This window comes from Podarcis pityusensis (genome assembly GCF_964106645.2).
Source record: "Podarcis pityusensis genome assembly, chromosome: 8".
Lineage (NCBI taxonomy): Eukaryota > Metazoa > Chordata > Lepidosauria > Squamata > Lacertidae > Podarcis > Podarcis pityusensis.
The window spans coordinates 86,142,691-86,260,315 of NC_138033.1; the positions used below are offsets into that span (position 1 = coordinate 86,142,691).

Sequence of the window (117,625 nt, forward strand, 5' to 3'; positions counted from 1 at the left end):
AGTATCTTGGCAGAAGTTTTGGGAAGGTGGCTTGTTGCAGAGGAACAATATTTCTGTCTTTTAAAGTTTTTGAGCCTTGGAAAATGTGAGGCCCTCCATACATGCCTATGGTCTGTTGACTGGCAAATTCAGCTCTGTTTAGATTTAATCACTCATAGAATCATAGAATCCTAGAGTTGGAATAGACCACAAGGGCCATCAAGTCCAACCCCCTGCCAAGCAGGAAACACCATCAGAGCACTCCTGACATATGGTTGTCAAGCCTCTGCTTAAAGACCTCCAAAGAAGGAGACTCCACCACACTCCTTGGCAGCAAATTCCACTGTCGAACAGCTCTTACTGTCAGGAAGTTCTTCCTAATGTTTAGGTGGAATCTTCTTTCTTGTAGTTTGGATCCATTGCTCCGTGTCCGCTTCTCTGGAGCAGCAGAAAACAACCAAACATAGTCTAGAACAGACTCCAAGTATTTGGGGAGGGGGTTGTTTGTGTTTTGCCATTGTATTTTTTCTCTCCCAGAGATCTATTTCCTCTTCTAGATTAATGGCTCACAGATTTGGTAACCTGCCTGCCTTGAGGAACACAGCAGGAAACCTACCTCCGATCACAAAGCGCAGCTTCCAGTAATTTTCTTAGAAAATATCATGCCACACCATAGAGGAGGGAACATGTGTGCACACAGATTGTTGAAAACATACTGTATTCAGTCTGGAAAACTTGATGTTTGTCCTCGGCTTTGTTTTTGATGTGTTGTCCTTGAAAATGCTATCTATTGGAATGTTGGGTGACGCCTTACTCCATATGTAAGAACAAAGAAAGAGAGATTAGCATCACTGCTGGGCATCCCAGAGGACGACAGAGAGGGAGTGCCAGCCGGGTGTGTGGGCTTAGGGACGTCATTCAAGGCCTCACAAACAGAAGTGCTTGGGGGGGGGGGGGAGGCAAATTGAAAAAAAGAGCAAGCATCAATGGCTTTGTGATGGGCTTCTGGTTGAGTTCAAGACATGAAGGGTATGGGATCAGGTTCTCCAGTTGCTTTCATTCTTATCTTAAAAGCAGTTATGGAAAGGCCTGAATTGTACCCACCCTGAACACACTCAACCCTAGGGGCTCCCAAACCATCGTTCCCACATTATGGTTGATGAGATTCCTTTAGGTGGTCCACAGTGTGCCTGCATTAAATAGTCATATTTATTTTTAGTAGTACTTTATTGCTTATTTTATTGCATTTATATTATATTTATATTGCTTTTATTGCTTATTTTATTGCATTTATATTATATATATTATTTTAAATTGTTTATTTTATCATATTTATATTGTATTGTATTACAACTAGAATTCCATAGAAGAGAAGGAGGGTTGAGCTCCATTTGAGCTGCCAGCCTCCTCCCTTGGACAGCTCGTAGCAGCTGCTGGAGAGTGGGCAAGGAGGAAGAGAAGCTGCTGCTCTGAGGGGCAGGCAAGAGGGCTGGGCCACCCTGGGCAGAAAGAAAGGGGGAGTGAAGCAGAGTCCAAGCATCTGGATTTTAAAAAAATGCTTTGTGCCTCCGTGTCTAATCTTGCCCCTTTCTAAAATCTATTTATTGGTGTGTCTTATTCTTTTTGTAAATCTACCAAAGAATAACATAAAATAAAACTGGGATTAACGGGTTTTCTCAGGATGGTGGAGGCAGTGTATGCTGTGTCCCATTGGTGTACTGGTGATGGTACTTGCCCTTGCTCTGGTAGGAAATGCTGTGCATGGGAGCTGGGGGGGACCAAAAAAGTGGGGGCTAATGAGGATCAGTTGGGGGGGTGAGAACTCAGCAGGGCAGAAACACAGATGCCAAAGGACCAGCATACCCTCCAACATTCCTCAAATGAAAATGTTCCTATTTTCATATGAGGAATGTTGGAGGGTATGCTATTGATGGTTACGAGCCAGGATGGTTCTGCTCTGCCTCCACAGTTGGAGGCAGCAATGTTTCTGAAGACCAGTTGCTTGAAACCATGGGAGGGAAGAGCGTCCTTGGGTCCTGCATGCGGACTTCCCATTAGGGCATCTGGTTAGCCACTGTGGGAAAAGGATGCTGGACTAGATGGGCTACTGGCATGAACCAACAGGCTCTCCTTATGAAGCTACTCCAAAGTGACGAAGCTTCTGGAACTGGACTTTTCGTGGGACTTTGGGCCAGGGCCACTTGCAGTAGGAATGCCCCACCCCACCCAGTTTTTGCTTCTAGCTCTAAATGAGATAAAGCCTTCCAAGGAAGAGGGTCTGCTTTCTACTGAGCATGTGTTTTCCTTTGATCAGCTTAACTCCTCCGCCTTCCTTTCTCTGCCATGCTGCTGCCTGCTGGCAGAAATGTGGTCAGATCCTGAGACAGCAAGAAGCTTGTCTGACATGCGTAGGGTAGGAATGCCAGCCTGGAATACTCCAAGCCACCTTCGTTTTCATGCATCCAAGGCAAGCACTTTCGAACAAAGTCCATCACTTCCATTGACTTGACCACTCCTATTGCTTGAGCATTAAACACAAAAATGGATTTCAGTGGAACTTACTTCCAGAGAAGCAGGCACATGTGTTTTATACTAACATACCTTCATCAGAAGACATATTCCTTTCAGCCACCGTTGCACAAGCTCTTTGGGTTCTCCTCTCCATTTGATGCAGCACCACTGAGCCTAAGGAGCACCCAGATGGCATGTTCACAACCAGAGACAATAACAAGGGGAAGGGCTGGAGCTTAGTGCAGAAGGTCCCAGGTTTAATCCCTGGGCTCTCTAGATAGAGCTGGGGGAAAGCCCTGGTCTGAATTGCTGGAGAGCTGCTGGTGTGTTGACAATTCTAAGCTTCCTAACAAGTCCTAAATATCAGTAAGGTCTGATGCCTAGCTCCTGCACTGCTCTGGTTCGTCAGAAGTGGCTTAGTCATGCTGGCCACATGACCCAGAAAAACTGTCTGCAGACAAACACTGGCTCCCTTGGTCAGTAAAGTGAATTAAAGTGAATTTAGGGTTGCCATATTCGCAAAAAAAGTGATTTTTCTATTGACTTGCCTAAGATCCAGGACAAAGCGCCACACTTCAGAAATTCCTCCCAGACATCAATTCCGCCTTTGATATCCTGGTAATGTCCAGGAAAATCCGTATATATGGCAGCCCTAAGTGAATTGCTTCCTCTGCTTAACAACATGCAAAATTTGCACACACATTTCCCCATACAAACAATGCATTCTAAATTTTATTACACATTGTTCTTAGTTCATTATATTCTAGGCTCCTGAAGATTATGCCATAATAAACATGTTGTCTTTATGGTGCCAAAAGTCTCCTTATTGCCTTTGCTGCACAGACCAACACAATTCTCTCTCTGGAAATTCTGGGAATTTCCAGACAAAAACAAAAGTGAACAGGATCATTATTTATTGCATTTACAAACCACCTATTAACTCAGTGCTTGGCTTATTTAAAATACAGTAATGACAAAAACTAAACCCTCCTTATTACCGTAGGTGAAAAGCTAAGCTGTGTACTCACAATTAATCTGTGTTAGTTTTCTCATTGCAATACTGGGAAATATTGTTCTCTGACTATTTGTTGCCACATGTGTTTTGTTTACAGCAGAAGATCAAAATGGAACAAGCAGAGCTGGTGAGAGGCAGGTACAGATGTTCTGGTCCCCAGAGACAACCATTCTGTTCAGATACTCATGCTTGGGTACATTCAAGATTTGAATAGTTTACAAGCAGGCACTGTATTCTTTTGTTGTAGTTAATTATTAATACTTTACAATAATCACAGCAATTTCCTCCATTTTTTAAAAAACAGTATTTTTATTGAATTTTATCCCTGTAACTCAAATAACAAAACTGAACTTCTTGAGACAAACACATAAAAAATAAACTGAACTGAACCAAGTTCAGCTGGCATGGGATGTTACATTCGCATGAAGAAATGATAAAGCTGGTTATCCAGATATCTGTGATAAGTCAGGCAGGAAGATGGAGAGTACCATCATAAGAAATGAAAGAACAGGAGGAGAGGAGCACATGACTTGCAAGATATACAGAAACACAAACCTGTCACTGAAACCATCAGATGCACAAGATCCAAAAACAAAGGGCTCTATATTACATCAAGAGAAAAGTCAACCAATTATATGTTGCTTATCCTAAATTTATTGAGAGACTTGTGCAAGAGACAAATGTAACTTTTCTTTTTATATGTGTTCAGTAAAATCCTGCGCAGCTTATCTGGCTCAGAAGCTAACTCTCCCTTCAACAGCCCAGAGGAGCTTGCACTCCAATGCAATGCCTTATACATACATTAATAGATGCTGGGCCATCATCCAAAGAGAGTTCTTCTGACTGTATCAAAATTTTGAAGCAATTGCTCTCCATTGATTGAGAGGCTCAGATAATGTTTGGAACTGGGAGGGGGTAAGAATAATTTCAGAGACGCAGGTGGCGCTGTGGGTTAAACACTGTGCCGCATGGGCTTGCCGATCGAAAGGTTGGCGGTTCGAATCCCCGCGACGGGGTGAGCTCCCGTTGCTCGGTCCCTGCTCTTGCCAACCTAGCAGTTCAAAAGCACATCAAAGTGCAAGTAGATAAATAGGTACCGCTCCAGCGGGAAGGTAAATGGCGTTTCCGTGCACTGCTCTGGTTCGTCAGAAGTGGCTTAGTCATGCTGGCCACATGACCCAGAAAAACTGTCTGCGGACAAACACTGGCTCCCTTGGTCAGTAAAGCGAGATGAGTGCCGCAACCCCGGCGTCATTCGCGACTGGACTTAATTGTCAGGGGTCCCTTAAGAGTAATTTCAAGACAGCCAAGATTGCAGCTATTTGCGAATCATACCATAGGATTATAGAACTGTAAAGTTGGAAGGGACCTTGGGGGTCACTTAGTCCAACCCCCTGCAAAGCAGGAATCACAGCAAAAGAATCCCAGACAGATTGCCATTCAACCTGTTTTAAAACCCACCAATAAAGGAGAGTCAACCACCTTCTGAAGGGGTCCATTTAGTCAGAATCTCATTTGAATACATTGGTTTGGGTCCTACACCCTGGAGTTGCAGAAAACAAGCTTCCTCCATCTTCCGTGTGACAGAAGATGGGTATCATACCCTCATGTCAGATCACACTTTTCTTGTGTTCAATTCAATTTGTTTATAAAATAAATCAAATTTATTTATAAAATTAATTTATAAAATAAAATTAATTTATAAAGTTATTATAGATATGGAGATTTTAGCCCAGTTCCTAGCCCACTTAATATCTCTACATTTTATTCCACATTCTAGGGAAGAAAGATGCAGAAATGAATATGCTGGGGGGGCAGGAAATAACATTTTCCCATAGGTCTGCAAATTTATGGAGTCCTTTGTTTAAGGTATGGTACCTTCAAGTCTAACCAATTATGGCTGTAATCCTGTTCATGCATATTAGGGAGCCATTTCCATGGATTCAGTGGGACTTGCCTCGGAGTAATGTGGCACACTAGTAATTGTGGCATCGGAGACCCTGAACCAAAATACACCCTGAGGTGCAAAGTATCAATAAACTTTATTATGAATCAGCAGCTTTTTGCTGGCTGAAAGAGTGGCTACTTCTTGAAAACACAGACATTTTGGATTTAGAAGGTTTTAATAATGTATTTGGATGGCATGCATATTTGTGGTATGACAAGGTCAAAGCACATAAAGCATTTAAAAATCATATTGTCAGGAAAGCATTGTTTAATGTCTGGATAAGATACAAGGACCTACTTGAAAATAAAACCCCAAGGTGGTTGTCACCGATGGAAGCGAAAGCTTTGAAAAAGCTCAATATGGAGGCCAAATGGCCGAAATATTGGGAAATTTTGGAACAAGAGGGAGACAGATTGAAATTGCAGAGTTTTGAAAAACTAAAAAATAAAGTGCGAGATTGGCTTCATTATTATCAGATAATGGAGGCATATAATTTGGACAAGAAAATTGGCTTCCAGGTGGAAAAATCAAAATTGGAAACAGAACTGTTAGAACCCAAAACCAAGATTTTGTCAAAGATGTATAACTTGCTGTTGAAATGGAATACTCAGGATGAAACGGTGAAATCTGCTATGATTAAATGGGCACAAGATGTTGGACATAACATAATGATGGCTGACTGGGAACAGTTATGGACCACAGGTATGAAGTTTACGGCATGTAATGCCTTAAGAGAGAATATTATGAAAATGATATACAGGTGGCACATGACACCAGTCAAGCTTGCAAAAATCTATCATTTGCCCGATAATAAATGTTGGAAATGTAAAGAAACTGAAGGCACATTCTTTCACCTTTGGTGGACGTGCCCAAGGATTAAGGCTTTCTGGGAGATGATCTATAATGAAATGAAAAAGGTATTTAAATATACCTTTCTGAAGAAACCAGAGGCCTTTCTCCTGGGCATGGTTGGCCAATTGGTGCCAAAGAAGGATAGAACTTTCTTTATGTATGCTACAACAGCACCAAGAATACTTATTGCAAAGTATTGGAAGACACAAGATCTACCCACTCTGGAAGAATGGCAGATGAAGGTGATGGACTATATGGAACTGGCGGAAATGACTGGCAGAATCCAAGACCAGGGAGAAGAGTTGGTGGAAGAAGATTGGAAGAAATTTAAAGACTATTTACAGAAATACTGTAAAATTAATGAATGTTAGAATGATGTCAGAATGAAGTTACGTGGTTTTAGCAGCAATATTACTAAGGAGTATGTAAAAATGGATTGTTAACAGGTGAGAATCTAAAGTTATAATATATTAAGTTAAAGGATTAGGATAAAAACAAAGAGGGAAAGGATTTGCTGAATTAGCTAACTGAACTGGAATACAAAAAAGGGAGGTGTGAGGAGGTCAGGGAAACAAGTAAATGAAAGACAAGACATAGAAAGATTGATTTGTTTTTAAGTGCTTTTACTTTTCTGTATTTTGTATTTTTTCTTTTTTTTTCTTTTCTTTTTCCTATTTTTGTAACCTTTTTTGAAACTTCAATAAATATCATTTAAAAAAAAAAAAAGTATCAATAAACTGCAATGTTTAACTATCCACTGTTTCTTTGCAAAGGAGGAGGACGCAGAGAGGACCAGAACAGGTGGGAAAGGATACAACTTTTCTGCCAACAGAGAAGAAAATTGTGAAAGTAGAGATTCCTTCAGATTCAAAGCAAGACATTTTTCAGTTCAACTATTTGGAAAATGGCAGTGCTTAAGCGTCCACAGTTGCCAACAAAGGTCCGTATAGTAAAAGCTATGGTTTTCCCAGTAGTGATGTATGGAAGCGAGAGCTGGACCATAAAGAAGGCTGATCGCCGAAGAATTGATGCTTTTGAATTATGGTGCTGGAGGAGACTCTTGAGAGTCCCATGGACTGCAAGAAGATCAAACCTATCCATTCTGAAGGAAATCAGCCCTGAGTGCTCACTGGAAGGACAGATCCTGAAGCTGAGGCTCCAAGACTGTGGCCACCTCATGAGAAGAGAAGACTCCCTGGAAAAGACCCTGATGTTGGGAAAGATGGAGGGCACAAGGAGAAGGGGACGACAGAGGACGAGATGGTTGGACAGTGTTCTCGAAGCTACAAACATGAGTCTGACCAAACTGCGGGAGGCAGTGGAAGATAGGAGTGCCTGGCGTGCTCTGGTCCATGGGGTCACGAAGAGTTGGACACGACTAAACAACTAAACAACAAGCGTCCACAGTATCTTTGGAAAGAAAGAAGACAAAGAGAAAACCCAAATCAGTCTATGCCCCTGCCCTCGTGACCTCCATGGACCATGCCCAGCCTAGTGGGTACCAGCTGCCTCTACTCTAGTCTAAGTGGTTTTATAGGGGTCACCCTCTTTGGATGGTAGTGTGATTGTGGGAAGATTCAGAACAGAGGCAAGGAAGGTCTTCTTCATAAAGCACACAGTTAAACTATGGAACTTGCTCCATCACTGGAGGCAGTGATGGCCACCAACTTAGAAGGCTTTGAAAGAGGATTAAAGAAGGATTCCAATTCTGGTCTTCATTGTGGTGATTGATGCCTCTCCCATTTGCAGGAGAGACTCAAATGGAGGGGGGGTTACCTGAGCCTATAACACCCACGAAAACTCCCAAAGGTATTCAGGAGACCAGGGTACCCACATACGTCTTTGTGCCTGCTCCTGCCACTGAGGAAACAGACAGGGTGTGTGTGAAGATGCTGGATCTTGAGCCCTCCACTGCTGAGGCAGTCTCCGTATCTGCCAAGGCAAGAGACAGAGCTCCTTCACAATTCAGAATATTGATTCCAAATTAAAGGCGCCTCCGGAGGAGGTGTGGACAGTGAGCTGCAATCTGAATCAGACTATCAAAACTGAGGTAGGAGATTTGGGTGTCCTGCCATAATTAAATATGGAGAGAAGAGAGGAGTAGATCTTCCTTTTTATTATTACTGTTATTGTTATTATTTAAAGCCTGTGAGAGTTTAATACCTACTCCCTCTGTGAGACCTGGAAGCTGGACTTGATGGGCCATTGGCCTGATCCTGCAGGGTCTTCATACGTTCCAATTTTTGCAGACATACAGTCTACAGAAGGTGACCAGAATTCTGTTTTGAATATGTTTTAAAGGGAATGTGTGTATGTAGCCTTAATCTGTCATGATAAGCCAGCAGTTGTGCTAGCTGGGCCTGATGGGAATTACAGTCTGTAACATCTGGAGGGTACAAGATTGGGGAGGCTCCATTATGCTGCACAAGCCAAACTTTACAGCTCCATCTGCATGCTATAATGATAAGTCTCAAACTTGGAACAGGTGACTTTCCTGTATGCCTGCAAATACATCTCTCCTGTAACAGGGTCATGTGTAATTGCAGGTTGGAAAATCAGGTGTTAACTTGACTTTCTGGTACAAACTGTTTCCCAAAGATCTAGCACCCTCATGTATTATCTCAGCTTGAGTCTGTTTGCACAGAGCACAATAAGTATATACATGAAATTAACTGGCAGGCTTGCTGACCTCAGCACTCTTTGCATCTGAAAAACTGAGCGATCAAAAGCAAAAGCTGTTCAACTTTGGGAGGCCATATCCAGGCTCTAGTGACGTGTCAGGATTTAGCTCTGCACCAGCAAGCTTGTTTGCTGTGATTATGCTCACCACATGGAGAGAATGTGTATGGAAATGGGATCATAGAGATGGGCTGCAGCTTAATGGGCTAGAACATTATTTTATTTATTGCATCTATATCGCACATTTTTTCCAAAGAGCTCAAGGTGGCACACATGGTTCTCTCCCCTCCCCATTTAATTCCCACAACAACCCTGTGAGGTAGGTTAGGCTGAGAGGCACTGGCTGCTTCAAGGTCACAGTCAGTGAGTTTCTTCATGGCTGAGTGGGGATTTGAATCCCAGTCTCACCCTGGTCCTAGCACTCTAACCACTACACTATACCACCTTCCTTTGCCTTTGCTGCATTTCACCATTACCATGACCATCATTTACCTGTATCCTGCTTCTCCATGGAAAACCAAGCTCAAAATGGCCCATTGTCCTGTCTAGCCCTGACCTGAAGCCAGACATGGAGTCCTCAGACAAAGCAGTCACCCCAGAGGTTGAGGGCCTTGAGGAGCAGGCAGGCCCCCTCAATCTAATGCTGAGGATCCTGGTTGAATCCTGATGGAGAACCCCAGGCACTGTCAGAGGACCTGGACCTGTTTCTCCCCCTCCCCCCATCCTCAGGTCCAGGCTGAAGAGCACAGCTTTAACAGAGGGACTCACAATTGCAAAACATATTCCCTCTCCCGCCCCCTTTTCCTGCCATTCTTTTAATCCTATTCTTTTTCTCTGTCTTTTAACACTTTTTAAAATGCCACCAACTTTGGCAGCTCAGCAGTAGCAGTTTTTCCTGCCCAGAGTGCTTCTGGGGGGGAATATTCTCCAATGTTTGCAGAATGGGGGTGGGCAGACATCTGGATAGCACAGCAACAGGCAGCAAGAGGCCAGTTGTGGCAGTGCAGAGAGAGAGAGGCAGACCAGATTTCATTCACACACACACATATATGTGAGAAACTTTTCAGCATACGATACAATAAAAACCAAACTAATCTAAATAAAAATAAAGAAGACAAGAAGGAACAAAGAAAAGAGAAAAGAAAAGAAAAGAAAAGAAAAGAAAAGAAAAGAAAAGAAAAGAAAAGAAAAGAAAAGAAAAGAAAAACAGCCCTCTACCAGAGGTATATCTTAACCCTTGTCCAACACAAAAAGGGGGTGGACCCTCCCAGCTCTGTGTGGAGATCGTCTTCATTTCATCATCTCCTGCCTCCTACTTTACCATTCCACTCTCATATTCAGGCAAATCTTGATCAATATCCCCTGCCCCCAAGGTCTTGTGTATTTTTTACTCTGATCTTTCTCTGATTCCTTTTCATTCAATTGCTCATCCAATAATTGCTGCATGATACCAACAATCAGTGGGGTATTCGACAATACCTTTGCCATATTGGGTTCTGTTTGTCTCCCCCATAACAGTCTCAGGCAGGCCAGATTTCATTGTGGAGACGCATTATTTTTGCTGCTATCTGGATTATGTTTTTGAATCTGTTTTTTCACTGTTAAACCTTATTATGAATCATCAGTGGATTCCATTGCATCTGAAGCTGTTGTTTACAATTTTAAATTCTATTGTGCCTCTCTTATGTAAACTTACGTTGCAAGTGTTGTGCTCCAGGTGATGGCCTTGGGGGGCTGAGGTCCAAGTTCCAGAGGATATCAACCTTGGCTAAAGATCTCACCCATGAGGGCAGGCTTGCAGTTGCAGCAGAGTCCAAACAAACCAAAATCAAGGGTGGAGAATCAATCTAAGTACTAACACGACCCAGAGGCAAAGTCAGGCAGCAGATGAATGTCAATATCACAGAGAGATAGGGCAAAGTACAACACAGCAAGGTAGGGCAACCAGGATGAGCAACAAGAATGAAGATTACTGTTCAATAAGAGCTTCTGTCCTTGTGTTTTGGAATGGGAGCATGACATTCTGTCCACCTCGGATGCCATCATTTTACAAGTGCCTCTTACCCTTAGCGGAGTAAGGGGAGGAGTTGGGAGTGGTGTCAATTTCAGCCTCTGGGCTTCATGCCCTTGACTAGTTGTTGTGTTGCAAGTCAGGGCAAATTACTATATTTAGAACTTACATATACTGTAGTTCTGCTTGGTGCCTTAACCACCATGATTCATAATAACACTGAATACCTGTGTTGTTTTCAACAGCTGGAGGGCTCAAGAGGAAGGCCTTAGATGCTCTGGCCTCCTAAACCACATCCTTACCATAGCTGCTGGCAGTGAAATACTATCCAGAGTTGCTTGCTCACTAGTTGAGCAAAGCAACCATTCATTGTAAGAACAACTAAAAACTGATGCCCAAATTTGAATTCCCTCTCTCTTAGCTCCCTGTCTCTTTTTCCTTGCATTTCCCAAACTGGAACTAAAGTGGCCAGTCCCAATTTGCCACCCATAAATTGGGCTCCTCCCTCACATTTGCTTTTTCATCCAGAGCTCTCCTCGAAAAGCCCCCCTCTCCCATTTTGGCAAACCTTCAGACAAAAGGCCAGTCCTCACTGGAGACTCTCTCTCAACTTTCTCTCAAGTCCTCTGCTGTCCATCTGCTATGTTTCCAGACAGCAGGTTCTTAGAATCATAGAAGTATAGAGTTGGAAAGGACCCAAAGGATCATCTAGTCCAATCCCCTGCAATGCAAGAATCACAGCCCATCTTGGCCCTTAAATCCCAGGTCTTTTGAGCATGGCAAGCCTCTGTCCCTTTCCTTAGTGGGAGGCTATTTTTAAAACATTTATTTGTTTCTGATGTTTCCCCCTTTGCTTTTAGCTAAAAGACTTCAGAGGCAGCTTACAAAACCCAGTAGCAGGAGTCCCTGCCCTCAAAGTGGACAATCTAAAAGATATGATGCATATGGTGACAGGACCTGGAGGCAGGAGTTCAAGGTCCCACTCAAGAGAATGAGTAGAGGCCCCAAAACATGCCGTCACTCCTAAGAGCATAAGAAGAGCAGGATTCTGGAAGCTGGATATGAACACAAGAGCCCTCTCCCCTCCTGTAAATTCCAGCGACTGGTATTCAGAAGTACTGCTGCCTCCAACTGTGGAAGCAAAGCAGAGAACGCCAGGGCAGGGAGACCTCTTTTGTGACTTCTGGGTCTAGCTACCTATTAGAGGGAATTATTATACAGAGGCTTTCCAATCACAGTGCTTTGGGAAAGTAATACATCACCTTGTTCTCCTCTGTTCTGTGCTCCTGGCTACTTCTGCTGGCGATGCTTGCTTGAGAAAAGAACTCTGGAGTCCTTCTGCCTTTGTACCTCATGCCTACACCCCCACACATCAATTTGGCTTTGCACTTTGGGTGCCAGCTGAGCAGAACAGAAGCCTGAAGCTGTCTTTCCTAGATTTATCCTCTAACTCCCCAGGCCCCTGCCTCAATGCTTCTGAAATTTCACAGCTTACTTTCCTCATGGCACCTCTACATTTTCATAATAAAGTAATTGCCCACAAATCCAGAAGGAGGGAAGCAACCCCCTTTTAGATTCCAGCAGCTGAGCTGTCAAAGTCCCTAACAGAAGAACTTCTGCATCAATGGTCTGTAATTTGGCAGATTTCTTACCTAAGGGCGCGTCTCTTATGTCTGCTGTTTTCATACAAATTGCACATAAAAAGCAATAGGGCAGAGTCAGTGGTTTCCTTTTGAGCCACACCAAAATGGTAAAGGCTGTCCTTGCAGGGAAACCACTGCAGCTGTTTTTGGAATTAGGCAAGATTTATCCCCTCAGAATATTTATCCCCTTAGTTGAAAAAAAATCTACTTCTGCCATTTTTAAAAAAAATAATTATACACATCTTCTTTTGAATGGAGGACCCCTTTAGAAGTGCCTACCACAAAATGCAAAGGACTTATTCATGGGTGTAGCCGGGATTTTTGTTAGGGGGAGCAGAAGCTCAGATATGTATTGATTTTTATTGATTTGGGGGGCAGCTGCCCCTGAGGCGTTCCCAAAGTAAAGGATCCCCTAAAACTTTTTTTAAAGCACGACAAACCAAAATCCATTTTTTAAAAAACGGGGTGTTGAGAGTGCCTTTGGGCATGCCTGGAGTGCAGCTGTGCTAGTGTGGGCTTGCTTCATGCCCTCCTTGGCTGCCATCTTGCCTTTCCCTCCCGTCACCTTCTCTCCCCCCTGCCCCCCGCCTGTCACCCCCGAGTGTGAGTTCTGATCTGGGGAAAGTGAAGCTCCTGGCACTCTGCACATGCTTGCTCCAACCTTTGCAGCAAAGGTGAGGGACCTTTTTAGAGCTCAAACGCATTTCTGAGCTTAAACAAAAAGTTTAAAAGTGGTGGACTCTTCTTCCTTGAAGGTTTTTAAGCAGAGGTTGAATACCCATCTGGCATGGATGTTTGAGCTGAGATTCCTGCCTTGCAGGACGTTGGACTAGATGACCCGTGGGACTCCTTTCAACTCTACAACTCTAGGAGTCTGTGATTTCTGGACTGGCTTCACAAATGCGTCATTCCTGAGGAGAAACACTTGTTACCTAAAATGTTTCTGCTTGTGCACAATGCTCCTAGGCACCCTGAGGAACTCTGCTTTGCACATGGCAAGGCTGAGGTTGCATCTCTCACCACCAGCCTCTGGATCAAGGTTTGATTCACTGCTTTCAGCTGCTTACACAAAACTCACTTCCTTCTGGATGATGGATGTGGAGCCAGATCTTGATCTCACAGCATTCTGGGAGTCCTTCAATATTGCTCACTGTATCACTTACATTAAACAGGCAGTGGATCGTAGAATTGTATGCAACCAAGCCTGAAACGGTGGGTGCCTGTTTGGTGGAACCTTTGGAAGGAAAGTGTGCACAATTTCAAGGGATTTCTAAACACTGACACTGAGGTGGAGTACCTAGTGCATATTGCCAGGCATGTGGGCAGGGATGGCTTTGCTGGCCTCATCCAGGAAGAAGTGAAAGAGCTAATTGTGGCCACGCTGGGGAAACTGGTCAGATTGAGTTCAGAATGTGAGGATGAGGGTGGTGAGCAGGAGCCAGAGAACTGGCAACTGCAGAATTTCCCCCAACTCTTCCAAGTCATAAAGCACAGAAATGATCTGATTGCAGAGTTTGAACCCCTCATGGAATACAGCTTGAAGATAATCTGTAGTATTACAGACACCAGAAGACCCTACAAGAAAATGTTTGATGAGCTGGAGGTGTAAATGACTATCAGACTTTGCAAAACTGATCTCACTGGAACAAGTCTGAATTAATTAAACCAAATAGTCTTAATTGGATTTTGAATAAATCTGCCATTGATTATTACTGTTTTGAATTTTAGTGTTATTATCTTCCTTAGGAGGTCAGGCAAACCACGGTTCTGAATAATGCTTTTTATAGGGTAGGAACTCTTTCTGCCCCACACCCCTTCCCAGCCAGACCCACTCTCCCCAGGTGACCCCACTGGCCTGCTGTATTTGACAGGTTTTTGCCTGGCTAGAATGAATTCTTGAACTCTGGTTATGCCGCTGGCTAGCCTGCATGGAGGAAAGATGAGGCCGTGGCGAGCGTGTGTCGGGGTTTTTTAAAAGCAGGTTTTCAAACTAAACTACACAAATTCCCCACCAGACCCCCCCCCCCCACAGCAGGGAAACAAACAAGAACCTCAAAGGCACACAAAGCCCGCTCTGCTCCATTGGCTTCCAGCCTCTGTCCGTGGTAGTTCTGCTCCACCATGCAGTGAGTATTCATTAATGGACCCAGCTTAGTTCAGGAACCAGAACCAGAAGGACTTTAAGGGTTTTTAGGAGGCTGCGATGCAACCTGCCCTGCCCAAAGTGCCAACCCCAGAGAAGAAAGTTTGGGCAGTTTGTCTGAAGCATTCTTAATACTGATATAATTTATGCAATCCTTGATTTAATTCTACCCTTATTTCGCTTTTGTGGATGCTGACACGTCTGCCTGCCACTGAACCACTTAATAAACACACAAGCCTAATCTGTCCAATGTTACCGGTATTTAACTGTGATTCCTACATTGCGGAGGCCTTTGCGGGGGCCCTTTGGGTTCCCTCCAGTTTCCGATTTTTCATACTGCACGTTATCGGCTTTTCAGCTGCACCCGCCCCACAACTCCACATTTTGCGCGCTAAAAGCAGCGTGGGTCTGGGTCTGGGTGTGTGTCAAACCAGCCAAGTCTAGGAAGGGCAAATGGCTCTGCCTGCCTCTTCCCCCTCTGGCCCCCGGCCCCGCTCACCCTCGGCCCCCGGCAGGTTACCTAGAAAACATGTGGCTCTCCGTTGGCAAAAGATTCCCCATCGCGGGGCTGGACGGAGAGGCACTGCGGGGCGCCGAGAGTTAAGGCAGGACGGTCCTGGTTCCGGGGCCCCCGGGGGCCCTCGCCGAGCAGACGCCTCCACTTCTGCCGCAGCTGCACCCCCCGCGCGGGAGCGCGCCCGGCCGCCTGCGCGCCGCCTCCGCTGCCCACCTTCCCTGACGCGCCGCCGCCGCCGCTGCTGCCGGGCTATAAAAAGCCGCTTCGCCGCCGCCACGCAGCCGGGCGCTCCACTCGGGCGGCGCGAGAGCCGAAGCCAGCCTCGACGGGGCGGCTCCCCGCAGGAGAGCTCCGCGCTGCCGGGCGCCGCGGAGAGCGAGGCGAGTGACCGGTTGCGGAGAACACCTGGGCCCCCTCCCGCTGCCCGACGGGCGCGGCAGCCTCTACGCAAACCCCGCGCAAGTTTCCGCGCGAGGGCCCCAGCCGCCACCCCCCGCCCCGTCTGCTGCTGAGGCGGCCCCCATGCTGCTCCCGCTGGCGCTCCCCGAGTTACCCTGAGGGCGATGGAGGGGACCCCCTCGAATGGCTCCAACGCCTCGACGAACGCCTCCCTCGACGAAAACCAGTTCGTGCAGCCGGGCTGGCAGGTCGCGCTCTGGGCGGTGGCGTACGCGCTGATCGTGCTGGTCTCGGTGGTGGGCAACCTGGTGGTGATGTGGATCATCCTGGCGCACAAGCGGATGCGCACCGTCACCAACTATTTCCTGGTCAACCTGGCCTTCGCCGAAGCCTCCATGGCTGCCTTCAACACCTTGGTCAATTTCACCTACGCCGTCCACAGCGTCTGGTACTACGGCCTCTTCTACTGCCGTTTCCAGAACTTCTTCCCCCTCGCCGCCGTCTTCTCCAGCATCTACTCCATGACGGCCATCGCCGTGGACAGGTGAGGAAGGTACACCGGCGCGCGGGGGCTGGACGCCGGAACCTGGGTTCTGGGCTTCGGGATGCGATGGGAAGACGCACGTCGAAGCGGGAAGAGAGCCCGAAGAAACGTGCTAGGGGAAAACAGGGGAGGTGGCTGAAGAGCCTGGAGTGAAAAGTGAGAGGTTGGCCAGCTTGGGATCAAGTCCTGACAAAAGTTGGGGAGCTGGTTTGTTTGTTGCGTGCAGGGCACAGCCGTAGTGGAGAGTGTCCCTGAGCAAGTGCAGAGTGTATTTTCCCAGGTTGACTGACTGCCTCTCCCCCTGTTCCTTCCATGTTTAAAAAGGTCACCTGTCAGGACTTGGGAGAGGCCCTTCTGGATCAGAGGGTGCTTTTGGACTAGGGATAAAAAAACCTGAGGGTCAGATGTGGCCCTCCATGTCTCTCTGTTGTCCCAGGCGGCCTTTACCAGCCCCACTTTTTAGCTGCCTGGAAAGTGTTCTTGAACTCTGGTTGTGTTTCTTGCATGGCAAGATGGAAGATGGAGAGGCATATGCATGTGTGTGATATAAGGAGAAAGCAGCTGATCACTCTTAGAAACAGTGTTGGACTAGAATGGAGCTCTGGGCTGACCCAGCAAAGCAGTTCTTGCTGCTGCTGCTGCTGCTGCTGCTTTTTAGGTATTAGAATTTATTGGATTTCTTATGCGCCTTCTACAGTCTCAGCCTGACTTACAAATGGTGCAAAAACACAGAAGGTAAATAAAAACATCATGCTAAACAGCTTGCCTCAGGATGGAATGGATATAGATTGGATATGAATATGGTGTTTTCAAATCAACACTGACAAAGATTCAAAAGCCTTACATGCAGCAGAAAGGTAATGTTGGAAGCGCACATAAGACCACCAGAAGAGCCCCACCAGATCAGGCAAAAGCAAACCCATTTTTAGTCTAGCATCCTCTTCTTACAGTGGACAACCAGATGTCCAGATGTGAAGCCTGCAAGCAGGACATGAGCACATGCTGCCCACTTGCGATTCCCAGCTGCTGTTATTCAGAGGCATATTAATCTCTGAGAGTGAAGGTGGAACCTAGTTATCATGGCTAGTTGCTGTTGAGAGCCTTGCCCTCCATGTATTTGTCTAAAGTCCACTCTTTTGGGTTACATTCCTTTTATAATAATAATAATTTTATTATTTATACCCACCCATCTGGCTGGGTTTCCCCAGCCACTTTTGGGTCCTGCTGTACCATGGAGATATGGCTTCAAATCCCTCCCTGGTCTCACACATGCCTGGGGCAAACTAGCACCTCCCACATTCAGTTCCACACCTGTGAAATGGCAGGCTTTGCATCATTGCCCTAAAATGAAGAAAACAAAGACTGATCACAGCTTGTTGTACTCTTATGAGACTCAACTGAGTCGTTAAGAGCGACCAGAACATCTCTGGTTGGAATTTCACCTCAACCAAGAACACACTTGGTGACTCTTTCAACCTCATCCCCCTGCGGGGATGATTTATACTATAGGATTGAAATAGTACAAGGAAAGTACGTCAAACACTAAAAAAAGCATTGCAAAAATGCGAGGTGTCTTTTAACCTTTCATCCAAGGAGCTCCAAGAGCCACATATATTATGATTCCATTTTATCCTTGCAAAAACCTTACAAAGTAGACAATGCAAGCAAGGTGTCTATCCTGTGGCCCTCCATAAGTTATTGGACGCCAGCTCCCACCAGCCCTAGCCAGCATGGCCAATGGGCATGGCTGATGTGAGCTGGAGTCCAACAACATCTGGACCAGTCACCACCTGGACCACTCTGGCTACGTCCAAGAATATCACTGTGTTCAGTATACCCCACTGATTCTTGAAAATAACTCATCTTTTTGTTGTGGTGGTATTACTGTTTTAGTTTATGACTGTCCTTCACTCTACAGACCCGGAGTGGGTTGCAATGATTTAAAACATGGTGTTAAAAACAGGTTTTTAAAAAGGCACACCACACATTCCTATGCCAGTTTACTCAGAAGGAAGTCCCACTAGGCTCAATGGTTCTTTAGCTGTGGTTCTTGCACTGCAGAGTGCTGGATTAGATGCATGGGCATAGCCAAGGGGGGTGAGCAATCAAAATCAATGCAAATCAATACAAATATGAGGTCCTGGCTAGGCCCAAGATTAGATGACCCTTTGGACCATCCTCACCTTCCATCTGTTTCAGAAGAGCCTGAGAGAAAGAATCATAGAACTGTAGAGTTGGAGTGGTGGTGGCAGAATAGTACCTGCTGCCTTAATGAAAAGAATCCTCTTTAATAGTTCCCATGGGAAGAGAGTTGTTAGCCACCCATACATTGTAAACATCTCTCTGTAACCTGGTGGAATTCAAAGCTTTCTGTTTATCAGTGGTGAAGCTCTTCTTGGCTTTAGCATTCTTCTTCTTTTTAATTTAAAAAAGGTCTCCACTTTCCAATATTCCTCACGTTAGAGGTTCTTGTGTGCATGCATATGTGCATTTTGAAGCACAATATCATTTTGTGAAATGAAAACCATTTGTTCTTGCAGAGCAGTAGCAGAATAGAATACACACTGCCCTTCACAATTGGAGCTAAATTGGAAAACAGTGTGGTTTCCCCGTTGACGACTATAAAACATTCCCAAGGTATAAAGTAAGGAATTCTCGTTATCTCTGGAAAAGATTCGTTTCTAGAGTGTTGCTCATTCCATTCTCCAAGTTAACTAGTTTTCACTTGGAGAGTTAATTGAAAAGGAGGCATGTTGTGTTGGAAAAGGCTCATCTGCAGTGTCATCTGAACGAGACAACAGAATTAGTCCTGATATACGGATCCTATGTGGGATGTGTAAGAGAGTGGGTTGCCTTTGTGACACCAAATAGAAGCATTTAGATGGTTTCTGTATATGCCATAATTCTATGAAGATTCAGCAAATATGCAAAATATGGCCATTTTGGCTCCAGAAACTTGTATCCATGAACACGAGTCATATTCCTCCATGGATTGTGACTAATGTTAAACCTGCCCAGTTACAGATAAAGTTCCCAATGAGATCTTTCCTTGGGCTGGTTTACTCATCCATATGCATATCTTGCTGTTCTGACACTTGCATCTGAAATACACATGAACATGTGAAAAGTTTTGTTTTGTTTTAAGTCACTTTGGAGGGTATGAAAGTTCCTATTTGTGAGAACAGATCTGCAACATTTGCATGTGCCAAGTCACCCCTTGATGGTAAAAGGGAAAAAGTCCAGTCGTGAATGACTCTGGGGTTGCGGCGCTCATCTCGCTTTACAGACCGAGGGAGCCAGTGTTTGTTCACAGACAGTTTTTCTGGGTCATGTGGCCAGCATGACTAAGCTGCTTCTGGTGCAACGGAACACCAAAACCAGAGCAGTGCACAGAAATGCCGTTTACCTTCTCACTGGAGCGGTACCTATTAATCTACTTGCACTTTTTGGCGTGCTTTCGAACTGCTAGGTGGGCAGGAGCTGGGACCGAGCAATGGGAGCTCACCCCATTGTGGGGATTCGAACTGCTGACGTTTTGATCGGCAAGCCCAAGGCTCAGGGGTTTAGACCACAGTGCCACCCGCGTCCCTCCACTTGATGGTAATAGGCATCAAATAATGATTATGCAGATGCAAGGCAGGTTTTTGTCACACACCGAGGTCTCATACTCGGGCATAAGGTGGCAACTGATAGCAAGGCGTCTGTTGCAGATCTTGGTGTGCTGGCTGAGATAGAGGAGAAGAGTGGGGTGTGGAGGAGCAGAATGCAGAATAAGGGATAAAACAAGGGGGGAAGGAGGTGAAGGGCTATCTCCCTTCTCATACCCTTCTGATGAGATTTCATAGAAGTGTCAACTGATGGAATGCTGCATCCATGTCTAATTCTTTCTCCTCAAAGACTCCTTGCATTTCCCCTCCCCTCCCTTTCATAGTCCTTCAGCTTCCTAATTTAGCCAATAGAGAGTCCCAAATTATATTGTGTGGCTTGGAATAATTGTCTGAACGTTGTAATGATGGGCTGTGCTGGACTCAGCCTGATCTTTGTGTGTGTTGTGGAAACAAAGAACTTGCCAGGACGAGAAAGAAGAAGCCGACAGTGTGGTGCAGGGGAGATTTGGGCAATGACAGCACATCACACGGCCTTCCCCAGCCTGGTGCCCTCCAGATGTTTGGGAGTACAGCTCTCACCAGTCCCAGCCAGCACAACTGTGCAAAATGCACATTAGAGCAGAATTTACTGTTGGAGTAGCAGATGTACTTGTCAGCAGCAGTCAGCAAAGGCTTTGCTCCCAGATTTGGAAGGAAGACATGGAACAGGCCTGGCATTAGCTGAGGAATAAAACAAGCAAGATATGGGAGGTTCCTGATAGGAACTTCTGATCTCTCTCCCTCTCCCTCTCCTTTTCTTTCTGTGTCTTTCTTTAGAGCAGCCATGGGGGATTCTGATCAAAGCAGCAGTGCTGGGAGGGAGACTTTTAACCCATTCCCTCCTGCACCATTTCCCCAATCTAAATCATTTCCCCACCTCCCAAGCTGCTATCAGTCCTGCAACAGAAGAAAAAAAAATGCAGGCATAGTTACACCCCTGTGTAAATAACAAGGAATGGCAGAGGGGAGCAGGATTAAACATCCCCTTTATAAGAGCCCAAGAACATCAGAAGAATTCTGCTGGGTCAGGCCAAAAGTAATAATAATAATTTATTATTTATACCCTGCCCATCTGGCTGGGTTTCCCCAGCCACTCTGGGCAGCTTCCAACAAAACATTAAAAATACAATAAAACATCAGACATTAAAAACTTCCCTAAACAGGGATGTCTTCAGTTCATATAGGTTGGCATTCTGTTCTTACACTGGCCAACCAGAGGCATAGGAAAAGCCCCAGAGCAGGAGCTGAGCGCAGTTGCCTTCTGCCTTTGCCCTGGGAGGTGGGACAGGAAGATGCTCTGATGAAAACCGGAGCCTCTCCCCAGCTTTGCTTCTGTATTAAAATAAAAGGGGAGGAAAGTGGGGCAATCTGCTCTGCCATGCTTGCTTTGGTCTTCTTGAGGACACAACTTTTTATTGACAAACTGCAAGAGAGAAGATCAGATGGGCTTAATGTGAAATCCCCCTTGGCCCTGAACTGTCCGTCTGCATCTCACCCACAAGCCCTGATGTCGTAATGCTTAAAGCCTAGATCCAAAGAACGGCAAAAAGGGGGACGTGGGCTGATGGGGGTCTCCTGTTTCTCAGCCAACCATCCCTCATGGCAAACTTTTATTGAAACCAAGGGGAGTTTCTACACTGACTTTAGAAGGGGAGGGGGAGGCTGCTGTTTGTGGAAAGGAAACAAATATGTGACAAAAATCCATTCATAATGCCCAGGCCCTCAAAATGTGCCAAAAATAGTTTTTTGGATGCCAGCCACAGCATTTGCATGGGGCTTGAGAGTGTTGGAATTGTTTCACGTTCTCTTCATGATCTTTTTGAAAGGCCAGTGGGTTAGCTCAGTATTATTCTCCCCACATTGCAGAGGGAAGAGGAAAAAGCCGCGAGGAGAGTGACTTGCTTATTTGAGTTTGCAGCACAGGTGAGATTGGAAAGGAAGACTTAGCAGAGCATTCCTTCCGCTGCTCTTTCTCCACTGCCTGTCAAATCATATGCAACTTCTTATTTTGATCAGCTTTAAGCAGATAATATCTCTGAGCAGCCTTCACCAACTGAGACTCTCCAGAGGCTTTAGAGTAGACTATACTCCCTTTGGAGCTGTGTTACTCGCACAAAGCAGCAACGCATGTGCAAAGGGGCTGTGTGTTTAGCCCTGTCTGTGAGGTTGTGAAGGGATAAACTCTGCCTCCACAGTCAGAGGTGTGGGAAGAAAAACATATGAATCTCTGTGATCCACGTGTGCTGGGTAAATAACAAAAGAATTGGCAGGGTCAGTCTAGATGTAAAACATGCGGCTAAACTTCTGGGGACTAGTGAAGGAGAAAGAGGCCCCCTTCTAATGAAGGAGAAAGAGGCCCCCTTCTAATGAAGGAGAAAGAGGCCCCCTTCTAATGAAGGAGAAAGAGGCCCTGTTCTTATCTTACCACAACAGCCCTGATGAGACAGGCCCAAGTAAGCCTAGGCGGTGATCACGCTCCTCACATGCACAGTACTAACCACAGTCACGAGCTTCCTTGCTGATAAGCACACCCTGAGCATGCGGTGTACATGACTTGGGCATGAGCACAGTCAGTACGTGGGGGGCTGGACACATGAATGGGATAGGCTCAGGGGGCTGAACAGGGCGGGGAAACCAATGTATAAAAGGCTTTGCATGACCTGTATGTGTGTGCCAGACTTTGGAAGCAATTCTGCTGGTACCTGCTGCGCAGTAACCGAATAAACTTTTTCTCTGTGGAATCACACCCTGGCGTTGCTTAACTCCTTCATGCTCCTGGCGAGGGTACGAGGTGACTGGACCCAGACCCATAGGTAAAGAAGGCTACACTAGTAGTAGAGTTTAATTTCAAAGTCAAGCTGCAGTATACCATGGGAATTTAGGCTGTTAAACCTTTTGCATTTCCTGTCTCGTCGACTAGCAAAGTGCTTCTCCCTTTTTACTCCTCCTGCAATGAACAGACCACACACTCTTAAGCCAAAGGTCAGAGTCATGCATTTATCCAAGCAGCAGCAAGGAGAACACAGGCAGAATACCCTTGGGTAGAAAATACAGAAAGATAGCTTCCAACAGGTGTTCTAAGCTTGGAGTTTAGCTTGGACACACCTTCCTCGGTCAGTTACATGGTGCAGAGAGAAACAGAGCAGAACCTCCAAGTGTCCCTATTTTCCAGGGACATCGCTGATTTAGAGAAGCCATCTCGGTTTCTGATTTGATCCTGGAATGTCCCGCTTTTCCTTAGGACGTCCCTATTTTCACTGGAGGGTATGGAGTTATCTGACCCCCCGAGCTGTACAGGGAAGTTTTAAAAAATGTTTAATGTTTTATTATGTTTTATATATGTTAGAAGCTACCCAGAATGCTGGGGCGACCCAGTAAGATGTGTGGGGTATAAATAGTAAAATTATCATTAAGGAATGAGATGTCCCTATTTTCATTGGAGAAATGTTGGAGGATATATGAGACAGGGAACAGGAAGTGAAGGCTTGACTTCCTCCCTCATCGGAAAAAGAGGGGGTGTGACATAGCCAACTCTAGGAATCTAACTCTGTGGTCTTAACCCTTTCGTGCACTAACTAACACTCATGCATAGCTATGTTTGAATGCAATTTCAAACAAGAGGCAGGAATGCTTCTGAACACCAGTTTCAGGGAACCACAAGTTGGGAAAGAGCTGTTGTATTCAGGTCCTGCTTGCAGGTTTCCCACAGGTTGGCAATGGTGAGAACAGGATGCTGGACTAGATGGGCCATTGGCCTGATCCATTAGGCTCTACTTATGTTCTTAAACTGGGAGACTCTTCTATCTCTTTAGGTTCCTTCATATGCTTTAAAACCATAGAAGAATAGAGCTCTAAATTGCACAGGGGGTGTATCCTGAGATTTGTTTTTATGTATCTCTTTAAAAGATTTTTAGCCCACCTTCCTGGGCATGCTGCCCTCAAGATGAGTCTTGCAAGTCTCAAAATGCATGGAAAGACAATTAGAAAATAAGACATGCACACTCACTCACTCACACACACGCACACGTATGCTAACAGCACAATTCAGCCAAAGATTCCCCACTTCAGAAGGGGGACTTGCACTGCCCGAGGGCAGGGCTAAATGTGCAGCCACTGTGTGTCTTCCCCCGACTGAGAGCTCTTCTGATGTTTGAACTACATCAGTTCCCATGTCATGTAGACATGCTGGCTGGAGCTGATGGGGATTGTAGTCCAAAACTTCTAGAGGTCACTGGGTTGCAGAAAGCTCCTCTAAGGTCATGCTTAGAGGTTCTGTCATTGGTCGTGGGAAACATTTGCTGTTCCAGTTAGTAACTTAATTTTCTGGACAAACGCACCATGCACATAAATATGCTCAGCGTACAAGACAACAAGCTCAAAGCTCACAACACTGACACATCCCAGCAAATGCAAGGATCAGAGATTGCAAACTGCAAATCTGAAATTAGCGCTTGCATCAAAGGGAGAAGAGTGTTTCCAATTTTGATGTGCCCTAGAAGATTAACACCTCTCCCAATGACTCAGATGGGCAGGCACACAACAGCTGTGTAAAAGCTGCTATGAAAATACCAAACCAGTATCAAAGACAACTGCATTTGCTACTCATCCACAGCAGGAAAAATGGCAAAGAAACACAGAATATCACATCACCGATGCTCTCCTAGTGCAAGTGATTAATCTCTGTCAATAGCAGCCGTGTTTGTATTCTGAAAGCTTCTTGAAGTTTGAGCCAGGCAGTTGTTCTCTGGAATAATATTCCATCGCAGGGGGCTGGGTGATTTTAAGCTTTCAAAATGTACTCTTTCAAAATGGTTTCCTATAATTCATATCCCAAATAATGATGACAATGAGGTGAACAAATCCCCTGATGAGGACCAAAATTTTTCATTGAATTACTCCAACTTTTGAGAAGCATTTTCAAAGTAATTCTCTAAACAATGCTCTCTGATGCTCTACAAAAAGGGCAATAGCATTGTTTTAAAAAATATCTTGATTTGCTTTAGGGATTATTGTGGTGCTGAGAGAGTAGCAGCTGCAAATAGTGACGGCCTCTGGTGCTTCCAAATTTTCTTTTAAGCATACAAGCAGAGCTAGAAATTTATTAATGTTTCTTGGAACAAAAGTTCCTTGGCCAACCTTTCACAGGAACAAAATCAGGATCCGTCTGAGGAGAGACTCACCATCGGATGTTGTTTTTTAGGGGTGGGGAGGAATATGTGTTTATTTAGAAGATCAGGCAAAGCTGATCTTTAAAGCAACATTGGATCCCTCCCAAGCAAACATCAGCTCCTCTGTGCTCTTTTGTCTCCTTTAAAATTCCCAAACTGTTTCTGCCATCCCCTGAGGAAGCAGGGTTTGTTCCCAGGTTAGCAGCTACCAGCCATCAAAGCCACCAAGCAGATGGACCTGTGATCATCTTATGAGGCCCTTCTTTGTGTGCTTCCTCCACAAGAGGTCCAAAGGGTGGCAGCACAAGAACTGGCCTCTTATGTGGTGAGCCCCATGGAGATTTGCACATTTCTCTATCCGTGGGGGTAAAGGTGGGGTTCCCCAGACTGGCAGAGCAAAAAGCCCCTGTGATTCCCCTTCAGCTCCTCGTAAGCATCCCTTGTGCTACAACCCCGTCCTTCATCCCAGAAATGCAGGAGGTGTGCACCTTAGGAACTCGTACTGTGTGTGTGTGTGTCGTGATAAATAGGTGGAAATACAGTATGCTGTTCATGTGCTTGAACTGATATGTTCTAATGAGTGTCTGAATCACTTCTCAACAAGATGTTTGGTCTGCCGTGAACATCTGTAAGGTCTCAGCTGGCTGCGCACAAGAGCTCCTCTGAATATCAAGTAAAGAATGAAGGTTTTCCATACCCAAATGGCAAACGTTTTGCAAAACAAGGCAGTACAATACAGGCTAACACCGCAGTTTAACTCTGGCGATTTCATAGGTCCGTTTCCTTTTGGCTGTGCTTTTTGGGATTAGCTGCGTGTCCTTCTGGGTTTCATGGTGCTCTGGAACCCGGTGGTATCCCAACCTAATGCCCTCCAGTGCTTTGTGGACTGCAACTCCCATCAGCCCCCAGCCAGCACAACCATATGATCTTGGTGCTGATGGGAGCATGGTCATGCTGGGGGGAGATGCCAGGTTCAGCCCCAGCATTTCCAGGTAGGGCTGGAAGAGACACTCACCTGAAGTGCTGGAGAACAGCTGCGAGCCATTGTGCACAAGGGTGGTGGATTGTGCTGGATTAGTGGGCTGATGGTATAAGGCAGCTTAATTCTACTAAGCAACTGTCCACAGTGCAAAGAAGTTGTTCCTTTTGTCTGACCAGAATCATGAAAATCAGTTTCATCTGATGACCTGCGCTGCAGGGGGTTGGATGTCTTGTAATTTTTTAAATAGACCTCTATCATGCTCCTCCAATTGTCTTTTTGACCCCCTCCCCGACCAAAAAGTTGCAAACGCTTTATCTTTTCCTTATACAGAAGGTTTACCAACCCCTATCTTGTTTTGGTGGCCCATTTCTGAACACCCCAAAGCTCTAGGACATCATTTTGGAGATAGATGGAGCACTGTGTAGGGAAAACTGGGCTTCCGAAGGGTATGTACTAAGGACCAAGGAAAGCAAAATGATGAGCTTTGGTGCCATTTCCAAGGTCTCATGCCTTAGAAGGGCAACTAAGGATGACAGCTCCCAAGTTGTCTCACAACATATAAAAAAGATAAAACAGATTCATTACAGAACTGCAAACCGTAAAACCACAATCAACAAAATGCTAAAACATCTAAAAACATTATAATGGCAGCAATAAAGCAGTATAAGCAGAAAGCCCATATAAATATAAATGCTACCAATAAATCCAACAAGTTTACAAACTGCAGCAGGAAAATGCAAACTAACTAAAATATCAAGTTGAAGGCACTTTGTTTTCTTGTTGCAAAGTCTCTGGATTCCATTTAAAAAACCATCAGTGTAGGGTCCACACATACCTGCCATGGGAAGGGGCTCCATAAAGATGCGGACATGACTGAAAATGAGCCAGTCTTTATGCCTACCAATGCAATACTTCTGATAGAATCACAGAATTGTAGAGTTGAAAGGGCTACCAAGGGCCATCTAGTCCAGCCCCCTGCAATGCAGGAATCACAGCTAAATCATCCCTATCTGACCTCCCTGGTTGTGGGCTCTTGAGGAGTCACAGGGGGCAATCCTAAGGAGCAGGCAGGTTTGTTCAGGTACAGGCAGACCTTTCAAATAATTTGTTTTGAGCTTAAAATTTTAAAAGCTTTTAAATTGGGCCCAGAAACAAACTGGCAACTAGTTCAACTCATGCCCAATAAATGTTATATACTCCAATTGCCTTCAAATGAACAGCTTCAGGTAGGCAGCCCCACATAGAGACATAACACCAGTCTAATCTGGACATAATCAAGATTGTGGCAAGCTCTGCTTTTTCTCGATAAGGTTGCAACTGGCAAATCAGCCTAAGCAGATAAAAGGTCCTCCCAGCCCCAGCCCCCCCTGCGCTTCTACTGACAGTGCCAAGCCTAGGACTTGCTTGTCATATTGATGTTGCTGAGATTTTTAGCCCTCTGCTCAGCTAAAAAAGGCTCACAGTGAAGATTTAGACCCTTCAGAAGCCTTTGTTTGAACTCGCCTCCTTAGGAATCTTGACTTTGCAGCAATTTCCAGCACAACAGCATCTTTGACATCATGGGCTCAATTTCAGCTGATGCAGCCTGAGGATGTGGACAAGGCGCCTCCCCCAAACTTAGCCCCTCTTGGTTTATTAAGGCATGTCTTCGGGGGGGGGGGTGGCTGTCTGGGTCCAGGATCAACACATTCTTTTTTAAAAGTATCTTTATATTGCTTTTTCACATGTAATAAACAACAACAATAGCAAGTAAGTAGTCTTACTTCTTAGGAAACAAGCGTAACAGCAACTTAAAGGTGGGACTAAGTTTATGATAAATATTAAAGTTTCTAATGCAATAAGTGTCTCTCTAGGGTGGTGATTGATTGTTGTGTCTCGTATGGGAGATAAATGGATGCCAAGTGTTGCAAAAGAATAAAGTCAGGGCAGCCCTGTGGGATTCTTCTGCCTGAAGTGTGCTGCTTCACCCGGTCTTATGGGTGGGCTGGCCCTGGATCTTGCCTCTGACTGCCTTGACTGGACAGGTCAATTTCTCAACCAGAGCAGCAGGCTACACCTGAGCAGAACATGAGTCTGTCGACAGGCCTATTATAGAAAGCCAACATTTAATGAGCAGCGACCAGCAAAAATGTCAGTATATCCTGATGAGTTACATGTTGACATCTTAAAAGATGTGTTGATTCAACCACCTTGAATCAACATCCAGCCACCTTGGACTTACTGGTTTGTGACAACTAATGCCCAGTCACAGGCTCCCCCTTTTTGGAGAAGGTGACTGAGAGGGTTGTGCCAGCACAGTTGCAAGCATTCTTGGCTGAAATTGATTACCTCAGGGTTCAGAGCAGATTATATTCAGAGCAGAAATAGTGACCACTCTGCAGAGCTGTTGTGAGATACCATCTGTGAATCTCACACTAAACACACTAAAGCATAATATCATTGCCACCTGATTATTACTGCATTTTTACACAAAAAAGGGGAGGTGACTATTTTCCTCAGACAAATGCAGAAGCAGAAGCCTTCCCCCAGCTTTTGTTGAAGGAAACCAAGCGCACTGTGTATGCCACCCTGCTTGGTTCTCTTTGGCCTTGAAGGGCCAGTGACAGATTGGTTTATTGCTCCCACTGGATTAGGGATCAGGGTATTTTGGGATCTTTCCTCTGTAGTGCTGCTTGGAAATGAGGAAGGACAAGGAAACATGCTAGTTGTGAGAAACAGTTTCCCCTCTTCATCTCTGGGGGTTCCAAGTGTCTCCAGAGCACTGGCTTGTCTCTTCTATGCCAGGGACAACTAGTGACCCTCTCACTCTGATGAGATCAAGGCTCTTCTCATCACCGGGCACCAGAGACATGCTCTTACATGCCACCCCAATCTCTGAGTGGTGAGAGAATCCAGCTACTTACCCAGTTCTGGTTTCCTTGGAATGAGGAGACTGTGGTTGTTTTTAGGATATATGGTTTTATTTACACACATATAAGGTGGAGGGACTCACAGCATTAACACCCCAACAGATCTTGCCTCTCCATTGGTCACAACTTTGGATCCAGCACACAGCAAGCAGGTCTCTGTGTCTCCAGCTCCCAGCCTTCTTCCAGCTCATCCCCTTATATACACACACACCTCAGCTATTTTTCTCCTAGGTAGCAGCTGGAGGAGGAGGGTGGAGGAAAGGCCCACCCCTTAGCCTTGAGGGCACCATCACTGACTCCTTTTGGAAGTGAAGCATTGTCCAGACCCATTAAATATTACTGAAATCTCCAAAACGAAACAGAAACATCAAATGATACATCCAACATATCCATACAATGTATTGTGCTGTCCAGCACAGACCCAGAATCTAAGAAATAAAATACAACTCCAATAATTAAAAGGTCTCTCTCTCTCTCTCTCTCTCTCTCTCTCTCTCTCTCCCCCCCCCCCCCTATTCCAGCCTGCCTTACCCTGCTTAAGGCTTTGCAGATCTTGGGGAGTCATTGACATGCTTTTGTTCTGTGTGGCATTCAGAGAAAGACTAAAGCCACCACCCTTTCAAGATGGCGAATTTGCTAGTCAACAGCTTCATCACATGATCAAAAGTTGCATTCAGTTTAGAGCTAGAAAACAACCAACACATAATCATTAACCCTTTAAGGAGCTTAGCAACCACTTAGAAAGCTACTGTGGAAAGACCCAAATGGTAACAATATACATTTAGTTATTCTTCATGTTAAACCTTCATTAATACACATAAGCATTTTCCCATTTCTGTGTGAATTAAACTGTGTGAGATCAATACAGGATCTCAAAGCAGCTGTCTTATTACAAAAGAATTTCAGAAACAGACTTGAAAGGGAAGTTGCTGAATTACAATTTATCACTAAACTGAAAACTATGGAGAGACCTGGTCTTAACAGAGATATCGCATTCCTGTCTCATTACATATGCTAATCATCTGCATACTATCCCTTGTTTTTTCCTGTAGGACTAATTGCAATCGTTAACAGTCATCAACAGGTTTACCATACCCATTGAATCAATCACCCATCTCCTACTACCCTCCTGAGGAAAAACCCCACCCCACCCTCCCACCTATATATAAGGGTCTGGTGACTTCTGTTTCAGTGTATATGAAGAAGTGTACATGCACACGAAAGCTTATACCAAGAACAAACTTAGTTGGTCTCTAAGGTGCTACTGGACATTTACACACACACACACACACACACACACACCACACACACACATATATAGACTGCGTCAGACCAACACAGCTACCTACCTGAATTAAACCAATTATACTTAACTGACCCTGTAGAAATGGCCCTCAGACCCGTCAATGTTCCCTTAGGACTCCTAGTCAGAGCTTGCCAAATGACTCCTCTGACAGCTCCTCCATCAGTCACAGTTCTTTCACTGCCACCACCTGAATTCCATTCTTTTCACTCAAGTGTTAATAGCACCTCAACACTTTTTTACTCACCTCCATGATATTTCCATCACCCCCTTTCTTTCCCACATATTCACCCTCCTCCACCTTCTCCCAGTAAAAGAAAGCACTTCTTCATGCTGCACAGACTATGGAACTCCCTCCCACAGGAGGCGGTGATGGCCACCAACTTGGATGGCTTTAGAAGAGGATGAGACAAATTCTTGGAGGAGAGGGCCATCGATGGCTCCTAGCCAGGATGGCTCTGCTCTGCCTCCACAGCTGCAGTTCCCCCTGCAGGAGGCAAGAGTACTTGCATGCTCAGCTTCTCTTCTGGTTGGCCCCTGTGAGAACAAGATACTGGGCTAGATGGCCCATTGGCCTGATCCAGCAGGCTCTTTTTATGTTCTGAACCATTTCTTCATAGCACACACTCTTCCCTTTCTCCTCTCTATCACTCTTAATGCCCTTGTGTTTAGCCCCCCTCCCAGTCTTCTAGATGTTGTCCTAGCCACTCTGTGACCTTTTGTCCATCTCTCCTCCCCACTAGCTTGCTCACTGCACTCTTGCTTGATTTCTGACTCCTGACTTTCCAAGTGTTTCTGCTATGTTGTTTTAGATTGTAAGCTCCTCAGGCCTCTTGGCTCTCCTTTGGTTCCCTGCTTGGGGACACCCCCACACCCCACACCTCTGTGGCTTTTTCTCCCTGCCAATTGGGCATGGATCCTTTGTCGCCATTGAGTCCTCCCCCACATTTCTGGGATGTGCAGTGCTCCACTTGGAGATGCTCTGCCCGCCCACTGGAACTCTGAGGAGGCAGCAGCAGAAGAGAAGGATGTGAGTCATCATGGACCTTTTGGATGGAAAAAAAGGGAGCCGAGGAAAGAAAGGATGCCCTTTTATTTCTCAAGCACCTATCATGAAAACATCTTGGGGGGGGGTTTAAAATAAGCCCCATACCCAATACAATAACAACAATACAATAATTCCAGCTGCATTAACTGTCAGTACAAAAAGTAGCCTAAACGGTCAAAACAAATGGCTCACATCTGAAGCCTTGGATGGCTTTAAAAGAGGATTGGACAGACTCATGGAGGAGAAGGCTATCAGTGTCTTCTAGCCATGAGGCCCATGTTCTGCCTCCATGGCCAGAGACAGTGAGGCTTCTGAATGCCAGTGGCAGGAAGCTGCAGGAGGAGACAGTGGCTCTTGTGCTTGTGGCTTCCCATTGGGGCCTCTGGGTGGCCACTGAGAGAACAGGGTGCTGGGTGAGGTGGGCCATTGGCCTGATCCAGCAGGTGCTCTTCTTATTTTATTAAAGGCCTCGGTAAACAAAAAAAATATGCAAATGAAAGATATGAAGGAGGAAAAACCAGAGGGGAAAAGTTAAGTCTTGAAGAACATTTCAAAAGGTGCAAGAGGAAACATGAGGTTGAGAATCCCAGCGGGAGAGGCGGAAGAGGGAAGGGTTGAAACTCGGAGTACATGTGAAAAGGGTCTTGGTGGACCACAAGCTTAACATGAGTCAACAGGGTGATGCAGTAGCAAAAAAAGCTAATGTGATTTTAGGCTGCATCAACAGAAGTCTGCTGTCCAGATCCAGGGAAGTAATAGTACCACTCTATTCTGCCTTAGTCAGACCACACCTGGAATACTGTGTCCAGTTCTGGGCACCACAATTTAAGAAGGATGTTGACAAGCTGGAACGTGTGCAGAGGAGGGCAACCAAGATGATCAAAGGTCTGGAAACTAAGCTTTTTGAGGAGCGCTTGAAGGAGGTGGGTATGTTTAGCCTGGAAAAGAGGAGACTGAGAGGAGATATGATGGCCATCTTCAGATATCTTAAGGGCTGTCACATGGAGGAGGGAGCATGCTTGATTTCTCCTGCTATGGAGGGTAGGACTCGAACCGATGGCTTCAAGTTACAAGAAAAGTGATTCCGACTAAAAATTCAGAAAAACTTTCTGACAGTAAGAGCTGTTCAGCAGTGGAACCAACTCCCACGAGAGGTGCTGGACTCTCCTTCCTTGGAGGTTTTCAAACAGAGGTTGGATGACCATCTGTCATGGATGCTTTAGCTGAGATGCCAGCATTGCAGGGGGTTGGACTAGATGACCCTAGGGGTCCCTTCCAACTACAGTATATGATTCTATGAAAGCAGCATTCAGGACCTGGGTACGTCTGGATTGTGAGGTCTCTTGGCCTAATGGAGTCTGAGCTTGTTGTGAGAGGTTTTTTCTTCTTTTGCAAGGCCCTGGCAAGGGAGTGAAAAATGCTTCAGGGTTCAGCTGTGTGCTGTGACTTCTCTCCCCAAATATTCAGAGAACATTTCAAGCGGCAGACATACCGGTAATTAAATGATGCACAGCTGGTGTGGAATATGCCTCAGGAGTGTTTGACTGCGATTCCCAGTGCACTTCCTCTTGAGTCAACACCATGGAAATCAAGGGGACTTACGACTAAGTCCATTTAGGGCTGGGCTTTCATAATTTAATTGGATCGCTGCTGTGCGAGGCTGTTCCCCAGTTTGATAGCCTATAAATCTGACATGGGAGTCAGGCTGTAAAAATTCTCCCAGTGGCTTAAAAAGGCTGTTTATCACAGCTGACTTTCAATTGTTTCCTTTTCTGTAGTTTGCACACAAGCGATGGCCCATTCCACAACTCGTAACTTTCATGAGAAAGTGATTGCATGACAAGGGAAAAGGGACTTGCTCCATTTGTGCTCTCCCTCTCCTGACATTTCAGCAATAACCTCTAATGAAGCATCACACAGTTTCCTCGTGAAGATTTTATTCTCCTAATGTTTTATATTTGCAAGACTCCTCTGGGTGTGTGCATCCAGCACCACAGGCATGGAAAACCATAGGTCAGCCTTTGGCAACCTGGTGCCCTCCAGATGTTTTTGGACATCAACTCCCATCAGCCCCAGCCAGCACAACCATAAGGCAGAAGGGCCAATGGGAGCACAGCCATGCTGCCTGGGGCTGATGGGAATTGGAAGCAGAAACACCTGGAGGGCACCAGGTTGGGGAAGGCTGCTGCAAATACTTGCTAAATTTCTCACACAATCTCGGGCCTCTCCTTTTGCAGCTGGAGGCAGAAATGCTTCTGAATACCAGCCGCCAGAAACCACAGGAGGGGATGGGGCTCTTGTGAATCCTCCTTAGGTTTCCCATAGACATCTGGCTGGCCACTGTGAGAACAGGATGCTGGTCTAGATGGGTCGTTGGCCTGATCCAGCTCTTATGATGGGTGTGGTGGAGTTTAGTCTGCTCATTCCTGATCACCCTTGTGGACAAATAGCCTTTACATGTGGCCTTTTGTCTGTGAACATTTCAGGACCCTTTGGCATCTCATAAAAATGTCAGATGTGCTTATTGCGCCCCTCTCCTTGCCTCCATTGAGGCTGGAATGAGGCCCCTTCTTTTAGCTCTACAGTCACCCTTCGGAAAACAACAAACAACTCAGTTCCTTCCAAGTGTTTTCCTCTTGTGCTAAGGACCATCCGGGTGCCATGTTGAACTTGAGAAATGCTTTGTTGTCATGGAAATATCTGAAAAGCCACAGTGTAATAGTAAAATAAGAAAAAGTGGAAATATATGGAGTGTTAAGTTTTCTTGCTTGGCAGTGGGCCCATTCTCTTTCAGTGCTGCTGATAAATACAGCTCTATTCACTCATAGCTCAAGATCTGGAGTCCTCTGGAAGGTGGGGCTCTGCCTGTTCCCATCACTGAGCAGGTTCAGGTCACTGCTGAGGTGGGCGGACTGGGAACGGTCACCACAACTGTGTGTTCCAAACCATCACCCAACATGAGCCTGACACCTAAGCTCCCACCATCTATTAAGGTCCAATGGAAGATTCTTGCTCAGAGTTACTTTGTTTAGATCAGGGGTCAGCAAATCTTTTCAGCAGGGGGCCGGTCCACTGTCCCTCAGACCTTGTGGGGGGCCGAACTATATATTTTTTGGCAGCGGGGAATGAACAAATTCCTATGCCCCGCAAATAATCCAGAGATGCATTTTAAACAAAAGGACACATTCTACTCATGTACTAACACACTGATTCCCAGACCATCTGCGGGCCGGATTTAGAAGGCAATTGGGCCAGATCCGGCCCCCGGGCCTTAGTTTGCCTACACATGGTTTTCTAAAGTGGGTTTGCAAACCTGTGATTGTGTTTAGAATGTGATAACTGTTTTTAGAATGCTTTTTAAAAAAAAGTTTTATTGTGGATGTGTTTGCCACCCTGGGCAGATTGCAGAGGAACAGCTGGGTATGCTGGAAGACTGAGGACAAATAACAAAAAAGTACTTCTTCACACAACACATGGGACTCACTCTCACAGGAGACAGTGATGATGACCAAATAGAGGGCTGGACAAATTTATGGAGGAGGATACAGCAAAGAGTGGCTGCTAGCCATGGTGGCTCTGCTCTGTCTCCATGGTCAGATGTAGGAATGCTTCTGAATACCAGTTGCTGGAAGCCAGAGGAAGGGAGAAGGCTGCTCTTGTGCTCAGGTCTTGCTTTCCAGTTTCCAAAAAGGCATCTGGTTGGGCACTATGAGGGTAGGATGCTGGACTAGATGGGCTGTTGGCTTGATCCAGCCAGCTCCTCTGATATTCTTGGTGCTGACCTTTAAAGCCCTAAATGGCCTCAGCTTTGTATACCTGGTCTCCACCTCCATCGTTCAGCCCGGAGACCGAGGTCCGGCTCTGAAGGTCTTCACCCATTGCGAGATGTGAAATTACAGGGAACCAGGCAGAGGGCCTTCTTAGCAGTGGCTCCCGCCTTTCTTTGACATCTCACTCATGTGACTTTTTGGCCTTTGCTTGGGTATCACACGAGCTGCCAAGGCAAGGAAAGCAACAACTGGCTAAGCTGACACATTGCCAAGGAGGATTCAGAAGGTTATACCACTGCAAAGCACGTCAGCTCAGAAAAGCTTTATTTCCTATAATGCAGTCAGCAACACAGTGCCCACGAATCCTCATGCTCTTCCATTGGTTGGGGTGAGTCAGTTGGCTCAGGTGGTATCTGCTGGGGGTCGGCTGCCCCCTGCTTGCTCCTCCTGAGCTCCCCTCAGCCACCCCCCTCTGTTGGAAGGGAGACCTGGGATTGCTGCATGGACTGTGCTGACCACCCTGAACTCACCTGCTGCCTCAGGTGAGGTAGCGGATGCTGCTTGTTCAACAGTGTTGAAGTTAGAATCAGCTGCCGGTCTGCTTGACTCCTCTGCATGGAGCAGAGAGAGGTGCCTTGGGCTGGCCCTGCTGAGCTGTGGCTCACCTGTTCTTTTTATGTGGGGATCCAGAGGCACCTGGCTCACTCCTCTCAAAAAGACTAGACTTCAGCTTGATACAAATTAAGTACTGTAGAGGGTTTTGGTTTTTTCTTTTGGGGGGTATGAAAGCTGCTGCTGCTCCTTCTAAAGAGACCTTTGGGCAGACACAGATGATGCACAACCAGTCATTTTTGTCTCTTTACTCCTGCTCCTTACTTCCTTTCATCTAGCCTGATGAAGAGTTCTAGGGAACTGAAAAGCTTGCACATTCTAGGACATTTTGGTTGTTCTTGGAAAGGTATTGGCTTAATAAAGATTTTGGAACATTTTAAAAACGGGTAACTTTTCCAATCTGACAGCATAGGTGGAATTGGTGAGCTAACTTTCTGCTGCCTCTATCAGGATCAGGAAACACTGATATTTAGTAAATAAGCATCATGGGTGCCAACACAGAAAAGATCCTACTCCATGTTCCCTTGGATCTCCCCTCAGGAAATAGAGGGTGACTGAGGAAGGCTGCATCATAACAACGCTATGAGCCTGCAGGATCAGGCCAATGGCCCATCTAGTCCAGCATCCTGCTCTCACAGGGGCCAACCAGGAGCTCCAGTGGGAAACCTGCTATCAGGACCTGAGTCCTCTCCCCTCCTGTGGTTTCCAGCAACTGATATTCAGAAGCATTGCTGCCTCCTGCTGTGGAGGCAGAGCAGAGCCACTTGCTAGTAGCCATGGAAAGCCTTCTCCTCCCTGAATTTGTTCAATCCTCCTTTGAAGCCATCCGGGTTGGCAGCCATCACTGCCTCCTATGGGAACAAGTGCCATAGTTTAACTATGTGCTGTGTGAAGAAGGACTTTCTTCTATCTGTTGTAAATCTTCCAACATCACCATTCCTTAGGTCAGCCTTCCACAACCTGGTGCCCTCCAGGTGCTTTAGACTACAGTTCCCATCAATCCTAACTTCATATGGCCACGCTGTCCTGGAGTGGAGAGCAGTTGTAGTGCGACACATCTGGGGGGCACCTGGGTGGCAAAGTTGGCCTTAAAGAATTGGGGGAAACATACGGGGGGTGAGGAGCCCCTTCTCCTTTTTTACTTTCTGCTCCTACATTTTAATTTCTCCCTCTTCCAGGTATATGGCCATTATCCGCCCGCTGCAACCAAGGCTATCGGCCTCAGCCACCAAGGTCGTCATCTGTGTCATCTGGTTACTGGCTTTATTGCTGTCATTCCCACAAGGCTACTACGCAACAACAGCCGAGCTCCCTGGCCGAGTGGTGTGTCTGGTGGACTGGCCAGAAAATACAACTCATACCTATCAAATAACGTGAGTTCTTATGTTTCCTTTGCAATAGAATCATCCTTGGGTTGTGAAGAGAACTCATGGCATTGTCCCAATCCAGCAGTGTCCTGATTATCCTAGAAGATGCAAAGAACATGACATAAGAGCATGAGAAGACTTTGCTGGATCAGACCAATGGCCCATCTGGTGCAGCATCCTGTACTCACAGTGGCCAAAGGGAAACCAGCAAGCAGGATCCGGGTACAAGAGCACACTCCCCTCTTGTGGTTTCCAGCAGCTGGTATTCAGGAGCATTACGGCCTCCGACCAAGAAGGCAGAGCAGAGCCATCTTGACTTATAGCCATTGATAGCCCTCTCCTCCTCCATGAATTTGTCTCATCCTCTTTTAAAGCCATCCAAGTTGGGGGCCATCACTGCTTCCTGTAGGAGGGAGTTCCATAGTTTAACTATGTGCTGCATGAAGAAGTCCTAGCATGGAATCATGCTCAGGTTCCCAATGTCAACTGGAGGAAGGCTCCAATCCATATAATTCTATAGTCACTTTACCTTTTGAGGGGGTGGGGGAGCCCTCAGCACCTCCTCCTGCACTTCCTGGCCTGAGGATGTGATTCTCCAACCACCTCCAAAGTCTGAAGATGCTACCCCAGAAGCTGCATTTGTTCTACAGGCATTCAGAACCATGTGGCTGCAGAATTGACCACAGGCCCTTTAAAGATGGCACACAGTTTTTCTCAGGGGTGGGGAGCCCTCAGATGAGTCTGAGAAAGCAGCATCTTCCAAACCACAGCCAAGAGGGCCTGGCAGAATTGTGGTCCCTTCTCCTGTGCCCATCAGAGCAGCATAGCCATAGAATCACAGAATTGCAGAGCTGGAAAGGATCCCAAGGATCATTTAGTCCAGTGCTGGCCAAACCTGGCCCTCCAGCTGTTTCGGGACTACAATTCCCATCATCCCTGATCACTGGTCCTGTTAGCTAGGGATGATGGGAGTTGTAGACCAAAACAGTTGGAGGGCCAAGTTTGGCCAAAACTGATTTAGTCCAACCCCCTGCAATGTTGGATCACAGCTAAAGAATCCCTGACAGATGGCCATCAAAACTCTGTTTAAAAACCTCCAATGAAAAAGGGTCCACCACCATCTGAGATGGTCAGAAAGTTCTTAATTTTTAGTGAGACTCTCCTTTCTTGTCATTTGATTCCATTGGTTCAGGCCCTGCCCTCTGGAGCAGCAGAAAACGAGCTTGCTCCACCTTCCATGAGACAGCCCTTCAGATATTTGGCTCTCATATTTCCTCTCAGTCTTTTCTTCTCCTGTCTAAACATGCTCAGTTCCCTCAACTGTTTCTCATAAGGCTTGGTTTTCAGACCCTTTATCATCTTGGTCGCCCTCCAGTCATGTTGCAGTGCCTCAGTTTCCCCTGAGTAATGAATATTGCTACATCTAGTTCAGCACTTTGTTTCCTGCAGTTACTCTGGTGATATACAGCAGCTTCTCTGAAATCCCAAATCTCCTCTGAAATCCATTGGGTTCAAACAGTACTGTCACTCTCCACAAAGAGGTATGTTCCCATTTGGATCCAAAGTCCGTTTAGCAATGTTGCATATTCCCTGTGATTGCTTTACCTGACCTGATTGGGAATCTGTGGGAGCATCACTTTGTCTGACATGCAGCTCCATGTAAATATGATGCCATCTCAGACACTGAGGTCATCCTTGCAACAATAACACTTGCTGGGGGTTTGGCTGTCCTGCTAAAATGGCAGATATCAGGATTTGTAGCTCATTGTCCCGTTATGTAGCTTTATAAATCTTGTCCTGACTTTGGGGTGTTTTGATTAATGCCTTCTTCTGGAACTTCCTTTGCTTCATGTAAGTTGAATATTTCACAGTCTCGTTTGTCTGTCTATATTTCCTGCAGCCAGTGTGACTTGTACAGCAAATTCTCTATAAACATCTGATCTCTTTTCTTTTTTTAAGATGGTGCTTCTAAGCCTAAGGGATAGTGTTGCATGTGCTGGGAGCATTTTGGACTGGACAATAACAGCTTCTTTAAAATGGCTCTCAGTGGTTTATGAGCATTGTGTCAACTGAGATAGAAATTTGGCCTCTTTTATGCTGGTTGATTCCAAGGAAAATACGATTGCTAGACATTCTTTTCCCCATTTGGACACACTGCTGCTAATTCAGTGATAAATTTCTTGACACAAACATGGCAAGCTGAGCATTTTGCAAAAGGAGGTTCACCAGGGCCACTTTCACTGGCAGTGGATATGTCATAATATTTTGAAGCAGAGTGATGGATAAGTAAAGCACATGGTTGCAGAGAGCTGGTGAAAGGATTTTATTTATTTATTTATTTATTTATTTGAGATATTTTCTTGGTTTACAAAAGTAGATGCCTTCTCTCTTTTTATAGGTTGTGCAGTCTTTCTTACACATCCGTTACGTTTGTTGTGAGACATTAGTGCTGAGTACCGTATAAGGTTGGGGAAGAAGAGGGGAGAGAGGAGAGGTGGGGTGGTGAGGCTTTGTGTAGTGTATGTGTGGGGTTTTGTCAACTGGGTAGCTTCTCTTTCTATTTGCTTATTACATTTCCCTGGTAGTGAGAGGGATTGGGGGAGTCCAGGGTCTGTAGTTGGCTGCATTTGTGAGTGGGGGGAGGGCTTGTTGGGTCAGGGAAGCCAGACTGATTCATATGCTGTCGGTGGATTCTTGTTGTTGTCTTGTTGGGCTGTGTATGTGATATAGGGGAGCCATACTGGGGTGAAGGCGTCCTCTTCTATTTGTCCCAGTGTCAGTTTCAGGTTATTGGTTAGCTTTTCTAGTAAGGCCATTTCCCATACAATTTGAGACCATTGGGCCATGTTTACTCCTGACAGGTCTCTCCAGCATCTGGCTACGAGTCTTCTGGCTGCTGAAAGTAGATAGGTTATAAGCTCTGTATAATGTGAGTGGTCACTGTGATATTGGAAGATGTTCAGTAGGGCCAGTTCTGGGGTGAGTTCTAATACCTGTTTAGTTATTTTGCATATCTCTTGTATGACTGCTCTCCAGAAGGGTTGGATTTTAGGGCATTCCCACCATTGCATGTTTTATCCTTGCTCCCAAACTGCAGGTTTATTTGACTGTCTGTATACCAACTTTTCAAAGTCTGCTAGTCATTTGTACGTCCAGCACCTTCCTGCTGCCTCCTTGCCTCTTAACCCTCCCTAGGTGAATTCCACTGTTCCCCAGGGGGCAGCACTGTCCACCTAGGGGACCAGTGGGTTTAGAGTGTTGGACTATGACCTGGAAGACCAGGGTTCAAATTCAGCCATGAAGCTTGCTGGGTGACCTTGAGGCTGTCACTGTCTGTTGGGTATCTGAGGATAAAATAAATAAAAAAATTATGATTATTAGTTTGATGTTTTATTATGTTAAGAGTGGCTGGGGAAACCCAGCCAGATGGGCAGGTTGTTGTTTGTTTGTTTGTTTGTTTGTTTGTTATTAAACAGGAAAAGAGAGAGCCATTTATACGATCTTGAGCTTCTCAGTGGTAAGATGCAATGGAATGAATGTATGTATGAATAAATGAATACTATTAAAAATAAATTTAGATGCCCCATTAAATCAACATAAGATCATGCTTGGGATCAATGGCTACTTCTCAGAGGACCTGCCCCACCATCCATAACTTGTGGCGCACTGGTTTGGATGCCAAAACAACTCTGCTTTTGCCTTGGAGACAAGTGCCCCCTGACACCCGCCCCCAGAAATGGAGATATTACCAGTTTTCATTACCAGAAGGTCATTTGCTTTGACATCATATTTTCATTCAGCTCAGAGAAATTGGCTCGTTTCCTCGGCAGCCAATTTATTACCGTCATGATCCATCTTTCTGTGCTTAGCAAACATTGTTCCCATAACCAATCTGATTATATGCCTTAGTTGAAGCATTTTAGTGAGTCCGCAGCTTGCATTTTAGATGTTGGTTTTTATAACTGGATTTCAGATGTCACTGTGGATATTGCAATGCTTTCCAGCATTCTATTTCCTGCCTCTCTGATTTGCTGTAGTGAAATATGAGGCACATAAATCAACTGGTTGGTGGGGACAGGGAATGTCGGGAGATGGTTGTTAAATGTGAAGCCTGCTGCTCTCATTCAGGGGCCCCTTCTCTGTTGTCTTCACGGAGCCCCTCTCCCCCATTTACAAGAGCTTCCCATGCATTATAATGGAGAGAACTGCTTGGGATGTACAAGCTGCTGCGTCCCAATACTGAAGGCTAGTTTAACAGCTGATCTATGTGTGCTCCCGGAAGCATGCAGAGGTCTGGAATGAAGCCATGTACTCTTCTTTTGCAGGCTGAGCTTTATAATGTGATCTTTATTAGGGGTAGGTGAAACCTGTCTCATTATTCCCAGGAGTAGCTCCATCTTGCCAACTATGGGCACTGCATGTTCAGGACACACAGCCACAGAAGTAGTTATGTGCCTTATGTTAAGTGAATCCAGGTAAGTTTGCATGGGGGTCAGACGAGATGACCCTTTGGTTCCCTTCCAACTCCACAATTCTACGTTTCTAACCTGTAAGGCACCACAATGGTAGCATTGGAAGCAATAATCATACTTCTTCTTCTTCTTCTTCTGATTCACTGTGAGGAAAGACAACCTAATGTGTTCCCTGGAAATTGTTCCTTGGGTCAAGTGTTCATATAATGAGTTGATTATTTCCATTGATTCCTATGGGAAATTTTCCAATACATTTCCGACCACGAAATTTTGACTCCCAAAAGCAAAACAAACAAACAAACAAACAAACAAACAGGAAAACCCAGAAAAATCCTCTCTGATTTGTCCAAAGACTCACCTTCCCTCCCTCCTTTCCTCAGCTAACCAGGAAATGGTCTCTGCATTTCTGAATTTACGGTGCATTTAACAAGGTTTGGGTACTAATTTCTTGTGTTCAGATTAAGTGAATTTTCACATAGCAAATGTTCGTAAAGCAGGACTTGAGTGAGGTAGTTGTTTTTTCTTAGATTTATACCCTGCACGTTCCCCCAAAGGAGTCCTCCTTTGCCAGCTTCCTGGTTAGACTGCTGCAATGTGTTAGACACTAGGCTGCCTTTGGAGACAGTTTGGCAACTGCAGATTATTCCCAGTGCAGCACCCAGGCCACTAACTGGGACTCAGCATTTTGGTCCAATACTTATGTGACTTTCACTCAGGGCTCAGGGTCCATTTCCAGGTCCAGCTCAAGGTGAGGATGGGGGAGAAAGTAGTTCAGTTTGCACACCTTCTGAACCGCTATGCAGACTGAAACAGAGCTATCCTGTGAAATTTGTACTTCTTAAATTTTTATGACGTAGTTATCCAACCAGAAATGCATCTTTAAAAACGTATATTGGGGGAAAGTTCATATATTAGTGTAAATAACATACAGAGATATAATAAATTTGAAGAAATGGCTTATAAAACTGTTTAGAGGGGAAGATGCACACAAAAATGAGTATATTAAGAGAAATATATTCTTGCTACAGTACTGCTGTTGGGAGTAACTGTTAGGGATCTAGGCAGAAAAGTGTGAGTCATGTACTCAGGTTCCCATTGTGAGTTTTGGAGACTGGCTGTTCTGTGCAAAGCACTCCTCTGTTGTACAACATATCCTTTCCTCAGGTTCCCTCCTCTGAGCTCTAACTGTGCAGGACACAAAGCCAAAGAGATAGAGCCCCGGCATCTGAAACTGTGTACAAACCATACCTTTAAAGCACATTCAGAACACATCCTTTCCCTCAAAGAATCCTACGAATTGTAAGTTGTTAAGGGTGCTGAGGGTCATTAGAAAAACCACCACCCTTTTCCCCTCACACAGCTATAATTCCCAGAGTGGTTTAATAATATGTTTTCCCATGGAACTCTGGGAATTGTAGCTCAGTACAACTCCCAGGATTCTTTGGGTGAATCCATGGCTGTTAAAGTGGTATGAGAGCACTTCCAATGTAGGAGGCAAATGCTGGATGGTTGCTGGTCCAGAGATAAGTCAACTCACTGAACTCACTGTTCAGTCCCAAAACAGCATCGTTTCAGCAGGGGCCGTTCCAGGCCAGGGGCTGGAGGCAGGGGATAGTGCCAAAGAGACAAGATCAAGTTCCAAAGAAAGAGCACTCAGGCTCTCAGGGTCTGGGGCACATGCATTGCAGGCGGTTGGACTAGATGGCCCTTGGGACCCATTCGAGCTGTACAGTTGTATCACTTACATAGTGAGAGCCGGGAACAAGGTCAAGATGTGAGGCAGCAGGAGTGTGTCCGTTATCAACTAAATATATGGCACGTAGGAGAAACAGCTATAACCCAGGAAGGCACCTCTTGCAAGTCAGCTCTTCAGGAGACGTTTGTTGCCCTGCTATGCAGGCTCCCAGATCTCAGCAGAAATCACATTTGTGTTAACCATCAGCTCTGATTGTAGCAAGTGTCTACACTTATTTATTTCATTTATACCCCACCATCTTTCTCCTAAGGAGCTCAAAGTGGCACACAGGGTTCTCGCCTTCCTTATTCAATCCCCAGAACATCCCTGTAAGGTAGGTTAGACTAAGAGGCAGTGATTTGCCTAAGGTCACCCACCCAGGGAACTTCATGGCCAAGTGGGGATTCGAACCCTGATCTCTCCCAGGTCCTAATCTATCTGCTACACCACGCTGGCTCTCATAAACAGCACAGCAGCAGTAGAGGTCTGGGAGCCCAGGAGCAGAGCTGAGCTCAAAGTATGAGGTGGGTCCCAATTCAAGGCAACAGTCAGGGAAAGGAGGCAGGTGTAGACAGGGTCCATGCATTGGCAATTGTGGGAATGTTCAGGGATGCAGGAGAGGATATATTGTTTGATTATAGCCTTTCCAACTTGTGTTAACACGTTCACAATTTAGCAGAGTAACATTCCCCCTTTTTTAAACTCACATCGGATGCGTTTGCTCAGGCTCGCTAAAGCCTCTATAATAACTGTTCTGGTATTTTCCCCTTATTCCCTCATAAAAGATAAGACACGGCACAGTCTTCTATAAAAGTATAAAAAGAGTTTACTCACTCACATTCTGTTCACAATCAGATCCCAGAAGGCAGACTTAGTTTCCAGGTGTATGTTACTTTTCTAAGCTATCTCATAAGGAGACAGTCCCTTTGTCCTCTCTTGGCTGGAGAGCATCTTTGGCTAAGCAGATGTTGCTTCTTTGATGAAAGTAGTCACAGAGAGAGAGATGGCTGTCTTGGCCTGTGCTTTTGTCGTTACCTGCACAGGTGAGGCCACACCCACCTCTAGTCACATGCAGAGGAAGTCTGTCCCAGCCCAGAAGGAAACAGGAAGTTTACCTGCTGGCTGGACAAACATTCCTCCCCATGTGTAAACATGTTCACTCTAGGAATGTTGTACTTGACTGCTCTTGTGTTTCACATCCCACAGCAATATGTTGTTTAGCTTGAAGGGCAGGTTCTGAGGCCCTGGATTTCTAGAGCCAGGTTCCTGGAGACTGGCCCTTGGGGTCAGCTGATTGAATGCTGAGGCTGACAGATATGGCAGGACCCAGACCAGGCATCCTCTTGGGATTGTAGGTGAACAGAGCAGTGGGGTTGCAGGAGGCAAGGTGTGGGAGTCTGTCTGCTGGAAATCCTGGTTTGAGAGACACCCTCTCCCTTCCACAATTCGACTGCAGAGAGAGAGAGAGAGAGATGCCGTCACAACAAACAGGTTCCATTCAGGCAAGAAGTATGCATTGAGATAGAGCTTGGCACTCATTTCATAGAAACATGATCAAGAACTTCTAGGATTTTGATTGCGGGATCATTTCAGGCAAAGGCGGCTCTGAAAGGAAGGCTGGTTTTAAAAAGAAGAAAAATCTACATCTCATTTGAATCACATTTGGTTTTTTAAAAAAATCTCTGCTTGTTTAGCATGGCAGCCAAGAAGAATAGAAATAGGAAGGTACCTTGAAGTACCTGAAGACAGGTGTTCAGGGCTATTCAAGCTCATTTCATGATGAGCTTGAATCATGACATGGGTATGAAACACTTCTTCACAGATGAGATTCAGCCCATGCTACAAGCTGTATGTCTGAACCTACAGTGGTGCCCCGCAAGACGAATGCCTCGCAAGACGGAAAACCCCCTAGACGAAAGGTTTTTCCGTTTTGGAGGTGCTTCGCAAAACGAATTTCCTATGTGCTTGCTTCGCAAGACGAAAATGTCTTGCGAGTTCCTGCGGGGGTTTTTCCCTCCCCCCCCCTTTTTCCCAAGCCGCTAAACCGCTTATCAGCTGATCGGCTAAGCCGCTTAACAGCTGATCGCTAAACCACTTATCAGCTGATCGCTAAGCCGCTTATCAGCTGATCGTTAAGCCGCTTAACAGCTGATCGCTAAGCCGCTTATCAGCTGATCCGCTAAGCCCGCTAAGCCGCTAATACTGTAGCGCTAATCCGCTAAACCGCTAATGGGCTTGCTTCGCAAGACGAAAAAACCCGCAAGACGAAGAGACTCGCGGAACGGATTCTTTTCGTCTTGCGAGGCACCACTGTACATGTGTGTCTTGGAACTCAAAGACTAGATGACCCTACAATTCTATGCTTCTGTCTGTACTTCTACACACACTTCTGAGAGGTTGGGATCTTTTTGCTGGAGTTAGAGTGTGTGTCTGTTATGAATACGTGTTTGCCCTTAACCTTATGCCCCAAGAAGTTCATGCACAAGAGGAAAGGAGAGAGGTTGGTTTATTACATGAAATGAAAGTGACAGAGTATGTGGATGCTGCTTTTGTTTGAGAGATGATAATAAAAATTTGCTGATAACACAAGATTAGTATGCTGATCTTTGCATTAAGTGTTAAGAAGTCAGAATATTTACCTATCCCTTCCAGAACACATTTATGATCAAGACTTGTACCAGAGCTAAAATAGTTTAACAACTGGGGGGATATTATATATCATGCCAACTTTGCTGATATGATGATGTGCAGAAATAAGCCCCATGGAGGTCTAGACTGGCACACCATTGCATCCATTCCTCCTGTGCTCTCTATAAAATATTATTTGCACAAACACAAATAAATATGAAATTTGGTGTAACTTTTGGAAGTGACATAGGATCAAAAAACTCTTGGCTTCACAGTTTCCTGTCATGTCATCATAACTCCTGTACAGTGGTACCTCGGGTTAAAAACTTAATTCGTTCCAGAGGTCTGTTCTTAACCTGAAACTGTTCTTAACCTGAGGTACCACTTTAGCTAATGGGGCCTCCCGCTGCTGCCGCACAATTTCTGTTCTCATCCTGAAGAAAAGTTCTTAACCTGAGGTACTATTTCTGGGTTAGCGGAGTCTGTAACCAGAAGCGTCTGTAACCAGAAGTGTCAGTAACCTGAGGTACCACTGTACAAGAAAACCTTCTATTGAAGTGAATTGGCACAGTTATTTACTCAACTCAAAGGGGATTTTGTCTCAACATGCATAGATCTAGTACGTTCCTCATGCCACATACATCACTCACTTCAGGAAATTCTCTCATCGCTTGCTGATTCTGAGTTGGATGTGTGACCAGACTGCAGTTAAAGTCCTGTATCTGAAAGCAATGTCAAATGATTTGAAATTTCCATCTGTGGTCCTTGATTTTAGATGCAGGTAACCAGGAAGGCCAGTGCAGTGTAGGAGCCCTTCAGACAGACACAGATGAGGACATTCTGGGGTTGAAATTCATGACATTCCCCCAGCTGTGACTTGCACATACTCATTACTTTCTCAGTTTGATCGGAGGACATGATGAAGAACATCTCTGCCATGTGGAGGAGGCTGAAGTCATTGCAGTGTCCTTTCATTACATATTTATGAATGCAAAGCATAATCTGTTCGTTGATGTGATGATGAAGGCCTCCAGCTTGATAACAGGCATTAGATTCGCACTCTGCCTCCAAGCAGAGACTGAGGCTAATAACTTGCTGAAATCTAAAAAAAACCCATTGGTTTAATTAAGGTATCACATTCTCTCACGCAGAAAGCAGAAAGCTGGCTGCACTGGATGCCATGTCAATAAGGTGATCAATGAAAGCATAAAACTTGTTGATTTAGAGCACAGCAACCTGTCCCTGGAAATTGATATGCTTCTTTTTGGCAATCTCCATTCTCCCCCAAGGGAGTGTATTAGAATCAGGAGCGGAGGTGGAATCTAGTACAAAAAATGAATTATGTAGGTTAGAATTTGAGTAAAGTTTTTTTTTTTTAATCCTCCTTGACTTCAGTAGCTTTTTACTGTTGCTTAGATGAGAGTCCAGGTCTTGCTTTACTGAGACTCCAAGTAGCATTCTTCACTCCTCTGTGTCCTCCTTTATTTTTGCCTGTGCTGATAATTGATACTGTGCTAGGGAAGCCTCTGACATGGACTGGCTGAGCTGGTATGACAGTCTGGAGTGCTTGTTCCCAGGGAACAAAGCTGTCAGAATGCTTGTAGTCAGATTTGTGTGAGGGAAGGGAAAGTTGTCTGACTGGCTAAGAGCCAAACTTTACATGGGTCCTTGAGAAAGAAAGGTTTGCAACATGCCAAGGACAGGTAAGATGTCTTGGGTAGTAGGGTCCCAGAGTCAAGGTGGCTGAAAGAATTTCAGATACAGATTGGAGGGGGGAGGGGGGCAGGCTGCAGAAATTATACATTACTCCAAGAACTAACAGCTCTAAGTTACACAATATAAGGTAGCATTCATATTTACTCTGTAGCATCTTCCATGGTCATATTTTAGCTTTTAGCTGCTGGTTCTCTCTGGATACATCTACATTATGGAATCGTAGAGTTGGAAGGGACCCAAAAGGGTCTTTTATTCCCTGCAATGCATTCTGAATAGCAAACCCTTCCCTTTAATCCAATGTTTCTCAAACTTGGGTAGCCAGCTGTTGTTGGACTTCAACTCCCATCATCCCTGACCACTGGTCCTGCTAACTAGGGATGATGGGAGTTGTAGTCCAACAACAGCTGGAGACCCAAGTTTGAGAAATTGCTTTAATCGCTCACTCTGCTAGAAATCTTGGGAATTTATTTATTCATTTATTTGAATATAATTATTTATATATATTTATAATACAGCAAAATATCATAACAGATGCCAAATAAAATAAAAGAAGGAGATATCTAGAACTAAACACATTGGAACAAATTTCCGTACCAAAATACTGTTGTGCTCACTCTTGCTGAACAATTTGCCATATTTAATGGGAGAGGAGAGACCACTTTTGATAGTGCCAGTGGAGGTCAGGGGTGTGTGTCCAGGGCTTTTTTCCAGTCTGAACTTGCTGGAGCTCAGTTCTGGCACTCTCAGGTGGGCACCATTGCCACTATAAGAGAACAAGGGTGAGTTCTGGCACCTCTTTTTGTTGAGAAATAGCACTGGGTATGTCATCCATTGAAACTGTCTGGGAGTGGATTCAGGACAGAGAAAAGGGAATACTTTTCCACATCATGCATATTGACACAAGCTGGTAAAAACACAACAGCGGCTGGGGTGCCAGACCTCCAGATCTGACCTGAAGTCTCCAGGTTTGCCTGGCTCCCTCCATGTAGTAGGTGGAAAGCTTGAATCTTCAGGTGGGCAAGAGTGCCTTTAATTATTATTATTTCTTAAATACATGAATAAGTCTCACTTTGCATGCAGCTTGCAAGCTTCAGCTCAGCAGGGCAGTGGCATGCAGTCAGTGGTCTAGGAAGAATAGGTTAGTCCCCTAAATGTTCCCCTGGCATCTTCTTCCCAAAGCCTGGGAAGCTTCTGCCTGGCTTAGGTGGGGAGGCACAATGCTCACACATGCGATGTTAGGACGTCGCAAGGTCACGTGTGTCATGTCACACTCACCCAATTCCCCTTGCAAGCTGGCACCTCTGGCCCTAACTCTTCCCCTATGAAAAAAATCACTGCACACCAGTGCAACATTGGCTGACTGCAAGTTATAGCATAGGTTTTCTGGGGCAGGGATCTGCCCTCCTCTGCTCCCGCCTCTCCTCTCCCAGCTAATATTTGCCTCCATGGCAGGAGGGAGCACAGAGGAAGAAAAAGAACTAGGCTGAGCTCAAGAGAAGGAGGAGAGGGTTAGGTCTATAGCAGAGGTGTCCAAACTTTTTTCAAAGAGGACCAGATTTGATGAAGTGAACATGTGTGATGGCCAACCAAAGTTGTTGACCTTTTTATAGGATTGAAGTTGTGCAGCTTTTAAAAAAATGGTACACCAGGAAATAAACTGCCACAGGGGCCGGATTAAATTGACTGGCGGGCCGGATTAGGCCCCCAGGCTGGACTTTGGACATGCCTGGTCTATAGGAAGATAAATGGGAACTGAAATGCTTGTGGATTTAGAGAAAGAAAGAAGGAAGGAAAGAAGGAAAGAAAGAAAGAAAGAAAGAAAGAAAGAAAGAAAGAAAGATTCAGAAATGTGGGGAACTGAGCTTATGATTTGAAAAAATGTGGAACTGGGAGAAACCAGTACAGACAGATTGGCCCATTTGTACCTTGAAGACCAGCTGACCAGGAGGAGGAAATCCGATCAGTTCAGTGACTGCCCTGGCATTTGGAGGCAGCATGTAAGGTAGGCAGAATACAGACCTTCTTGGCTTCCACCTGGAATGCGAGAGTTGCCCCCTTAACCACAGCTGGAAAGGCCTTGCAAGCAGAAGTTCCCAGGTTCTATCCCCACCATCTCCAAGAGAAACGGCCTGAAATCCTGGTGAGCTGCTGCACGTTTGGGTAGACAGTGCTGAGCCCGATGTGCCAGTGGTCTGACTCTGTATAAGGCAGCTTCCTGGGTTCCACAGCTGAGTTACTGTGGCTGCTAAAGTTTCGTCTCAGTGCAGATCCTTGCCAGCCGGAGCAGGTCATGGTCTCTGTGAAACCCATCAGGATCTCTCCTGCCTGCCTTCCTTCCAGGCTCTGAGGACAAAGCAAACCTCCAAGCCTGGAGGCCTTTTCTTTGTATTTAAACCTTTCCATGCCATCTGTGAGAACCTGTATGGTGTAGTTCCTGTGCTTTCCAGGACTGGGAAATCTGCTTTGTGGACATTAAAATGAGAACTGTCATGCTTAATTAGTGCGATTCATTTTCAATCAACAAAACAGGTATCTGCAATTAATGGTAGCAGATTTTATTTTATTGTCTACCATTACTTATAAAAACTGCAGATGGCAAGAAGCTGTCTCTCTCCCCCTCTGAAGAAAAACAAGTATTTTCTTTTGTTAGATTTGTCGTCATCTTAGCAGAGGGCAAGCTTTGCTCTCATCTTCCAAGGTGACAGCAAATCTAGAAAAACAATTTTTCTTCCCTTCAGACTATTTTACACATATGCAAATTCAATAATTCATACAATCAAGAGACCACTATTTCTTTAATAGGATGACAGCCATAATTTTTAAAATGTTCTGAGTAAAGCAGGGTTTATTCATGCAGTCATTTTTAATGGAACAAGGTGTTATATTTCCAATAAAATAGAACAAGTTACACAAAGCGCCGTGTTCGCACATCATAGTGTGGGGCATGAGCAAATTGTGCCTGCTTCACTGTGGGCATCCAGTGATGCACAGGGTAGGAGTATGAACGCTGCATTCAGAAGCCAGCTGATTCAGAGTGGTGGATCTGCAGCCTTGGAGGAGCCCATGCCTTGTCCATCCACTTAGTCTACCTTATATTTTGGAAAGTTGTTCATCTGTTCGCTTTGCATTTGGACACCTCTTGAGATATTGTTCCATGCCACCCCACTCTCCAAGCAGAGACAGAATCCAGCTGTTTCAGGCACTTACGTATTTTTTGCTTTATAAGACTCACTTTTTCCCTCCTAAAAAGTAAGGGGAAATGTGTGTGCATCTTATGGCGCGAATGCAGGATGTGCAGCTATCCCAGAAGCCAGAACAGCAAGAGGGATCACTGCTTTCGCTGCACAGCGATCCCTCTTGCTGTTCTGGCTTCTGGGATTCAGAATATTTTTTTTCTTGTTTTCCTCCTCCAAAAACTAGGTGCGTCTTATGGTCTGGTGCGTCTTATAGAGCGAAAAATACGGTACTCAAGTTCAGTTTCCTTGGACTGAAGGTCAGCGGAGACTGCGGTGTCTTTAGGATGTATGATTTCATTTACAAATATCTACAACCTGAGCATCAGGTGGAGGGACTCACAGCATTAACACCCCCAAAAGATGTTGCTTCTCCATTAGTTGCAGCTTTGGATCCAGCACAGAGCAAGCAGGTATCTGTTTCTCCATCCTCCAGCCTGCTTACAGCTTGGCCCCCACATGCTATACATGCCATTGTTCTCCTAGTTAGCAGCTAGGTGGTGCAGGATGGAGGAAAGGCCCACCCATTAGCCTGGAGGGCCCCATCACTTAGTTGTAGCTCTTGCAACTGAGCTCCTTCTTTTGGGTGCTGATGAGGGCATATAAGTAGCCAGATAAGGTAATTGTCTTACTAGAAAACTTATCTGACTAGCTCAGCAACCGCCTCTGTTAGATTCTAACCCTCCCTGGGTGAAGGACCCCAAGAATTGGAAGGATTGGGCATCATCCAGACCCCACAAACCCACATCATTGTAAGTAACTTTTGCATGATGGTTCCTGAGAACAAGGAGCTGGTTTTATGCCTGTGTTTGGATATAATTGGATCCCATTTTGAATTGCGATGATGGACTAAACGTTTCAAAATGGCACTGATTTGTTTTGTTTGTATCTTAGAATTACTGAGCAATGTTGGGTATGAGGCTGCGGCTATTTGTAAATAAAGGAACTATTACTCCCCTCCAAAGAAATATTTCTAATAAATATTGCAAAAATGCCATGAGGATAACTCACAGCAGCAAAAGAACAAATGTCTTCCCTTCCCCCCATCCCTTCTAACCAGTGCTGCTTTCATGACCTCCTTCCAAAGTCCCCTCCAACTCCCAGCCCTGTCATTCAGCATCATATCCGCTAAGGACGATTCTGGGGGCATGGAGTCTGAAGCCTCTGGCTTTTTCAACGAGGATGAGTTTTGCATCCAGCCTGTTGGTTCCATTGTGATAGCCAGACACTTCTGTGTCTTAACTTTAGCCTCTAAAAGAATATACGTCAACCCACCAAACAACCCAGAGGGGAGGGGGGTGTCATGACAGCACAATCATGTAACAATGCAGATAGAAAAGCTCTCATTATCGTATGCATTCATTTATTCTTTTTTATTATTTTCATCCTGCTTTTCTACAAATGCTTGCAAAACAGCATAGCAATATATTAAAAGAAGCAGGAAAGAAAACCCACTGAAAAAATACCAGTTGTCAAGCGAAGCAGTGCTAAAATAGCACAAAAGCAATAAAAATTGAAACCTAGTTGCAAGTCGGGTGGTGAGTGTCACTGGCTATGTAGTCGAAACAGAGCAACCAAGAAATAAGATGGTGGTATTGGCATGGTCAGAGCAGGTGCAGATTTTGGTAATATGATGTCCTGAGCCAGGACAACTTTTGGCACTCCTCCTAAATATTTCTTATTTTCTATCTATCTATCTATCTATCTATCTATCTATCTATCTATCTATCTATTTATTTATGCACCCTTGGCTTGGCACCCTCTGCAGGGAAACTGTCCACATTCTCCTAAATCCAGCGCTGGCGAGAGGAACCCTGAAGTTTGCAAAAGTACAAATAAACACCTACAAAGAGTGTGTATTGGGGAGGGAGGGACACAGCCCGACGAAGGTAAAGCATGTTCAGCAGCTGATATGGAAAACCCATGGTGCTGGTGGAATAGATAACCTGGAGGAGGGCATGGCTGGCTGGCATTCCACTAGAAGATGGGGATATACAGAAACTTTTTGTTCCAAGGTTGCATTAGGATACATTATGCATCTTTTATGAAAATGCAATATAGTACACATGCAATCAATTTCCCTTCTCAAAAACTGGACAACTTTAAAAGAAGATAGGACAGATTCATAGAAGATAAGTGTGATGGGTTTTCTTCAATTAACCACACCATTTGTGATGTTCCAGTCAGCTTTATATTGTCAAAGCAGCAGTCGCTGGGGAACCACCCAAAGTAGAGTCCCCAGGCCTATAAATCCCACAGGCTTACATACCACCCAACATTTCTCTGATGAAAACAGGGACTTCCTATTCTACATCATGAAGCTTCTCGCGTGTTTGATCTCACCACATATAAGACATCATATATACATCTGTTGCCTTGAGCCAATTAGAACCTCTGTTCATCTTCCTTGCCCTGTCACCAGCTTCTTCCCTCTCTCCATCTCAGAAGATGTTGCTGCTGCCGACTCTCTCCCTGCTTCCACTGGTCCTGCAATTCATGTGCCCTGTGCACAGGTCCAGTCCTTAAGATGAACAGCTTTTTGGGCACAGGGGACCTTCGACTCACCACCACCACTGTGGTTAGTTTTGCTGTGTTGCCAAGTCTATGTTTTATGCAGGATTGCAAACCCTGGCATGTGTAGCCAGTCCTACAGCTCCTAGGCTTTCCTAGCAATCTCCATTAAAAGAGCCAACCACCCACTCATTTTGCCCTTGTACTGCATACAGAATGTGGGTTTCTGGACACCATACTCCTGTTGATGCAGTCTAGAATTGCATTAGTGTTTTTTTGCTGCTGCATCACACTGTTGACTCATGTTAGGCTTGTGGTCTACTAAGACCCCTAGATCCTTTTCACAATGTACTGCTGGCAAGACTGGTGTCCCCCATCCTATATTTGTGCATCTCATTCTTCCTGCCTAACCTTACATTTGTCCCTACGGAAATTCATTTTGTTAGCTTATGTCCAGTTCTCCAATCTGTTACGGTCATCTTGAATCCTGATTCTATTTACTGAGCTATCAGCTACCCCTCCAGTTTGGTGTCACCTGCAAATTTGATAAACATCAAGTACCAACTGAACTTCAGCCAACTGTCTTGAGCCAAAGGATTAGGGTGAATGTTTTGGTTGAAGTAGGTACTGGGTGACCTAGATGGCCTCTGCAGTAAATTATGTCTAATCACTGTCCTCCTGTGAGATCTAAAATGCTGACATAGAGAAGATTGTGAAAATTTTCAAGCACAAAGACTTTAGATTAGAGCAGCATCTGTGAACTGTGTTCACCAGTCTTCCTAGTTATTATGGCCTTTGACTTCGTGATGTTTCTCCATCGCCTTGACATTTGATGAGCGATGTCTCACCAAGTAAACAAGCAAAACAAAACAGGCCACTGCCTGTATATCTAAAAGGTCAGGGCATTTGATAAAGGTGTCTGTTGAGCAGGTCTGTGGGTGGAAATGTCTCGGACAACCTCTCTTTCCCCTCCCCTAGTAGAAGAGAGGCAGAGTTGCATCCTTTTTCTCTTCAAAGGGCGTTCTCTTTAAAGCTCTTTTCCAACACATGCAGTGAAACGCCTGTGGATGTCACTACAAATTAGCTCCATTTTGCCATCCCCTGATGATCTTGGTTATTTAGTGCCACTGCCTTTTAACATTTATCCCCCCGTTTTTCAAACTGAAGTCTAATCTGTCGCAATTTTATTAGCTGATCAAATGGTTTCAGCCTGGGAAGAGAGAGCTTCCACCGTTTGCAGCTTGCTGCAATTAAACTGTCCTCCTCCCTTTTCATTTGCAAAATGAAAAAGAACACATCTAGACTAATCTGTAGCGTGCTATTTTGTGATTGCCAAACAACTTGATTAAGTTATGCTGTGGTATTTTCCTCTCACTCTGCAGCTTTGCAGGCTTAATAGATAGCCTAAAATAATAATAAAGCATGACACAGTATCACCTTTCACCTTTGGTAGACTGAGTTACTAGGGTATAATTCAGTGGATTTTTGTTTGTGACAATTCCTAATTTAGAACCATTTCAGGGCGGAGAACCTGGTTTATTACCAGGGCTACTCATGGGGTTTTGTATGAAAGTGCAATCAGTTTTTGTGAGGTGACTGGTTGATTGCATGGCGGCTTTTTAAGTTTTCTGTGAAGGTGAAAAGACACCCATGGCAAGCTTATTCATCACACCAGTACTTTGGCCTTGGGGATTCCTGTTTTCTAGGAAGAGCTATCTTGCATTTCTGACACTTAGGGATCATCTACACTACCATTTGTCCTGCGATTTCCAGGCATGGATTCAGGAAGTTTTTCTTTTATCCTGCCACTTTCCCTGGGAAAACAATCATCAACCACATTTTCTGCAGATTGATGTTTGTTCCGAATCAGCTATAAAGAGCTGATTTTCCCAGGGAAAGTGGCAGGACAAAAGAAAAACCTGCCTAGAAATCTCAGAGCAATAGCAGAATAAAGGGAAGTGGGGATCAGTGGTGTAGTGTGGGCACGGCCATGGAGGCAGTTGCCCTGGACACAAAGTTCTTAGGGATGCAAAATTTCAAAAGAAAAGAAAGTAGTAATAACCAATAAAAAATAGTGTGCTTTCTCCTTCACACAGAAAATCTCCCGAAGTTCATGCGGGCAAACTGAGGAGCAGATGTTGGCGATGCCCAGTTGCTAGGGAACCCTCCACTTTAGAAAGATACCCGCTGCTGACCAACCCTCTGTCCTGCTCTCCGCCATGCTCAACGCTCACGTGGCAACGCAACTGCCACTTGGGGAGGTTGCCAAGCTATTGCCCCTTCTTCCTAGCCTATCAGCAGATGGGGCCAAGAAGCTCCACCCCACACCGCTCCCCCCTTGCCAGCTGGTGCTGCTGGTGGTGCCAGAGGCAACATGGAATAAGACGACAAGTGGGTTATCAGCCGCAGACCAATCAGAAGAGAGAGGTGGGGTAAGGGAGCAGTGCCAAGGAGAATGAGAGTCGTCGTCGTCCTGTTCTCTCCCGCCCCCCCAAGTATCTCTGTAAAGGGAAACTGATCCTGGCTCTAAAGAGGAAGCTGCTGGCCCCTAACATGGGTTAGGGGTGCAATACTTGCCTTGCCCTGGATGCTTACAACCCACACTACGCCACTGGTGTGAATGAGCCCTTATACTCAATAAATCTTTGTTCCTATAACTTTTCAGAATGGTTTCTTGTGGTGTTCCAGTGTGATGTAGTGGTTAGAATGTTGGACTAAGACCTGGGATACCAGGATTCAAATCCCCGCCATGAAGCTCGCTGGGTCACCTTGGGCCAATCACTTCTTCTCAGCCTAATGTACCTGGATAGGAGAAGGTGGGGAAACTGTGTACACCACCTTGAGCTGCTTAACGAAAAAGGTGGGATATAAATGCAATGAATGGATGAATGTTGCTGTAAATTAAATATTCTGCAGATTGCGGGGGGAGCGAAAGAAAAGATTTGGATAATATATTTACAAAATGACTTGCTAACTGGGCATATATTTCTATTTTGGTGACAACTTGCCATCAGAGTGTCAGCAGCTTCCTTCCTGCATGTGTTTGAATGGCTTTTAGCACCAACCATTCAAAGATAGACTGTCAGCCAAGATGCATAGCAGCAGCAGCAGCAGCAGCAGCTGTGAGAAGGTGGTCATGGCTCATGTAACTCAGTACTTCTCTTGACCCAGGAGAGCTCCAAGGAAGACTTGGCTTCTCTTCTGCAGAAAGGTGGTTAATTGGAAGTCAGCTGCCGAGAAGGAAAGCAGCAGGCGGGGGATTCCTAATAGCATCAACTCTACTCCTATGCCTATATAAATGTTTCTGTCAGGCACATATGGAAGCTCTCTAAGTGCATTAGGTTCTTAATCACAATGAAAAGCATGATCCAGACCAGGGTGAGAGGAAATGGATCCAGCCAGCAGGCCAGAGCCAGACCTTCTCCACCCTTCCGCTCTTGCTCAGTTCCTCTGCTTGCACCAGTGGTCACAGTGAAGCTTTCAAAGGCCTAGCACTTTGCAGTGACACTGCTCAGCTGCTGGCTCATTTTCCTTTCATCTGTGGATGGGAGCAAAGTGTTCTTTCCCCCTTTCTTCTTCAGCAAGCCATTTGCAAATGACTCACAATCAGTGATGGTTGACCTGCATATGGGTCCACTCATCTGGGCTGTTCCAAAGGTTTCAGCTCTCAGGAACTCTTGACACGGATGCTGGTGGCTGCCAGAATCTCAGTTGCTTCCAAATGGAAAACCTTACAGAATTTGCAACTTTTGCTTTGGTATATAAATATGTGGAGCTTAGCAATAACTGCAAGAAATGACTCATATATTATGTGTTGCCAAAGGCTTGGGAGACCCTGAAAAATTGTATGTTGTTTGGTGGGATTTTATATACAGCAAATACCAACACACAGGACTTCCTTTCCACAATACGATGTCAAATTTGGCTTTCCTAATGGTTTTAAGTACTTTACCAACCTTATATTAAGTCTCTTCCAGATATACTGTGCTGCTTTTGTTTTTTTTTTTTTTTTTAAAGCAATTTATTAAGTTTTACAATAAAAATAAACATAATAAACAATGTAACATTGATCTTAACATATTTTCACATTTTCTTTAGACTTCCTCACATCTCCCGCTCCCATTTTCATCATTATAACGTTTTGTCAGCAATTTATCATCTTATTTAAAATTCTTATATCCCTTATATTTCATAATCTTATAATTCTCAAAAGGAGCTAAATTTCACAATCTTACTTATTTTCTTAAAAACTTCTAAATTTAGTGGTGCTCAGTTATTTTGATCTAGCATCTTATTTAGCATTCACTCAAATTACAATGCTTTTGTAAATAATTCTTAAATTTCTTCCAGTCCTCCTCAATCCTCTCTTCTCCCAGGTCATGAATTCTGCCGGTCATTTCAGCCAGTTCCATATAGTCTATCAGTTGCATCTGCCATTCTTCCAGTGTGGGTAGATCTTGAGTTTTCCAGTGTTTTGCGAGAAGTATCCTTGCTGCTGTTGTTGCATACATAAAAAATGTCTGGTCCTTCTTTGCCACCCCTTGGCCGACAATACCCAAAAGGAAAGCCTCTGGTTTCTTAGTGAAGGTATATTTAAATACCTTTTTCAATTCATTATAAATCATTTCCCAGAACGCCTTCACTTTAGGGCAAGTCCACCAGAGGTGGAAGAACGTTCCCTCACACTCTTTGCATTTCCAACACTTATTATCAGACAGGTGGTAAATTTTGGCAAGTTTGACTGGGGTCATATACCATCTATAAATCATTTTCATTACATTTTCTTTCAGAGCGTTACATGCAGTAAATTTCAATCCATTGCTCCACAACCTCTCCCAGTCCTCAAACATGATATTATGCCCAATGTCCTGTGCCCACCTTATCATAGCCGATTTAACCGTTTCATCTTGTGTATTCCATTTCAACAGCAAGTTATACATCCTTGAAAGTACCTTAATCTTTGGTTCTAACAATTCTGTTTCTAATTTCGATTTCTCCACCTGGAACCCTAATTTTTTATCATTTTTAAAAACTTCTTTAATCTGAGCGTAATGTAACCAATCTCACACTTTGTCTTTCATTTTCTCCAAACTCTGCAATTTCCAATTGTCTCCATCCTTTTCTAGTATTTCCCAATATTTTGGCCATTTAGCCTCCATATTGGGTCTTTTTCGGGCCTTGGCTTCCAAAGGTGAAAGCCACCTTGGTGTTTTATTTTCCAGCAAGTCTTTATATTTTGTCCAGACATTAAACAATGATTTTCTGACAATATGGTTCTTAAAGGCCTTATTTGCTTTAACCTTGTCATACCATAAATATGCATGCCATCCAAAAGCATTGTTGAACCCTTCCAAATCTAGCACATCAGTGTCCTCAAGAAGTAGCCAGTCTTTTAGCCAGCAGAACGCTGCGGCTTCATAATACAACTTTAAGTCTGGCAGGGCAAAGCCCCCTCTTTGTTTTGCATCAGTTAATATCTTAAACTTAATTCTGGGCTTTTTGCCCTGCCAGACAAACTTAGAAATGTCTCTCTGCCACTTCTGAAAGCACCCCGTTTTGTCCAAGACCTGAAGTGTTTGAAATAAAAACAACATCCTTGGCAATACATTCATCTTGATAGCAGCAATTCGGCCTAACAAAGAAAGTTTCAGTTTTGACCAACTATCTAAGTCTCTCTTAATTTCTGTCCAGCATTTTTCATAATTGTCCTTAAATAGACTTAGATTTTTTGCTGTTATGTTTACCCCTAGGTATTTTACTTTTTTAACCACATTAAGTTCCGTCTCATTCTGAAACCGTTCTGACTCTGTATCAGTCAAATTTTTCCCCAAAACCTTAGTTTTCTGTTTATTTAGTTTAAATCCAGCCACCCGACCAAAGTCATTAATCAGTTGTAATACTCTTTTCGTACTGGGCTCTGGCTTCTGCAAGGTCAAAACCAGGTCATCTGCAAAAGCTTTTAATTTATATTGTTTCTGACCGACCTGAATTCCTTCCACCAACCGATCCTCTCTAATCATGTTCAATAGCACTTCCAGAACCGAAATAAATAACAAAGGGGAAATAGGGCAACCTTGTCGTGTCCCTTTTTCAATTTTAAACTCTTCTGTAACCACATTATTAACTATCAGTTTAGCTTTCTGTTCTGAGTATATCGCCCCGATCCCATTCTCAAAACCCCGTCCCACTCCCATCTCTTTTAAATTTCCCATCATAAATTTCCAGGAGATATTGTCAAAGGCCTTCTCCGCATCTATAAAAATTAAAACTGCTTTTGTATTTATGTCTGTTTGCAAAAGTTCCAAAATGTCAATAATGTTCCTTGTATTAGCAAACAGATGTCTTCCTGGGAGAAAGCCGGCCTGGTCCTTATGAATTACTTCATTTAAAACTTTTTTAAATCTATTTGCCAAAATGTCTGCAAATATTTTGTAATCCACATTTAAAAGAGAGATGGGACGGTAGTTCTTAAGTTGTGTCTTTTCAGCTTCCGACTTTGGTATTAATGTGATAAACGCTTCCTTCCACGACTCCGGTGCCCTCCTCCCCTCCATAATTTCATTGCTGACCTCCATCAAAGGTTGTATCAAATAGTCTTTTAATGTCTTATAATACTTGGAGGTCAGCCCATCTGGTCCTGGAGATTTGCCAAGTTGCATGTTCTGGATGGCTTGTTCGATCTCCTGTCGTGTTATTTTAGAATTCAGGATTGTCCTATTTTCTTGTGACAATTTAGATAGTCCGTTTTTTACCAAAAATTGTTTAATCTCAGCATCATCTTGCGGCCCTTGGGTGTATAATTTTTTGAAATATCTCTGGAAACACTTTCTGATGTCCACTGGATTCTGAATGTTTTTTCCATCAACCTCTAAGTTTGTAACAGTATTTAATCTTTGTCTTCTCTTCAGCTGCCAAGCTAGCAGTTTTCCAGTACTTCTATTATTTTTATTGTATTGACTTGTTTTATTTGCTTCAATAAAATCTTTTTATAAGTATATGATAGGGCATAAATTGAACATGAAAGTAAGCTAGCACTTTGCCCCTGCTTGCTCTCTTTCCAATCCCAGGAGTGGAGAGAGAAGCAAACAGGACAAGCTCATGGGCACTTTCTTTTTTGCTCCTTATTTTGCATGTCTGAAGGCTGAATCTGGGCGCTGAAAATCCCATTCTGCGGCTGCGCACTGTGGAGACGTAGCTCAGATTCATTCCTGGCAGAGTCTGACATTTGATGAGTCCAAGCAATTGTCAGCTGCTGCACAGCTCAGTCCGCTCCCAACCGCATGGCTCCAGGGAGTTCCTAAGTTCAGAATAACATCCGCTGAGCGTGACTTCAGGTTGGCCCCAAAATAACTTTTGGCACACTCCAGTCCCACAGGGAGCTATTGTCTGAGCTCTGAGTGAGTTTATTTATTCTTAACTTGATGCTAGTCAGTCTCACATTACTGCATTTGCCGTACTCAAGGAGCTGCGGGTCCCAGGTAAAACGTGTTGCTGTATATTGTTCATGAATTCCCCATCGCCAGATGAATCAGTTCAAGCCAAATTGATGCGGCGCGTACTCTGGTTGTTTGGAGAGATAACTTTTAGAATTGAATTAGGCATATATTTTTCAGTTAGAAAACATGAGAGCATTCTATTTAGGGGTGTGATCAGTTCTTGCAAAAGTTATATGGCTGACATGCTAAGCAGCTACCCATTTTACAGATGGCAACAGAGATTGAGTCAGGACTATGTGTTGCATTTCCACCAGCTCTGACTCAACGGCACCAGTGAGGCTAGGGAGCTGTTTAGTCCAGCAACAGATAAAGGAGCAAATAAGAAAAATCCTGCAGATGGATGAGGCCAATGGCCCATCATGTCCAGCATCCTGTTCTCACAGCGGCCAGCCAGGTGCCTATGGGAAGCCCACAAGAAGGACCTGCGTGCAAGAGTATTCTCCTTCTCTTGTGGCTGAATCGGCAGGGGAGCTGCTGCCCAGCTAAGGAAATGATGAAAAGAACAAGGTGATGGGCAGGAAGAGGTGTTGCAGCAGCAGCCTGGCAGCAACTGAGCAATTTCAGAGTACTGAACCACCCTGAGATCTTCTGATGAAGGGTAGTATATAAATCATCATCATCACCACCACCACCACCACGGCCTCCTTGTAGCTTCTGCCTCTCATTGCTTCTTTTTTCAGCATGGTCAATGAATTGTATCTTCCTGTTCCAGCCTAACAAGTTGGAGGAAGTGACTTGTCAGTTTCCACAGTTGTAAAACAACCCCCCCCCCAATGGCTGGGATTTGCAGAAGATGCTGATCAGCAGAAGTGCCTTATTTTCCTATCTCAGCCCTAAGAACGGGAGATAAGATCTCCCTGCCTGCTTTTGAGCAATCCTTTCTGAACAGCAGCCAGAGGGATTTTTTTCTTTAGATCTTGGTGCTAAGCACCACAGCTGTGAGGCCGGAGATAAAGGTGGTCTGCTGTGTATGTGTCAGGCAGAGAGCGTTGTGTGACTGCTCGTAGTGTGTGTGTGTGTGTGTGTGTGTGTGTGTGTGTGTGTGGTGAATGTGCATAAGTGGTACACATGTGGCTGGTCTGTAGGTGTAGGGAGGGGCTCAGAGGGATGCTGACCATCAGTGTGACCCTTCAGCTGACAAAGTTTGCCCACCCCTGCCATACATCTCTCTCTCACAAACACAAAGCATAAACACTTAAAACAGCTGTGCTGAGGGATCACGTGTCCTGTCCTGTGGACCTTGGTGGGCTGGGCTAAGGCAAAATCTCTTCTGGTTTAACTTTATACGCGTCTTAGGATTGGCTTTCATTGCTCAATGACAAGGGAATCATGTTCTGCACATGCTCAGAAGTACTCTTTTAAGAATTAATTCACATCCCCCCTCATCTGAATCCTGGCACTGGAAACAGGATCTGAGCTTGAGCCCTGATGTGCCTTAATTATTGGAGCTTCTCTTGTTCTAATGGTATGTAACAGTGCCTTTGATCTATGCGCTGGTCAGGTGCTGGTTTTGACCTTTAAAGCCCTTCATGGCTGTCAGGGAACTGCCGTTAGTGCCGGAAGGAGAGAGCAAAAGCCAGAGGGATTCCAGAGAGCGTCCAGGGATCGGGAGAAGCAGCCCATCTTCTGGGGAAGAGAATCAGCGTAGCATCAGTGGAGAAGGGGGCAGATGGGAGAAGCGGCAAGGCGGTCCCATGACTCCTTGCCTGGGACCAGCGGGGAGAGTAGGGGTCCTCCGTTGCCCACGCCCTCCTTGCGCAGAAGGCTTTCGCGCAGAGAGGGTAGGCGGAGACTAGGCGTCAAAGAGCTTCTTTTCTGGAAGAAGTTTAAGAAACGCCCACTGACGGATTCTGCCAGCGACTGAGTCAGCCACGGGTGAGTGGCGTCCGGACAGATACGGTTTACTTAGGCAGCCAGGCCAGGTGTTCGCACCCAGCCAGGGAGATAGTTGCCTGCTTATGCACGAGCAACCCCTTAGAAACCTTTACAATGACCTAGGACCCTCGTACCTACGGGACCGCCTCTCCTGGTATGCCCCACGGAGGACCTTAAGGTCTGTATATAGCAACACCCTAGAGGTCCCAAGCCCTAAGGAAGTCAGATTAGCCTCCACCAGAGCCAGGGCTTTTTCATTTTCTTTCTTATTTTTGACATTTCATTATATTTAGTTTATTTGTCAAAAGAATTACAGTGCTTTAAATAGGAAGATTGTTCCAAAAATGTTTAACTTTATAATGCCCTGAATTAAAGTACATCTTGGTGAATCTTAGGTTAAAAAAGGTGAATCTCTTAAAATACACAACAAGCCATGTGCACTTCAAAAATATTCTAATGTTTCAAGCAAACAAGACTTAACAGAACGTATGGCTTTGCAGTAACATCAATTTGTCAACTAAATTGTAGCAATAAATACTTAAAATCTCTACCCACAGACTTACATTTTGATCTAGTTTAAACAGTACAGAAAACAAATAATTGAAAATCTGCTGTAAAATGTTGAACACTCAAAAATCTTTTGAAATCTTTTTTCAGAATCTAAAACCAAAACATTTAAAGGGCATTGCAGATGAACAATTCTTCGCCAAACTGAAAGAAACATGGACTTCATATATATTTAGTGTGGTAGGGGTTGGCGGCGGCGGGGGGGGGGGGAATTATCAGGGATGGGGGGGAAGGAAGGAAAGGACATAACCGGAGTGGAAGGAGGAGGGGAGGGATTCGATCTTTATGTTATCTTGTTTTTGTGTGTGTGCTGGCGGCTTCTTGGGCTTATCTTCTTTTGGTAGAAATCTTCTCTTGGGTCTTGACAATTTCCACGGAGGGGGAGGGATCTTCTTTTTGAGTTGGTGGGGGAGCTGGAGAGTCTTTCTTGGGCTCTTTTCCATCTGGTTTCATTTTCCGCTGTTCCATCAGCGCCCTTTCCCAAAGCAAGTCTTCCTTCCTTCCTTCCTTCCACCTCTAAGACTTCCGCCAAAGTCACAATTGGTGGGAATCTGAATTTTCTTTCTCTTCTCCAGTGGTGGAGGACTGGCAGGTTTGGGAGGGGGATTTGGTCTCCCAACGGCTTTTTCCAATTCTGCCTCGCTTGCGAGACTCTTCCCCACTACATAGATGTGCAGCAAGTGGGGGAATCTGGCCGGGGACAGCTGGCGTTTGACTTGCTCCATATTTTTCTTTTTCATCTCTTTAGAATCTCTCCTGGGCCACTTCTTCAGGTGCTGAGGAGAGTGGGCTCAAGAGGGCTCCCTCTGCTGATCTAAACAGAAAAAACTGCCTCTTTTGATGTCATCTGATGTCATCGCATTCCACAGCTGCCCAGTGTTCCTTCTGTTCTAGATGCGGTCATAGCTGTCAACCTCACCCCGATATGGCTTCCCTTTATCAAATACACAGCCCAACAAGACAAAGACAAGAATCCACCAACAGCATATGCTTTTTCAACACTGGCTCTGCCTCATGAGACCAGGGCCCTGTGGAATCTGATTTCTAAGACAGGGATGTTCTGCCTGGCCTTTGGCTTGGAGTCAATTTGATTCCCTCCCCTTTTTCTTACCTTTCTCCTCCTGTGATGAGGCTGCATTTTAATGTTTTAATAATTTTAATCTTGTTTTTTAAGTTGTATTTCAATCAACTTGTTTTTATTATTGGTTGTTAGCCGCCCTGAGCCTGGTCTTGGCTGGGGAGGGCGGGGTATAAATAAAAAATTATTATTATAATTTATTATTATGAGTCCCACTTTTGGTTCAAGGACAATATTTCCTTTAGCCGCTGTTTAAAAGTGAATTATTGATGGTTTTAGGAACTGGTTTTCCTTGGAGAGATCATTTGTCCAGAAAGAGTCCATGGATATGTGGACTAGGCCGCAAAGCGGGGGCATAGGTCAGCAGCAGGACCCCTACCCTGAATCCCCCTGTGGCTGCTGCCGTCTCCAGCTGAAAGGATTATAACTGGAACACAGAGAGCTGGAAGGGTAATTGACAGCGCTGGCCTTGATAGGCCTGTGTGACCAAGTGCAAATCTGCTTCATTTGTTATCATAAATCAGTATCGCAGCAATATGACGCCAGGGTTTTTGGAAGACCTCAGCATAACAAACAACATTCATGTAAAGGGAAACCAGCATTATCAGGGAGAAAGAGCTGTTAAGAAAACATGCCAGAAACCAAGCATTAGGACTGATTACAGTTTGGGGATTTATATTTGTGAATGAATTTGTAGTGAGCAAGAGATTGTAGGTGAGCATGTGGTGTTTGGTTCCGGAGGCATTTCCTAAGAACAAGCTGGATTACAGCAGAGCGCTTTGCAAAGTAGGTTTTGCAAGCTAATTCAAAGATGACCTTCAAACTCCTTCAAAGCTCTTCTTGGGAGACTTCAGGGAGACTCTTTGCACATCAGGGTACAGTTTGTTTAAACCTGAGCTGCTCAGTAGCTCCAGTCTAAACTTTTGTCAGCAGAGACTTGCTAGGCTTTAGTAGTGTCTTTGTCAAGAAGCTAATGAGGGGGTTGAGGGTCAAAAACACCCCATGCTTTAAGCCTGAAGATGACCTGAGAACTTGCAAACATTAAAATGACAATGGTCCTTTTACTTGGTTACTTATACTGGTGGGGGACTAGCATGTGTCCCACTTTAAAGAAGACAGTCCTCTGTTTGAATGACTGCTCAACCCAAGTTTGGTTTAAAGTTGAGAGCCCTGAGAAGGGAGAGCTGGAGGGGAAGGCTTGGGATAGGGCCACAGCTGAGTGTGAGAGCATCAGGCTTGCATGCAGAAGGTCCTGGGTTCAATGGGATTCCAGGTAGGGCTAGGGGACAGGGCCAGCCCACCCGTGAGGCAGACTGAGGCAGCAGAATCCAATGGGCATGCCTCCCTGCGTCTCTCGTGCAACCCAGAAGCTGCACTTGTGCAACCCCCGTAAGCAAGGCTTTGGCAGGGGTGGCATGTGCAGCAGGCATGCAGGGCAACACCTTCTCATTTCATCTCCTGCTAGGGAATGTTCCTGCCTGGAACGCTACTGCCAGACAGTGTGGGCAATACCAAGCTACTTGGGCCAATGGTCTGACTTGGTATAAAGCAGGTTCCTATGATCCCATCCACAGCCAGCATCTGGAGGGCAGACTGAGCAGACCCTTGCTCACATGATTCCCCACAATGGTGAGGTGTGTTTTTATTTAAATTATAGCAATTTGTTTCTAAATGTGCACCTACACATAAAAAATAGCAAACGCAAATCGGTATCCTCTTCTGTCCTCTTATTTGGTACTGCATTTCCCCCCTTCCCCTTTTTTTGAGGGGGGGGTAGCATGATGCATTAAGTGGCCACCCTATGAGGAATGGAACAACAACAACAATTTTATTATTTGTACCCTGTCCATCTGACTGGGTTGCTCCAGCCACTCTTAGTAGCTTCCAGCATATACAGAAACATAATAAAACATCAAACATTAAAAACTTCTCTGTACAGGGCTGCCTTCAGATGTCTTCTAAAGCTTGTATAGTTACTTATCTCCTTGACATCTGGTGGGAGGGTGTTCCACAGGGTGGGTGCCACTACTGAGAAGGCCTTCTGCCTGGCTCCCTGTAACCTCACTTTTCGCAGTGAGGGAACCACCAGAAGGTCCTCAGAGCTGGATAGAATCAAAGAATCATAGAATCATAGAATCATAGAATCATAGAATCATAGAATCATGGAATCATAGAATCATAGAGTTGGAAGAGACCACAAGGGCCATCGAGTCCAACCCCCTGCCAAGCAGGAAACACCATCAGAGCACTCCTGACATATGGTTGTCAAGCCTCTGCTTAAAGACCTCCAAAGAAGGAGACTCCACCACACTCCTTGGCAGCAAATTCCACTGTCGAACAGCTCTCACTGTCAGGAAGTTCTTCCTAATGTTTAGGTGGAATCTTCTTTCTTGTAGTTTGGATCCATTGCTCCGTGTCTGCTTCTCTGGAGCAGCAGAAAACAACCTTTCTCCCTCCTCTATGTGGCATCCTTTTATATATTTGAACATGGCTATCATATCACCCCTTAACCTCCTCTTCTCCAGGCTAAACATGTCCAGCTCCCTTAGCCGTTCCTCATAAGGCATCGTTTCCAGGCCTTTGACCATTTTGGTTGCCCTCCTCTGGACCCGTTCCAGTTTGTCAGTGTCCTTCTTGAACTGTGGTGCCCAGAACTGGACACAGTACTCCAGGTGAGGTCTGACCAGAGCAGAATACAGTGGCATTATTACTTCCCTTGATCTAGATGCTATACTCCTATTGATGAGGCCCAGAATTCCATTGGCTTTTTTAACTGCCGCGTCACACTGTTGGCTCATGTCAAGTTTGTGGTCAACCAAGACTCCTAGATCCTTTTCACATGTACTGCTCTCAAGCCAGGTGTCACCCATCTCAGTGTCTGGGTAGAATGACAGGGGTGGAGACACTCCTTCAAGTGGAAGTGACTTGCAAACCTTTCTCCAGGTTCCTAGGTGTGTTGCCAAAAACTGTATGATGGTTGCTCTTGCTTTGCAGAAGGTGGGCTAAGCCTGGGGTAGACCCATCCTAAAGCAGGCCCATGCAGTCCTCTATGAAAGCACTGTAGCTGATCCACAGGCTTTTGGGCTTAGGAGAAGGTAGCCCCAGGACACCCAGGCCCTCAAACAGCCACTTGTAGTATGATTCTTAAAGCTCTTCAACTCATTCCAGGTACCACTTTTGTGTGACGGTGCTAAGCTACGTCCTGCCACTCCTAGTAATAGGCTATGCCTATACCATGGTCGGTATTACACTGTGGGCCAGTGAGATCCCAGGGGACACTTCGGACCGCTACCAGGAGCAGGTGTCTGCCAAGCGCAAGGTAAGAATCAAAACAGAGTTTGAACAGAGCGGGAAGAAAAAGTCCACGCTAACTCAGATGAACCAATCCCATTCTAGGTTAGATCCCTAAATGGTGCCAAGATAAGTGGATGGTGGAGACCATGTGGTGCAGTTGTAAAGTCTCACAGGAGGGCCTCACAGACCTGGGTTTAAATCCCCTCTCAGCTGTGAAACTCTGAGTGATCTTGGGTTCGTCAATGACTCTTAGCCAAAAGGTTGCTTCACTGACACAGATCTCAAGAAGTGGTCTAATGCTTTTCTCCACTGCCTGGTTGTTGGCATCCATCTGTCTCGAGAGACAATGGAGTGTGCCTCCAGCCTCGCTGGTGTAGTCCAATGGAAAGCAGAGCAAGACATTTGGCACCAGCTTGGCTGCAGGAGATATGGGAAGGAGGCATACAAGGCGCCATCAAACTGTCTTAGGGACCCCACTCTGGATTCATGCATTATTTACTCCTTAGCCTTTTCTTCTCCTGAAGATATTTTGCAAGGCGCCAGATCTCATTTGCCACAAGGGTCATTTCAGTTCAGAGGTTCCAGAATGATGCCAGGCACATCTTCCGTTTGCTCTGGGCACTTCTAAACATGAGGAAGGGAGAGCCTAGGATTTGCAAGCAGTTGTGGGCCACACCTTTTAGCAAGGAAGATGGTCACTCTGTGGCCAAGGGCATGCCACTCCCCTGGAGACAGAGAACAGGGGCTGGCTGGCAAATCCTCTGAAGAGGTTATAACAGGAAGAGAATGGGCAAAGCTAGTCGGGAAACCAGTGCTTGGAGGTGTTGATATTTCCAATGGAGTGGGAACAGGGAGATCCCAGAAAGGAGCACGGGTGGCCAGAATTATCCACAGTGCTTCTTGAAAAAATGCCAATCTAAGAAAAGGGCATGAGAAACTCAATAGGAAATGGAGTTGGTTGGGTTAGCGTTGACCAGACCTTAAAGTCAGATCAATGTGGGCAACATTCATTCATCACAGGACACATGCTGACACAGAAAGATCACATTGTTTGTGGGTCACCTCTAAAAGAGCAAATAGCCCCAGGACAATTACACAAGCTTCTGTCTCTTCCCGCTGAGATTTCCCTGTGGTGCTTACCCAAAGCCCCTGCTAGCTGGTATGAATGGACCGGTCACGTCTTCGTTTTGACTGCCTCTAAATGCTAGTTGATGCTGTGGCTATAAGAGGCTGTCCTTCTCTGACAGGTTGTCAAGATGATGATCATTGTGGTGTGCACCTTTGCCATCTGCTGGCTGCCTTTCCACATCTACTTCCTCCTCCAGCATTTCAAGGCAGAATGGTACCAGCAAAAGTACATCCAGCAGGTCTACTTAGCTATCTTGTGGCTGGCCATGAGCTCCACCATGTACAACCCTATTATTTACTGCTGCCTCAATGACAGGTAAGATCCATGTCCCTGTGATGTATTGTGACAGGTTCAGCTAATGCTGAGGTTTGAGTTGCAAAAGCAGATTTGTACATATCAAAACATCATCACCCCTTTTGGAGATTGGCTTTTTGGTGTGAGTGGTGCAGAATATTGTTCATTTCTCTCTAAATAACTGTCCAGGGACCAAGAGTATGCATTCCAGAAGTTCATAATATTATATACTGTAATAAAACCTCAAAATGATTTGCAAAAAGAATGAAAAAATAAAATTATTAGTGAAAACAACTAAAACATTTTAAGCAATTAAAATCAATAAGCTAAAAACAAGATTAAACCACATGTCAACATTCTACATGTCAGGTTTGTCCAAACAAAAATGTTCTTAGCACGTGCCCAAAAGATACAACAAAGATGCCTGTCTGGTGTCAATAGGCAAGGAGTTCCAAAGTGTAAGTGCTGCCACACTAAAAGTTCTGTTTCTTACAAATGCAGAACTTTCTTTCTTTCCTTCCTTCCTTCCCAGCCAGGATAAATTATATCAAATAGCAGAAATGACAGAATCACTCATGAAAGTTAAGATCAATTTTGCATTTGGCCCTCTGGGGAGCTTGTGTGAACTTGTATGTTTAATTCCAGATTCATGTACTTAGGGTCACTGTTTCTACAATGTGAATGGACACATTTCTATTATTTGTATATTATTGTTTATCAGTTATGAGTATTTTATATTCTCTTAATTTTTATTTCATCTTTTTCTCTTTCCCCTTTCTTGTCAAATTCTTCAATAAATATTTGATATTTTAAAGAAAAAAGATATTATGCAAATTTTCTTAATTTATGCAGCTTTTACAGGGAACTCAGCTTCTTTTCTTTTTTTCTTTGGTACAGTTTCAGTGCAAAGGTTATAAAGAAGTTTAAATGTTTCAGTGCAAAGGTTATAAAGAAGAAGCAAACGGGTGTACAAAATGGATCTGGTGTGCCTGTACCATATATAAAATCCTGGCCAGGACCCATGTCTTAAATGCCACAGGTTGGGTTCTAGCACAGCTGACCCCATTTGCAGGGGGTTGGACTAGATGGCCCTTTGAGTCGCTTCCAACTCTGCAATTCTGTGATTCTACTATTTGTCTTCCCAGGTTCCGGATAGGCTTCAAGCATGCCTTCCGGTGGTGCCCTTTCATCAGAGCCAGCAAATACGAAGGGCTGGAGATGAAGTCAGCCAGGTACCTCCAGACACAGAGCAGCATGTACAGGGTCAGCCGGATGGAAACGACGGTCTCCTCCATTGCTGGCAACCCAGAGGAGGAGCTTGATGCCAGCAGCAAAACCAAGCGCCTCTCTGTGGATCTGACCTCCAACGGCTCCTCCCGTAGTGACTCCAAAACCGTGTCGGAGAGTTTGAGTTACTATTCCAACACGCTTCCTCCCTAAGCAACCTGACCCTCCCTGCAACGCATCTCCATCAAATGTGTGGCTCAGTTTCCAATCTCCCTAATGAAGGAGCTGTTCCTCATTTGTAACAAGACACCTCTTTCCTCTCTGACTTTGTCCCTGAATGGAGTTTTCCTTCTTTGTGTAGCCTCTGCTGTGATGCCCTGTTGGATGTTCAGACGATCTATATATCAGAATGGATTCTCATTTTGGGGCCCACATTGTGATAGGTTCATTAGCCAATTCTCAGGCTGTGCTGGCTAACAGCCAAGCACCTTCCGCTTGACTTTGTTTTTCCATCTCCAAATCTCACCTTCTCTTCCCACAACATGCTCAGGTCTTCTTGGTGTCTCTCCCTTCCAGCTTCCATACATAGAACCATAAGATCATGGAACTGTGGAGTTGGAAGGGAGACCACATGTTGCTGCTATTGCGAAAGGAGTGGAGGGGACTGAAAAGCTCCTTGAAGGAAAAAGGAGGAGCGAAAATGTCATGTTTGTAGTATGTGTACCATTTTGGAAAAGTTGAATTTCAAAAAAACAAGTTTTAAGAATGTAAGAGTCCTGCTGGATCAGGTGAAAGTGGTCAGGGGGGTTGAGTGACTCCCCTATGAGAAAAAAGTTGCAGTGTTTGGACTTTTTAGTTTAGAGAAAAGTTAAGCAGCAATATGATGGAAGTTCCTAAAGTTATGTCTGGCATGGAGGAAGTGGATAGAGAAAAGTTTGTCTGCCTCTCTCACAACACTAGAGCTCATGAAGTGCTCCTCCCATGAAGATGGACGTTGAAAGATTCAAGACAGACAGAAGAAAGGGCTTATTCACACAGTGCAAAGCTAACCTATGGAACTCCCTCCCACAGGAACTTGGGGAAACTGCAGAAGGCGAGAGGGCTCTTATGCTCAAATCCTGCTTGCAAGTTTCCCACAGGAATCTGGTTGACCACTGTGAGAACAGGATGCTGGATGAGATGGGCTATTGGCCTGATCCAGCAGGCTCTTGTTGTGTTCTCATGAAAGGCCTGTCTGGTCCAGCTTCCTGCTCTGGCTGTGGCCAAGCAGACCCCTAAGGGAAGACCACAAGCCTGACGTGAGGGGAGCAGCATTGCCCCCACTTTGTTTGAGAGTTAAAGTCCAGGCAGTATCTGAAATCCATAATGGAAACGTCAGGAATTTCCATATACAAATCTGAGGATTTTCAATTTGCAGTTTTTGATCCAATAGCGCAGCGTTCCAAATTGCCTCCCTACAACTTTGTGTATCTGATGTACTTCCAAGATCACTTCTCTTCCACTTCATTTATGTTGGGTTAGGGGAAAAAACCCTCAACTCCTCATATTGGTTTGTGCCTATACCAGGGGTGGATAACCCCAAGTCTGATCCAGCTCCAGAAGCAAAAGACCCTACAGATTTTGGTGGTGGCAAAAGCAGGGGAGGAATATAGTCCATATGGAGGCTAGGGTGGTGGTAGAAAAGTTTAAACCTCTCTGTTTAGCACAGCCTCCTGATGGGAAAACAATCCCCCATCTGATAAATTCATAGAATCGTGGAGTTGGAAGAGTATCTAATGAACCTCTGACAGATGGCCTCCAACCTCCTGCTACATGGGAGACAGATTAAAGAAAAAGAAACGCAAATTGGCCCCGCCCTGTAGCTTGAGCAATCATGTTGAGGAGCGGCTAGGAGTTAGGCAGAACCATAGATCTAAAAAAAAAACATGTACACGCTGGCCAGCTTCCATTTTGACATGAACTGTTTGTTTTGGGCTTCTCAAAAATATGTGAAGGCAAGAAGCAGATGGGAGGAGTGTTGACCTGCAATAGCGCCCACCTGAGAGGTGCCAGAACTGCACTCTGGTGCACTCCAGCTGAGAAAAAAGCACTGCAAACAGCTCATACCATCAGAACGTTCTCCCTGATGTTGAGTTGGTATCTCCTTCCTTGTCATTTGAATCCACTGGTTCAGGTCCTCCCCTCTAGAACAGCAGAAAACAAGCTGGCTCCGTCTTCCATGAGACAGCCCTTCAGGTATTGGAAGATGGCTATTGTCTCACCTCTCAGTCCTCTCTTCTCGAGGGATGATAACTCCCCCTCTTCAACTGACCTGCATGAATCGGCTGTGGGGAGCGGCCTCTGAGTGTGAATGCATGTGGCCTCTGTAGGGTTAGCTGAGGGTCCAAAGGCCCATCACCTAATTTATGGAGGTACGCCAAATTCCTATTAAAGGCCCCAACGGTTGCACTGAAACCCTACAGATATCTAGGTTCCTATGCTCAGGGCATGTTTTTACATATGCACCAGTTTAGGGGATAGAGAACCGAACCGAACCATGAAATCTGGAATTCCTACAGATAGGATAGGAAACTAGTTTGATGGGGAGAAAAACAATTCAGCCTAGGCTTCCCAATTATATGGTCCTTTTTCTATAGAAAGAGAAGATTCAACCCCATCCCCCAAATGGCAAAACATTAAAATACCAAATGCACACACAAGCCACACTCCCCTGTTGCATCCTTGGAACCCTTCCAGCAAAGCTCTTCCTCCCACCAGGTGTCAAAACTGTCTCTGACATGCAGGTGTCTTCCGTGGAGTTCTGCCATTTGCAAGAGCAACTCAGGTGGAGAGCATCCCTGCTGTGAGTCCCGGATGCGCATCATTAAGGATGCCTTTTTGCAGCAAATACCCCTTGTGATTATTGCCAGTTGGCAAAGGACCAAAATGAACCTGCGCTGGCATCATAGGACAGAGATGCATAGCCTCAGCCCATAATAAGATTAAGACAAGAAGAATCTGTGGAAAGCAGGAGTGTAAGTAAAGATGGGATTAGATAATGGCACAAGATGGAATGTATTGTATAGCCCAAAGGGTGTGGGGGGAAATGTAGGTGGAACATTTTTTTAAAATGCATGGAGAGCAACACATCTCCAGTGAAGTCATGGAAAATCCAGCAACCTGATGTGAAAAGACAGGAAGTGCATATGGATATTGATTTCCCATAATGGCCCCAGGGGCTGTAATGCACACATGCAAAAGGATCCCTCCACTATTATGTAGATCCTTGCACAGATGTAGTGGATCACTTCCCTATGACAGCACTCTCCAGTTTGGAGCCCTCCAGATGTTTGGGCTTACATCTGCCATTAGCCCCAGCCAACACAGCTGTGCTGGCTGGGGTTGGTTGGTGATATCATTTTTATTACTACAGTTGTCCAAAACATCTGGATGGCATCAGGTTGGAGAAGGCTGCCTTAGGTACTGTGAGGACAGTCCCTTAAACTGACAACAATTGATTGAGCTAAGGGATTGCTTGCTGGTGCTGAAACTTTCTGCAGCCCAGTTCTGTTCAAGGCAAAAAGCAGGGTAAAGAAAGGTTCCTGAACCCGGGCCACATAGCCTGATGTCAGGCGCAAGTATCTCCCTCACTTTGATGCAGCAAAGAAAGATGAGGATGCAGTCCCAAGAATGGTGTGAAAAGCTCATTGCGGACCACAGAATTGCTGAACTGCCGCCAGGGTGAGTGTCAGAAGAGCTCTGCTGGGTCACATCAAAGGTCCATCTAATTCTCTTTCCCACCCAAGTGGACAAAGAGATGCCTCTGGTGAGCCCACAAGCAAGGCAGAGGGAAAGAGTCCTCTCTGGCTATCATTCCCTCACAACTGATCTCTGCACTGCCTCTGTGAAGACACCCTGAGAGCTGGTTCATGTGCTCATCACCTCCAAACGCCACAGAGAGAGCCTCAATCTATTGTGTCCACCCATCCATGCTTTTTATTCTTCAGCAAAAGCAAAGTAATGTGCATGTGCAAAATCCCTCCAAAGAAGTGAGATGTCTTTTGAGAGACGATCATTATTTTTAACACTGAGGCAGAGACGATAGATCTGCCATCTCTCTCAACACACTGTAATTTCTTGTGCATATTGTACAAATTTCTGGGCCACTTTGTTCGTGCCTAAGTGTTTCTACTTAAATTTGCAACAATTGTTGTAGCTTTTTTTGCTGTGAAATGAAGAAGTGATGGGATAACTGACCTGTGTGCTCTTCCTGTTTTGGAGTATATCTGTATGATGTTCTTGTTTACAAAGTGTTGACAAACCCATATGAGGAATTCCAATATGATCAACTCAACTGCAAATTGTGTTATATTTGATGGGTCAGAACTTCAATGATATTGTTTCTGGAGAAGCTTTGAATGGATCATATCAAAGTAATAAAAAAATTATGTCTCTTAAAAGAGTGAAAATAGATCTTCCACTGATATAACTAGGGGGGCGAGGGGGGAGAGAATGAGAATGGGTGGGTAGGGAGGTGGGGTAGGCTTTTGCCATTTTGTGTTTCTGTCCCTCTTTCTGCTCTGTGAGATGTGGCAGCCATTTTGTCTTATGCCACGGGGCCCATTTCAGCCATTTTGCGATTGGTGCCTGTGGCACTTTCTCAGGATTCCAAATGTGCCCACCAGCCCAGAAAGGCACCCCCTCAGCTAATATAGATATTAGACAAGTGTTGATAGAGTTATTCCAAGAACATTATAATGGAGGGGGGAGAGAAAAGGCATGTTTGGGAAGCATCAGGGGCTCAGGCGAGGGGCAGAGACACTGGACATGTTGGTAGCTTTCAGTGGGATACAGAAGAAGGTAGAAAGTGGCTGAGCATAATCAGAGTTGAAAAGGGATATGGGGTAGGGTTACCAGACGTCCCTGTTTCCCGGGGACAGTCCCCAGATTTGCGAATAAGTCCCTGGACAAATTCCATCCTCGGAATGTCCCCGGATTTCATCTAATGTCCCCGGTAAACGCAGCAGCGGCAGCCCAGAGCAGTTGACTCTGGCTGGCTTCAGGAGCTGCTCAGAAGTCCCCATGTGATGGTGGTGCGGGGGCTCAAAGATGCAGCTTCTGGGCTGCCTCCACCTTCCCTGACCCCAGCAACTCAGCTGTGAAGGGAGGCTTCATGCTGCCTATCGGAGCAGCCTCCCAATACCCTACTTGCATGCAAGCAGGAGCGGGGCGGGGAGATCTCAGCTGTGAAGGGTGGTTTCACGCTGCCTATCAGAGCTTGCGTGCAAGCAGGAGGGTGCAGGGATCTCTCAGTTAGGCAACAGGAAGCCTCCCTTCCCAGCTGAGGGATCTCTGCCTCCTCCTGCTTGCATGCAAATAGGAATGGGATTGGGGCTGCTCCAATGGGAAGGGAGGCATAGCGCTGCCCAAGCCTCGGCTGCCAACGCTCTCAGCCCTCCTCCACTTTCCATGCCTGACCCACTGCGCACCGCTTCCCCACCACCACCGAAGAACCAACAACTCAGGGGCTGCCCAGGCTCATGGAGAGAAGAGATAGAAGCCTCGAAGGAAGGGGAAACGTGGCAGTTGTGGTCAAGACGGCAGCCGCCCCTCTTGCCACCACCACAGCTGCAGCATCAACGTCCCAAACTTGTAGTTAGTATGTATGTATGTGGGTAGGTTTGTATGTATTTAAAGTGTCTCTGGATTTATTGAAAAAAATCTGGTAACCTTAATATGGGGAAATGAGGCAGAAAGGAGGCGCAGAGAAATTATTTCTTAAATTTGTATACTGCCCTTTATCTGAAGATCCCAGGGCGGTTCACAATAGAAAGCCCAGGATCTTCCATGTGAAGAAGTACCGTACTTGAAATATTTTATTGGCCTGGCAATATACGCTGGCAAACACCTTATCTCTTTGGCCTCATGCATAAAGATAGGATTTACTCGTAATTAGGAACAGTTTATTCCCCTCCTACAAAGTGTCCTGCAATCTTCACTAGCTGATTATCAATTAAGCCTTTTCATTAACCACCACGGGTCTGCCAAAGCTTGCTTTTTTTTTTTTTTTTAAGGGTTTGGATCTCTGTTGAGCTTCAGCACACACATCACTGCAATGCTGCTAGAAGCCCCTTTGCTTTTCCAGGTGAGCCCATGGGCCCCTAAACAGCTTCCAGACTGTTTTGGAGCAAATTGACAGGCTGGAGGAGATGGATGGATGGAACTTACCTAGGTTGAGGTGGTGGAGGTGAAAGGACTAATGCTCATCCCTTCCCTCTGTCCTCATCTAGAAACGCTCAAGCAGTAGTTTTATCCTATAAAACCTTGCAATCCTGTACTCGCTTTACTTACTTGGAAGTTAAATCCATTGGACTCAATGGACTTTCCTTCGGAGGAAACATGCATAGGATTGTGCAGCACATGGTGGAATAACAGAACTTGTGGAACCCAACACTCCCCATGCTAAGCCGTTGGCCATTTTTGCCCAGTGGGGAGTGGAAACACTTCGTGCATGCTCAGCAAATTTGGAGGCTCATTTCCATATCCCTGGACTGCAGGCAGGATTTGCTGTCAAGCATGCACTCCGCGTGTCTCACAGAGGAATCACTTTTCTCCGTTGCCCGCCACCCACAGGGAAGCTTGGGTTTCCATCTGCTCTTCATTAATTCTACATCGAGAAAAATACTACCTGCTTTGAAGTACCCAAGCTCATTAATCGCCCTTTGCATAGATGCTAACACTTAGAAATTAATTTTGGTTTCTGAACTCCATGTAGAGTTTTTCTTGTTATTTTAGCTTGTTATTTTATTTTGTAGGAAATGGAGTTAATTCCTAAATTTGAAATAAGGAGGGAAAGGAATTGCTGAACTAATAAATTGAACTAGAATACAAAAAACGGAGGCATGAGGAGGTCCGGGAAACAAGTAAATGAAAGATAAGTGACGAAAAGATGGAATTGTTTTTAATTGTTTTTTTTCTTGTATTTTTTCTTTTTTCATGTAATATTGTGAAAACTTATATATATATATATATATATTCCTAAATTTGACTTGCAAATTATCCTTCTGGGAGCATTTTCCCTTGCATGCCGTCTAGGGAGAAACTGTGCAGTTTATTAACAGTGCAGTACTCCTATGGAGGTTTACTGAGAAATAAATACAATTGAGTTCAATGGGACTTACTCCCAGAGGGTTGCAGTCTAAGTACCTCTCAGATGATACTTCTGCAATGATGCAGTGGATTCAGATCAGAAATTTACCAGAAGAAGACTTCTAATATTTGCCTTGGAGCTGAAGGATGGAGGCTGATTTATTTTTTATTTTTTATTTTATTAATTTGATATACCATTTACTTGCCAGAAAGACTTCTAAGCTGTTTACAAGTGTAAAACCAAAAAATATATCCACACATCCTTAAAATAAACAACCTACAAATATTATTTATTGAAACTTTAAAATAAAAATGTCATTGTTGCAAAGATAACCAAATTCAGATAATGATCATCTGTAGTTGAAACACTATTTAAAAACCATTAGAATATGATATTGTCATAAGAGTCTTTGACGAGCCGCTAATCCAACTGCAATGAACATTTCTGAGACCCTCATTGTTCCTGTTCTTGTCTTCAGTGAGTTGCAGCATTTCAGCCACTAATGCATGTAACAATAGCAAAGAAATACAGTCTTCTTGGTATGACTGCTTACCTTTCTATATAATTAAGGAGACACACTGGAGACTTTAATATGACCTCTATATTTAAAAAAAAAACACACCTTGCTGACAACAGCAATTAGCATTTTAATACATCACTACTACAGGTAGTAATTATCTCCCTTTATAACTTCCACCATATGGGAACTCCCATTAATTTAACTAATCTTATAACGAGGCTTCCACAGAGATCTTTGCCACTGTATTATTGTCTGATAACAGGTCTCTGTAATATGAAGGGCTACTTTTCAAGATTTCCTGCAAGAGCTTCCCTCCTTGCCTCTGCAGCTGGAGAAAGAGCAGGAGGAGGTCACTACTTTATTTGCTTCATTTTGTCTTGACTTTACTCGTGGTCCTTCAGTGCTGAACGAACTTCATTTCAGTACATGCGCATAGTGTCATGCCCTCAGTGTAGCTGCTTTTTTATATACCACGGGGAGTGCAAGGTAACTTTTACTTATTAAACTGTCTGTTATTACTGCTTGCTGGGTTTTTATGCTGCCCTTCCTCCAAGGACATCAGGGTTCTCACCAGCACATAAAATTGCCCTAACACCCCTGTGGAATAGGCTGCACCATGGACCACCTAGCAAGCCAAGTCTCTGTGGCTTCTTTTCATGCTTCACTCTCCGGCCACCCTCAGTGAAGGAGCCATGTGGATAGGCGAGTGGCAAGCCAGGAAGGGCAGTGAGAATAAGGCACTGGGCAACAAGAATCAGATCCGGCTTAGCCTGTGCATTTTTTACACACCAATGATACTGAAATGGAAACAAACTATTGCTGGGGAATGAAACACAGCAGGATACAAGGCTGCCATTTCTTTGCACAAAACCCAGAAATTCTGCAGTTAAAACCACCAATCCTACCTAGGAACTGAAGGATGGTTTCCTATTATGTAAGAAAGAGAGGGTTGGAAGAGATTCTTACTCGGCAATTGCTCCTAAGACATTAAAACTTAGATTTACACCAGCCCGCATCTACCTTTAAACAAAATCCCTCCCCAAATACTTAGGCTAGAATAAATCACAGGCACTTAGCTTTCCAAATAAGTGAAAATTTTACTTGCAGTGTTTCCAGAAGTTACATCCAACAGGTCTCCACCTGCTGGCCATAAGACAAAGAAAGGCACACCCACTTGTACCTGAGCTCTGGGCTCAGGTTAACTCTTTCATGCACACAAGTGTAAGTCAGTGACTATATTACAACAGTAAGGGCCTGAAGCACAGGTACTTCCCCCTAATGATGACACCCAAATTACAATTGGGGTAGCCAACAGGGCGTCCTCCAAATGTTGTTGGACAGCCAGTGTGGTGTAGTGGTTAGAGTGTCAGACTAGGACCTGGGAGACCTGGGTTCAAATCCCTACTCAGCCATGAAGGTCACTGGGTGATCATGAGCCAGTCACTGTCTCTTAGCCTAACCTACCACACAGGGGTTGTTGTGAGGATGAAATGAGGAAGAGGGGGAGGAGAACCATGTCTGCCACTTTGAGCTCATTGGAGGAATAGGTGGGATATAAATGCAATGAATAATTAAATACAACTCCTTTCTGCCCCAGCCAAGAATGATGCGGATTCCTGTCCACATTGCCTACCTCTGTGTTACAGGGTTGTTGTAAGAAATACAGCTATAATGGACAACAAGTACTTATGGTGCAATGCTAAAGATATACTGAGCATTCATATTTTGAGAAACATTTCAGAAATGGTTGGCAAGTGTCTGCTACAGGTTTGTAACAAATGTCAAATCCATCCAACATTCATCGCAAAAGGTTTCAGAACTCATTGCTTGTTTGTCCATTAAAAACAGCAAAAAAGAAAAGCCACCCACCCACCTTTGTCTGTTACTAAAGAATATTTCCACCCAAGGAATAGGATTATTGAAATATGCCTTCTGGAAAGGATTTCAAAATGAAATCAGGTATGTGCAAATAATAGCAACCCAAGATCATGTAAGTTAAATCAAGTATGCTAGTTAGAATGCGGGTCATGGTGGTCCTTTGTAGTCTCAGAGAATGGAAATGTGCAATTCAGTTAAACATTATAATCATGAATAGACTTTGTGAGCTCTCCTGAGAGCAAACTGACATTCAGGAAAATATTAGAATTAATTTAACACATCAGAACACAAGATTTGATTCCCCCCACACCCTGCCTTCCAAGGCTGACATGTCATTTGCTGTATGCTGTAGCCAATTATCAGAATAAGCCATCCTGTCAGTGGAAGAGATTTAATTGTGGACGGAATAAATCTTCTCTGAAAAGGATTAAAACATCTGCAAGTGGAATGAAACACAGATCAAGAAAATAAATGCTAAGGACTAGAGTTTCACAGATCCCAAAGTGTCTTCTAGTTCAACCTCCTGCAATGTCAGAATCACAGCTAAGAAGACTCCAAGTAAGCTAGCAACGGGCAAATTCTTTGCTGTTGTCTAAGTTGGAATTCCCTTTTGCTGTGACATCACCCATCCCCAAGAACAAGAGCGAAAACGACTCACTTCCCATGTGAAGCCCACTCTGGGCACACACATGGGCTTAAGTGGCCCAGATATTCTACACATATTCCTGCTGAACTCTTGATGGGAGTCAGAAGTGTAAAACACTCGTCTGCAACAAAATGTTGCAGTGTAGCCTTCCTCCTCTAAGGGACATTTTTGCCCCTGAGGTAGACCCCAAAATGCACCCCCTTCTCACCAGGAAGGAAGGGGTCCGGGAAGATCTACATCAGGAAAAATGGAGGGGGAGGGGGAAATAAAGGCTGACATTGGGATCTACTGCCCCGGGTAAATAGGTGGGAAAATTACTGTTTTGCTTATTTGCTTTCTGCATCCACCATTCAGTGGTTTCAGGCAATGAATGAAGTCCTGGCAATGACTGAGTGATGGATAACATTTTAATATTGCTTGGTGCGGCTTTAATACTGACACCTTGCCTTCCTCCATGCCAGCAAATGCAGGGTTTCTGCAGCCGCTACAGATTCCTCTTAAGCCTGGGGAAACAAGACATGGAAATAAACGCACATACTGTACGCTGAAGTCGTTACAATTAATTAATTAATTGAATTTCTATACCACCCTTCCTCTGAAGATCACAGGGTGGTTTACAATACAAAAGCACAATGACCCCATCACCCAGTTTAAAAGGCCATAGATTGTTTCATCTTTCCACAGGGCCTGCAAGACAGAGCTGGTCCGCCTGGCCTTTGGTTTGGACTCGGTCTGACCCTTATGTTTCCCTCCCCTTATGGTCTTGATTTATCAGCTACTTTAAAATGAGGCTGCATTTTAAATTGCATTTTAACTTGTATTTTAAATTGGGGTTCCCCCCCTTTTTCCCCTATTATGTTTTTACTGTGATTTTATTGGTGTTAGCTGCCCTGAGTCCGGCTCTGGCCAGGGAGGGCGGGGTATAAATAAAATTTATTATTATTAATATTCATTAGCCAAAGACCAAAGTTATCTCTGTGCTGAAGGGAGTCAATGCTCAACTCAGCTAAGAGAAAAACAAAGCCATCTCTAAGCAGCTTCTCTTTCTTTCTTCAAGAGGAAACAAACATCTTTGCTTCACAACAGAGGAGGCTTCCTCATCACTAACCAGAGAGCGACAAATGACCCTGAGACTCCTTCCCATCTTCCATTTGGCAGGGGGTCCCACCCCCTCCTGCATCACAAAAATGAAAGGGAGGCCAAGTACTTGGAGGCAGCAGCATCTTGAGTCTCTTCTCAGCGCTGGGATGTGGGTGGCCAGGAGCAGAGGGTGCATTCCCCCACGGAAGCCTCTTGTCTTGACCTTTCATGATACAAACACACCTTTCTTTGCTCTTCTATAGCCTGCGGCACAAGGGAGGAGCAACCCAGAGTCCCCCCCCCCCCATCTTCATTACAGAATCATAGAACCATAGAATTGGGAGGGAACCCAAGGGCCATCTAGTCCAACTTCCTGCAATGCAAGAGTCATGCCACCACAGCCTCACTCTGCCCCATCCACATCCCAATGAATCCAGCTCTGTTGCCACTGGGAGGCATCATGTCTCCACCTGCTTGCCTCTTCCTTAACTCAAAAGCGCCAAATATTGTAATTTCGTCATAGGGATTAGAATAGGTACTGAGCTATTTCTTGGGCAAAAATGATATATTGGCAGGGGCATCTGCAGGCACGATATTGGCCATCCCTTTGGTATTAGAATTTGCATTTCATAAGAACGTAAGAGGAACCTTCTGGAACCAATGGCTCATCTAGTCTAGCATCCTGGCCTCACAATGGCCTGTGGAAAAACCCACAAGCAGGACCTGAGCATGAGAGCTCTCCCCCCTCCTGCGATTTCCAGCACCTGGCTTTCAGACACATTGCAGCCTCTGTCAGGAGTGCGTGCAGGAGCCAGGCCCTGTGACCAATAGGACTCTGCAGGACTGGGGCCTTCCTAAGTTTGTTCTGAAGAGGCAAGGCGCGGCCACACAGGTGAGGTCGATTGGTAACTCACAGCACCTGGTGGCAAGAGCTGGGAAGGGATATAAGGTCAGCTTTTCCCTTCAGCTTTTTGCCACAGCAATACGTTCCCTGCCTTGCTGCGTTTGGCTCCTTGCTTCTTGATCCTCGGACCCTTGATTTTATGACCCTTGGACCCTTGGCTTCTTGACTCCTGGCTCTCGGCCCCTTGGCTTCCTGACTCCTGGCTTCTGGACTCCCATTCCTGCTCCCACCCTGCCATCTAGCCCCCGGTCCTGATGTCCCCAGCCGGGACATTGATCGCCCCTGAACCGGAGCGTGACAGCCTCCAACTCTGGAGGCAAAACACAGCCATCATGGCTACTGGCCTTTGATAGCCCTTTCCTCCATGAACTTGTCTAATCCTCTTTCAAAGCCATCTAGGTTGGTGGGCATCACTGCCTCCTGAGTTCCATAGTTTAACTATGCTCTGTGTGAAGAAGGACTTCCTTTTTCCTGTCCTGAATCTTCCCATCCAGCTTCATTGGATGCCCATGATTCTAGCGTTAGGAGAAAGAGAACCTTTTCTCTCTCCCTGCCATGCATAATTTTATAAGCCTCTATCATGTCACCCCTTACTTGGTTTTACTCTACACTAAAAAGTCCCAAATGCCGCAACCTTTCTTCATAGGGATGTCACTCCATCCCTTCAACCATTTTGGTTGCCCTTTTCTGAACGTTGAAATTCTTATGGTAGCAGAAAGGGCCTTTGGTGCCCTGTACACCTCCTTGCCCATTTATTGTGGACCAGCAAAGTCCAAAATTATGCAAATTTGTGAAGGGTGAATTAATTATGCAAATGAAGAGAAATTGTGCAACTGTGCCCAATGTACATAATTTATTCGCATCCACAGGGTTTTCGCTTTTCTCCCACTGTCTCATTCAGAGTACACAAGCCCCATGTTGAGCAGCGTAAGGCAGGCAGGGTTGGCATGGCAATGGGTAAACTAGAGTGAAATTCCTCTCAGTCTCAGTGGGTAAAATTGAGTAAGGACTGAGAAAGGATTGAGATTCCTCTCAATCTCAATCTTACAGGGTAGGATTGAGGTGCTGGACAGACTCTGCACCGACTAGCTATCATTCTGAAGGAAGAGGGCAGTTCAGTTCTGCTTGCAAATGAAGAAGCAAGTGCTTTCTGTTACCAGGCCTTGCTAAGGGGTTAAGGCCACCTTTGCACTTCATGGCTTTGACCATCTTCTTTGAATGAGCGGGAATAATTACAAGTGGCAGTGAGGATGCTGATAAAGAGGGATTTTGTGAATCACAGATCATCAGCAGAGCCAACTCTTGAGCATGGGTGTAGCCAGGGGGCAGGGGGCAGGGGGCAGCTGCCCCCTTAAATCAATACAAATCATTACAAATCAATACAAATCTGAGGCTCTGCTGCCCCCTAAGAAAAATTGTGGCTATGCCCATGCTCTTGAGAAAGTTCCTGTCTTTAAACGTGCCAGCAACATTTCTTGAAGCAAGGCGATGGCAAAATAAAATCATGTTTCAATTTGTTGGTGAGTAATTTATAGCCAAAAAGAATATGAGAGGCATTTTGAGAAATTAGGAAGAGTGATTTAAAGAATAATGGAACAGGGAAAGGAAATTATCCAGGGACTCAAACCATCAATTATTAGCTCTAGGAGGTGAAAATCAAAAGACTAGACATCATTTGAGGCAGATGCAAAGCCATTTCAGCGCCAAGTTTTCTAAGGACTGTGCACCATAGGGCGTTCTTCATTCTGATAGGCATACAAGTTGGTCAGAGTTGCAATGTCATATGCAATGTCATAAAACACACGTGCACAAACAACCTCTGTGTGCTCATTCAATCTGTGATGGTTTCTTCAGTCTTGCAAGTTGTCACTTAGTGCCCACCAATGAGGACGCAGGCCTTCCAGGTGTGACCTGGCTCCACTGAAAAGCATTGGGGGGGAGGGATGTGGCCATTCTACCTGCAGCAACCAATATACACTTGGAAGTCATCACCCAAGAGTGTTGCAGTTGTTCAGTGAAAGAAGGTGCATCGTGTGTGCTCCACTTATATTTCATTCCTCCTTTCCTTTTGGAAGCTCAAAGTAGCCTAAATCTGGGGCTCCCACTGGGGTACTGATCAAACTCACATTAATACTGTGAGCCTCTCACCTTTTTGTGCAGACTGACCACTGGCAAAGACCTGCTCACGGTGGCGTGTGTGTGTGTGTTAAAATCCCATTGCAATGTGGAAATCTGCCTCTTCCTCCTCCTGAAAACAAAGGGGGTTTAATGACACTGAGGCATCTAATCATAGCCTGCATTTTTATCAAGGCTTATAGTTTGATTAGGGTCTGTATTTTAAAATGAGCTTAAAGATTTTCAAATGTTTTATGCCAGGCAGAAGACCAGCTGCCTAAGTACTTTGGCAAGATGTTTATCCTCCTGGACAAGGGGGCCCCCTGATTTATAGCAGAAAACAATTCTCAAAGTCGTAAAAAGGGAATTACAGGCTGAGAGCAAGGTTACACTGACCCTACATAATTAAGAGTTGGTAAATAGTAAAATAAAACCATGTGCCTCCCATCATGTGCCTCCCATTAAACTTGAGCCATATCTTCCTAAGGTTAAAGGCCAAGAGCAAATGGAAAAGAAAGCAACTGGCTGGAGAAGGGGAGTGTAAACAGAAGAAGAGGCTTTTTTCCTATTTTATTTTGAGGCTGTAAACTATTCCTTCCTTTTACTTTGAGAAGGTTTATTCTTCTAAAAAGCTATCTATGATAATGTATGAAATATACTGGCTTAAATGTAATTATGCAAAGGATCTAGAAAGAAAGAAATGTTAAATTCTTATTTCATAGAGTCATATTGCTGTAGGAGACCAGAGGGGCAAACGAGCCCAGCCCCCTGCCAGACAGGAGACGCCATCGAGCACTCCTGACATATGGTTGTCAGGCCTTTGTTTAAAGACCTCCAAAAAGGAGATCTTTCATTGATGATGCATGAGAATGTGAACCCAAGATCTCTGACATCTGTTTAAGATAAAAATTTAAAACTATTAACCATCTGTTTTGGAGGGCAATAGGGCAAGGAGGGCAAGAGGTGAGCTGGTAATTAAGGTTCCTTGTTGAGACAAATGTAAGATATATGACTACTTATTTGTCATTTATAGATAGAAGAATATATAGCTTTTTGTATCCCATAAAAGGCAATAGGAAATGGGTGTATCTTTTAGGATTGGTTATAGCAATCAGCCAATAGGAAATTCAACCAGGCTGATTGGACAGAGGCAGCCAAAGGAGGAGCAAGGGGGCTGGGCTGAGGGAATATAAGTGCTGGCCATAAAGGCAGGAGACCAGGCCAGAGCTTGGTAACCATATACCACTGTGCCTCTCATTTATTTGTCTGACAAATAAATTATTATTTTAATTTCTCTATTGCTGCGTTGAATATTTCATTCCAGCTAAGCGTTAACCACAAGCAGGGTGCTACAACACAACACATATTAACAAAGTGTCCTGTGGCAGAGGGGAAATGAGCGGACCCACTCTTCTCCATGCAAACACAAGGAGACCCAACAGTCTTCTTCACGTGGACTTTTATGATCCCACATCCCATAGAAGTAGGAAACCTCAGTTGTTGCACATCAGTTTCTTTGTTGCTCCTTCCTTGTTTGGCTTTGAAAGCAGAACTTGTATTGCATTTTTTATATTGATTGCAATATATTGGGATGCATAAACTGATGAAAGATTTTTGTGGAAATATGAAGTGGTACATTGATTAAATAAAACATACACTCAATTTTACACATCACTTGGGATGACAGGCGCTGGATATCGGTGCACTGGAAGAAGCAAAGATCACCAGTGTTGAAGCAATGATTCTTCAACATCAACTTCATTGGACTGGTCATGTTGTGCGGATGCCTGATGATCATCTTCCAAAGCAACTACTCTATTCTGAACTTAAAAATGGAAAGCGTAATGCTGGTGGTCAACAAAAGAGGTTTAAAGACTGTCTCAAGGCAAATTTTGAAAAATGTAGTATAAACACAAACAATTGGGAAACACTGGCCTGCAAGCGCTCCAATTAGAGAGCAGCCTTTACCAAAGGTGTCATGGGCTTTGAAGACACTCAAACTCAGGACGCAAGGGAGAAACGTGCTAAGAGGAAGGCATGCTTGGCAAATCCACTGTGATCAACTCCCACCCAGAAACCAATGTCCCCACTGTGGAAGGATGTGTGAATCCAGAATTGGCCTCCACAGTCACTTGCGAACTCATTGTTAAAACCATGTTTATGGGAAAATATCTTACTCGGCTACGAGTGATTGCCGAAGAAGAAGAAGAAACATACACGGATATATAAATGTAAGCAGTGATATTCTGCAGTCTCAGGCATTGTGCTCTTTTAAAAACTCAAGCCTCCATGCACACACTCTACCTTGGTTTCTCAGCCCCCGTCTTCTCTTCAAGGGCAAGGCAGTGTGGTGTAGCGGTTAGAGTGTCAGACTAGGACTTGGGAGACCAGGGTTCAAATCCCCACTTGGCTATGAAGCTCACTGAGTGCTCTTGGGGGCAAGTCACTGCATCTCAGCCACATCTCTCTCACAGGGTTATTCTGGGGATTAAATGAGGAGGAGAAATGTTCACACCACCTTGAGCTTTTTGGAGGAAAGCATGAGATATAAATAAAATGAAATAAAATAAAATAAAATAAAATAATCTGAAGGGAAACGCCAGTGCCAGCTCAGACTTCAGGGTCTTTGGTTTTAAGTCCCTAATGTCGTAAGAGGGCATTTTCTGAGCTCTCCTCTCCCAGTTGTTTAACAGTTGGCGATGATGGTCCCTTTGCAGTGTCTCTGCTGGGCTCATTTGGACATAATGCCAGCATCCCAAATTAGGAATTCAGGAAGCTGCCACTGAATCAGGCCCTTGGTCCATATAGGTCAGTTTTGTCTACACTGGCTGGCAGTGGCTCTCTGGGGTTTAAGGCAGGGGATATTCCCAGACACTACCAAGAGATTTCTGGGGGGTTGAGCCTGAGACCTTCTTCGTGCAAACTGGGTCTCTTCCAGTGAGCTCCAGTCCTCCCCTTTTCATCAGTCCTAAATAACACATCAAACTCCATCTTTCAAGTTCAGAATCATGAATAACCCACTTATGTCATTTTTGTGACTTCTTATCCCCCAGACTTCAGAGCAGTTCAAAGCTGGTAGGTTTTCTCTCTTTCGTCTGTGTTGCTTAGTTGCTGTCTTTACTGACTCATCCTTGGAGACATTTCTCCTTTGAGGATGAAAGGCTTCCCTTGGCAGGCATCCAAGACGTGTGCTCCAGTTAGTCAAACTTCGTGCTTGCTCTGGATCATTTGTGGCATCTCTGGGAGAGTGCCAAAGGCTAACTCAGGTGCAGGAAATGTTTAATGAGCCCCAGCAGGTGTGAAATGCTTCCATTTTTGCTGGAAATAAATGTTTCATCTCCCCCAGTAATGTAGCTTTTTTAAAAAGCACCACCAAACTTCTCAAAGGCACCTGTGGAACTTTTATCACACTTGTAGACTTGTATGCGCAAACTCACCAAGTGTCTTCCTCCCTGCTGCATTAATCCATCCCATGGTGCAGACTTCGCTTACCTGGACCATAATTCATGATGCTGTTTTTCTGCATCTCTGTCTAGGAGCCAGTGTGGTGTAGTGGTTAAGAGCGGTAGTTTCGTAAGTCTGGGGAACCGGGTTTGCGTCTCCGCTCCTCCACATGCAGCTGCTGGGTGACCTTGGGCCAGTCACACTTCTTTGAAGTCTCTCAGCCCCACTCACCTCACAGAGTGTTTGTTGTGGGGGAGGAAGGGAAAGGAGAATGTTAGCCGCTTTGAGGCTCCTTAAAGGGAGTGAAAGGCGGGATATCAAATCCAAACTCTTCTTCTTCTTCTTCCTGAAGGGGAGTGAAAGGCGGGATATCAAATCCAAACTCTTCTTCTTCTTCTTCTTCTTCTTCTTCTAGGACCAGTGGGTTGGCCCAGAGCCTGCTCTACCATGAGGCTGGCTGAGGTGGAGCAGTTCAGTGGCAGATTTCAGAGGGACAGCAGATCATGGTCCTAGAGCTATCTATCTGAAATAGGAGGCACACACAGTCGAGTCTGGAAGGGGGCAAGGTGGAGGCAGTGGTGGAAAGAAGATACAGAGAAGAGCATCACTGGGCTGAAATCCTATACTTCTGAGTAAACATGCATAGGATCAGGCTGCACTCCCTTTGAACTCAGTAGGACTTGCAGCTACCAATTCATAAGATTGGGCTGTAAGTCACACTGAGCTCTACAGCAGGGCTTTTAAAAGCAAGAAGCCAAAAAAGACCAAAAAATGTTTAAGAGGTTGTGTCTAGTATGGTAATGGGTAGTGACTTTCAAACAAAGCATGGTGAATGCTCAGTAAGTGTGTCATCTGCAAGTGCCTTGAGTTGGCACTGCAGAAGTTTCGGGGGGGGGGGTCTGCTCACCTTCTCCCCCCCCCTTCTCTTGTCTCCTTGAAGCCAGATTACATCATCATCTGCAACATTCACAACCATCTGACTTTGTCATCCACAAAAGGAGGAAATTAATCCAGCTACCGACACCTGCAATAATTCATTCCAGTCCTGCTTGCAGCAACTTCCTTTTGCCAGGCTTCTAAATATCCTACACAAATAGCAAAATAAATATCCTACACAAATAACAAAATAAATATCCTACACAAATAAATAAATAAAACAGAGGGCTAATACGCGTTACTTTTTAAAAGGCCTGTTCATGAGAATGGTGCTGACCCGGCTTTTTGCCGCCCATGGTTTACATTAGGCTGATGAAAGTTCTTAAAGTTCCCAGACCAGCTGTGGAGGCAGGGCAGAGCCACCCAAGAGCCACCCTCTCCTCCTCCATAATTTGTCTAATCCTCTTTCAGAGCCTGTTTTTAAAGGCCATCCCTGCCTCCTGTGGGAGTGAGTTCCATAGTTCGTTTATGTACTGTGTGAGGAAGTGTGAAACTGAGGGGCTGGAAACTGGTGTGTGGACTTAGGGCTTATCCACATTTCCTCTTGTCCATGTGTCTGTGTCTTTGCCTTCTTATATAATCTTGTATTTCCTCTCAGGACACTGACTAAATTTGCATTGCCAGTGCTTTCAGATAGTTAGGTTTGTGAGGATCACAGTGGCCTGCCTCCTCTCTCCTGCTTCCCCCCCCCCCCCATGCATCCTACGCTTTCCCTAAGATGGACTTCCTTTTTCAATTAGGCGTTAATGAGCCAAAAGCCCCTGAGCGCCTTGCTGTGATCAAAACCTACAAGAGCAAATTGCTACTGTTTTCATCGGCTACTGGCTCTGCAGTTTTAGCTATTGATATTCATTTGCCCACATCTAAGAAAGAATAAAAGTATCTGCTGGGAGCCGTAATGGTTTAAAGCAGTGAATGGCCCCAGCTGAGAAAGATGACTCAAAAAAATTATCTGCCTTACTGAGTTTAAAAGATTGCTTTGATTGGGCTGGCAACTGGAGAGCTGTTTTGCTGAGTAAGGAACAAAGATATCAAAAGTGTGGCTTGCATGAGAGAATAATCTAGAAGAAGACAAGGAAGCCGACTTCCTAAATAGTATTGAGATGAGGAGACAGTGGGTTATATAATTTCTCTCCCAGGAAACTCTTGATCCAATCTCGGGATATCACAAGGGCACCTTCCCTCTGCTCCCAACTTTCAGGAGTCAGTTCTGCTGATCCTTATAGAGCCAACAGTGGTTCCATTTGGAGGTCCATCTGGTGTCAACTTCAGCTCAGTTTCAGCACCTGGTTAAGACCAGGCTATTTTCTCAGGGATTTATGATGCCATTCCACGGCAGAATCATAGAGCTGTAGGGTTGGAAGCGACCAAAACAGTCATCTAGTCCAGTCCCCTGGAATGCAGGAATCACAGCTCAAGAATCCATGACAGATGACCACCCAACCTCTGCATAAAAGCCTCCAGTGAAGAAGAGTCCACCACCTTCCAAGGGAGTCCATTCCACTGCCAAACAGTTCTTAAAACTCAGCAAGTTCTTCCTGGTGTTGAGTCAGAATCTTTTCATGTAATTTGAATCTATTGGTTCAGATCCTACTCTGTGTAATAATAATAATAATAATAATAATAATAATAATAATAATAAACAACCAGATGCTATCTGTTTAAATATTGTTTGTATTTATTTTATCTGTTTCGTTATTTAAATTTTAAAATAGTTAACTGCTTATTTTAAATCTGTTTATTTCTTAAATAAATTTTAATGTAAGAAAGAGATATAGCTATACACACGCCACAATCAATCAATTTTTGTATATAGCCAAAGGCCTTTACAATGGACGACAGAGAATAAAAGGAAATTTTCATCCAAAATCATACACATAACCTGTAGCAGTTTACAACTTAAAAAGAAATTTACAACATTAAGACTTGAGATTGGAGTGCATTCACACAGCTGGAACGGAGCTTCTTGGCTACCTGGTGTGTAATATATAGACGTTTATCTGCCAGGATACACACATACCTGTATTCTTTTTGCACACTATTGGGAGTCCTGATTCCATGCAGGAACCCCACTAGTCCAGCCAGCCCTCCTCCAGAACTGGGCTCAAGGACATGTGCTGAAGGACGAGACAATGGAATCCTAGAGTTGGAAGGGAAAACCCCGCAATGTAGGAATTGGCAGGAATCCAACCTGCAACCTTGGCATTATCAGAGCCAAGCTCTAACCAGCTGAGCTTAAGTGCAAGACTTTCTTTTTGACGTTCCGAAGAATCTTCATGTCAAAAGCTTTAAGAAAATGTATAAAGAAGTACCAGTAAATAAAAAACCCTCCAGCTCATACTGTTCTCAACCTGGAGAAAAGGGGTAAAATATATGGTGTAAATGATTTAGCTCAAATGAATAACCACACCCTAGGCCAACCCCAACGTCTCTCACCACCAAAGGACCACAAGTGAACAGCAAAGAACCTGCACAAGCAACGCTGACACCAAACCCCACATATATTAAGTAAAATAGAAACATTGCCACCCCACCCCACCCCACCCCCACCCATCTTTCCCCCCTCCACCTCTTTCCCCCTTTTCTTCCTAATGTCTCAACAAATGAAACTGATTTGTAAAAATGTTACATGGGGGGCGGGATACGAGAGAGAGAGATTGCACACACTTTTGTAAATCAACAAAATCTTTAATAAATAATAATAAAAATAATAATAATGATTTAGCTCTAGGGTCCTTCCACTGTCCTCGAAGAGGCTCAGCAGGAAACTTTAAAGGACAGTGCCCATTCCAAACAGCAGCCTTTCATCTCTTTCCCAATGCATTAAAAAAACACGTGGGTCTTTGTTACTAGGAACCAAGCTACTAGGAAGATGTGTAATTCATGGTGCGTAATTGGAAGACAGAAGCTAAGAGGCCTGGTGGTTATAGATCTGTGTCTTTTGTTGGATCTGCAGTGCCTGGTTTATATAGGCACTAAATGAATTCATTCATATATATAATATCCAAATGTGTGGAGAAGGGAGTCAGGAAGCAAACAGAACGAGAGGCAGGGAGAGAGAGGGGGGGGGGAATGGAAAACTAAATTTCAGAAGCCCCAAATCTGGGGACAGGGTGGGGAGCAGACTCTGTCCCCTTTCATAAAAAGTTCATACTGGCTTTTTAAAAAATCATAAGTTTAAACTGCTTGATTGTATAAAAATAAAAAATAAAATACCATACACACAAACCTCAAAGCAGTGCTATTTTTCTAGGAAAAGAGGTGCTGGAACTCACCATCAGCACCTCCCTCGTTCTCTTAGAATGGCAATGGCACACACCTGAGAGGTGCTAGAATTGAGTTCTGGCGAGTTCCAGCTGGAAAAAAAGCCCTGCCTCAATGGGGCTTACAAAGAAGATAAAACAATGAATGTATCAATATGAAAAAATAACAATTTAAGACTTTCAAAAAGTTAAAATAACAACAGACTAAAGACAGATCAAAACTTGTATCGGCTTTCTAAACATCTACACTGACTTGTCTCAACACAAATGTTTTTAGCAGGCACTGAAAAGAGCAGAGCGAAGCCGCTTATCAATATCAATAGCAAGTGAGTTCCAAAGTGAAGGTGCAGCCACCCTAAAATATTGAGTTCTTACAAATGTGGAATGGGCATGATGTGGCACTGTAAGAGTGCCAGTTCTGCTGATCAACATGGTCGAGTGGGTGTGGAAAATGTAAGGCGATCTCGCAGGTAAATTGGTCCCAATTTGTTAAGGGCTTTCGTTTTATTAATTCCACTCCCCCCTTTTATTTTATATTGTGATAACCATATAGTTTTATTGCATAAAACTGAGTTGATTGGCCTTTTTTTTTTTTTTTTTACTCTTATGACTCAAAACTTGGTGGTACGGTTTGGAGGATTAAAGAGACTGGTTCCCGTGACTCTTGCTTCCACCACGAAATTACTGTCTAAGGCAGCGTCCGGCACTCGACGCAAATAAGAAGATTGGCTGTGTGTTCCTCATCTTGCTCTCCATGCGTGGCATCTGTGCTAAATATACGATCTCGCCTGGAGCGCTTTCAGCAGGGCTGCAGCAGATGGAAACATTCCTAATGAGGTGACCCGCAGTGAGGTCTCGCTGCCATTAGCAGGGACTGTGGGTTACGGAAGCACCTTGTGAAAAGGTGGTAAAAGGATGCTCGTTCCTATCCTGACCAGAGCTTCTTGGCTACAAAGGGAATGCACACACATCTGCACCACAGAAAAACAGCTGCCACTGTGCTAAATCAGCCCTAAGTCCAGGCGTAATTAATATTGCGTGGACAGGCGGAGTCCCCCAAAACCCCGGGCGGCCCCATGTGAAATAACGACTCAAGACAACCTGCTATGGGATTAAAATTGGCCACAACTTTATTATGTTTCAGATGTGGGTAGACCTTGGCTCAGCCACTGGGTGTTTATCCCTCCCAGGCCCCCGCCAGGGATCTGGGGAACATCAGGCTTATCCAGAGTGTGGGGGCAGGGGGCTGGCTCTGGAGAACATATGTTCAAGCAGAGAGAGCCCACCCCCATTACGACGCTGTCGCAAGGGAGAGCAATGACAACCTCTTGGCTTACGGCCAAAGCCTCCCCTCAAAACAACCCCTTTAACGGGGAACCCTAGTATCACTGCTGCAAAAAGAAGGGGGGCATGAGGCACTACATGCCCACCCCCAAATTAGGGAAGACAGACTAAAGGATTCCGCCCAAGGCCTGAAACCGCCAAAGTTGTGATGTTTTGCTATGGGAAAGGCAAACCTGCCAATGCAGGAGAATTCCTTTCCAGCCCTTCAACAGAGACCTTGACGTAGCAGCGCCCGTGTACCTGTGGAGAAAAGGTTAACCTGCAAAAGAAGTCTTAACTGAGGGTGGGAAGAGTGGGAGAAGCTCTGGAGCCAACTGACGATTCCCAGGTAAGATCCTCCCCATATTGTGTCCCTCCCCCTACCTGCCCTGATCACCTTGGCAACGCCTCCCCAGGCGGGATTGGGCAACTGGCTGAGGTAGGCAGAGACCTCCAGGTATCCCACCTGGGGAAGGCAAAGCCAAGCCTGTGTTAATGGTGCCGCATAGGGTCCAGGGGGCTGCGCATGACCACGCAGAGGGCGCCCCCCATTTAATGTGGGGAGTGGTCATTCTGCCTTTCCTTCAAGGAGCTCAAGCACATGCATGTTTCTGCTCTCCACCTTTTATCCTCACGGCAACAACTTTGGGAGGCTGGCTGAGCTGTGAGATATTGGCTGAGCCCAAGTGAGCTTTGTGGCTGAGCAAGGATTTGAAGCAGAGTCTTTGCCGTCCTGCTTTAACCGCTATGCACCTGCTGGTCCAGGGACATGAGGAAGAAAGTGCTCCGAAAGTGCTCCAGGGTCCGTTTGAGCACAGCAAATGTAGATCTGGCTCAACCACCAGGCCAAGTGAAGAGGTTGCCTTAAGCAGCAGGATTTTGAAACGGCGTTTCCGTGCGCTGCTCTGGTTCGCCAGAAGCGGCTTATCCTGCTGGCCACATGACCCAGAAGCTGTACGCCGGCTCCTTCGGCCAATAAAGCGAGATGAGCGCCGCAACCCCAGAGTCGGTCACGACTGGACCTAATGGTCAGGGGTCCCTTTACCTTTACCTTAAAGAGGGGCTGACTCAGAAAGAGATTTGATCTATGGGGCACAATCTACTGGGGTCTGGAAAGGTAAGGTCTGTTTGATGCCACCTTCCTTCCTAATCAGCCTTTCCTGCAAAGCCTTAATTCCCACAACCCCCTGAAAGCAAGTCTACAGAAGCCTTTCCCAACCTGGTGCCCTCCAGATGTTTTGGACTGCAATGTGCATCAGCCCCCGGCACAGCCAGGCTGGCTGGGGACAGTGGCAGTTGTGGTCCAACAACATCTGGAGGGCACCAAGTTGGGGAAGGCTGCCCTCAATACATACAATGGAATTAAAAGGATATGCTTCCTCATTTTACCACCATCTCCATCTGTTACTCGGTTGTCTCTTTCCTATCAATATCGAGATTGTAAAAACCTTCTTTGACTCTGTAAAGCTCCATGCGCGCTGGTGGTGATGGCACTTCCTGCAGCTGTATAATCTGATTGCTTCACAAGCATCCAGAGTCTCTAATAAAGCTTGTGCCACTTGGGGAGAGAACGGTTTCACATTCATGGAGCGCACTGCTTGATATGCTCCATACAAAAAGGGAGATGCGATGTCACTGTTTGGAACATCTGTTGGTCCACCCACACTGTGCATTTAAAGCCTGCTGCCCCCATGCTGGCCAACTGCTGTCCTGTTGGCCAAAAGGTCAGCCCACCTGGGTTGGCTGTGTTTACTTATATGCCGCTTTGTAGCACCCTGCTTGTGGTTAGCGCTTAGCTGGAATGAAATATTCAACGCAGCAATAGAGAAATTAAAATAATAATTCATTTGTCAGACAAATAAATGAAAGACACAGTGGTATATGGTTACCAAAGCTCTGCCCACTCCAGCCCTGATGGCCAGCACTTATATTCCCTCAGCCCAGCCCCCTTGCTCCTCCTTTGGCTGCCTCTGTCCAATCAGCCTGGTTGAAATTCCTATTGGCTGTTTGCTAGAACCAATCATAAAAGATACACCCATTTCCTATTACCTTTTATGGGAGACAAAGAGCTATATTTCCTTCTATCCATAAATGGCAGACAAGTAGCCATATATTTTATATTTGCCTCGACCAGGCACCTTAATTACCAGATCACCTTTTGCCCTATTGCCCTATTGCCCGATTCACTCCAAAACAGATGGCTAAAACAGATGGCTCATGGTTTAAAATTTTGTCTAAACAGAGATCTTGGGTTCACCTTCTCACACACCATCAATGATATAAGAATCTAACATAAGAATCTAACATTTCTTACTTTCTAAATCCTTTGCATAATTACATTAAGCCAATATATTTCATACATTAACATAGATAGATTTTTAGAAGAAAAGGAACAGTTTCAGAGAGAAGCCTCTTCAGTTTACAACCCCCCTTTCCCAGCCAGCTGCTGTTCCTATTAGCTCTTGCCCTTTAACCTTAGGAAAATATGACTCGAGTCTTCTGTTAAACAATAAAACTTACTATTTACCAACTCTTAATTAGTGTTTTTGCAGCTTGATTGTATTCTGTAATATGTAGGGTCACTGTAACCTTTGCCCCCAGCCTGTAATTTCCTTTTACAACTTTGAGGTACTGCTATAAATCAGAGGGGCCCTGTTTAGGAAGATAAACATCTGCCAAAGTACTTAGCCAGCTGGTTTCTGCCTGGCATGAAAGATACAAACATTTACAAATATATTTTTAAAGCTCATTTTAAAATACAGGTCTTGATCAGATGCCTCAGCTTTCCCCACAATGAGCTGTGTCCAAAGAGGCTTACAGCAAGCATTCTAAACATCAAAATGCAGACCATTGGAAACGCAAACATACAAAATAGAAAACATGTTCAAAAATGAGAAAAACCAACAATTTGGCAACAGTGGAATAAATTCAGCATTACAAAAATAAAAATAAAACAGCTAGGCATAAGTACATAAATGCACAGCAAAACAAGAGTCAACTGACAATGAAATTTCTGATGCTGGTTTTGCTGCACTTGAAGAAGTCTGGTTTAAATACAGTTCAGAGGGGAGGGGTAGAGGACTCACATCTGACTCCCCATCTCTCCTCCAGAGGAGGCTGACAGCAGGAGAAGGAAAACATTTGGGTGAGCAATGATGACAAGTCTCTTCTCCAGCCTCCTGGAAGTACAAACTGTTGGCTCAGGTCTTATGGCACTTCTGCCCAATTTGCTCATATGTGGGCTTCCCTGGTTTCAGATATCTGTGTGCAGTCTCACAGGAGGCAGTGACAACCACAAAACTGGATGGCTTTCAAGGAGAATTGGACAACTTCATTGAGAAGAGGGCTATCAGTAGCTGCTAGCCCTGGTGTCCTTCCTCTGCCTCCATAGTAAGACTCAGCAATGCTTCTGAACACAAGCTGCTGAAAATCACAGCGGGGAGAAGGCTCTGGTGCTTGAATCCTGCTTGCAGGTTTCCCGCAGGCAGTTGGCCAATGTGAGAACAAGATGCTGGACTAGGCAGGCCGTTGTCTTGATTCAGAAGGCTCTTCTTATGTTCTTAGCACAGCCTTTGCTTTCCCCATAGAATCCTGGGAAGTGTAGTTTATTAATCATGATGAGTGTTCTTAGGAGGCCCCTATTTCTTTCACAGAGCTACAATTCCCAGAGTTCCCTGGTAAGGGGATTTGGCTGTTACACCATCCTGAGACTGTAGCTCTGGGAGGAGAATAGAGGTGTCTCCTAACAACTTTCAGTGTCCTTAAGAAACTGCTCTTCCCAGGACACTTTGGAGGAAGCCATGACTGTTTAAAGCGGTATGAGGCTGTGCAGTTGGGGCCTCTGAGCCTCCTCCTGCCTCCTTACATCATATCCATCATATCCCTGATGAAAATTGGGACGCAAGAGCTGCGTAAGTACAAAATGCATTACATTATAGAAAACTGTTTGCAGATACATGTAAATGCAGATGAATTTCCAGGAGGACTTTATAAAAATCACAAACTGGAGTAGAAATGTGATGAAGTGAAGAGAAAATGGAAAACTGGAACTGGCAGCTCCATCTGTCCCTGCCAGACTTGACTCCTGGCCTACCAGTCGGCTGCTTGTGGATAACTGGGGACAGGATTAGGAGCAGGAGATCCTTCTCTCCTTAGCACAGTGGCATTTCGGACCCCTGCAAGTCCAGTGGAGAATTCTCCTTGGGCTTCCTAAGGAGCCTTCCTCGCTGAACTGCACCTCGCCATCCAGATCAGGTGTGGCGTGATGCACAGAATAAATTACCCAGCACTTTCTTCTGCACAACCCTCCATGAATAAACATTTCTTTAAGAGCCTTTTGCACATTTTCCACCATCCCCGGGCTCCTGTTGCTGAGCCCTCTGCACGACACACCAGACAGGCTGATAAATTGCTCAGAAAATGTTGCTTTGGGAGATTGCTTAGCTGGGGTAACCCCTGTTGTCTTTTTAACGGATTGAAGTGTTTGTGGGTGTTAATAGTAAAGTAGGTTTTTTAAAAGTGTCTGGTTGGGTGAGCTCTCTGAGAATTTATCACCAGGATTCCTTTAAAGTGAGGAATGAGGGGCACAGGACTGCTGATGTTTCAGGAGGGGGTGGGCCTACTGGCCATGGATGAGCTCCCTACCAAATGATGGCAGGGAGGCACCTGCATTTGATAGTGGCCGTCCAGAAATAAGATTCTGCCAGGGATTATTTAGCTGTGGTTTCTGCAATGCATGATTGGACTAAATGACCCTTGGGGTTCCTTCCAACTCTACAATTCTATGAGGCTATAAACTGGAATTAACTTATGGAACTGCCATAAAATGTGATGGCAACTAACCAGTGATGGCCAGAGGCTCACTTTTTAAAAGGGGGGAAATCTTTTTTTAAAGCACAGGTTTGTTGAGGATAGGTCAATCAATGCTTCTCTATTGCAGGAATCCTCAGAACAACCCTGTGCTGTAGAACACTAGCATTGCTTCCATATATCGGATGGTGGATTGCAGAGGAAGAGCAGCTGGCCTAAAGGCACCTCCTGAGCTAGTGACTAAGGCAACAGTTGAACCCAGAACCTTCCTTGAGTAACTCCCAGGGCATCCTTGGTGGGGGGGTGGCAGTTTGGGGGCAGTGTGACACGAATGAGGACAGAAGGTGCTCTCCCCTCTTTCTAAAACGCTCCCCCGCTGGGGCCTGTTCTGCCGCCTTTGAGCAGAAGATCGTCTGGAGAGCCTGCTGGATGAAGCCAGTGGGCCATCGAGTCCACCTCCTGTTCTCACAGTGGCCTGTGGGAAGCCTGCAAGCAGGATTGGAGCACAAGAGCAACTCTCCCCTCCTGTGGTTTCCAGAAAGTGGTATTAAGGAGCATGTGGTGGCAGACCATAGACCTCGGGGCTCATAGTAGTCAACAGCCTTCTCCATGAATTTGTCTAATCCTATTTTAAAGCCATGAAGGTGGGAGCGAGTTCCATCGTTTGACCATGCATGGCATAAATAAGTCCTTTCTCTTACCTGCCCTGAATCTTGCATTGTTCAGCTTCATGAGGACTAAAGGATGACAAATTGGTGGTAGAAAGTTGCCTTTGCTTGCTGTGCGCCAGGCCTACTTTTTAAAGGCACAAGAGCAGAGCCAGAAAAGGACTATGGCAACCCTGCCTTTTTACAGCACATGTGGGGCTTTTCAGCTCCTTCTTCTTCTGACCCACCTCGAGGCTGCACGTTAGACCAAAAAAAAGGAGAACAGGAGAGTGGTCTCTGTGTAGCTAAGCTATAATGGCAGAAGACCGTGGCTGTTTCCCTGGCCGCCTCCTCCTTTTTGCAGGGGAGCCCAAGCTGGAGATCGAGGATTCCTGAAGACAAACAGCTCCCCGAGAGCACAAGGCTTTGAGCAGCCAGCGTGCTCTTCGATCTCTGAACTAATGGCCCCGTCCTCCTGGCTCAGAAGCTGTGACGCGTGTTGTTCTCCCCCTCATTCTTCCTAAGCCATTAAACATTGTTGGGAGAGAGTAAAATATTAATGCCTGCTGTTTAACTGAAAATTAAGGCAATGCCTCAATGCCTGACAGCAGCTAGCATGCCTGACGTTTTAGTCACAGAACTGCCCTCAAGATGCTGGGAACTGGACTCTGACTGGTGGGTCCTTGAGCATGGTCCCCCCCCCCCTTCCTCCCAGGTTCGATTACTGTGCAGGAGTCACACTCCAAGCAAGCAGCACCTTCCGATGCATAAGCTTTCATTGCAGGGGCTGGAATGTGATCCTAAGCAAAGCTGGGGAGATCTCTGATCTGCTAAGTCCTTTTAAAAGGGGCTCTGGGTGGGGAAAGAGATAGGTTCACATCATCTTTGACCTTGACTTAAATATAGATGGTAGGATGGCCTGGGATTCGGACTCGGATGCTGAACCTGAGGGATCCCAGCCTGCACAGGATTCCCCGCCTCCAGAACCAGCTGAGCCGGGGCTGGGGCATGAGTCTGAAGGGTCCTACCTGTGCTGGGTCCTCAGGTGCAGGCACCAGCTGAGTCTGCTCTGGCTCCTGAGGTGAGGGAGGACTCATTGCCTGCAGGTGCTCCACCCTCAGCCCCATCAGAGGAAGCTGAGGTTGCCTCTGGGTCTGGTAACCCTCCAGCCTCTCCTGAGCTGCAGAGGCTCAGGGCAGAGAGGCGGAGGGAACTAAGTTCCTGCAGGAGGCGTGCTCGCCTCCAGGCCAGGAGAGGTGAGTTACCAGAGGATCAGGGCCGCCGTATGCCTCAGGGCAGATAAAAGCCAGCCAGCCCCAGTCCCAAGTTGCGGGAGCAACATTGTTGGCTGCTAGTTCCTGCCTGAACCCTGTCCTGCTTTCCTGCCTGAGCTCCTGACCTGCCCTGGCTCCCTGCTTGCATTCCTGTTCCAGACTTCACCCGACTCCCTGCCCTGCACCCAGCTTCAGCTACTACGGACTGCCTCCACGTTGCACCTTTGACCACGGACCGGACTTGGACCTCGCCTCTCGGATAACCCACGGGACCAGCACAGATGTATATTCCCAGAACTGACAGCAGCAATATTATTTACAGTTTGTAGCTAAAACAACCCAATCACTTCTCTCTGCTCACAGTTAACAATCAAGTTCCATGAAGGTCTGTGCTAAACACAAACGCTTCTGATGTGATCGGCAAAGGTGGTTCACAGAACTGCAGCCTTCATGTCTGAAAATTCAGCTATGGCAGCTTTCAAGACCAGCCCTGTTGTTGGGCAAAGGGAGACAACAGGTGGCAAATGCTGGGGGACAGCAACCCCTGGCTGTTCCTCTAGAGGTCCCAGCTGCTCATCTCTGCCACATGGCCTATCCTGAGCCCCCCTGATCCGGCATCCTCCCTCCAACACTAGTGCTGGAGTAAGATTTTGACCCACAGATACCAAAAATGCCCTGGGCCAGTCCTGGAAGCTTTCCTTAACCTGGCTCCCTCCAGATGTTTTGAACCACAACAACCATCAATTCCAGCTGGCATGGTTGTACACAGAACTCTTAATCCAAAGCCTTTGGAAGGCACCCAGTTGGGAAAGGCTGGTCTCTGCAAAGCCAATGATTTTCAGAATTCACTCTCTCTTTTCCCCTTCCCTTTGCAAGAAGGAGAAGAGCTTGGCAGGAACTTGTTTCCCTCTCAGTTAGATTTTGCAAGCTGATTTCCCAGCAACAAAGTTGAGCTCACAGCACCTTCAGAACAGCAACTCAAGCTTCAAGCATCTCAACAATGCTTAATGGAAAGCAAGCTGTTCACGTTCAGTTGTGTGCAGAAGTATAATCATTTGAATATTTGTCACAAAAATAACTACTTAATATTAACATTTCCAATTAAAAAACCCTCAAAGCAATCAGTGGCAAAAACAAGCCTCCTCCTCTCTGCCCAAGTGTCACCCAAAGGACATGACAAGAGGTAGGGACACCTTTTTCAGCCAGAGGCTCACAGGGTGGTGCCCAACCAAAGGTGATTGGAGGCAAAAGAGAATGGGCAAGGGCAGACCTGGCACACACACAGAGAGAGCACACCCTGAGAGACTCTCGTCCTCCCCTTGGCAATCATAGAATCAGAGTTGGAAGGGACTCAAGGGGCCACCTGGTCCAACCCCCTGCAATGCAGGAATCTGTCACGGTCCAGTCTACAGGTGATCAAAGTCCCGGCTGAGGACGGCAGGGTGGGAGCAGGAACGAGAATCCAGAAGTCAGGGGTCCCGGGGGTCAGGAAGCAAGGAGTCACGAACTCAAGGGTCCGAGGGTTGAGAAGCAAGGAGTCACAAAGTCGAGGGTCAAGAAGCAAGGAGTCAAGGATCAGGAAGCAAGGAGCCAAACACAGGAAGGCAGGGAATCTGTTGCTGTGGCAAAGAGCCAAAGGGAAATGCTGACCTTATATCCCTTCCTGGCTCTTGCCACCAGGTGCAGTGAGTTACCAAGTGGCCTCACCTGTGCGGCTGTGCCTTGCCTCTCCAGAACAAACTTAGGAAGGTCCCAGTCCTTGCAAAGCCCTACTGGTCACAGGGCCTGGCTCCTGCACGCACTCCTGACAGAATCACTGCCACAAATTCGCATCACTGGTTAATTGTCGGATGGGGGTGATCTTCGTGAGGAGGACTGCTAGGCAAGGGAGCATGAATCTTCCCCTTCCGATGTGCACCCTCCACAAAAACGTTCCCCTACACAAGAGAAGGCTGAAAGGTGATATGAGAGCCATCTCCAAATCCCTAAAGGGCTGTTGCATGGAAGATGGAGCCAGGCTGTTTCCTACTGCTCCAGAGAATGGGATCCAAACCAATGGATTCCAGTGGAAAGAGGAGATTCTGACTAAACTTTGAAATAACTTTCTGACAGCAAGAGCTCTTGGGCAGTGGAACGGAGTCCCCTTTAAAGGGGTGGGCTCTCCTTCCTTGGAGGTTTGTAAGCAGAGGTTGGGTGACTATCTGTCAGGGATTCCTTAGCTGTGCATTCAAGGGGTTAGACTAGATGTCCCTTGGAGTCCCTTCTAACTCTACTATTCTATAATTCCATGATATACACAGTATACCTTTAAGGCACATTCCAAGCACATGTTTCCCTGTAAGAGAGAAGCAGCAGAGAGACGGTGGAGGAGGAGGAGGGGAAACAGGAATCCAGTTGCCAGCTGGTGTGGGGAAGCTGGCGGTGAGAAGACCATGCTGCCCTGGTTCCCATTGGCCTTGGAAGTCTGAATTGCTGAGTGCATCCTCAGCCCATCCAACCTTTGCTAGAGGGCTGTCTCTTCACCCCCAAGTTCTCGGAACATGAATCTCTCTTGGAGTCATCCATCATTATTAAATATTGCATGCATTCCGCAAGCTGGTTGGCTTCATTTAAGACTCAAAACTGCCGCTAGGTTTCAGAGCGATCGCTCCTGACAGGATCTTGGACTCCAAAATGTTTTTGTTTCTGAAGGCTGTCGGCATTCTCTGCTCCAGCTATTCTCTTCCAATCGCCCATGCTGTTTGATCTCCCCTCTGACTGCGCTGTGCTGGCACCTTCTGTGTACTGCATTCAGAGGGAGGAAGAAAAGGAAAAAGAGGATCCGCCTGAGATGGAGTTTCTTTCCCCAGCCCATGTGTAAGGAACCCCTAGTTGTACAGAGAGGTTCTTCGCTTCTTAGGGCCTCCCTTCCAGCTTTTGATGGGCTGCAGCTAAGTCTGAAGGCAAAACATTCCTAGCAATGGGCAAAATCCAACATACTGCCAAGGGGTGCAGTGGGGCTTCTCCTTTGCCCCCTCCCCTATGCGGCCCCAATTTGGGGCGTGGGAGGGACACAGCAGGTCTGTAGGGAGTAGGAGAGAAAGCGGAAGTTGTGTTTGTGTGGTGGAAGCCCATTGCACAAGCGAGTTGCCGCAGTTGGCTGTGACAAGTCCTGAGTGTGGGGCTGGCTGGCTGAAGTTGACAGGGAGGTGAAGCTGACTGTGTCCAAGTCTTGGCCACTTGGGGAGGAGGATCCTGGAAGGCTCTAGTGTGCTGGGGGGGGGGTTCTCCTTGTGCCTCTCCCCACCAGCCACCCAGGCATGGGACTCCTGCATTGCCTCCGTCTGTGCAAGTGACTTGCCCCCGGTGAATGCCGCCCTTGGGTTGTGCTTAAGGAGAAGCATTCAACACCCACATCAACACTTTCTGTTTCAGCGTGGGAGCAAAAGCAGTCTTCACAAAGAGACACACAAGCGGGAACAGGAAAAACAAACCCCAAGGTCACCTCCGAGGGATTTCTCTCTTGTGCCCCAGAAGTTCCTAACTTATGAAAATGATGTTTTTTCCTTATGAAATTGATTGAGAGACCTGTTGCCACCAGCGTGGGGGCAGGAAGGCAGGATGCCAGGCAGAATTCTCAGCATTTCAAAAAGTGAATCGTAGAATCATATAATTTTAGAGATGGATGGGTCACCCAAGGATCATCCAATCCAACCCCCCTACAATGCAGGGGTTGGGCTCAAACTGCTCCTGAATTGGGGCATTGGCTGAGAGGGTCTTTTTAAAGCCTTGGTTAACTTCCCATGGCATTGTGGGCTGCTTGCAATGTCTAACATGGATTACCGTATTTTTTGCTCTGTAAGACTCACTTTTTCCCTCCTAAAAAGTAAGGGGAAATGTGTGTGCGTCTTATGGAGCGAATGCAGGCTGCGCAGCTATCCCAGAGGCCAGAACAGCAAGAGGACTGCTGCTTTCACTGCGCAGCGATCCCTCTTGCTGTTCTGGCTTCTGAGATTCAGAATATTTTTTTTCTTGTTTTCCTTCTCCAAAAGCTAGGTGCGTCTTATGGTCTGGTGTGTCTTATAGAGCGAAAAATACGGTATCTGACGCAGAGAAGAGACGAGCCCTGTCAGTGTGCCTGGAATTCCAATGGCTTTTGCTGGCTCCTCGATTCCTCTTCTCCCAAAGAACAATGAACAGTAAACAATTTTAATGAAATCTGATTTGGAAGAAGATGTGTCTGATTCCTGCTCCCTCCCCGACACACACAGCCCAAAGCAGGTCTGCAGCTTAGAGACAGTCAGGAGCAGCTAATGATATGGTAATGAAATGCCAGGAACGATTATCTGCTGGGGATTTTTAAAGAAGTCTTTGTAACTCCAAGAAACTAGAACTGAGAGAATCCTGAAATGCAACCTTTCCCACCTCTTCTTCTGACTTTTACCCCCTTTGAATAATAATGAAATGATAGCTTACGGCTAAAAACAATGTTTAAAAGAACCTTTCCAGATGGTAGGGAAATAGTCATCTGTTCCCTTTTGCCTTCCTTTTTTAAAAAAAGGTGAACGGGGCTCATTTCATCAGTTCAGGCACCTCCTGCCCCACAACTGTGCCAGCCAGTGCCTGAGTTTGGCTTTGATTTTCCTCTTCCCTGCTTGTCCCTCCCCCCTTGTGTGTTGTGTATTTTTATATTGTAATCCTGCAGGCCAGGGACTGTCTTTTTCTGACTGTCTGTAAGCATCTCTGGGAGCCTTTTCTCCTACATGCTTGAAGGAGGTTTGGGTGTGGCAGAGGTGTCCCTTCGTTCGCCTGTGCCAGGCTCCCCCACCAAGCTCCCTGCCATGCCCACTCAGGAAGCAGAAGCTACCATGGGTGGCATTCTTGCCAGCATGAGCCAGTGGAACCCTCTGGAATGGGTCCGGCAGGGGGCAGGCCTGGCCATGCCAGTCCACCTTGAATCCTAAGTTGCCTGGCAATGCCTGAACTGGCTTTGCTGCTCCCAACCAGAAGTTTGGATTGCTCCCTACACCACCCTTCCCCAACCAAGCGCCCTCATGGAGTACCCAAAGGCCATCTAGCCCAACCCCCAGCAATGCAGGAATGACAGCTAAAGAACCCAACCTCTGTTTAAAGACCTCCAAAGGAGAGTCTGCTCCCTTTTTCCAAGGGAGCCCGTTCCACTGTCAAACAGTTCTTACTGTCAGAAAGTTCTTCCTAATATTTAGTTGGAATCTCTTGTCTTTTGAATCCCTCCAGATGTATTGGACTACAACTCCCATCAGCCCCTCGGGGTCCCTTACAATTCTACAGTTCTATGACTCTTGATTTCAGGGTTGTGGGTTCGAGTTCCACGTTGGACAGAAGATCCCTCCTTTGCAGGGGGTTGGACTAGATGACCCTAGGGGTCCCTTACAGTTCTACAGCTCTATGACTGTATTGTCATTTGGCTGTGCTCAGTGGGGCTGATGACAATTGTAGTTGAAAACTACAGGGGGGGGCGGGGAACTGGCTGGAGAAGGTTCTGCTGAGCACTCCTAGACTTGCTTCCAGAGCACCTCCACCTGCCTCTTGCCCTTTCCAAAATGTCACAATTGATATCCTCCATTAATTTGTCCCTCCCTCCACCCTCTGCCTGTACCTCCATCCCCTGAGGCATTTTGCAGCCCTGAGCAAGCCCCACAAGAAAGGCAGCCTGTTTGCAAGAGAAGCTTCTCAAATCACTTGCTGCCAATGTTGTGGCAAGACTCCCACTCACAGAAGTGAATGTTTTCCCTTGATAGCAAAATGAAAAATTAAGAGATGGTTGACTGTAGCCCACGCAAGGACAGAAGAATCTAATGTGAAACCGAAGGCTCAGCTCTTCCAAAGCCAGGGCTGGATTAGGACCTTTAGAGGCCCTAAGCACTTAAAAGATTTTGGTGCCCCCATATCAGGGGCAAAACTAAGCTTTATTTCACCCAGGTCAAAGACCAGTTTGGTTGTGTGTGTGTCCGTCCGTCCCCCCCCGAGCATTTCTGTACATTCTCACACAGACTAGGAGCCTCAATGGCATCCCTCTGGAGGCTTCACCGGGGACAAAAAAACTCCCGGCTAGTCCCCCACAGGGATGCAGGTGGCACTGTGGGTTAAACCACAGAGCCTAGGACTTGCCGATCAGAAGGTTGGCAGTTCAAATCCCCATGACGGGGTGAGCTCCCGTTGCTCGGTCCCTGCTCCTGCCAACCTAGCCGTTCGAAAGCACGTCAAAGTGCAAGTAGATAAATAGGTACCACTCTGGCGGAAAGGTAAACAGCGTTTCCGTGCGCTGCTCTGGTTTGCCAGAAGCAGTTTAGTCACGCCGGCTCCCTCGGCCAATAAAGCGAGATGAGCACCGCAACCCCAGAGTCGGCCACGACTGGACCTAATGGTCAAGGGTCCCTTTACCTTTACCTAGTCCCCCACCCCCATGTAGCTACGGAATTGCCCCATATATATCCAATTCAACACATAATCAATAATAAACCATAAAATATAATTTTATTTATCGAAATGAAGCAAAACCTACAGTAAGATGGGAAATAAGGCACTTGCTCTCAGTGGAAGACTGAATGGGGCAGCTGACAATCATGTGAGCCTCAGTGGACTGAGTGGCAGGCCAATTTTGTTGTATTCCCAAGACTGATGTATATAATTAATCTCTACTGTTAATATTTTTTAGTGTGTGTGTGCAATTTCTTCATTTATTGTGGGAGCCTTTTTTGTGAAACCTGGTTCAGCTGCACCATATGGTCCATGGTAAATTCAGCAATGGAGAACTTCTGTGGGGGCCTCCTTCTCTTGATGCCTTTTTTGCTTAATGGTTAATACAGCCGTGTCGGAAACACAACACTGAAAGGGAGCCAGTGTGCAAAGCCAGGAGAGCGAATGCATGTTTTAAGGCTGCTGTGGCTGGTAAATCAGGTCACCAGTAGAAACTGCTTTCTGCCGTTGAGAGAGGAAAGAGATTCCTGCCCTTATGAAGAAGCGTCAGGAGATGGCAATGGAGAAAGCAGGTAAGTTGTGTGATTAGTGTGTGGTTGCTGAGCTAGCCAGTCAACAACTGCAGGCAGGCACAATCAGGGCCGGATTTAGGTTTGATGAGGCCCTAAGCTACTGAAGGTAATGGGGCCCTTTATATGTCCAGCTGTCCTTTGTCAACAACAAATTGTGACTGCTTTTTGTGTTGAATATATGCTATATCATAAGTTATGGACCTAATAGGTATCCATTTGCTTTGTTGTTGTTGTTGTTGTTTAGTCGTGTCTGACTCTTCGTGACCCCCTGGACCAGAGCACGCCAGGCACTTCTGTCTTCCACTGCCTCCCGCAGTTCAGTCAAATTCATGCTGGTAGCTTCGAGAACACTGTCCAACCATCTCGTCCTCTGTCGTCCCCTTCTCCTTGTGCCCTCCATCTTTCCCAACATCAGGGTCTTTTCCAGGGAGTCTTCTCTTCTCATGAGGTGGCCAAAGTATTGGAGCCTCAGCTTGCTGTATGTAGGTTTTATTTTATTTGTTTTTTATCTTATATTTGTGAAATGTACATCCAGTTTTTTTTCCTTTAATTTTTTGGGAGGCCCCCAAGATAGTAGCCCCCCTAAGCTATAGCTTGTTTAGCTTATACATAAACCCAGCACTGGGCACGATTCTCTGTCTGCAGCATCCTGGCACCCTGACGTTCTCTGGGTCTCAGCCCCGGAGTCTACTGGTTCTTCCACCTCCTAATTCCCCCTTTGGTCACTGTTTTGAATCCACAGCCATTGCTCTCCCAGGAGTGCACACTGGCTGGTGGAGACTAGCCAGGAGCAGCCCAGCCCATTTTGCCTCCTGAGGTGCCACTCTGCCACCAAGGCCTCCCTTACCTGGCTTACGTAGCGGCACCTGCAAAGCAGCAGTGACGGTGGCAGGTTCTGGTGAGCTCTCATGAGATTTTGAGGAGATCTTCGGAGATCTCACGGGAAGCCACTGCTGCTTCTGTGCCAGTAGCGGAGGTGGCAGAGTGGGCAGAGTGCCCACAGGGACTGTGCCTCTTGGGGTTCTGCCCCCCCCAAGGCAGCTGCTTCAGCCCACCCCATGTAATAGTCCCACTCTGTCCTGCCTTGGTTAGACTCCACCTGGAGTCCTGTGTCCACTTCTGGGCACCACAGTGGTATATAAATGCACACACAATTCTATTACCATTTACCTGCTTTTTAATGATTGTTTCTTCTATGTTTTTAGCTGCTTCTTTTTATCCAGGCATAGGCCAACTCGGCCCTCCAGATGTTTTGAGACTACAGTTCCCATCATCCCTGACCACTGTTCTTGTTAGCTAGGGATGATGGGAGTTGTAGTCCCAAAAACATCTGGAGGGCCGAATTTGCCTATGCCTGTTTTTACCTGTAAGCCACCCTGAGTCCCTGTCTGGGAAAAACATGGAATATAAATAAATTTAAACATCATAATCATCCTAACAAAGCATTGAGCCACATTTCTACCTGCGTTTGTGGCTTAACTCCTGAATATTTTCAATGTTATTTAAGGAAGGGGCGGAGAAGTTACTGTCAAGAATCCTCAGGTACACACTCCCTTCCTGAAAATACTGAGTGTTCTCTAAAGTGACTGCGATGAGAACTAAGGGCTCATCCATGCTTCTGCTTGTCCAAGCCTAGAAAGCAGAAGTTGGAGCAGTTTCCCCCTTGCCCCACACCTTTCCCAGGGAAAACCTGCTCTTTTGCTCTAAATCTTTTTTTTAAAAAAAAAATATTTATTGGGGTTTACAATAAAAATAAATATAATAAACAGTATAACAAATATCTTAACATAATTTCACATTTTCTTTGGACTTCCTCACATCCCCCGCTCCCACTTTCATCGTTGTAACTTTTTACCAGCAATTTATTATCTTATTTGCATTCTTATGTCCCATCTATGTATTTATAATCTTATAATTCTCAAAAAGGTTTATATTTTCTCAATCTCACTTATTATCTTAAATCATCTAAGTTGGTGGTGCTCAATTATTTATGATCTAGCATCCTGCTTAACATTCACTCAAATTACAATGTTTTTGTAAATAATTCTTAAATTTCTTCCAGTCCTCCTCCATCTTCTCTTCTCCCAGGTCACGAATTCTGCCGGTCATCTCGGCCAGTTCCATATAGTCTATCAGTTGCATCTGCCATTCTTCCAGTGTGGGTAGATCTTGAGCTTTCCAGTGTTTTGCAAGTAGTATCCTTGCTGCTGTTGTTGCATACATAAAAAATGTCCAGTCCTTCTTTACCACCCCTTGGCCGACAATACCCAAAAGAAAGGCCTCTGGTTTCTTTGTGAAGGTATACTTAAATACCTTTTTCAGTTCATTATAAATCATTTCCCAGAACGCCTTCACTTTAGGGCAGGTCCACCAGAGGTGGAAGAATGTTCCTTCACTCTCTTTACATTTCCAACACTTATTATCAGACAGGTGGTATATTTTTGCAAGTTTGACTGGGGTCATATACCATCTATATATCATTTTCATTACATTTTCTTTCAAAGCATTGCATGCAGTAAAGTTCAACCCATTACTCCACAACCTTTCCCAGTCCTCAAACATGATATTGTACCCAATGTCCTGCGCCCACCTTATCATAGCCGATTTAACCATTTCATCTTGTGTATTCCATTTTAACAGCAAGTTATACATCCTTGAAAGTACCTTAGACTTTGGTTCTAACAGTTCTGTTTCTAGTTTCGATTTCTCCACCTGGAACCCTAGTTTCTTGTCATTTTTAAAGACTTCTTTAATCTGAGCGTAATGTAACCAGTCTCGCACTTTATCCTTCATTTTCTCCAAACTCTGCAATTTCCAGTTGTCTCCATCCTTTTCTAGTATTTCCCAATATTTTGGCCATTTAGCCTCCATATTGGGTCTTTTTCGGGCCTTAGCTTCCAAAGGTGAAAGCCACCTTGGAGTTTTATTTTCCAACAAGTCTTTATATTTTGTCCAGACATTAAACAGTGATTTTCTGACAATATGGTTCTTAAAGGCCTTATTTGCTTTAACCTTGTCATACCATAAGTATGCATGCCATCCAAAAGTATTGTTAAACCCTTCCAGATCCAACACGTCAGTGTCCTCAAGAAGTAGCCAGTCTTTTAGCCAGCAGAACGCTGCGGCCTCATAGTACAACTTTAAATCTGGCAGGGCAAAGCCCCCTCTTTCTTTCGCATCAGTTAATATCTTAAACTTAATTCTGGGCTTTTTGCCCTGCCAGACAAATTTAGAAATATCTCTCTGCCACTTCTGAAAGCACTCCGTCCTGTCCAAAACCTGAAGTGTTTGAAACAAAAACAACATCTTTGGCAATACATTCATCTTGATAGCAGCAATTCGGCCTAACAAAGAAAGTTTCAATTTTGTCCAACTGTCTAAGTCTCTCTTGATTTCTGCCCAACACTTTTCATAGTTATCCTTAAATAGACTTAGATTTTTTGCTGTTATGTTTACCCCTAGGTATTTTACTTTTTTAACCACATTAAGTTCTGTCTCTTTCTGAAACCGTTCTGACTCTGTATCTGTCAGGTTTTTCCCCAAAACCTTAGTTTTCTGTTTATTTAATTTGAATCCCGCCACCCGACCAAAGTCATGAATCAGTTGTAATACTCTTTTCGTACTAGACTCTGGCTCCTGCAGGGTCAAAACCAGGTCATCCGCAAAAGCTTTTAGTTTATATTGTTTCTGTCCGACCTGAATTCCTTCCACCAACCGGTCCCCTCTAATCATATTCAATAGCACTTCCAGAACCGAAATAAATAACAAAGGGGAAATAGGGCAACCTTGTCGTGTTCCTTTTTCAATTTTAAACTCCTCTGTAACCACATTGTTAACTATCAGTTTAGCTTTCTGCTCTGAATATATCGCCTCAATCCCATTCTCAAAACCCCGTCCCACTCCCATTTCTTTTAAGTTTCCCATCATAAATTTCCAGGAAATGTTGTCAAAGGCCTTCTCCGCGTCTATAAAAATTAAAACTGCTTTTGTGTTTATATCTGTTTGCAAAAGTTCCAAAATGTCAATAATGTTCCTTGTGTTAGCAAACAAATGTCTGCCTGGGAGAAAGCCTGCCTGGTCCTTGTGAATTACTTCATTTAAAACTTTTTTAAGTCTACTTGCCAAAATGTCTGCAAATATTTTGTAATCCACATTTAAAAGAGAGATGGGACGATAGTTCTTAAGTTGTGTCTTTTCAGCTTCCGTCTTTGGTATCAATGTGATAAACGCTTCCTTCCACGACTCCGGTGCCCTCTTCCCCTCCATAATTTCATTGCTGACCTCCATCAAAGGTTGTATCAAGTAATCTTTTAATGTCTTATAGTACTTGGAGGTCAGCCCATCTGGCCCTGGAGATTTGCCCAATTGCATGTTCTGAATGGCCTGTTCAATCTCTTGTCGTGTTATTTTACAGTTCAGGATTGTCCTATTTTCTTATGACAATTTTGGTAATCCATTTTTTGCCAAAAATTGTTTAATCTCAGCCTCGTCTTGCGGCCCTTGAGTGTATAATTTTTTAAAATATCTCTGGAAACACTTTCTAATGTCCACAGGATTCTGGATGTTTCTTCCTTCAATCTCTAAATTTGTAACCGTATTTAATCTTTGTCTTCTCTTCAACTGCCAAGCTAGCAGTTTTCCACATTTATTCGCCGACTCAAACGTTTTTTGTTTCATTAATTTGACCTTCCACTCTATTTCCTGATTTATCAATTTGGAATATTGTGCTTGATAGAGTTTGATTTCTCTCAGAGTTGGCTCTGACTTCGGGTTTAATCTTAGCTTCTTCTCTAATTCTTTTATTTTGTCCAGAATCTTGTCTTTTTTCTCATTTTGTGTCCTTTTCTTTACTGCATTCTGTTGTATCAAGAATCCCCTCATAACGGCTTTGCTTGCGTCCCAGACGATTCTTTTTTCCACCGTGGTGTTCATATTTATCTCAAAATAGTCCTTCAAAGCTTTTTGGGCCTTCTTGGTGATTTCCTGATCTCTAAGTAAGTTGTCATTCATCTTCCATCTAAAAGAGCCGGTTGGTAACAGTGTCATGTCCATCTTTACTGCATTATGGTCGGAGCAGGTCTTTGGGCAGATTTCCACTTTTCTAGCCTTAGGTGCCAGGCCTCTAGATATCCATATTTGGTCGATTCTTGTCCAGGTCAGTTGGGCTTCAGAAAAGAATGTTCCCTCTCTTCCCAGGGGGTTCTTTGTCTCTTTTGCTCTAAATCGGTCCAAACGTCTATCCGGAGAAAACCTGACTTGCCATTTGCTCCGCCTGAGCACTAAAGAGCGACCCCCCCGCCAGGAAAGCAGCATCACAAGAGGAAGTGGGGGTGAGCTCTAAGCTAATCTACCTACTTTGTACAGACTTGTACAGCTGCATCATGGACTCTTCTACCTTGACTGAAAGCACAATATCGCCACCTGGTGCTTGCCCAAGTACTTGCTTTTCTATTTGAGAACTGAGTAGAGTTGTTCAGGGCTTGTTGCTGGCATCTGTCTGTCTCGAGAGACAATGGAGTGTGCTGTGTCTGGGTGTGAATTCAAACCACTGGAGAATCACAGCACCTGCTGTGCCTGCAGAGACCGGTAACTTGTAGCTGCTGCCTCCCGTGTGGTTTTTCCTGCGTTTGCAGCAACAAAGTGACCTCCCAGAGGTGCAAACCTGCTCCTTGAATAGAACCCAGAAATAAATTGATTAGCAGTGGTGACGGTACGGGGTTGGCGTGTTATAATGCAACCTGCCTGCTCCAGTGAACATCCTGGCAGCTGCATTCTGGATCTGTGGGAAGGTTTCAAATGTACAAGTTCAGTCCATCATGTCTTGAAAAGAGTCTCAATGTCCTTCTGACATATAGGAATGTCTGAGATTTTTATTACCTGCCGGGACTTTATGGGGTGTTTTTTTATGTTGCGATCCTGGCAGGATCAAACTGGAAGCAAAGGAATGTTCTGTGTTCCCCTGTTGTTCCCAGCTTGCTTTTTAAAAATGTGTTTCTTTAGCAGATTGATTCTCAAGCTCCCCCCTCCCTCAGACCGCTTGAAAAATGTTGAGAGTCTTGGCAGACCACTTACTGATTATTCTGCCTGTGCTAGGTGCTGTACAATTTTAGTTGTATTTTTATTGCCTCTTTTATTTCTTCAGTCACAAATCTAGAGACATACCATGGGCCACTGAATGAAGTTCAGGGACCACAGTTTAACACCCACCCAATCTCCTAGGCGGGAGAGAATCCAGTGGTTCCAGGTTTCCTTGGAATGAAGGTGAGCAGAGATTGTGGTGTCTTTAGGATATATGGTTTTATTTACACATCTATGCAACCTGAACATAAGATGGAGGGGCTCACAGCATTAAGACCCCAACAGATCTTGCCTCTCCATGTGTCACAACTTTGGATCCAGCACAGAGCAAGCAGGTCTCTGTTTCTCCATCTTCCAGCCTGCTTCTAGCTCACCTCTCTCTCTCTCTCTCACACACACACACACTGGCTGCTATTCTCCTACCTAGCAGCTAGGTGAGCAGGTGGAAGAAAGGGCCACCATCATTTGTTGTAGTTCTTGCAACCTAGCCCATTCTTTTGGGATGCTGATGAGGACACTTAGGTGGCCATTTAAGGTCACTCAGAAGCTTACCGGACTAGTTCAGCAACCTCCTCTGTTAGATTCTAACCCTCCCTGGGTACTGGACTCCAAGAACTGGAAGGGACTCAGGAAATCATCCAGACTGACCCCCGTCTCCCCCAAACTGACACCAGTATATTTTTTCTCCCCCATTAGAAACATGCCCCCAAGTAGGTTCTGGGTTCAAGCTTCTGCCATCACCCCTGGAATGCCCACAACATCCTGCTTTCGGACCCTTCTGATACAGTTCTGCTGTTGGTTGAGCTGGAGTGCTGGAAGTGAGAGCCTGCGCAGAATGGGAGGTTCTGACCTTGGGGCTCCATCTTAGATGCTAAAGCATTCTCTCTGATGTTGGCAGGTCTGAGCTGCCCTATGACCCCTGGGACCCACAGACCCTTAGACTCTATTTCCATGCCATTATTCATTGCCATTACAAATGCAATCTGCAAGAACATGTTATGGTTGTATCCAGCTAAGTTCTCCACAGAGCAGCCCCATTGAAATAAATGGATGTGCAAAACTTGAAGTGCAATAATTTTGGTGGGTCGACTCTGAGTAGAGTGGAGGGCTCCTGTTCAGAGTTCCATCCATCACTCCATGTCCTTCATCAGGATAACACCTTCCATTTCCCTTCCCAACAGTCAGTCACTGTGCTTTGTCCACTGAGCATGCTCAGTCCTCATGCAACATTTTTGTGTTTTCCCACTTTAGGTTTTTTTCCCTTTAAAAAATGGTACATCCGTAAACATTGCATTTCTGCAAACCAAACCTGCTGACTGGTGTGCGGTTTGACTACATAAGGATCAGAAGTTAGAATTGGTTTGCTATTAGTAAATATCAGCCTTCCCCAACCTGGGAAGCACATAGTTAAACTACAGAACTCCCTCCGATGGGAAGCCACCAACCTAGATGGATTTGAAAGAGGATTAGACAAATTCATGGAGGAGAGGGCTGTCAATGGTTATGCTCTGCCTCCACAGTGGGTCCCAAATCCCAGTTGCTGGAATCCACAGGTGGAGCCAGGGCTCTTGTGTTTGTGGGTTTCCCACAGGTATCTGGTTGGCCACTGTGAGAACAGAGTGCTGGACTAGAAGGGCCATTGGAAGCTCTTCTTATGTTCTTATGGTGCCTTCCATTCATGAATTTATCAAATCCTCCTTTAAAGCTATCCTTCAGTGGCCATTGTTGCATCTTGTGGTAGCCAATTCCATAGTTCAGCTACATGCTGCGTAAAGAAGCATTTCTGAAACTTCCCCTCAGTCCTAGTTCTCACTGGTCGCATAGGTCTTCAGGCAATGTGCGTTTGTGCGAATCAGTCCTCAAGACCGTTGATTAAATGGCCCTGGAAGAAGAAGCATAGCCAGCTGAGGCTTCCCAGCTGTGTTAGAGACGGGGCCTCCCACTCCAAACCCCCTTTTGCAGCTCAGTCACAAACTGGCCATTTCCACAGAGCCTTCAGTAGCCATCTTGGTTAATGGTCTGGACTTTTTGCAATTGGGCAGGGATTTCCAGTGCTGCATTCCTCAACTCCGGAAGGCATGCACTGCCACACCCAGGAGAAATGTTCCCTATGAATACACTTTAATCCTTGTGGCAGCCAAACTTTTTCAGCTACAGAAATGGCGGGGATGTTTTGAAAATATGGGTTTCCATACAGAACACAGGAAGAGCCTGCCTCTCGGCCAGTATCCTGTTCTCATGGCTGCCAACCAGGTGCCTCTTCCTGGAAAACCACAAGCAGGATTTGAGCAGGAAAGTAGTACTCTCCCCTCTGTACTTGCTCATAGTGTAGCAGCCAAGGAGTCTCTTGGAAGATCTTGTTTCATATGTCATTTCTACAGAGAAGTTCAAGCCACATTTCCACAAGTTGGGGCTGGAGAGGGAAACCTGTCACTGCGCTGTAAAAGTTTGGACTGCAACTGGGGACCTGTGCTTAACCTCCATGTAGAAAATTAGATGCAGGTGGGGGGAGGACTGTAGTCTAGCCATCATTTTCAGTACAGCAACCCAGAACTCCTAATGTGCTTGGTATGGTGATCCATATTTTGTTATATGAATTTTGGACTGTAGGTCTTTGTCTGCTTCATGAGTTTTAATGGTAAGCTTGCCTGTTACATAACCATTACCTGAGCCATCCAAGCAAAAGCTTACTCAACCTGCTGATGTGGAATTTGTTGCCGTATTTGTGGCACTTGGAATGTTATTCCCAGTTTCGCTTAAGGAAATGCAAGGGCACCAGGCATCTGGCTGCAGAATATTGCCTCATGAGCTATAAAAAGTTATTCCAAAAACATGCGGGTTACATAAGTGTGAAATTTGTCAAGGGTTTTGAGAGTTGTTGGGAGAGTCAGAGAGAGTCAGAGTGGTTTAACAACCCTCCTTCCCAGAGAACTCTGGAAATCGTAGCACTGTGAGCAGGCTTTATAATGCACCAAAGACCCAAGCTGCAAGAGGTATTCAACATTCCCGTTAGGGATTGCAAGTTATAATTTTGAGTTTACTTCTTAAAACCATGAGCCACAATTGGGAAACAATGGCTTAGCCACTGAGATACTTCTTCCCTGTGCGCAGGAATCTTCTACATAGGGGACATCACATCATGCAATAATCCATCCCCTGCAATTGGAAGTGGTACCCAGGCTGAAGAGCTAACTCAGCATTTGGGGGAAGAGAGGCCTGGGGTGTATGTCGTGTCTCCACACATTTCACCAAGGAAGTTGTCCTCCCACATTTCAATGACTCTGGCTGTTACCAGTGACAATTCATTAGTTGGCATTTGCATAGCCAAGCCTAAATTGTACTGCTTTCAGGGAAATGGAGTGCCATAGGTCAGCGTAAATTAACAAAATTGGTTATGTTTCTAAATTTGAAAAGTTTAATGTCTATTATATGCAACTAGTAAGATGCAAATTCAGTGGTACCTTGGGTTACAAACTCCGTTAACCAGGCAGTAGTACCTTGGGTTGAGAACTTTGCCCCAGGATGAGAACGGAAATCGCGCAGCGGCAGCAGGAGGCCCCATTAGCGAAAGCGAGCCTCAGGTTAAGAATGGTTTCGAGTTAAGAACGGACCTCCAGAACGAATTAAGTTCGTAACCCAAGGTACCACTGTATAGCCAATTCATTAGATTCCTCCAAACACTAACCTGCATTTTTCTTAAGTTGAGGGTGGGAAAAGAATTAAAACCAGATGCCGTAAATACTGAGGTGGCAGTGTCCCCATCCCTGGAGGTTTTTAAACAGAGGTCAGATGACCATCTGTTGGGGATTCTTTTGCTGCATTGCAGTGGGGTTGGGCAAGTCCCTTCCAACTCTACAATCCTATGACTCCATCCAAAACGGACTATTATTTACCTTACAAATAATGTTCAAGACTTCAGTATCATCCCACTAAAACAGAAAAGATTCAGACTTCAGAATGAACATTGCTAGATTGCAATTATCATTTCGCCGATAATTCTGAAAGGAAAAGTATTTTGGAGCTTTTTTCCAATTCACTTCCCCGCACCAACATTTCTAGTTTTCTGTACCAATCTCTGCCCTTAATTTTATTTTTTGGAGTTTTTGCTCTTCTGGCTGATACAGAATAGGGATGGGACTGTCACAGTCCCCAGAGGAGCTGTCTCTGAATTAAAAATAGTCTATACAGCAGCTTCCACCAGCCTGCTGGAAAAACTCTCCAGAGGCTGCCTTGAAGGAGATTCTGCTCCTTGCTGAAACTCTCATGG

General features: G+C 45.2%; 1 protein-coding gene across 1 annotated transcript; it reads left to right on the forward strand.

Moving 5' to 3' along the window:
* Positions 1 to 15,581: 15,581 nt before the first annotated feature.
* Positions 15,582 to 71,068, forward strand: TACR1 (tachykinin receptor 1). The gene is made up of 5 exons (XM_081017474.1): positions 15,582 to 16,241; positions 36,859 to 37,053; positions 67,527 to 67,677; positions 68,900 to 69,096; positions 70,221 to 71,068. The coding sequence occupies exons 1-5, from the start codon at positions 15,862 to 15,864 to the stop codon at positions 70,513 to 70,515; spliced, it is 1,218 nt and encodes a 405-aa protein (XP_080873600.1). The 5' UTR covers positions 15,582 to 15,861; the 3' UTR covers positions 70,516 to 71,068.
* The last annotated feature ends 46,557 nt before the right edge of the window (positions 71,069 to 117,625 follow it).

Excerpts from the sequence above, each read along its gene's own strand:
- TACR1 (XM_081017474.1), top strand. The coding sequence starts at position 15,862 with ATGGAGGGGACCCCCTCGAATGGCTCCAACGCCTCGACGAACGCCTCC. Across the intron at positions 67,678-68,899 it reads AGGTGTCTGCCAAGCGCAAG|GTTGTCAAGATGATGATCAT; the intron begins GTAAGAATCAAA and ends CTTCTCTGACAG. Across the intron at positions 69,097-70,220 it reads TACTGCTGCCTCAATGACAG|GTTCCGGATAGGCTTCAAGC; the intron begins GTAAGATCCATG and ends TTGTCTTCCCAG.